The sequence below is a fragment of the Sphaerodactylus townsendi genome, linkage group LG12 (assembly GCF_021028975.2).
Source record: "Sphaerodactylus townsendi isolate TG3544 linkage group LG12, MPM_Stown_v2.3, whole genome shotgun sequence".
NCBI lineage: Eukaryota > Metazoa > Chordata > Lepidosauria > Squamata > Sphaerodactylidae > Sphaerodactylus > Sphaerodactylus townsendi.
The window spans coordinates 30164990-30300960 of record NC_059436.1 but is presented as its reverse complement, the minus strand read 5'-3'; the positions used below and the strand labels follow the sequence as shown (position 1 = coordinate 30300960).

General features: G+C 44.0%; 1 protein-coding gene across 1 annotated transcript; it reads left to right on the top strand.

The window, feature by feature from the left end:
• The first annotated feature begins 72836 nt into the window (after positions 1-72836).
• On the top strand, positions 72837-135370 carry LOC125442190 (substance-P receptor-like). Its single transcript, XM_048513386.1, has 5 exons — positions 72837-73431; positions 101348-101542; positions 130099-130249; positions 132311-132507; positions 134749-135370. The coding sequence occupies exons 1-5, from the start codon at positions 73034-73036 to the stop codon at positions 135038-135040; spliced, it is 1233 nt and encodes a 410-aa protein (XP_048369343.1). The 5' UTR covers positions 72837-73033; the 3' UTR covers positions 135041-135370.
• The last annotated feature ends 601 nt before the right edge of the window (positions 135371-135971 follow it).

Below are 135971 nucleotides of genomic sequence, written 5' to 3'. Positions count from 1 at the left end.
TGCCATTATTGTGCTTCCATCAATAAGATTATCCCTAAAAACTGAGTTTCAGACATAACCTATGCGTCACTGAAGTGAAAGAATAAATAACCATGTTCAATTCTATGCCTAATCGCTACTAAGTAGCTCAGAAACAATGAGGGCTAGAAACTTAAAGGAAAAAGAACACCAAAGATGAGATTCACCTGATTCTTTGCCATCATCATGTTAAAATTAGGTACCAGCCCTGTGGCAGATGTGCCAATACACAGGTTTGGTTGCAATGGCCAGCTGTCTCTAAACATCTCTGGCCTTGAAAAGCCTTTGGGTTTCCATAAGTCAGTTGTGACTTGACAGCACTTTGTACATGCATGTTGTGTTTGGCCCTGACAGTCACTCTTTTTGGCTCACAAAGCAAGAGACTAGTTGAGTCAAGGATACAGGCAAGATGAAACTTGGCTGGGGCGAGGGAGGAGATTGCCTTGAACACCTCCAATTCCAGCATTCATAGAGGCCCCTTCTAATAGGCAGCTCAGGGAACAGATCTGTAGTTTAGTTAACATGTGATGTGACAATCTAGTGTTCCAAAAACCATCAAGGCAGTTGTTATTAAATCAAGAGCTACATGTAAAGTAAATAATCTCCTCCAAGAAGATCTACAAGAAACAAGTTTGCTGTTCAATCTTGTTGGTCAGGTAGGTTGTATTTCTCCAAGAAGGCAAGGCTAATTTGACTTAAATGGTATTTTGATTGAAAAGAAAGAAAACAAGGGAGCCCAGCAGGCTTGCCATTAATCAGATTTAATTACGACACTAAACATTAATGCAAACTGTCACTTGGCAAAATTTCAGACATTTTAATTAAGGTAAGGAGTGGCTTAAGCATTACCCTTTTTGATATTCTGAGCAGCAATTGTAAACTGACAGTTTGCAATTTATACTCTCATACAATTTTTTTACCAGCATCAATGGTTCTCCCTTTTCTATTTTATCCTTATATTAACTCTGTGAGTTAGTCTTTTCCAAAGGACAGTCATATTAGTTGTATCCAAGTAAAACAGAAATCCAGTTGCACCTTTAAGTATAACAAAGTATATTCCAGCATATCTACGTACCCTTTAGAGATGTCACTTGGTTCTTATCAATGTATAACCCCCAGATATGAAAATCTAGCATCTGTGATGCTGAGGGGGCAATTTAATTTGAACATTTTAAATATTTTTTTTAGAAACAACTATATAAAATGCAGGACAATAGACAGCTCCGGTCACTTTTTACAACAAAATAACTCTGCTTGTGGCCCCAGACACCTTATTTCCACACATATCTTAATCTGGTGCTTATTTTTAATATTCCACCTATCTCTGTTCCACCAGCCATCCCCAAACAACATCTTACTCTGTTGCAAGCATTAAACTCTTTGTGAAGAATTTCTCTGTCGTTACTTTTGTCTGTGTTGAAAACCTTTGATATATTCATTCTGGAGATTCTCGTTTCTTTTTGAGTGGAAGATAACATGCTAAATTGCCTAGTTCCAGACCGCCATGATGTTTAAAAATATTATTTTCATCCCTATTTCCACTGTAGAATATAATGTTCCAAAGTTACAGCATTACATTTCTTTTAAAATGGCTTTCAGTTGTCTCACATTTACAGTGATAAACCTCGAATGGCAAAGGCCAATTTCTATTGGTGACAACTCTCAGCCTGGTAGCCTTTATATATACATATATTAGAAATAATCAATATGCTATTTAAATATTGTTGAAGGGTTCACTTTATTAGCTAGTGTATTGTAGTTAGAGTGATTTGAAGCTTTGGTATAAAAATTTGAAGATAATACTCCAGATCCACTGAAATTCAATTTTATGGTATTAAATTGTGAGATGGAGTTACTATCATCTCGCTGACTGATACTGTCTCATGAAGGGATATTGAGCTTTCATAAGGTCTCTAGTGGAATATAAACTGTCAAGTGCTGAGAAAAATATAATTCTACGCAAGTTTCTAGCTGTGCACAGCCAGTTAATACTATTGAAAACATCCTCTTGGAAATGCAAATACCCCCTTTCCTATTGTACTGTGTATTTCAAGAGCTGAAATTAGCAGCTTGCTGAATTTATGTATTTAATTTTTAAACTTATTTCTCCATTGCCTCTTCACAAAACATTCACAACGTGGCAAACGACTAACAAGTTGCAACTAAAACATGTAAAAATGTAACCATCGGTAAAATAAGAAAAATAGCACCATCAACAAAATGACAATAAATTGTACAAAAAAAGCACATTTCTCACAGGAAAAAGAAACAGTCCCGCACATGCTTAATTCTGCCAAATGCCCAGGAAACCAAGGATGTCTTCACCTGACACTAAAAGTAAAAAAAGAGGCACCAGGCAAAGAGATACTGCTGACCTAGTTACTTTAGAAGGTGAGGGGTCTACAAGGAACTAGGGCTTTGCTGAAGATTTCTGTAGTCAGGCAAGGTCCTACGGGAATGGCTAATCTGTATTGGGATGCTTGACATTTGTGGTGCTAAGATGTGTCTTGTGGCTTAGATTTGTTTGCATCTGGGCAGACTGTTGGGTAACATAGCGGCTGGATAGCTGCAGGTGGCATGGTAGCTTCCAACGTTCAATCAAGCTAGTCTTACATCCAAGTTATTTAACCAAGGACTTCCTTTATACCTTGCCTTTCCCCTCAGTGGGAACCCCAAGTAGCTTAAATTGTTCCCTCTCCTCCATTTTATCCTCACAACTGTCTGAGAGAGGTTAAACTAAAAGTGTGTGTCAGAACCAGGGTCACTTAGCAAGCTTCCATGAAAGGGGCTAGTTCTCTTGCTGTAGCAACAGATCTCTCGGAATCAGTCCCCCATACCTAGGCCAGTGGAGGGGTGGGGAAGGGGGATGTTTATTAGCGTTGTATCAAGATGCGTCACTTGCAGTACAAACCTGGAAGTGATGTAATTACTTGGAGTACAAACCTGGAAGTGATGTAATTGCTTGGAGACAACACATTCACCTTAGAGTTCAGTTAAAAGTAAAGTTTCTGTGATGCAAAAAAAATGGTCCTTGCCAATAAATCTTTCCCAGCAGATAGCATCCTACTGGCAGGACAGAATAGAGATTCAAACCTGGGTCTCCCAGATCCTAGTCCAGCATTCTAACACTACATCACACTGACCCTCAATCTTCAAAAACCATGGGAATTGTATGCTAAGTTATGACTTAGCTGACAGAACATGAAGCAGTAAAAATTTTGTACATCCTATATCCTATTATGATGAGCAGCCCATCCTGTGTGGATCAAAGATGGCTATGGTATGTTTTCTGCAAATTTGTGTTAATCCCCAAGTTTGTAGAAAAACATAAAATTTACAATATATACAGAAGGGATCAGAATTCCCAATGAAAGTAACCTGTAACATCTGTACATTTTAAAAAACAGCTGTATAAAAACATAAAACAACCACAAAAGGCATCGGTTTGCCAAGAGGATGGGGGAACTGACTGATTGGACAGTAAGGGAAATTGGAAGAAAACCTAGTGATCATGCTTGAGTGGAAGTGGGGTCCAAAGGGGGATGTTCATTTTCCCTTCCCACACAAGTCCTTATTAAACGCCCCCCCCCCCCTTTCGTGTATTTTCTTGCTTAAAACATAAGACTCCCTGAACTCACACTTTGGGTTTTCAGCCCATTCTTTGCCTTGCGAGACATGTCCTTGCAGAAATTCAACCAGTGCAGCTTTCCCAAACCCACAACATATTCACACCAATCCACTCAATTCTGTGTAAATACATGTATAACAACACTTCCTCATCCCACCCCATAGCAGTACCTTTTTGCCAGAGTGTATTCAGTTCTCTTCAAGCCTGAAGGATTTTAAATTGTTTTTGGACCTGTATACATTCACTGCCTCACCCTAAATCTATACCACCTTGGCTATTTGTTAGCTACTACAAGATCCATTCTCTGCTAGGCATTTAGGCTGTCTGTCACTGCCTACCTATTATTGTGGGGGTGGGGGTCATACCTTTTGTGTCTCTACTCCCCTCCCCAAATCCACCCAACTTATCTGCCCTTATGAGCAAAGAAAGCCTTTTTCTCCAAGAAGAGGGACAGGTAGGATGATACTTCTTACCTGTTGTGGGGTGAAGCTACAATATTTTAAAACCCCAGTTTGCAAAGCAGGACAACTGCCTATTGAGAACGGTTTCTGCCAATATCCAACCCAGCTTCCCTGCTTTGCTTCCAGCAGATACAGGCAAAACCTTTTTATGAAAAATGATCAAAACACAGCCATGGAATTACAAATCCACATTTAGTACACAAGATCATTTTTTTCAATCTGCATCTTATTTCAACTGCAATAAGTTATCAGATAAATTATCTAGAACACAACGTAGCGCACTGAATGTCTTCCAATTTTCTCACGTTATTAGATGCCTGAAATGCTGTCAGCTTGAGTAATCTAATCAATTCATATTTTTATCAACCGTTTATCAGGGAGAAAGTTATGATTTCAAATGCCTTGCAAAACCCAGCTTTGCAGGTACTAATACATTTAGCACCAGTTCTTGACAACATGTGGTTTTCATTTGTTTGCAAGTAACAAAACATTGCAGCTGCCTACCTAGCGTGTAAACTGAACCAGATAACAGAGTAGCTTAGTAAAAGAGTACCATCAATAAGGAGAATCAGAAAACCATCCCCAAATCAACAGCATGGTACAATGACTGGCAGAAAACAGAAATACCATTGAATTGTCCTGTTTAGTGGGAAGACTGGCTATCTGTTCCGACTGGACAACCTTCCTGCCAGCACGTAATTGCCTAGTCACTCTCCCCTGTCGCTGCCCCTCTCACTGCCCAGGAAATCTAATCTAATGCCAAAACAACTCTCAAACCAGCTTCCAGATACTCCCTGTTGTCACAGTCCCAAATGCCAGAAATAATTCTGTTTGGAAACATTGGATTCAAAGTCTCTTAGAAAATGCATGTTTGGAGTTAGATTAGTACTATCAAAATCCCCTGCTGCTGTACACAACTATTAATAGTACAGGGGACAAGTCTTCCTTTGCAGCTGGTGACCTAAACCGTCAGCTTTCCAATATTCTAACAATACTAATTTTCTTCACCATTCACAGTTATTTTCATCCAACGCCCAAGTTTTATGTATGTATATATTCATTTGTGTAATGTTGACCCTCCTTTTTTTAACAAAAAGCTCAGGATGGGTTACAGTTATTGGAAAGTCTCTGGAGACTAATTTGAATTGGAGAACCCTTTATGGTGTCAGGAGGGAGGGGATTTGATGCACTGAACTGGTTCTTTCTTCTGCAATCAACCCTTCCCTTCTCACTTCTTTGCAGTTATTCATGGACTTAACTTAACTGCCACTGCTTCTTTCTGTCTTGTTCTTACTGTTTTGTTATACTGAGGTAACGTTGTTAAAGCCTCTAAGCTTTGGCCAAAATGTTGTTTTCAATAGTTATTAAACACAATAGTTATTAAACACAATAGTTATTAAACACAGCTTACTTGATCTTGAATCCATTGTGCTGCACTGACATTCCTCCACACTGGATTAGTTCGCAAACTCTGTTATTTATTCCTAAGAAGGTGGAATATCCTGAATCTGGTGAGTGCTGGGGTATTATCCCTAAACAAGGATTGGTTTTCCCTCTCTAACAACAGTGTTATTTAAAAATACAATAAAAAACGGCAACAGCCAGCATATGATACCATCATCAGACAAAGACTGGAATTCTTGCAAGCTCTATGCCAGCCCTGTACACTTCCTACCTGCAAAACATATGCTTGAAATCATTCAGCTTTGACAAAACCTCTGACAAATCATCAGGGTGGCAGGCTTCCTGGTAGCATGGGTTAGGCTGCTCCACCAGGTTGGGGGCACCATAGAAAAACTCTGTTTCAAGCTGATACCTCTCATTTATTGGCAAGTTGGGATTTTGCACAGTGAATGATTGGCTGGGCAGAGTAACCTCAGTGGACCATATCAGAGAGAGGGTCTAGTGCAGGGGTAGGGAACCTGCGGCTCTCCAGATGTTCAGGAACTACAATTCCCATCAGCCCCTACCAGCATGGCCAATTGGCCATGCTGACAGAGGCTGATGGGAATTGTAGTTCCTGAACATCTGGAGAGCAGCAGGTTCCCTACCCCTGGTCTAGTGAATGTTGCTTAATTCTGGGCTGGGAGCAATCATGGAACAGTTAGTTCCATGCTTTATACCACTGACCTCTACATTTAAAAAAAGTATGCTGCCACATTGTTTCCCAAACCTGACAATCTTCTGTACGCAGGATTAATGAATGAATTGCAGCATTAAGTACACAGTGGAAAGAAAGAGCCTTCAGAGAAGCAATTACCCTGGTGTTATAAGATGGCTGCCTGGAGTTTTAGAGGCAAGCATTGATTAAAGTTCCAAATGGCAAAATGCAGTGCTGCAAGTGGGGGGCGCAGCTGGTAGTAGCCGGCTTGTGAACACAGTGACTGGGAAAGGTATGTGACTGTAGGTGGGAATGAGAGATCGCAAAAAAAAAGGGCTCATTTGCAATTAGCAGGGGGTGGAAGGTTTGCACAGGGATTAAAAAATGCAGGCAATTAAAGGAGCAATTTTTTTTGAGTCGGCCACTTAGACTGAGCCCGCAGGAACACCACATTCTCATAACTGAAAGTGAATGAACAGGAGTTAACTAAGCAAGGCCCCCGTGCAGCTTTCCTTCTTCATGTCTACCACATTTTCAGCCCACTCATCTTCAAAGAGCTCAAGGCACCGGTGCACTGGGCCCGCACCGGTGGGGGAGGAAAATCACTCCTGACCCCACCCCTTTCCCCATCAGCCCATCTCACCAGGCCCGTCCCTGTCCCACCAGCCTGGCCTGTTTTCAGCCGGCAGAAAAAGGTAAGGGGGGGGGGCAAGGGCAGGGTGGTGGGCAAGGCTGCTGGGGGTGCAGCGGCTGCATCTGGGTGCCATTTTGTCCCGGGCACCATTTTCTCCCCGTAGGCCCCTGGTATGAACTGAGTATGTGTTGGACAATTCACAACACTGAACCTTGGTGTGAATTCTGTAGGAGCGCAGATGTGGGCATATTAGCAGTTGGCTTCCTGAAATCTGCTTCATTTTGAAGCAAAGGAAGGCAAGTGGGATGTACCACTTTACATTTATTTTACACCCCAAGGAACTCACAGTGCCATACATGGTTTTCCCCATTTTAACTTCACAACATCCCTGCAAGGTAGGGTACATTAAAAGAGAGTGGCTGGTCCAAGATCACCCAGTGGGTTGGGCTAGATTACCTCTGCTTCTGTGCCTCACTCTGTTTTGGAGTCAAAGGCCACAGTAGGTCTAGAACTAGTGATCCAAGGGATATCTTGAAGGGATTCAGTCTAGGTAGCTCTGTCCCAAAGAAGCAACCAGTAGATGACAAGCAAGACAACCTTCTTACGCTACAAAGACAGGTCATGTGAAGTGGTGTTTTCTGACCCCTATAAACGTTTTCAGGCCAGATATTCTTCCTGGACCAAGTCCCTGGAAAATAGGCTCTTGCTGTCTTCTGCCTTGCTCCTGTGCCTCATTCTGTTCTCAGCTTCAAAAAAGCGAAGTTTGGGCCTTCACTGGACTGGACCTTCACTGCCTTTACTTTTAGCAGGAGAAGATCTTTTGAGGCTGAGCTCATTTCTTTCACAGGCTCAGGAGACCATTTAAAATTCAGATAATTTCCCCAGTCTATTGATGCATCTTTGTACGCAATCACCGCACTCGCTTCAAAGCTTCCGTTATCTTAAAATCCTGTCATGTCCTTTGACAGATCTTGATTTCTGGCAATTTAGCAGCCATTCTTCAATCAAATGATATTGTAATGGATAGAGATGTCTCTTGAAAGCACACCTGGGCCTTCTGACAGCCACTCAAAAGGCACAAAATGATGGTATCACCTACAGCTTTGAGTCACAGTTCCTTTCTTGAAGGAAATGATGTATCGCTTTTCATTAAACAAAACATAAATGTAAAGAGGGCCACCAATCTGGGCTGCCTTGTTTCTCATGATGCTTTCCTCCCATGGCACCATTGAGGATAAAAGTAACTCAAGGCCAATCTAGACAGAAAAACAGGATGTCTGATCACTCTCTGGATGTTTTGTTTTTGCGAAATACAAATTTAGGGGCTGCCAATTTGACTTTCTCCTTACAGATATTTTTTTCCATTCAAAGACAATACCCTCACTGAAGTTGAAGTCTTTATTTACGGTCAATGACCAAATATTACCCTCACTGGTTTTTCACCCATTAGGGGAAAGATCTGAGGCTCCATATTTACCTCTGAGAAGGAAACGGCAGAAACCGAGGTGTTTCTAGTCCAAAAGATGAATGTGTCAAGTCACAAAGTACAGATCCACCTGGCAGAGAATTAAAACCACCTCTCAGCATATTACTCAAAAATTGAGCTAGTTAGACCACATACATATGCGTTCTCTACACGCTTTATTGGGGTTTTTTTAATGGCTGGGAAATCTTGTAGGAAACTGGCTTTCATTGCCACTCCTCTTCAACAGTGGAAAGGGCAGAACTTCACAAGTGGATGTAATGAAGAAGTGTTGGTTTTCATACCCCACTTTTCTCTACCTTGAAGGGGTCTCCAAGCAGCTTACCATCACCTTCTTTTCCCCTCCCCACAACAGGCACTTTATGAGGCAGGTGGGGGTGAGAGAGTTCTGAGAGAACTGTGACTAGTCCAAGATCACCCAGCAGGCTTCATGTGGAGCAGTGGAGAAACAAACCCAGTTCACCAGATTAGACTCCTCATCTCATGTGCTAGAGTGGAGAATCAAACCTGGTTCTCCAGATCAGAGTCCCCCCCACTCATATAACTACTAAGCCACAGAAGTTTCTGCAAAGTTAGCAACCCAAATGGTGTCCTCAGATACTTAGAAGTAGCCAATGAGAGCTCAGTTCAAGATGTTTTGTTGCCCCATCACCACTGTTGGCAGGCCTTAGCTGGGATCTGGCCACTGGCATTTTGGAAGATGATGCCATTTGCTTTCCATGCCGCTGATCTCTTGAAGTGTACAAGTAGTACCCTGTTCAGTGTGCTACTTCAAGCAGACCCGCAGGTGATTTGGCCAGAGAACCAGCCTTGAATGTTGGTCAGACAACTGGTGTAGAGTGGGAGCTCTCAGTTAGAAAATCCATGCTTCACATCTCATCAAAAGCATTTTAGGTGTCTTTGGGCAAACTGCAGCTCCACCTCATGGGGATTCTCACTTAGCCTTTCATTACTGAGATCTTGCCAGCAAATTTACTTCAATCTCATAAAATGCACTGCATAAACACTCATTATTTTACATGATTTGGGCAGATGTCCTAGCCTTGATCATGGAAGTAGATGTCACAGAAGTATCTGCTAGTCTTAGGGTGATCATGATGTGGAAGGAAGCAAGGGAAAAAACTGAGTACTGGTAAATGTGCATCTGAATATAACTAACAGCAGACATGAAGGAATGTACCTCAGAGCTGAGGCCAGACAAAACCATATGAGCTAGGATGAGCAGCAGAATGCATGTTATACATGAAGAGTCCATGTTGGATGAACCAAGCATCTATAGTCAGGCTGTGGAACTTTATAGCTGGACTCTGCCCACTTCTAGATCTTGTCCAGATATCAGATTGTAATTCAAGGCAACTCCATGAGAGCATCAGACCCTATCCAGTTAGTCTGAAATGTTATGGAATGCTGGCAGTCTGACAACTCTATAATATAATGATGTCATATCCTATGATACACACTTCCTTAATGATATTAGTGGATCAGAAGGGGAACATGATATGGGCTTGGCATTTTTGCCAACAGCTCCTTGTTCACTGTCATTCAAGTTCTAGCCTCATGGGTTTTCCAAAGTAGTTTGAGGTATTTACAGTACAGGTTGCTGTTCAAATTTTAGAGGTCAACAATTCCACTGAGCCCAGTGCCGTAGGGGGGAAACTGGCACCTGGGGCAAAATGGTGCCCCCTGTGTGCCCCCCCCCCCCACACCCCCATGCCTCACTTACCTTTAAAAACTAAAATAGCAGTCCATGGAGGCTGCTCCAGGCTGTGGGGGTGGTCGGAGGGGAGGGGTGGGGTGGGGGGAGTGATTCTCCACCCCCACACCTGCACCCAGGGCATTTGTCCCCTCCCCAGCCTTATGACTGAGCCTGCCTAAAACTTGGACAAGACCTGAATTCTGATGCTGGACTGCAAAGGTATGGGAGCGACTTTCAAGATGACTTTCGAGACCTGAGCAATTTGGGCCTCAGCCCAGTTCTAAGAACTACTTGAAAGGAGACACAAATCTGCCTCCAGTATTTGTTAAAAGAGACAAATAGTACAGTGGGAGAAATGTTAATGCGTCAAATGACTACTAAGTCGTCCAGCTGTTCCCCTTAGCACAACAGCCTGACTCAGCACTGTGCAGTATGTGAGCTGTAAGCCTTTGTAGGTAACTTCAAAGCAATATGACAGCAAGTTGCTTTTCCAAAGGATGGGGGGAACCCTCTTAGTAAAATGAGTTTAATTCCATATGCTGACTTCAAACTCCCAGAGCCATATTTCATGTAGGGATAATGAAAATGCTCTAATAAATCAGATAGTGTTTTTAAAAGTTAATTTGGGGACGTTTTTTCTTCCCGTGAGTTCTGCTTCAATGTAATAAAAGCAACTGTTGGAAGGACCAGTTTTGATGAGAAGGGGAAAAAAATAGAGAAGCTCTCTTTGAGCCAAAAGTTTTTTTTTCAAGAAAACTCCTCAGACTCAGCGGCTGTTCCTTCCTCAGCCATCCCCGCTCTGCCTCTCATAAGCCATTTTTCCATGGTACTCTTTTCCTATTTCCCTTCCACCTCAGAGTAGGACCTCATTCCTGTCACTCTGCCCCAGCAGGCCTTTTGACACGGCTTCTGAATGTGAAAGGCTTCTGGGCAGGTCTCCTTTCCTTCTTTCCCAGGCAAGAATCCTGGTCCTTTGTTCTGTGGTTTTACAGGAACATGTGTAGGGGAGGAGTGCCTAGGGCTGCCAGTTCCAGGTTGAAAACTTCCGGGAGAAGGGGGTGGGGTGCAGCCTGGGGAGGGATTTCAGCATGGTTATAACGCCATAGAGTGCACCCTCCAAAATGACCATTTTCTCCAGAAGAATTCATCTCTGCAGTCTGGAGATCTCTTGTTATTCCAGCCCCCTAAGTAGGTTTGCGAAGACCAGCTCCGGGAGATTTGTGGACTGAGAATGGCAGAGTTTGGGGAAGGGAGGGATCTCAGCTGGACAATGTTTCCATAGATTGTACTCTCTGAAGCTTCCACATCCTCCAAGAGAGCTGATCCCTGTTGCCTGGTTATCAATTGTAATTCCTGGAGAACCCAGGTCTCATCTGGAGCATGGTAATTTGGGGGGGGGGGGGGCAGGATCTGTGCAAAGTTGTCGTCCCCCCTGCCAAAAACAAACAGGAGTCCTGCACCCATGTTTGTTAGCCCATGCAGAAGGGGCCACATCTTCATGGTAAGATTGGGGATAAAGCTATGAATCATGCTTTCATTTGTGCTGGTGAAATGTTGTGAAGGAGGTCTTCTATCACCTTTTTATCCTGCCTTTCCTCCATGAATCTCATTATGGCTTCATGCTTGCTTGTACATTCTGCCATTTTAGTTTGAGAGACTGATTGAGCCAAGGTCACCCAAGAAGGCTCATGGTAGAGTGGAATCGTGAACGTGGATCCCTCCCCACCCCAGACCTAGTCCAACACACAATTACACCATCCCAGCCCTCTGCTATTAGTGCTTGCCTCAAGAGTCCCCTTCTTAAGTAACTCATTCCTCAATGAAAACATTAACACTCTGAGGGAAAATCTCTCCAGTTCATCTGGGAAGCCATTTGGCCTTATGTCTTTCCTTCCCTCTGTCAGTGAGACCTCCAGCTAGGGCAGCTTCAAACACACCAGTGGAATTAGGAAACAAGGAGGCTGAGCCTCTGTGGAAAGTTTCTGGCCTGAAGCATTTCTTGTAACAATGAAAAAAATGGATGTAATTAAGCTCCACAAATCTCTCAGTCTGAGTAAACTAGAACTTTCTTCAGAGAGGCCTTTTCTCTCCCATCATTTTGCAGCCTGAAAAGGAACTGTTTACTCAGTGGTAGCTACAGTTGCCAACCTCCAGATGTGGCCTGGCACATTCTCAATATTACACTATATCCTGCCAATACATCGGGCTGTCTGCTGACTTTTAGCTGATTGACAGGCAGAAGTAGGTCTGCAAGGGGAGAGTGATCTATATACCCAGTACAGTGACGTCACTTTCAGGTTCATGTGGCAGTGCTGGCATCTCGCTGGGAAAAGCTCAAGCACTTCTCTCCCCCCCCCTCCTCAAAAAACCCCTCCAAGGGGTTATGAGGAAACCATAACATTTTGGGGGGAGGGTGCTAGAGCATCCCTGGTGTGATGCTCCTGCCCCAGCCCTGCCTCTATGAAGCTCCTGCTGGTTGCCAGGAGGACCTGGCATAGCCTTTATTAACTGATCAACAGACTACAAAAATCAGTTCTACCCTTGGAGAAAATGGCAGCTTTGGAAGGTAGACTTTATGACATCCCATCCCTGATGAGCTCTCTCCCACCTCACCCGACCCACATACACACCAAACTCCAATTTCCTTCCTCCCCAATTGCCAGGATTTCCCCAATCTAAAGCTGGTAGCTAGTGATGCCAACCTCCAAGTGGCAGGTTGAGATCTCCTGAAATTACAGCTGATCTCCAGACTACATAAACAGCTCTTTGATTTATTATTATTTTATTTAAAATGTTTATTCCATGTCTCCTTGAGAAAACGACTGCTTCGGCAAGTAAATTGCATGGCCATATACCATATCAAAGTCCCTTCCTCTGTAAGCCCTTCCCTCCGCAAACCCCCAATCCCACAGACTCCACCTTTAAATCTCCATGTATTTCCCAACCCGTAGCTGGCAACTTTACTGGCAACCCAAGTATCTGCGTTCCATGCGAAGGTCCTAGATTCAATTCCCAACATTTCCAGGTAAAAGGATCAGGTAATAGATACTGTCCAAGAGACCTTGGGGAGTTGCTACCAGTCAGAGTAGATAATACCAGTCTTAACAGGCTAATGATCAGCCTCAGTATAGAGCAGCTTCATGTGTTCAGTTGATTCATATGCCCATAATTATATCCTGTGGGCAGCTGGTTAGTGCTGTTGGCGCAGATTACTCAGTGGGTGAACTTCTACTCTGTTTAGGGTTTTTTTCCCCCTCTACATAGAAGCACAGGAATAGGTTTGCCAGTAAATTTTGCTCAGATAAAAAACATACTGATAAAAAAAAACATATGTCCCTACTAGGCCTCTGCGCTCAGCAGAGGCCAATCTGCTGGTGGTCCCTGGCCCCTCAATGATGCGACTGGCCTCCACGCGGGCCAGGGCCTTTACAGCCCTGGCCCCTGCCTGGTGGAACACTCTTCCTCCAACTGTCCGGGCCCTGCGGGACCTTGGTGAGTTCCACAGGGCCTGTAAAATGGAGTTGTTCCACCGGGCTTTTGGAGTGTCCAGTCGTTGATGGTGCCCCCCCTCCTTCTCTTCTCCACCTTTGGGTCTCTTGTCATTTATGAGACCCGCTCTCCCCCCCTCTGGGAGGGTTTTAATGAGTGTTAATGCGGACATTGTTTGTTATTGATCGCTGCTTTTAAATTGTTTTAATGTATTTAAGGGTTATTGTATATATGTGTTTATGTTGTTCACCGCCCTGAGCCCTTCGGGGGAAGGGCGGTATACAAGACCCAATAATAAATAAATAAATAAATAAATAAATAAATAAATAAATAAATAAATAAATAAATAAATAAATAAATAAATAAATAAATAAATAAATACTATTATATTGAACAGATTATTTGTGCTACTGGCATAGGCCACAAAAAATTCTTCCTAGACCTCCATAAACCTACAATCCATATGTCTATAGCCACAGCACTCAAGATCTTTCTCCTTTAGTTGTTTCTGCCTTTGATCTGTTCACTTGTGTTGCTGTAGTTTTCCTACTAGCCCTGCTTATGGACAGCTTGCCTGCAGAAACCCAACAGGTAAAGCTTTTCCTTGGACTTATCTATATGCTAAATTATTGTGCATTGAATTGGGTGGCTGATAAATGCACAGAAGCAGGGAAGGCAAAGAGAATAGCACAACCTTAGGTGTAAAGATACTGCACCCAACATGATCCAAGGGACTTGTCTCACTGCGGGGCAAATCTCTGCAGATACTCTGTCCTTTAGTGGGAGATGAGAAGTTCCCATAAGGCACATTTCCTGAATGAAGTAATGTGTAATTTCCCACTTCCTGATGACAGTTAGAACCATTAAATGTTTTTAACTCAGCATTCATTAATTGAAATGTCAACCTTAGCCCTTCCTGGCTTGATGCAAAAACCCCTTTTCTACACCTCTGATCTTTTCCTCTTCAGAAACTCAGAAGAGAAGACATCTTTCCCCTTTCACTGTGTGTTGTTTGCATTACAGACATTTTCACTTTGTAGAACCCCATGTTTCATGCTTTCCACTGCCCTGAACAGTTTCCTAGCAAAACTGGGGCTGGGCAAGAAAACACAAGGATGCTGACCCAGAGGCAGAATCAGCAGAGCTCCAAAGATCTTTCCCCTCAGGCTACTTCTTTGGTCTATGGATCGTCACCCTGAACAGGCAGTTGTCTGAGGAGTTGTGTTGAGTCCCTCTGTCTTGAGCAGCCCAGTCAGTGGCAGGCTAGGGTTACGTTTTCTGTGACAGTTACTCTCTCCCCAATCAGTTTCTGCAGAAGCCTGAGCATTACATCAGGTTTTTTCAAACTTTTTAAAGTTCACTAGTATACTTCAGAAGGTACAGAATATTTGAAAAGGCCTTGTCAGAACAGACATAAGAACCTGCCCTGTGGGATGTGACCAATGGTTAATCTAGTCCAGTTAGGATTTTTGCTCCAGTGTGTATACTAACGTAGTCCAATGTGCATTATTTACACTGAACATTCCCCATGCCATTGTCCACTTACCCAGTGGTGGTGCAGAGTGTGTGTGTGGGGGGAGAGATGATGATGTTGATGATGATTTGGCTATTTAAGTCCACCTTTCTCATTAAGAAGAAGAAGAGTTGGATTTATATCCCCCCTTTCTCTCCTGTTAGGAGACTCAAAGGGCTTACAAACTCCTTTCCCTCCCCCCTCACAACAAACACGCTGTGAAGTAGGTGGGGTTGAGAGAGCTCTGTAGAACTGTGACTAGCCCAAAGTCTCTCAGCTGGCGTGTGTTGGAGTTCACAGGCTAATCTGAATTCCCCAGATAAGCCTCCACAGTTCAAATGGCAGAGTGGGGAATCAAACCTGGTTCCTTCAGATCAGAGTACACCTGCTCTTAACCACTATGCTACTGCTGCTCCATGAAGTATAATTTGAATAGAATCTCTACAGTTTCTGGATTCCTGGATTAAGACTCAATGCAGATCATATACTGAAAGTGTTAGAGAGGGATGAACAATATTTCTTCTGAAGAAATACTTTACCTCAGCACAACATTACCTCAGCAACAACAAAACAGCAAACAGGAAAAGGCAGTTAATATCTTGTAGAGTTGAAGAGGCACCTGAGGAGAGGAACTAGTTCTAGAGGGAACAGTTCTAAGTAAACAGCCTCCTCCCTCCAGAAACTGTAGACGTTCTGTTCAAATTATACTTCATGGGTTTTTCTAATAGAAAGTCAAGTACAGTCAACAGGAAAGGGCATCCAATTAACAATGCCCAACAACAGGGTTTGGACTACAGAAATCTGAAACAGAGCTGAAAGAAAACTTGAACTTTCAAATATGATACAATAAGTGGTGTAGAAACTACCTACCCTGGAGTATACTTTACAGTGTTCAGAAGCAATACAGTGACCTGTCTAGATCACAGCCCCTGCCCCTTGACCAGTGCAACTTTCTTCATTACAGTAAATTTCTAATTACCTGTGCAAAATTCCCCTGGGATAATTCCATTTTGCATAGTTTGCAGACAGGCAGGAGAGCAGGAGCATTCTTAAACTTGTCAGAGAGGCCATAAGGTGGAAGCCACAACAGAGAATTCACAAGTATGGGTGATTATTGGTTTTGAAACAAACAAAGAAAAAGCGTAGCGGTAAAATAAACCAAGCTAGACAGAAGTACACCTACTACGCACTGGCACAACAATAGATTAAGACCGAGCAAATATGATGTGAAAATTTAATATGTGCAATGCAAACTATAGTAAGGACAGTGCTAAACAGAGAGCCATAAAGACATCATAACACAATGAACAAGATGCATACACAAACACCGAGTTCACAAAAGGTAAGAAGCATCTGCTTCAGAAATATATAAGCTGTCCAGAGTCAGACTTAAAATGTCACATATGATCAGGTAAGTCTTGGTATGTTCAAAGTAGAGTCAAAGGCAGATGAATCTGGATTCATCAAAGGCAGGAATTCCTGATAAAACATCCATTTTGCAGTGTAAAGCATCTTTCTCAGCAGTAGATCCTAAAAAAGTTATAAATAAACAATTTTGCCCAGCATGGGGAAAAATGCCTTCAAAGTATGATATGAAAGGCTTGACGATTTCCCACAATAACTACTGGCTACGTTTGTATATAGACCATCTTGTAAGTTGCTGGGCAAACTTGTTTATTCATAACCTTTTTTGATGCATCTTGTATTCTGATGTATTGCCTAGTTAGTTATCGGTTTTGCCTATTTGCAGAATGGTACCTGAAGAAGTTTGCAAACTTGGCCACTATACTGTTCACCCCCAATTCCAAATTATTTAAGAACAACTTTTTAAAAAAATCAGATTCCCATACCAATCCTTCTGGGATCTGCCTGCGTACTTCCTTCCATTGTGAGAACTGCCCATTTATTCCTGCTTTTTGCTTCCTGTTGTTTAACCAGTTCTAAATCCATAAGAGAACCCATCCTCTTACCCTACCAATGCGGAATTTACTGAGGCATCTTTGGCAAGGGACAGAGAGATTTGCTTCCCTCTGCAGCTGGCCTGTCAAGTGCTGTGAAATGTCACTGAATTTTTTAAAAATCAGTTAGAGAAGCCAGATGAAAAAGGCTAAATACACCAAGTGCTTCAAGTTGCTCTTTCCCAATTATAATTACTGGAGTGTTGAAATGGCTTACGGAAGTGCCTCAGGGGCTTTAAATCTGTATCTCAACCACACAGGCATCACTTTCAGCCAAGGCTGCACACTGAAGCAAACCAGCAGCCTTGATATTTCAGACACATGTTATGTAGCTATGGGTGGTTGAAGGCAGACAGGCTGTTTGGGATCAAGAGTGTTTTCATTTCTGTATCATCATTCTTATACCAGGACGAGACACATCCACTCACACCCCTCTTCAATTTTTGGCCACTACTACTGATGTCAATGAATCTATCCTGTGCCTCCCAAAAAACTGCAAGAAACATTGTGCTTTGTAAGTGAAAGAAGGTCTGTTCCAAAGGCTAGAATTTGCCCAACCCTGGACCTATAGATACTGGAAGTAGATGGGTAAGTGGGTGAAATGTACAGTAGAAATCAAATATGATGCTAATAGCCATTGTAGCAAAAGCACAAATGTTGGGTTGACACAATAGTGAACAAATGACAATGATAATACTGTGTAATATAATTAACAATATAGAGGAGCTACGTAATGCTTCATCTACATATATAAAAAGCTAACAGTGTTTTTGTTAGTGGTAGTATAACTCAGTAACTGCTGGGCCTATTCCTCTGAAAATTCCCAGCCACTATAGTCAGCCAGGTGAGAGTGTTTTTAGATGTTCACATACCTGAAATTTCACACCTGGCCCAGGCAAAATGCCTTTTTCCTGGCGCTCCATGGTGAAGGACATGCAGCTGTCTGTGCGTAACTGTCACCCTTAGAATGTTCGTGCAGCTTAGAACGTTCACTCAGATGGCCAGATATGAGCAGTGAAAACAGTACATAGGCAACAACTCGAGTGGAAGTGAAACACATACACACACATACACACGAGGGAGAGGGAAGAAAGGGAGAGGGAAGGGTGGCATGCAAGGGAAGAGAGGGAGGGAGAGAAAAGGGACAGAGGGGGAGGCATGCAAGGGAAGAGAAGTGAGAGAGGGGAGAGAGTGAGGAATGGCATGCAAGGGAGGGGAGGCAGGGGGCCCAGCATCTTGATATGACCCACCCACCCTAGCGGAGGGAAAGGGAAGGGAGGGAGGGGGAGGGGTGGCATGCAAGGGAAGAGAAGTGAGGGAGGGAAGAGCGTGAGGGGCAACATGCAAGGGATGGGAGGGAGGGGCCAGATTCCCTGAATACTGCGGTTACAGTTAAGAAAACCAGACATGCATTACTCAGGAGTAAGCTCAGTACAGCAACCATGAATGGCTGCATCGCCCCCCTCAGAGAGTTTCCTCAGAAGCGACACCCATTGCCACCAACCAAACTTACTCCCAGGTAAAGGATCATGACCAACCAGCCTAGATGTGTGGGAGGGGTGCCTTTCCATCCCCCCCCCCCCCAGAATGCGGGCACACACATCAATGACATCGCACAGTATCAGGCTGCGCGTGTTTGCATGAGCACGTACTGCTGGCCTCTGCAATTGATTTGCTGCTACTGTTCTTTTCCCATTTCACCACAATAAGTTACAGCAATGTGTGGCCAGGCCCTGCTAGTTAGAAATACAAAACCCATAAGCCGACAAAGGTGTAAAATCGCGTACATGTCCATCAGAGGAGAAAAGTCTCCATATGAGTCCCAGGATCATTTTAAGCAGTAGGTATGAGTCTAAATATAAACTCAGTCATACCTGTTGGTCATAATAGACACAAAATGGACATGCCTCATTCAAACAATTAATTGAGAACTCTAAAATTCCTATTGGAAGCCACGTATTCAGATCCGCTACAAAGCTGAATCGTGGGCATTTTGCCATAATCCTACCTATTCCATACAATCTCATCAATTGTATTTTACTCCTTTTTTTTCAGGAGAGCCTGGTCTAGCAGTTCACTACTCAGAATGCTGTTTGAGGCTATTCCCCATGGCTATGGAGCATCTCTGTATGCTCAGATGAAGCTTTACACCTCATGGCAGCACCTGTCAAGAAATGAACACCTAGTTAAACACACTACAGACTTACCTGCAGATGCAGGCTGCTGCATGAGAGGAGCCAGGGAGGAGAAGGCAACAGCCAAGCCAGCTACATGTTGCCCCATGGGTGAAACCATTGTAGGAGGCTCAGAAAATAGCTGCCACATCGGCCACAAGGGGGTAGCACTGGGGGCATAGCGCAAGCATAAAAGGCATGCTCATGTGGCCCTTGGCCTTCTCAATTGCCCCCCCCCTTTCTTGTTTATTTTCCCATCTTCCCACCCTCTTTTTAAATACTTGTTTCACTTTCAACATTTTGTTGGTAATATTGAAATGTTTGTGTTTGTATTCCTTGTCACAGCTTGGCAAATTGGGCAATGGGGAGGGAGCTTTTTGGAGGGCGGGCAGTGCCTATCTTTCCTTTGACAAGGCACTTTCATAAGAGACCTGGGGGGGTCTACTGGCCTACTGCCCCTGGTGGCAAGGAGAGCCATGTAGAGAGCAGTGCCCTCACAGACTCCCACTCGCAAGCAGGGATGCTGGGGGTGAAGTTGTTGGGTCAGCTGACATGCCACCCCTAATCAGATCCATCCCCACACTGCTCCTTCGCTCCTATGATGTTATAATTATTAAACAAGTGGTGGCAAGCATTTTACCAACAAATGGTTCATGTTTGCCGATGAACCTTCCCCACTTGCCCACCTGGAGCAGCAACAAATTATTGTTAAAAAATCGCTAGGTGGATCCTGATGTGGAAACCATTCCATTAATCCATTTTCAATTATCCTTATTGTTGGGAAACTTATCAGCAGGGGAGGGGGTGGGGAAGAATCCATTTACTTCACCTATAAACCAATGGCGACATTCCACATCCAGTGGAAAACAGAGAAGGAGCTAACAGAAAAGGACTCTCCTCACCCACAATAACACTTTCACGGTACTGAGTTTCTGTGAAACGGCAAAATCAAGCTGATAACAGCTTTGTGCCAGAGTCCCTCTATCATCATTAACCCATTAAAAACAGATAGACAGATGGTTTTCCTACTGAAAGCACAAATACATCTTCTCGCAGCCTAAATCTGTGAGGGGAAAAAATGCAAGATAATAAATGAATGTGTGAAAAGTCCTCTATGAGAACTCACCACGACAACAAAAAATTTAAACTCAGAGGTGGAGGGGGGTGGGTGGACCTCCAGTTGTCAGATTTAGTGTAAGCCTGCTTCCCGTCTCTTTGGTGCGGCCCCCATAAGAGGCCTTGGGAGCTGTGGCATGGACAGGCAGGCATGGACAGGCAGGTTGGCTTACACCCCCTGGTGGCAAGGGATGACTAAGAGAGCCATCCAATTCGTATGAATGCCTATTTTACAATTACAGAGAATGGGTCATTCATGTCCCTGCTTGTTGCTAACTATGTTTTGATTCTGAAACAACCTGAAGTCTAAAGTAACCCCTCCTGTGCACAACTGCAGAACTCTCAGCCTGTTTAGATGCAAGAGTCCCATCTGCCGGTGAGAGGCCAAGGTCTGTGCTTGCAGTCACTGCAGGCTCACGTGCTCCCAGGCTGCCCAAAGTCCCAGCCAGCTCTGTTCCGTAAGCCAACTCTCTTCCATTCACATTAAAGCATTAATTACATCACTGCAATCGCTTGGGATACAAATGAATATTATTGCTTTAGCTTGGGACGCAAGCCTCGCCGTTTTCTTTTAACAAATTAATTGTACCGGGGAATTGTTGCATACGGCAGAATAAAATTCCAGTTTAATTATCCTGATCATTGTTGAAAATTAATGAGCTTGTGGGCACATTTGTCTTTCTGTTTCTGTACCACTTGCCAAGTCTTGATAGGAAAAGGCAGTCTGTGTCCTTGTGCCATCTATCGGTCCTCCTGTTGAAAACGTCTGGGGAGTGGGGGTGTTTCTGGCTAGTGTAGATGAAACTCACTGATCTCCAGTGATGGAGATATTGAGTAGCACCTGAGCCAAAGTACTGTGGTGTTATAAATATCTCATTAAGCCCTACCCTTCCATTCCTGGCCTATTGACTCTGAGTGAAGCACAGAAAGGCATCCATACCTATGGCACTATACCACTCAAGGCAACAGAGGTAACAGTGCTCTAAAATGGACATAACTTACTTCAGGAAGTGATTCTGAATACTAACATTCTTAAAGAAGGACAAAATACCTTGCACTGGGAGTTGGTTGATCTTCAGGCCTTCAAGTAATGTTCCAAAACTGTCATATGCCTTCTGGGGATGGAAAACATCCTGCCGCCAGGGGGCCTTGACTGCTGGTTCGTCACACCTCTCTAGGAATTGCCAGAAATTCTAAAGTAAAGCCATAGAGTTTTTGGTGATTCTTAGAACTGACATCATTTCCATGCTCCCCCTGCCACACCCCAACAAAGGGGCGGCCGCGACTCACCGCAGTCGCTATTGCCGACAGGGGAAGGGCAGTGCTCCTGCTCCTTCCCCTCTTCTCTTCCGGGGGGGGGGGAGGCATGACCCAGGGTGCGTTCTGGGCCTGTGTGGCCTGATGTCAGCCATTCAGCTGCCCCTTCCCTTATATAGGTGGGGCTGGGCACGACCAGGCCCTCTTTGCCCTACCATCCACACCCCAACAATGTCCCTACCCCACCAGATCTCCCACTGGTTGCCAGCCCTGGTTACTCAAAAATATCTTTGGAAGGCTGTAGCAATGCAAGCATTGTCCTCCAAAGATACTAGTGAGAGACAGGAAACCTCAAAATTGAGGTTATTGATATGGAGGCCCAAAGGCCTAACTAGCGCTTGGTGTGTCTTTCTGAGCAAAGGGGAGTGGAGCATAATTTCATTTATAGTAACTTGCCTGAAAGAAATCCTGGAGTTTCCAGATAACTCTGCAATGGACAGAGTGCAGAGATCCATCCATGTAGCACTCTGCTTCCTGAGCAATGGTTCTTACACTACTTCACTGAAGACATACAACTTAGAGCAAAGAGGAGATGACAAATCCCTTGGCACCTAGAACAACCATCCCTTTTAGGATAAAACAGTTAATAGAGGAAAGAATCTGAAACCAGATATTCTGTGACCCAAGAGAAGCATCAAAAGATTTGGAACACCTGCTTCAGCAAGAACCCTTCATCTGTAATGGGGAAAAGGTGAAGAAGTTGACTGGAAAAGTTAACAGATGGGAAAAGACCTACCCAAAAGGCCTCCTGAATACCAACAGAAGGGAGACGCCTCCTGAATGAGGCCTACAGCATGCAGTGGACCCCATTCCACCACCATCTCCACATGATACCTCAGGACTCTTTTAATCTCTAAATCTTGACCAAGATGTCAAAAGCCAATTATGCACTTGTGGTCTGCCCCGTAGTGAGCGTGCTTTTCCTTTGGGTCAGATTCTCAGGTGTACACATGTTTCCCCTCCTGAACTCACTGCACTGCAGATCAGATAATCCCTGAAATTTTCGAAACCTCTGAAACCACAGCTATTCCTCTTGCTGTGCAGGGAGAGCAAAGGGAAACCACATGCATTTTGATTTCTTCAGGTTTTCTCACTCCTCCCCTCCTTCCCCCGCCCACACAACAGTTTCTCCTGCTCATCTGGGATCAAAAAGGCTGTTTGGTTTTTTTTAAAAAAAAATTCACACTGAAATTGACATAAAACTTGAATGGTCTAGAAAATTAATGCTAGACAACAGGCAGCGCGCGCACGCACACACACACAAAGGCAGCAGGCAACCTCCCCAGACAGAGGTTTCATGGAGAGAACAAAGAAGCAGCAGGCAGACCAAGGGACGGATTGGCTCAGCTCAGATCAGAAAATTCTGCAATAAGGTAATCTGGTGAGGACAGAAAACTGCAGGGAAATCCCACTGTGAAGCAAACAGCTGAGGGATAAGTGGTGCATGCATAAAGGGCCAAAGTAGGTTAGCTCTGACAATTGGTTTCCCTGCTGAGGCAAATTTGCTTCTTTTCTTCCTAAGGATGGTGGTCAAGTGTGTTAGATTCAAATGAATGTTGGCTTGCTACAGAAGTGATGTATTAAGGAGAATTATTAGGCAAGACTTCCCAGCAGCGATGGTTAATATTAGGTTTGTTTCCAGTTATCACACTTGAGGCTTTCAAGTGAAGCCAGAGTAGAAGTTGATTACATACGAGTTCAGACATGACTTGATTGGCAAGAAAGCTCAGACAGTATGAATTGGACTCCTCAGTCGTAGGAGTTCAAACAAATTGCCTACGCAGTCTAGGCAGAATGTGGTGTTTTGTTTCCTCCTTTTAAGAAAGAGAAAAATAGCTTTTAATTTTCCAAAGCGTAAATCAAAACATACATTTCCTCGCGCAGCTAAATAAATCCAAGGCTATGGAAGAAAGTAATACAATGCAAGTTCTTCATAGATGTGTGTCAAAATAGCCCAATTTTCCAGATAAAGTGTCAATTACGCAGTGGGTGGGAATTCTTTTCAATACTTCCCAAGGACATCCTAGAAAACGGAAGGTTAAATTTAGACTTAGCACATCTTACTAAGACACATCTGTCTCCAAACCAGTTTAGGGCAATTGTTTGCAGTTTCTGCAGCTATCCTATCCCAAGCATCGATGGGCCCTTATTAGGGCCAGATGTAATGAGTTCTCACCAGCTCTATTACAGAGCTGATCTGGTAATATTCCTCTATCGGATAGAGTCTGTCCAAATTGTCCCACACTTATTGAAACACTTGAACATATATTGTTTAGCTGCCGAAAACACAAGCTTCTCAGGGATGCTTTACTATCAGGGATTACATGTAACTGCTCTCCTAAAGCAAGTATTGTAAAACTATTGAATAGTAACGATCCTATGGTGTTAAAGAAAACAGCCCAGTTTTTATTGCAGGTCCTGATTGTAAGAGACGTATAGCCTATTTTCATCTGATTTGTTCATTTTTCCTTGTTATGGTGGTTATGCCTAATAAAGGTTCAGTTGTTGTTTGCAGTTTGCGGTTTAGGGCAATTGTTTTCTTTGTGCAAATAACCCTATCCACTACACCATAGCTCTTACTTGAAGGCGACCTGCTGGATGGAAAGGGGCGAAACAAGGTGGACTACAGTTCTTGCAGCCACTTCCAGGGCAGGCTGTGATGCTTATTCAAAAGGCAGTCTTGAGTTGCTCTTTGCAGTTAGTGCCACCAAAGGCTCCCAGGCAAAGTTTCCCTTCCTGGCTCAGACAGATTCAGCAAAAACAGAGTGTGAACTGAGGAGGTCTGAACCTCCACTTTGATCTTGCTGCTCTTGGCTGATTCCAGGATTTTTTAAATAAAAAATCTAGCCTTTTTGACTTCTGGTATCAGAATATAGCTGGGGGAAAAATTCTTTAATAACACGAGTAAGACAAAGCAGAAGACAAAGCTTTACCTCCCCCCAGCCAACATTCTCCATTTTTGCATAAAGAAGCCTTCACATTCCACATTCCACTTTAAACTTAAATGGGAAGTGGCACTTTTCCTGGTTGTGGCTAATGGCAGCAAATCGCCAGGGCAATAGCCTGGTTGCTTTTACATGAAATGAATGGAAGATGTTAAGAGATCTCTGAAATTTAATTCTTACTGATATTGCACATTTTTTTTTATGTAGCGAGATCTCACAGCTTTCCTTATCACAGATCTCTTGCACTTTGTGTGATTTGCAGATCGTATGTGGGAAGTATTTTTCTCTGCTCTCCTCCTGCCCCCAGTTTCTTCTGCAGTAATATGGTTACCTGCCTTTCAGAGAATACAAGGAAAGTTTTGCTTATCCAAGAGGAGAGAAATTGCAGAAAACCTCCAAATGTGATGTATTTGGCTTCAGTGGCTGTAAAAGTCTGCCTTAGTCTGCTGCTTAATATGTATAATGTCAGAAAATACTATTCTGGTGCACAATCAGAAATATGCTGATGGTCTCATACCAGTGTAAAAAGGTCTTCCAAGGGATGTCATTCAGATGTAGGCTGCAAACAAGGCAATATACTGAACATGCCAATAATTCACAGATGAAATCAGGAACAATCTGGTGATGAATCCCTTTTCTGAGAATCACGGCCTATGTCACCTTTATGAATACATATGCATGAAGCTGCCTTATATTGAGTTAATTGGGCTATCAAAGTCAGTATTGTCTATTTTGATTGGCATTGGCGCTCCAGGGTCTCAGATAGAGGTCTTTCCCAACACCGTCTTTTTAATTGCAGATGCAGGGGTTGAATCTAGGACTTTCTGCAAACAGCAATGATGCTCTACCACTGAACTCAGCATCACCCCCTCTTTAACCTTGCTGTGAGCTGATTTAGGGCCCCTGTGAGTGACCTTGTGGGATGGGTCAACAGTTTGATGGTCTAAAGCAGCTTCAGATGTCTGAGTAATTCCTAGCACATTATGTCGGCTGTTGTTGGTTCTGGGAAAGACAACATCTTTTTAGAACTGTAGACCCATCTGATCAAAAAATGTGGCATTATCATCTCTCTTGCTCTGCAATTCTTCAGTCTTATTTAGCTTACTCTGTCTTATGTAACACTGTGGTTAAAGGAACAACAAAGGGATGGAAGCTCGATCAGGACCCTGACGTGTGATAGAAATGCAGCATCACATCTTTTATCAGGGGGTTCTTTGCAAGATTATTACAGAGATACCAAACAAGCAAGCAAAGTCTCACAGCCTCTGTTTATATCACAGCTTCTCGAAGTAAATTCACTTTCATCAGTGTTTTGGGGGTGAGCACATCTTTCAAGGTGGAATCATTTTCATCTTGAGCTGCTAAAGGAAAGGTTCCTTTTGTGTTGTTGTTCAGATGCATTTTGCAATATTAAGTTTTCATTATGGCTTTTTTCATTATGGCTTTTATCATAGGTATCAATCGCAGCTGCTGTTGCCGCGGTCTGTATTTACTTTCTAAAATAATGACAGAAAAGGCAATTTTGCTGTTCTTCTAGATAGAGTTCTTCTCCTATTTATTTCTCACTTAGATCAGAGCAACATACAGCAGGACAAGGTAATTCGACCAGATCAAGGGAGTAAGAAAACATCTACATGTCATTGAAACCCCTGGTCTTTGGGTCCAGTTTCTGGTTTGGGGGGGCCTTGGGCAGACAGTGCCTCGCCCATACCACTTAGAAGAAGAAGAAGAGTTTGGATTTATATCCCCCCTTTCTCTTCTGCAGGAGACTCAAGGGGGCTTACAATCTCCTTGCCCTTCCCCCCTCACAACAAACACCCTGTGAGGTGAGTGGGGCTGAGAGAGCTCCGAGAAGCTGTGACTAGCCCAAGGTCACTCAGCTGGCATGTGTGGGAGTGTACAGGCTAATCTGAATTCCCCAGAGAAGCCTCCACAGCTCAGGCGGCAGAGCTGGGAATCAAACCCGGTTCCTCCAGATTAGATACATGAGCTCTTAACCTCCTACGCCACTGCTGCTCCTTACCCATTCATGTGCTCCTCCCCCACTGTCCACCCATCCATTTTGCTGTCACCTTTGACTTTTGAGCCCTCCCACTCTCTGTTCTCCCAGGTTGATGCACCACCCTCCCACCTTCTCCCTGGGGGTGCTGGGCAGCCCCTATGGCTGAGAGTGAGCATAGCAGCATGCAAGCGAGCAAGTAGGTGGGGGAAGAGCACACAGGCATTTGCCAGGGCAAGCCCACAAAGGAAAGCAGGGGTGGGCCCTGCCAGGAGGCCTTGGCCTCAGCAGCTGCCACACCTCTATTATTTATTGTTACAGTCTTTAACCAGCAGACAACAATAACAGGTTTAGGTTAAATCTCGGTGAGTAAATTTGCTGACTGCACATGACTGGAGTCTATAAATCCCCATCATACCAGCTCACTGACCACCTAAGACTCACCATTGCATTAGAGATTTCCAGTTGAGGAGACAACAGACACAACGTAATTGAAGTCATTGAACAGTGCCACTGTGCTGAGCTGCATGCCAAGGCAGTAGCCCCACTTTGCATCTGTAACTGAAATGTGGACATTTGTCCAGTCGTTAATCATTAATATAAATAATAATAAGCCTTTATTTGGCATAACAATAATCATAACACAATAAAAAACCTGAGATAAAAGGTATACAAATACAAAGGTTTAAGATAAAAGGTATACAAATACAAAGGTTTAAGATAAAATATAAATTATTGATTGTGCATCACCTCCAGTAAAAACTGTGCAACCAATTCACAAGTTTCATTGTCAGAATTGTCCAGAAGAAAAGGAAGTCTACTTGATTCTTCCATTTCACTAGGTATCCTAGAAAGAATGTTGGAATATTTTGATCTGATATTAGCAGATTTAGGGCAGCAAAGCAGTTGATGTGCCAATGTTTCAATTTGTTGTTCACCACAAGAGCATACCCTTTCGGCCATTTCCAGAGTTGTTAAATCTACCATGCAATAAAAGCGGAGGGGAAAACGATTGAAGCGAGCAAGTGTGAGGGCTCTTCTCTGCATTGGGATTAAGTCAAAAAAATACAAATAGGGAGCCATCCTGTTTTGATATAGGGGTATTGGAAAGATGTAAGGGTGGAACAAGTTTTCATAGCAGCCCTAAATAAATTAATACCATTCGCTTTCCAACAATTTTTTTGTTTTAACAAGTTGTAGGATTCTGAACTAGGATAGCGGGAAAAGCGAAGTCGAGAGATATACCAAGTGATTCAATCTTTCTTACGCATCAGAGAGGAACCATGGGATTAGCCTGAGTATCGCAGACAAAAGTAGGTGAATCCAGCGAAGTGCTCATCACTGCTGGTAGAAATCGCGAGGCTGAAGCTCTCAAAATTCTAAAAGCTCTCAACCAAGCCCTATAAACTAATGAATTTTGGCCCAGTTCTAAAACAGAGGGCCGCATACAGTACACAATTTGGCAGGCCCATAATTTTTCTGCGGAAAAATTTGGATTGGACAGTATTCAAGGTAGATCACAACTGCTTGGAGCCAGATAGGTACTCCATAAAGTAACTTTCAGCGCTTCTATCTTAGAGTTAAAGATTTTTCATGCTGCTGGGACAAGGGAGTGGCCCTTTCCATAAAAGAAGCGTGCAATGGCAGAATAACTGATGGTAGCACCTGCAATAGCAGCTTTTGTGGGGTAAACCAGGGAGAGGTTATAAGAAAATGTAATTCCCCAAGATATTTGTATTGGTTAACCTGCTCCACTGGCACCTTATTAATCGCCCAGCTCTGTTTTTTGTCTTGTTTGGCAAAGCTCAAAATCTTGGTCTGTTGATAATTGATAACTAGTCCGTTATCTGTACAAGTAACTGCCCACATCTATTCAGCAGTCGAATTGCTAAGGCCTACTTTTGAAGCTGCAGATAGAAGGATGGTATCATCAAAGCATATAGAAGTATTGGAATATGCCTTGAGCCTAATTTAGGGGCATGGTTATTAATTTCCAATAAAGGCTGATGGAAAGGTCACCTCAAAAATAAAATTGAAAAGGGTTGGTGCTAACACACAGCCCTTGCCTCTACCACCTTTAAAGCAGTAGAAATAGGAATCAGTCATGAGACCTCTTCACGTGAGCACTTCTTTTAACTCTGCAAGTAGCTCTTGTGTTGGTATAAAGTTGCCCTGATTAGAGAAAAGAAGTTTATTGTCTATTCCTTGTATAGCCAATTTATTCCAAAGAGCGTTCTCTAGAGACTGTGTCAAAAGCTGCCTTCAAATCAATGAAGGCAGCATAAAGTTTGCTTCCTGGACTTTTGGAGTATTTATTAACCAAAATGCGTAAGAAGCATAGCATGGTCTAACGTGGATTTTCCCTCGTGAAGCCTATTTGCTCTGGGCCAATGATGTTCTGATGAATCATTCAGGCCTGTAGTTTGGATAGAAGTGTCTTTAGCATATATTTTCCCAATGACTGATGTCAAACTAATCATGGAAGTTAGCTTTGAGATCCGATGGGTCACCTTTTATAAATAAGGTACAATGACTCGTAGATAGCCAAGGCTTAGGAATGAGGCCTGGAGTCATTGATTTGGGTGAATAGATTGGCCAAAAGGGGTGCCCACCACTCTATATGCGACTTCAGTATCTCTGGGGAAATTATATCTGGGCCAGAGGCTTTACTGAGGTTTCAATTCAGTTATTAGATCCATGATTTCCTGAGGTTGTAACAGGAGGCCATTTGGAATCCATCTTAATGATGGAGATGGATGGATAAATGTTACTGGTCTCTTCCTTTTTGGAACAGCTTCGCCAAAATGATCTATCCAAACCCTCAGGGAGAATGGAAGAAAACGCCCTCATTTTATTGGAGTGCAAGTCCTGTTTGTCAAGGCTCCAAAACTGTGTCTTGGAGTCATTGGAGATTACAGCTTGATCATGTTATCCACCTGATTCTGCGCATACTGAACCTGTTTCTCAGTCATTAAAGAATGCAGAGTAGTTTTATATTGAACTAGCTGATCATACGCGACACAGGATTTCTAAAATCTCTTGAATTGTTGGTAAGATGCACCTAATTAATTTTGTTTAATTCATGGCACTCTTTGTCGGAAACCAGGGGGGCACCTCTAGTGCTGTATGGAGGTTTCTGCTTAACGGACTTTACAAGATAGTCTGTGATATACTTGATTAATGTTTCAAAATTGCCCGAATTGCCACACAATTGCTAAGAACCTGCCTTATAAAAAAAAAAGCACTTAAGAGATTACCTAGATGCTGAGAATTAATTAGCTCATTACGGTAAGGGCCAAATGTGGGATGTCCAGAAAAATGTAGGTAACATGCTCTTTAGATGTATCCATAGGAACGATCCACCCCCCTCTCTCCTGGATGGAGAACAAGGGTTCGTGAGAGAGAGGTGATCTCCTAGTAGAAGGTCTCCTATCTTAAAAGACTGGACTGAAGTTCTTAATTTTGGTGACATAAAACAATAATCTATAACAGCTGCATTTCCCCAAGCTGTACTAACAAATGTGAAATTATTAGAACAGTCATAGCATTTTTAGACCATTGAGCCATAACATGTTTAATGTTTGATAGCGAATTCGATCAGATTCCTAGTAGTGTAATTGGTCTGGGTATCCCTAGAATGACGCTCTGATGGAGAAGTAAGAGTGAATAGACATAATCGATTATCATCATAACCTTCACGTTCCAAATATGAGGTTAGATTATTACCCACTCTCGCATTAAAGAAATCCCCCCAATATAGTAATTTCAGTTGAAAGGATATTTTAGTTCTAGCTCCTCAACAAACGAGGATAAATTTTGCCACGGGTCATCCACTTAACGCTATTATTCAAGCACCAGGGCGGATATAACGTATTAATGAATATCAGTGATGATTTGCCCCGACCAATCAGCTTAATGCTTGAATTAAGTGGGAGGGGGGGTTGATAGAATTTTGCTGGCAGAGAGACAGAAATTAAAATGCAGAGAGAGACCACCAGAAGGACGGCCGGGCCCATTGCATTTCAATTGCTGGGGAGCAGAAGGCCCTGTAGCCCTCAAAATCTATGGGATGATATAATGCCAAGTTTCCTGTAAGAGAATTAGATCTGCTTTTCTCAGATATTTGAGAAAGTTTGGGTTCCCGCATTTATTCCTCCACCTCGAGATATATTCCAAGACAGGAACCCCCGAGAAAGATCAAATTGTTTTGGCGTCAGGGTGGAAGAATCCAGGGATAGAGAATTGCTGGTAGAGAAATCGCTGTATGCAGCCATTGAAGGATGTTCTCTTATGAGAGGCTGCATGCACAGCTGGAGGAAATGCCACCTCAGCAGGACTCCCTTGGAGGAGGGACCAAGATATTCTGGACACTGTCCAATAGGTGAGGGACTTCCAGCCGTTGGTTGCTCTAGAGTTCCCCTTGGGCCTCCCAAGGCTTCTCACAGGCTCCTGTTTCCATGTGTTTCCGCTTGTGTCATAGCTGTCCATTTCAGTCAATGTATAACGATGATAGTATTGTGGGAACTAGCAGTCTAGAGTCAGTAGAGTGGAAGCCTTGAAGCAGCAAAGAGCAGCACTCTGTTTGGCAGATAGAGGACCATTGGCTAATACATTACTAGAATCTTCTTGTTGGTGCATTATCAAATCCTTATCCATATTGGTCAAAGTTAAGGTTGTAATAAAATGACTTTATTTTATTAGGGCATGGTGTTATTGCTACTTCTCCTACCTGAGGTAATTCTGCAACTGGCTCAGGTGCTTCTTACGCCCCAATAGTTGTTTCTAGTTATAACCAAAACTTCCTTGTAAGTCCTTGTTTGTGCTTCTTCTTTAGTAGTTGATATTTGCCTCTGGTGCTTTGGATTGTGATGGATCATGCCAATTGATTTCTATTAGTTCTTGTGCCCACGATTTTGCCTCCTGTTTACGTTGACCATCTCAGGATGTAGGGTTTCCAACTGGTTTTGGATCGACTTCCCATCTAAGTAAGGTATATTTGGAAGTTGGAAGCAGCAGTGGGCTCTATGCACTTGTCCAAAGCTCGCTTAACTCCCATAATTCGAGGAGTTCTGCTTGGATTTTCTTCTTTATGTTGGGTGTTTGCTTTTCCTGTATTGAGTGGGTAGACTCATTGTACATATGTTCTTCTGTTTCTTTTGTAGAGGTGAGGAACTGAGAATCAGAGACAATTGTGCTACCAATTGTCTCCAATCATTAATTAAATCTTGGGTTGGAAGACTGAGCTTTGGCACAGCCATTCTGGAAGCCTCAGTTCCAATAAGATTGTTGACAGTTGTATTTTTTAAACATTCTCACCCACATGTATATCATATTTTTCTTGCAGATAGTCCTTAATTTTAAAAGTCTGTTAGGAGTCATAGCCTTTGCGTGAATGTAAGGAGCAAGTCTTCTGTAGTAAACTCCATTTTGGGAAGCTGTCTCAAATCTTAAAAGATATAAATCTGCTGGTTTATGCAGTGCAATAAGGGAGCAAAAGTGATTGTCTAATCCGGTAGGTAGGTGTCCCCAACGATATGCATTCAGGACTGGACTCTCTCTAATATACAAAGTTATTTGCTCCCTTTGCAAAACTTTCGAGGGATTGGGAAATTCAGTTTAGTGCAGAGATTTGGTTTCTGAGATTTAAAATGAGAACTGAATTGTTCTCCTACTAGCTTAGAAGTTGGATTGCTAAATTGCTCCATTGTTTGACTGAGCCTATTCAGTGACTCTAGTTTAGTTCCAATATTGTTAAAATTGTCCAAAAAGAAGTTCCAAGGTTTTGGAAATAAGCATGACTTGGCAAGAAGCAAAAAATCCCAGTCAATGGGGCTGCTTTTGCTTAATTACGCGTTGTGACCAGCTTTCGGCGAGGGAGACAGGGGGGGAGTGCATGAAGTTCATTTCAAGGCAGCATCTTCGCTTATGTTGTTGGAAGTTCCTCTAATAATAGCAAACCTATTTTTCCAGGTCAACATCTGTTAACAGTTCCTCCAACTGTGGATCTATCTTGAAAAGTAGTTAGCCTATTTTACTTTTGTTTTTTTTTTCTGCCCAGATAAATTGGGGGAGGACCGCCGACGTTTCCTGTTTCCCATATTTCTCAAACAGAACAATATTTACACAAGGAGAAGTAAAAAATCACATAAACAGCAAAAACTCCTCGTACTTAACTACAGCTGGAGTAATTTACTAACTAAAAAACTGCTCAGCGAAGCGTCGAGGATGCAAGCTCATATTTCAACTTGGAGGAACTCATAACATTTATATCAACTTCTATAAGCTTGATGGAATTATTATAAGACGGCAGAAGGTTAAAAATATGATAAAAGTTAATAAATATTTGGTAAAAGTTAATAAATATTTGGTAAAAGTTAATAAATATTTGATAAAAGACTTGCGGAGAAGGTAAAAGTGTGCTTCCCTCACGCCTGCCGGAACCGGAATCTAATGATAAAAATGAACACTGCTCATATTCAAAAGCTACTGTTGCTCACCTAATCATTAATATGTGGTGGTTCATGAGACACCTAGCCTTTCTTGTAGCAATATTTCAGCTGCAGCCCTGTGAAATGTGAATCTCTTTTCAACCTTGTAAAACCAATCCAGTTAGTTTTGTGCTGCATTATTTTCACTCACTTGTCTGTCCGTTGGACCATTCATGGTCCTCTGCTTGATCTATAAGTTACTGACCTCCATAGTTTGTAGCTTGAGAAAGCGGACTCCTTCCTAGCATCTCTGTGTGCACAGTGGCAGCACACTTAACTGGAATTCTTCTGCTAGTTCTGGGGATTCTCTTGCACTGAGGTGAGCTGCTTCTCCCATCCCCAGGGGCTTTTATAGATGCAGTCCTTACCTTGCAGCTGAGTGCTTTACAGTGGGTTTTCCCCATGGTTTTTTGTTTGAATGGGATTCTCCAGCTGTGAAGTGTCCACAGCTGAGCAGATGCACCATTTGGCCTGTTTTCATGAATGGAAAATTCCTTGTCCTTTTTTTTCAGTAGGGTTAAGAGCAGCTAAAGTGGGAAATGGCAGAGTTGCTTTTTAAATGTCAAGAGATAGGTGATCCATACTGATCATGGATCTTTCACATAGTTGTATAGGTCAGCTTTAGTACAGTTCAGCTTCAGTCTCTCTCCGCTCTGCAGAGCTGCCTGCCAACATGCCTATGTGCACAAGTTAAAAGTTTGTCTCTGTCCTTAGCAGCCATGGTTCAAGAGAAAGCACAGAATAACAAGCAAACTGTCTACCAATAGAACCAAATGAACTTCCTTCAAGCCAGTGATTAAACACCACTTTGCATAGACAAATCAGCATAGTCCTTTTCACTGGAAAGAGATGCTTATAACTATGATGACTGGAAAACAGGTGAACATCCACAATTACATTCTCTCCTGATTCCCCTGCCCCCCACTCTGATGTTGTTAAACTCTAAGCCTCACAGCCAGGCATTAAAACAGGCAATAGATCTGAATGTTTTCTAATATTACTGACTGTTTTTAATTTTCCAGTTCTGGTTATTTACAATCACTATGCAAAAGAATGGTTTGTATTGGGTTTGGGTTTTGATTGATTACCATCCAACTGTGCATTCCTAATGCAAACCAGGCACTTTATATGTGCAGGAAAGACAGAAACTGAAGTCTTCATTACCAATGTAAGTATTGACTTAACAACATTTGCTCAGGCCAGTTAAGTCCAAGTGGCTTGTTCATTTGCAATCAAGAAGACCTGATTACGGTTATATTGGATCTTTCAAAAAGGTTCTCATTAATTTTAAATACTGTATCTCAATTGCTTCCTTTAGATATACTAAACATTGTTCTAATCTTGGCTCAGAAACAGATGTTCCAAATTATCCCAAGATCCATGACACTGCGATAATTTCCTCTGACACTCCTGCTAATATATTTGTTGCTGTTTGAGGTGCCTGATGGGCTATCTGCCCCCCTCACCAGGAGGTAGCACAAGTTGTTTGTGAAGCGCTTCCTTTTCCCCCAAGTTGCACCTCATAATTTCACATCTTGGCTCACTTTGAGGGACGTGCAGGCAAGCCAGGAGAAGGAACTTGCATGATCACTGACTTGCAGAATTATTTTAAGGATCAGCGGGTACATTGTCCCTGAGAGTTGCAAGATAAATCCAGATCACTTCATGTGAAACTGCCTGATGCTGGGTCAGATCACTGGTCTACCCAGCCCAGAATTGTCCCTTCAATCCAACAGCAGCTCTTCTGAGTCTCTCAAGCAAAGGAAGGTATTTCTCAGTATTTTCTTTGTGGTGTCCTATAGCTGGAGAGGGCAAAGATAGAATTCAGAACTGTCTGTATGCAAAGCTGTACTGGAGGTTATTTTTGCATTCTATGCTAAAGACAGTTGAATCCTATTCAGTAAATGCATTGCAGAGAATGGTCCTAAACAAAGCGTCTCTTCTTATGGCTGTGGGAAGCTGGCAGAGCAAATCAGATATAAGTAAAATATCAAAAGTGCATAGAAATTCCTAAATTAAGGGAGGGGTATATGAGATTATAAGAGGTGCTCATAATGAGTAAAATGGCTTTGCATGTCCAAGAAGGCTTGTAAAGGAATGGCAATTATAAACATAACTGGAAATGTTACTTATGCTGGCATGTATCTTATTAAGACTGGAGGAAGGTCCTTCAATGTAAGGGTGGAAGGCTCTTTAGGATGAAGGAAAGCGTCAAATTTTGCTAAGTGGCATAATAGAATACATGTTACTAAGATTAAGAAAAATCCTTTTTATTGTAACTAAGATTTGTCCTTGGTTTTTTTCTAGCATATATTATGTCATATCAATTCTGTGTTTTATAATCTGCTTGTGATTATTGTTTTTGCATAAGTGCATATTAACAAAATTGTTTTTGTAAAAAATGTAGAGTTCATCTCCTTGCAATGGACTCTTTTAGAACTCTCTGAGGCATACGGCAGAGAATGTTGCCCCCTCCTCACAACACAGGCAAACATCAGCAGTTGATATTGTGACCCAATCCCCAAACTCATGTGATAGTGAGCCCTCAGATCTCAAGTAAGAAAATCTTCTGCCCTGGTACTGTGGCTTTTAAATTTTTTATTTGCAGATTTTGATGGGGAACTTTCCTTAGAATTGTCACACATTACCATACACTAAACCCAGGGCTAGCAGGTCAAACTTTTAATGTGAATGGTCAGCCCATCACAGGATTCAGTGGTTCAAAGCTAAAGTTCTATCCTTTTTATATGTATCGTAATTTGTAATATCTTGGATAGCACTGGAACAACATTTGCAATCTATGGGAACTTTCCAAGGTCCTGAAGAACCACTTTTTCAATCTATAGGAGCTTTCCAAGGTCCTGAAGAACAAATATTTGAATTGTATGGAAACCTAATCTCAGCTACTAGACAGTGCTGTTTGTATGCTGTCGCTGGTCATTCTCTAATTTGCACTGATTCACCCTTGCCATTAACATATGTGCTGAATTTCTGGCCAGATCAGTACAATTTGGATAGATGGGATTAATTGCATTTTATTATGCTTTATTGGGTAGGAGAAATTTGAAATTTTATTATTGTTGGATGTTTTAATTATGCATTTTAAGTTACCTTGAGTCATGGGAGCAGGTAGCATATACATGTAATAATAAATGAATGGATGAATATGATTTAAGCAAATAAATGTGTGGCATATAATTTACAAGTTAGCCAGCTATAATGCCAGACAAGATTTGAACCTTGTTGCAACATATTTCAGGGGCAGGTAAGATTCTGACTGTGTGACTCCCTCTAGATGTGTTCTCACAATCATGGATCCTGGGACAACACATGGATTAATATCAACCTCAGATTTGCTCAAAAAGTGAATGTGAGTGTCATGGCTCAGTCAAATTTAGCTGTGTTGGGGACCCTGAGAACTCCTCAGATGAGGAATTAGACACTGTCATCACACCTTCTTCTCAGCCATCAGCAGAAGCACCAAAGAAGGATGAGCCAGTCCAGGCATGACCAGACTCAATGTCTCAACCAGGCATAAGCACAGAATCCCCTCAGCCCTCCAGCTCCAGACCAGATACAGGGGACCTGAGACTGACCTCCCCCTCATCTTCTGAGCCCTGTGAACAATGATGGAGAAAGCTGCACAGTAGCTTACATGAGAGAAGATGCAGCATTCATTTGGCTGCTCAGCATTGGCTAGCCCTCAGCTTTGATGGAAAGTGCTTGCAGAAATCGGTCTGATGCCTGAGCCAGGTGCACAGCATCTCTGGCTGTCAAGTGAGCATCTGGCTTAATAGCAGCCAAAAGAAGAGCTGCCCTGTGGTAGCAATGTCTCTTTTACATGCCTGTACCAGTGACTTGCTGTACTTTGGCTCCTGTTTGCTCACCTCCCATCCTGACTTCAGCTTGTGCTCTGGCTTCTGTTCTCGGTCTCCTGACCTGACTTTGGCTTATATGCTTGACACTATGGCTTCAGGATAGAGCCAAGGGCTGTCTCCACCTACAGGGTTCCTTTAGAAGGGCTTGTCGTGGGAGCAGGATGTCAGAAGAAAGCAAGGAGGATTCTTTTACAGCACCTCCTTTTTCTTGTGCTTGCTAGTAACTTCTCACTGGTCACCTTAGCTGAAGTTTGGCCCTTCCTCCCTGGGTCTCCCAGGGTGCAGCTTTTAAATGGCTGCCTGGGGGTGTGACAACTCTGGCCTTATGCACTGCCTCTATCCTAGGGGGCCTGTGGAAGTGGTGGGTTTGAGGCCCAATGGGCAGCTGTCTGCTTGGGATCCTATTTTTCCTGCCCCCCAAGCTTTCTAGGGCTTTTCCTCTGCCCTAGAGGGGCAGTCTTGCTGCAGTCTACTGAAGTCTGTTCCCTGCCTTACCCTTCCAAAGAAGACTTCCTGGCTCCCACTGCAGACGAGGGATGGGCCATTGCTTCTGAAAGGTTCTGCTCCTCCTCTGCCACTCTTATTGCCACCTATTGGGAATTGGGCAGCGTTTTGCACTCCTGAAAAGAAAAGTGAAAGAAAGGGGAGCCTCAGGCTTTATCTCCATAGCACTTTGCTTCTGCTTTAACTGACTATGAATACCATTGATCCATTTTATGTAATGAGGCCTTCGTGAAGAAAACAGAGATGACACACAGGCACCACATGCTGTTTGACTCTGCTTGCTTCATTCAAGAGAAGGGTATTTTGCCCTTGGAGGTCAGTAGCTAACAAGAACTTGACTGTGGACCCGCTATAACAGAACACTTCTAAAAGAGGAATCCAGATAAATGGTGTGACATCTGAGTGCCCTTTCCGAGATCTTTCTGGCTGAATGTGCCTTTTCCCTCTGCTGCAGGGTGTTTGTTGCAACTGAAATATCATAGCAAAGGCTATGGGACTGCAGATGCCACTTTATCTATTCTTGGCAGCAGCACCCAAACCCCTCGAGCTCCAGCTCTGAATATCAAGAAGTTTAGAAAAGATGCATACCATTAGCATGCTAAGTGTTCTTGGTGACACTCATGTTAATTTCATTGTGTTGCCTTCTCTGTTCAGCCAGAATTAACCTTCCAAATTGTCCATTTGCCGTGGCACAGATCTGAAATATCCAAAGTAAGGAGGAGGGTGGAAAGAAGGCAGAATGGGCCGCGTCCTGGAGCAATATTGAAGTGGTTTGAGGGAGCCTGTCTTTGTACTTTGCTTTAGGGTGTGCGTATGCATGTGTGAACTGCAGTCAAGTCGCTGCTGAGTTATGGCAACCCAGTAGAGTTTTCAAGGCAAGAGACTGGTAGAGGTGGTTTGCGATTGCCTTCCTCTGAATAGCAACCCTGATATTCATCAGTAGTCTCCCATTCAGGTACTAGCCAGGACTGACCCTGCTTAGCTTCTGAATGACAAGATCAGACTAGTCTGGGTCATCCACAGCAGGACCTTTTGGGATGCAGATCTCTTTTTTTAATTATGAGAAATGCCCCATTTCTTATTGTTTTGTATGCCAAAATGAATTCTAATTAATGATATTCTGATGCCTGACTGTGTAGTTTAGATAGTCTGTGTTCAGAAGAGGAGAGGCAGTCAGACTCGCAGTGGTGGCGAACCTTTGGCACTCCAGATGTTATAGACTACAATTCCCATTAGCCCCTGCCAGGATGGCCAATTGGCCATGCTGGCAGGGGCTGATGGGAATTGAAGTCCATAACATCTGGAGTGCCAAAGGCTCGCCACCACAGGACTAGAGTGAGTCAGGAGAGAAAGACAGCTGAAAGGAAGCCAAGAGATTTTTCCAGACAGGTCTGATTTCCACCAAACACTGCTAGCTTGGGAAGGATTTCTTGATAACCATCCTCTTCTCAGCATCATTTTGGGACAGTTTTGCTTTCTCCGAGGTTAAGTGATTTCAATTATTTCTGGAGTTTCACAAGTTGGATTTCTGCATGAGAAAGTTTAATTTTGCTTGTCCTGTTTTTCATTTGTCCCTGAGAGAGTGTTGCTATTAGCCAAACAGTGACTGTGACTTTCCCTCTAACCCATTACCACCTTAGTGCTGGTCCTGGTCCTCTGACAACTCTGCACTCTGTCAATCAGTTGTCACTTTCTTATGCGCAGCTGTGATTTGAAGCATGTATACATTAATAATGACTTTGGCTATCATTCTTTGTGTTATTACTATTTCCCAATTGCTTCAGTGTTTATTTTTCACCAAGTACTCATACTCATTATCTGAACTATAAGCAACTGCGACGAGAGAGAGAGAGAGACAGAGAGACAGAGACAGACAGAGAGAGAGAGAGACAGAGAGAGAGAGGCTTCCTCGCACATGGCTTCCCAGGGAGCGGAAGCATTGTGGAGCTGGGAGCTTTATCTCAGCCATGAGCATGGGACTGGTAGCATTTAACTCCATGAACCAAAAGATTTGTGTGAGATAAATAGTTCCTGCTTGAACTATCTGCAGTTCCCTTCTCTAGCTCACAACTCTGATGGCACAAGGAGCAGGGAATTGGTGCATGATTCACAGGGGTCCTACTTAGAGTCTCTGATTCTTGAGATTATTGTTTCGCACCTGATGGCTACACTATGATTTAATGACACACAATCCCTTTTCCTCTCATGCTTGATCTGGAGTGATGCTCAAAGCCTAATATGATCTGGCAAATGATATCAGAAGCTGGATTAGGAGGGGAGAAAGGACCAGCAAGGCATTTCATAGAGGAAAGGATCTCTCTACCATTCCTCTGTCGTATCTGAGAAATTGGGCAGTCTTTCCCCCAGAGGGATATGAATCACAAAAAAACAAATGAATCCATTTTGAAGCCTTTCATGACTTGCGTAACCTGTGCCAGGTTCATTAGGAATCCTTTCAAAAATATATCTGCTGGGAGCTCACTATAATAACATAGCGCATGCGCGCGCGTGCCCACACACACACACATACACACAGCTTTGGTACTGAGCTGAAAATTCCAAGAAAGATATTGATGAAACAATTTGTAGTTACAATTCAAAGATATTTATAGTAATATCTGAATGAGAGTTTCAAGCTTAATCCCCTCTGAACCATGACAGCACCTGGCCTGGTCAATTTTTGCTATTTTAGTCGATTTTTTTCCCGAGCATGCGTGACTTACATTGGGCAATTCAGCTGGGTGCAACTACTCCCTAGTAAATGATGAAGCCGGATTTCTCTTAGAAGGGAGCTGAAGTTGCTAGAGCAACTACCTGTTTGTTGCTTCAAGTGTTAATTTGGCCCCTGGGTCCTCAGAAAAAAATTGGGACTATGACATTATAGAGATGCCAAACCAAAGGTGGTCAAAGATGGGTATTGAACATAAGCTACATCTCATCTTAGCCCCTGCCCTGTGGCTAGGAAAACACACTTTCCCACCACCATTGTGTCTGACCTGTGCAAACCTGCAATGTTGTCCTAACAGGTAAGAGACCTCGGCCACCAAGAAAAAATATCGGATACCTCAGCAGTAAGGAGTATTTGCTAAGCACTTTACAGGTAAAAATTGACTGAATTTGATTCAACTTGGATTAATCAATTAGAGTCATTGAATATTCTAGGGGGCTTCCACTTGTCATGTTCATATGGATGGCTTTGAGCTGGTGCAGCCTGAGGATGTGGACTGAATACTTGGAGGCATGAAACTAAGCACCTGTCATCTGTATCCATGTCTGGCGTTCTCAGTTAAATCTGCCAGACCCAATGAGTGGCACAAATTATTAACATCTCATCGACAGATTGCTCAATGCCTCTGGCTTTAAAAGAAGCTGAAATAGCTTAACCAAATGCACTAGACTGCAATCATTATTGGCCCATGTCTGCGTTGCTTTATTTTAAGGCCACAACTGTTGAAAGGTTTACAACTCCAGGTATTTCTCAGTGAGACTGATTATCTAAACCCTTTTTGGTTTAGGTTTTGAGATAAGTATGGCAGTTTGGTTGCAGGTGATCTCTGTCGGCAGGGCAGGGCAATTATGATGGTTCTCCTGGACCTTCTTGGCAGTTTTTGATGCCACCCTGATATCTTTCTGGACAACCTGGTTGGGATGGGTCTTGAAGGCATGATCTAGAGCTGGCTGACATCTTTCCTGGAGGGTAGAGTGTAGAATGTGTTGCTGGAGAATTTCAGTTCCCCCCTTGGGTAGCAGGGAGCAATAAAACTCCTCTTCAGCCCCCATATTCTATTTAACACTTACATGGACCTGCTGAGAGATCAGACAGAGATCTGAAGTGAAATGTCATCAGCATATACACATCACCACCCTGCACAATCTTTCAATCAAATTCCAGTGAAGTAGTGAACATGCTGAACAAGTGCTGGAGAGACCGATTGACTGCATGAGAGTAAACAAAGGAAAGCTTAATCTGGCACAGTTGGGGATCAGGTGGGTCAAGAATTAAATCGACACAAGGAAGAAGTACGCAGCCTGTCCTGGATGAGGGATTGGGATCCCCAGGAATGATTCAGGCACACAGTTAGGTGGGGACTGGGGAGTACGTTTTTATCTCATGGAGCTCAGAGCAATGCACTCTGGTGTCCTCCGACATGCAGAAGTTGGGATTTTACCTACCTTGTGAGGTAGGTAAAATGAGAAAGAGTAATAGGCCTAAAATTACCTAACAAACTTCTTGTCAGAGGCAGGATTTGAACCAAGATCTCCCGGATCTTAGTTCAGCACTCTAGGCACTACCCACAGAGATTCTTCTTGTCCTTAGACAGACAAGTGGTAGATTGTAATACTTTGTAATGCTTTTTACTAGCTCAAGGAGGTTCATCCGCTGTGGTTGCTTTTTGAGAAACATGACCGGGCCACAGCCACCACTCCCAAGTTGTGGAAGTTCTTCCCTCAAGAGATGCAATTGGTACCCTCATTATTTAATCATAAAGGGCTTTCAGGTACCATTTGAAAACATCTACCGTATGTTTCCCAGAACTCTTAAAGAAATGAAAATACCTCAAAGAAAAGCAATTACACTGAAATGTAATAAGAGTTGCCCTCAGCTGCACCAGAAACAGGTCTCATTTTGGAGAAGTCAGTCGCTCTTAGTATCTCTTTCAAACTTTTGATGAAACTTATATTGCAGAAGAATAAAAATTAAGACCTTTGGAGCACAGGCAGAGAGCGAGATACACTGTTCTGCTTTCCCCCCTCTTGTAGCAGCTCGCTAAGCCTCCCTAAAAGGTATCCTTTGTGCAAAGCACAACAGTGCTGGAGGATCAAGGGGGGGAGGGAGGTAAAAATGTTTTGTTCCATGGATGGAAGTGCTTTCCATTACTGGAAAACATATTCTTGACCAGTTTACAGCCCCATCCATTCTGGGAGCGGCACATCAACTGTGCTAACAGATTTGCCCTCCCCGGGGCACTTATCCTGGTGGAGGGGTGATCCCACCAGTGTGTGGCTGCCACCATCCCACTCCCCCAGTGCTGGTTGCCACATTAGCATCCCAGCACCACCACCAGTGTAGCTCCTGCCTTTGCCGGTGTTATGCCAGTGGGCTGCAGTCCTCACTTAAGCCAGCCTATTGGCTGACGTAAGTTTGGTGTAGCCAATTGGGGCTTCTCAGCAGCAGGAAGACTTTTTGGTTTCCCCACATCTCTGGGAAGTTTCTTGATGGGGCGGGAGGGCAGCCGGGCACAGCCAAGGCACTGCAGCAAGGTGCCCGGTTTGTGAATGGGTGAATGCCTGAGTCTTAATCAGATAAAGGAGAAAATGAATTATTAATAAAAGCTACTACATCTGTTTTATTAATCATATATTTAATGAATATAGCAAGTCCTTTGCTCCCCTAATGATAGTCTGTGCCACTCCCTTGCTCCACCAGATCATTTTTCTAGACCTTTCCTGAACAGTACCCAGAGGACATTGCAATCTATTGACTTTTACAGGGACAACAGATTTTTCACAATTGCGTGGCTTCTGCAGGCTGCCCAAGCAAGTTCAGTGAGTGACTACTTGGATAAGAATGCCACTTGCATTTATCTAAAGATGACAAAGTCAGTAAGGTGGATCCAACCCTCTTTTCTGCTGAGGAAAAGTGGAGGAAGGTCCTCTTTGACTAAGCCACCCAAAAATGTTATGATTGGGAACACAGGACTCACATGGACAAAAGCCATAAGAGATAAGAAGGGAACCTGGGCAAAAAGTTAGTTTGATTTACCCCGTTGGGTTAGAGCTGGCAGTTTAGAAACACACCTGGACAGCTGGTGAGCAGCTTCTCTCAAGTGACAAGTTGCAAAGTTAGAGGCGTATAAAAATCTCTTTCCAAACTTCATACTGTTGTAGCTGGTTTTGGACTCAAACCTACTTCCCTAGCCTGATGGTTCATTTACTTTTGGGACCCACACTCTGCAGATGAAATCACTGAACTTTCCCCTCTTAGATCTTGGAACTTAATCCCTGGATCTGTTCTGCCTCACCTGCACCCGAACTGGACTCTTACCTATCTTTGCAGGATCAGGCTTGTGGGTTTTCTGCCTCTCCTTCATTCCCTCAAAGCACCCCGACTCATCTTAATGCTTGCCTGTCTTTCCCCCCAGTGTTCCTCCCCGCCCCTCTCCCACCACACACACACACACACACGGCAATAGCTAAAAGGCAAGTAAGGTTGTATAAAGGATTTACTGGGTCACTGAATAAACTGTTCCACTGTCACGTTTCGCTGTTCCTGCCATTACATTTTTTTCCTCTGTGTCTTGAGAATAAAGATTTTTCTCATTCGAAGACTTGTCTTCTTTCTCCTTTTTTTCAGCATACTGCCCCCAAATTGGACCCTGGTATGCACTAGACAGATGGATCCTGAATTAGTCTGCCCTGCAAACACATGTCTGACCCAACATACCCGAGGGATGCTCTGATTACTGGCCTTAAACATTGATCCATTTGAGTAACAAGTCTTACACAGAGTTCCTTCGATGGCTTCAAGTGAAGCAGCTCTGCGAAGGATTGCACTGTTGGAGCGTCTAATCTGACTTTCAGTTCCTGCTTTTAGCACCAAGCAGAGATTGTCCTTCCAGCCTCTATATCTGGATGGTAGAACTTCCTTTTATGAGATTTTTACTGGGAAAGACCACACATTTCAACAGTGTAGCAGATGGTCAAAGGAGCAAAGACAGCCTGCGTATACACACGGGGCAGAAATGAGCCAGTGAACTTAGAAGAGAGCGTTCACCATGAAATAAAGAAGCATTTCTCAGAATTGCTTTCTTGGATTGTAGGAAAAAGATAATTCTCATCTAATGTGTACAAAGATTAGCTGATTTCATGATAATTTGCATCAAAGGGACTTTGTCAGAGTGTCTGGCACCTTCGTTCCTATTGTTGTTACCTCCTCTGTTCCAATTAAAGTTGAATTAAATGCCAAGGATTTCTTTCATGCTTATCTGGTTTCCTTCCCTTCCATCTAAGTTCTGGGCTGGGCCTTAAAGGAGCAGTGAAGGGAAGAAATGGTTCCCCCCAGTGTCTCCTTTTCTGGTCAGTTCTTGATGGCTTGCTATGGGCAGGGAAAGCATCACTCCCCACAGGCAATGGAGCAAAGCAACTAAGGAAGTCGATGAAAGCTTTATCAGGTATTGTTAGAACAAATCCCTCAAATGCAATTTGGTGATGAGTCAAAACAAAATTGGAAAGGAACATGTCACTGGAACCAAGAAGTAAGAATGTGCCCTTGGGAGCTGACTCAAGGAAGACAGGTTGATTTCCATTCTTACAAAAAATACTCAGGGAATTTTGTACTGAGCAGCCATTGCCTCCTTCCAGCTTCAATCTTCCCAGGCTGGGAATACTTTTCATGGATTGGAAGCTGCCAAGGTTGCAGGGATTTGTACCAAAAGGAAATGCTGCATTGTAAACAGCCTGCCATATGAATTGTGCTTGTTTTTCTTTGTGTTGAATGATTCACCTCCCAAATTAATCTTCATTCCAAACTTGGCATTTGTTTCATTCATTGTGTAGAATGAGCACAAAGAAAGTTGTTACTGACACAGATCACAGTCCTGGTGACTGAATCAGGTATGCTGGAAAGCAGCACACAGGACCTGACCTAGACTCTCCCTTTTGAAAAGACATAATCCAGCCTGACATCTGAAATAACTCAGGAAGGCTGATTACAGACAGGAGAGCTTACCTCTTCTCTGCCCCACCACAGCATCAGGTGCGTGCCTGAAATGCTCTTGCTTTCCCTGGGGAAAGCCAAGAGAAAGAGCAGTAGGCGCATGGCAACTTCCTTGTACATCACAGGTGGCAATTGTACATTAGTACAAGGAAGTTTGCCACACTGGGGTTCTGTTGCCAGTGCGCTGTGGGGTCCTCCTGCATAATCAGCCAAAGTTGCTTTTAAAAGGGGATAAAATGATAGTCCATTGCAATGTATATTGTGTGCATCACCTTGCCCCTACACAGTGTCATATTGATGGTAACATGTAGCTTGGATTTTAGCTTCACTTAGTACAATCTATTTCTCTGAAATCCTTAACCCCTACCCAACTTCCTGTGGACCCAGTCTTCATGGGCTTCAGCCAGGGAAATTGGGATATCAAGTCGAATAAACTAAATTAACTAAAACTGAAGACAAGGGAAAATCCCAGATATCTAGATATTTACACTAAATTATGTTGGACCCAAGCCAGCCTTCTTTCTAAGAATGACAAGCAAATTTCTTCAGTCCCACACAAATCCCTGTCTCTGATCTCAGAGGCTACAGTCATATACAATATAGTTCCACTTTCATCAAGCACCTAGAAATGGCTCTGAACTTTCATGGCAAATAGATGCTCTGGTCAAAACTGGATCACCCTTTGTCCAAAAGAGATTAAATCTACCAGGACAGTCCAATGTGGAATGGAAGTGAATGGGTGAGTCTAATGGATTCTCTACATTTATTGTCTACATTCACTATGGCCACAATCTGAGCCAAGAGGACCATCCCATGCTGATGATACTGCAAGGACAATCGGCTTTGCTTGCCTCTGCTGACAGCCCAAGTCCACACCACACATTTGGTAAAGCAAGCCATTGGGAATGAACACTCATGCGCCAAGACATTTTAAAGTCTTGCAAGTGCCAGACTCCTTGCAATTTTTGCTGCCAGAGGCAAACACAACTCCCTTTCTAGACTGTACCACCCTTCACCAGTCTTTTTCCAATTGCCGAGGATTGTAGACTTTTCTTGTAAGCAATAATCAACAACAGCACAAAACCCTGATTAACTGGTGCCATTCTGCCTAGTGCTTGCCTTGTACCCAAACAGCCTCAGCATCCTTGCAAAATCCATCCCTATGTCTTTGAGGGAGCTGTTCTCATGCTAATTTTCAGTTGTGGTTTCATTTGCAATTAATTACATAAAAACTAAACTAATGGACAGCAATTAAGTGAGCAAGCTGCCTCGTTTTGGGAAAAATCCAAGAATCACGTGGAGACCATGACAACGTACTTGATAAATGAAGTGCAGTCAGAAGGAACCAGGACAGAGAACTAGGCTGGAATTGCAAATGACTTCAGCCTGTCTCTGGCTTTTCTTCTTCTTCTTCTTTTTTTTGCAAGAAGAGGTAGTGATTATCTGAGAATTGGGTCTAAGTGCCAGCAGACTCAAAGCAGACTCAAAGCAGGTGGAACTAAAAGATGCCTCCATCAACAGCTATTAAATACACCCAAACCATCATCGCTTTGATCATCCTGAAAGACACATTTGACGTAACAGGGGGAAGGTGCAGTCTCATAATGTGACCTGAAAACAGTCTAGTGAATCCAAACTCTATCTGAATCTGTGTCCAAGGGGGATCCTCTATCCCAAGACGGGCATTTAAAACCTCATTCAGCTTCTCCTATTTTTTTTCTTTACAGTTGACCAGCTGTGCCCTCAAAGAGTAAACAAAATTAACACAGTTTTCACATGGCAGCTTGGAGCAAAAAGGAACGAGATTGAAACAAAGCCCTTTTGGGCTGTGTTGGTTTGGGTAGACGAGACAATAAATCAAAGAGGCTTGTTTGGAGAACAAACCTGGAGGCAAACACTATACGAAATATAAGTTGAAAACATACTTTTGCATGGGGGTTATAGAACATGTATACATAGGCTGTTCCTTAGGAACAATGGCACCATGATTTGTTCAGGTGGCTAGGAAGTAGAGCCAGAACCAAACCTGGCAGGTTTTATAAGTAGGCAAGGAATCATCTGAGCCTCTGCTTTTTCTTCAAATCCTGATTGCCTGCCAGATAGTCCAAGCAAAGTGTTTACCTCTCTCCTGTTCATAGCAAGATAGGGACACAGCCTGTCTATTCCTGGGAAAACAAATCTAGGGCCTCTGTCTCTATCTTCCTGCATTACAGCCTGAACAGCTCTGCCTGCCTCCCAGTGAGCGCAAGACATATTTGGCCCCTATCTAACAGGTACAGCCTCAGATAACAAAATGGTATGTGCAAAGCAGGACCAATCATTATATACAAACAGAACCAGAGGTGGAATCCAACCAGTTCTCACCACTTCTCTAGAAGTGGTTACTAATTTTTTCTGAGTGCCGAGAAGGGGTTACTAAAGCAACCTCCCTGCCCAATAGAGACTGGAGGTGCGTGTATGCGGCGGCACCACTGTTTGAATCCCACCACCATCAGAACCTGTTATTAAAATTTTTGGACCCCACCACTAATCAGAACGTTTCCTTTCCCCACCCTGTGAAGCCCAAGCTAGTGCAATGACTGGTAGAAACTGGAAATGCTGTGCATAGAAACCCTGTTGGAAAGCAAACTGTCTGGACGATGCCTGTGCCAGCCAGTTTTGAACAATGCCCCAGCCAGACATTTATTCCCTTACTGAGGGTGAGTCCAGACTCAGTGGCAAATATCTGCTGTGCTGTACCGACGGTCCCAGGTATAAACTGTGGCATTTGCAGTTAGAGGGATCAGTTAGTGAATTATCTCAACTTGAGACCCTTGAGAGGCATCACAGTAGAGAATAATGGCCTCGGTAGACCTAATGAGCTGCCTTATTGTAAGGCAAATGTCAGAGAACATTGCAGTTAAATTAACTACATTGGAGAATGGAGAGGATTAAGATTCAAATCATGCTGATCTACTTGCACAGCAACGAGGAGGATGACTTCGGCAACATCAACAGCCTATGCGGGCAAACTCTTAAAGTTGCGACCAGAAGTTGAATTTTATTAGCAAGTGGAAAACATTCATGCTTCAGGACTTTATTGAGGCTATAGCTGTGTACCAGTCTGCAAAAGCCCAACACCATCCTTGGGAATTCATTATCTTGCAGGTCAGCATTGGACAAGGAGCCCATTATTCTAGAGACTTCGCCACATGTCATGTTCCAGCACTGCCAATTTCATTTGCTGCCGTTTCTCTTCTGACCACTCACATTCCGTGTCCTGACTGAGACCTTTATATTATATTCAGACCAAAGGTTTTGGCCGGCAGCCCAGGCTGGGCTAATTAGTCCTGCACAACTGGAAAGCTACCAGGACAAACGTAGCTCACTAAACAGGATTGTGGGCTATTATATTTTCACATTAAAAACCACCTTATAAGGGAATCAAGCCATCACTCCAGCTAGCCCTCTACTGTCTACTTTGTCAAGCAGCTGTTCTCCGAGTGCCAAATCTACTTGAAAATGCTAAGAATCCAAATATATAAATTTATATATACATTTATATATATAAATATATACTTATATATGTATATAAATATATACATATGTATGTATATATGTGTGTGTATGAAATGTTTATATGTGTGTGTATATAGGAGTGTATATATGTGTGTATATATAGGAGCAGCAGTGGCGTAGTGATTAAGAGCAGGTGTACTCAAATCTGGAGAAACCGGGTTTGATTCCCAGCTTTGCTGCTTGAGCTGTGGAGGCTGATCTGGGGAATTCAGATTAGCCTGTGCACTCCAACACATGCCAGCTGGGTGACCTTGGGCTAGTCACAGCTCAACGGAGCTCTCTCAGCCCCATCCACCTCACAGGGTGTTTGTTGTGAGGGGGGAAGGGAAAGCAGATTGTAAGCCCCTTTGATCTCCTACAGGAGAGAAAGGGGGGATATAAATCTAAACTCTTCTGTGTGTGTGTGTGTGTGTGTGTGTGTGTGTGTGTGTGTGTGTGTGTGTGTGCATATATGCATATAGGTGTGTGTGTATATATGTATGTGGGGTATATACTGATAAACTTAGTGCAGTAAATAGCTAACAATTCCTAGCATTGAATAGGACCCCTTAAGAATTTTTTGTAGCAGAAAGAGACAACCCCTTTCTCGGCTACCATAGAAGCAACTCCTGTAGATGAAGATACCAGAGGAGATCCACATGTCCTAGGAATGACATTGCTCAGTGGTGTTTTCACAGATGGATTATCTCTGTGAAAGTATCACTGAGCAATGCCATTCCTAGGACATGCGGATCTCCTCTGATAACTTCATCTACAGGAGTTGCCTCTATGGTAGCCGAGAAAGAGGCTGTCTCTTTCTGCTACATAAAATTCTTAAATTCTGTTCATGGATGATTATTAAACAACATGGTCTCCTCAGCCCTGCTGGCCATTCCCACATTTTCCTAGCCCTACTGGGAGGCAGGGACTGCGTGAGGTGGGCCACCACAAACTCAACTCCAGCTCAAGACTGAGTATGTTGAAATAAAGTCCTGCTATGCATTAAGACTCTTGCTTATTTTTTTACTACAACTAACTGCAGCTACCCCTCTGAAATTAGCTCCACTGGAGTGGAGCTTCAGAATCAGCTTTTGTGTGGCTGAGAATGAGAAGCAGAGCAAGGTGGCTGCAAAGATGGTCATTGCACAGAGCAATGAGATGGGCTTCATAGTCATCAGGGAGGATCAGCTGACCTACTCTGGCCTATTGGCACATGGAAGCTTTCTTGGCAACTGTGGCTGGTTTCCCTGCAGTCAGAAGCGTAGCTCCAAGAGGGTGGGATGGGGTGGGGTGTGCGACGCACCGGGCGCACACCCCTGTAGGGGCGTGGTGGGGTGTGGGAGGCAGGAGCGGGGGGCATGGCGGGGGCGGAGGACACGCCAATGCACCAGGTGCTTTTTCCCCCTTGCTACACCTCTGCCTGCAGTGCTGTCTCACTGACTAAACCCCTGTATGTTCTATCTATCAGCCACTGAAACCTTAGCTGCTGATAGAGATGGGAAGGGACAATGGCACTGCAGCCATCCCAGTTGCCCTGCACTCAAACATTTCTAGATTTGTGTGGGAGGAAGGGACTCCTTCACCACTCCAGCAGCACATGTGCCAGCCCAGCAAAGCCTTCCTAAGAGGATGATGGATGGAGATGATCAAATTAGACTTGCTACAAGTGCTCTTTTTTTGTGGGTTCCTAGAAGATATCACAGAAAGGCTTGTTGAGGAACATCTATCAATGTATGATCAAATCAATTAACAGTGTTCCCTCCTTGAGGAGCATGCTGTCTTGAAATCACCAGAGAGATCTGCTAAAAAGAAGAGCTCCCATCTGTCTTCGCTGTCTTTATCATAGCCCCAGTTGCTTAGATGGGATTACAGGTAGGTTGTCCTCAAGAAACACCTGAGTGTTCTAAAGGAAAGGAGGTGATTAAGGAGCCCCCACCTAAAAAGAATGTCTAAGAAGGAACTGCTTTGACTTCATCAATTAGCTATGAGTGGCAGCTTAGGTGAGGGGGTCTGAATTGGCTCTTCCATTGCCCAAGCATGGTGCAGTGGTTAAGATTTGAGGACTCTAATCTGGTGAACCAGGTTTGTTTTCCCGCTCCTCCGCATGAAGCCCTCTGGGTGACCCTGAGCTAGTCACAGTTCTCTCCGAACTCTCAGACCCATTTACCTCATAAGTTGCCTGTTGTGGGGATGGAAAGAGAAGGTGATTTGAGGCTTTTTAAGGTAGAGAAAAGTAGAGTATCAAAGCTGACTCTTGTCCAGAGCTATTTTCCTCTTTCGAATGGATATACAATGGTATGGAAAAAAAGGAGAGAAGAAGAGTTTGGATTTATACCCTGCTTTTCTCAACTGTGAGGAGTCTCAAAGTGGCTTACAAGCTCCTTTCCTTCCTCTCCTCACAACAGACACCTTGTGTGGTAGATGGGACTGAGAGTTCAGAGAGAACTGTGACTAACCCAGGGTCACCCAGCAGGATTCATGTGGAAGAGTGGAGAACAAACCCAATTCTCCAGATTATAGAGTCCATCACTCTTAACCACTATGTTTGCCAGTCAAGATTGCCCCAGGCAACACCCAATCCTAAATATTAGCCATGCTCCTGATCAGAATAAAATTATTGCTGATATTTAGGTGCTAATCTAATGGTTATTTTGATGCCTCATCTGGTTTTGATTTTCCAGTTAATAGAAGTTGGGAAGGGCTAGGAGTAGTGAAAGAAAATCTGCAGATATTCTCATAACAAGGGCAAAGGAATTATTTTAGCATGTGGTTTTCTTGTGCTCAGTGATTCAATTTCTACCAATCACTGCACAGTGTTCCTGACTTTGGAAGGGCTTTCTGAATCCCCATAAAAGCACATTCTGCCTGAATTATTCCATTATATGAAGTTGCAAATCTGTTAGGCAGCCAAGGGTGTGTTTACATACTACATACTGAAAGGCAAAGGTGAGAGGACAGAAGAACAGGCTATGTTCCCCCACCCATGGCAGAGAGGTAACGTCAACCAAGCTGTGTAAAACTTGAACATCCATGAAACCAAGAATCTTCATTCTTCAGGTCTTTGGGAGGGGGTTATGGTTCAGAGGTAGAATCTGCTTAGAACACAGAAGGTCCCAGGTTCAACCTCGGGCACCTCCAGGTAAAAAGATTAGGTGATGTGAAAGATCTTTGCATAAGAGCCCATGCCCACCCCCGTGCCACCCCCCATGGCCCACTTACTTAACCAGTGAGAGCCTGCTGCAGGTGGGGTGAGGCCGAGGGGCGCCTGGCAGTATCCCAGTCAGGTTGCTCCTTCAGCCGACAGAGGCAGGGCCAAGGGGAGGGGTGTGTGGGGTGATTCTCCCCCCCCCACATGACCAGCAGGCATGCGCCCAGGGACATATGACCCCACATGTCCCCGTGAGTGCACCTCCCCTGAGTCCTGACAGCAGGAACCAATTGAACATAATCTGTTCCTGGTTTTAACTGGTTCATCTGTCCCTGGTTTTAACTAGTTCCTGCTAACTTAGTTCTTGTAATACCTCCCTGTGGCCAACTGCTGTGACAGCACTAAAGAGCAGCAGATGCCCTCCTCCAGGAAGGAACTATGGTGGTACAGAGTTACACACCTGGGACCTATAGACAGCATCACCAATCCAAGGCCACTGCCTTACATTGTGAATTACTGGAGGCAGAGATAGCCAGCAATTTCATTAGCAAGGGCTTCCAATCCTATTTCCTTAAAGTTTCAATGATAATTCGGAAAGCCTCAGCCAAAAAGAGGAAGCTTTCATGTCAGCTGGGTATCATCTGCCTAATACTTCACTGACTGCTTCAAATTGTTTCCTCTCCTCCTCTTTGATGAGCATGACCTCAATTTCCTCCTTTTGATTCTCCAAGAAATTATTTTTCAAGTGTTGATTTTCATCTTCAGTAGCAAAATTCCACTTGATGTTGGGGCTTTTTTTCAATTCCGAAAGATAAAAATGTATCTTGTTTTGCCCTGGAGTTGGTCCTCAGCCTTTGTATTATAAATTAAAATGTTGTTTTGTCTCTCACTTCTTTCTTCGTCAGTTGTTGTTTAAATTGCTTCATGGTTGGAGTCCTCTCCTCTACAGTCAAAGTGCTAATGTGAACATGTTTCTAAAAATACAAAGTTCCCTACTGTGGAATGCAATTCAGTACGGATCCTGGCAATTCAGATGTCGATTTTAAAATTAATTTCTCTAGTTGCTAAGGCTGAACTAGTTGGAGATGCAGTAAATTTGTTTTGTTGTCAATTTGGCTTCAAGAGAAGGAAGATCCTTAGGCTATGACTATATCTCAGAAGGCGCATTTCTACCCCACTCTCAATAATTTAATGTAATTTAAAATGGGATGTCCTATTTATAAATTCTCCCCTCCCTCCACCTTTGGCCAGTCTTGGGGACAACAACACACTGATCCTGAAGATTTTCAGGAATGGCAACACAGGGATGAGCATATAGGACAAGAATCTCAGTTGAGTTAAGACTGGAGATGGATGGAATACTTGTGGGGAGGGGGGAATAGACGAGTCCAAAAAGAGGGGGGGGAAACAGCATGAAGAAAAGAAAAAGACAGTATTCGTTCAGGATATACTGCAGAGAAGAAAGAAAAATGGAGCTTTCTATAGGCTTTTCCACATGGATTTCCCCCCCATCAGTTCTGGCCCGGGAATGCTTTAGTTTATCCTTGGTTTCTACACACATTTTTTTGCCTTTAGTTTTCATTTGTTTTATTTGTTTTTCTCCTATTTCTTTCTTTGTGGGGAGAAACCACTTCCTCCCCAAAGTATTTCTGGAAGCCGATTTTGAGTCAGCTTTTTCCTGCTGAGTAATATTACGATTGGTTTTCATTGTCCTTTCCACTCCCACCCACCTCCATCCAAGTGGTCAACGATTGGACTGTCAACGTCATTAAACCACTCCCTCTCACCATTTATAGCAACAGCAACGATGGCAGCCTCCTCCTTTGAAAATCCTCATTATTCAAGCCACGTGCAGAAAAAAAATAAACTCCCCAAATGCACAAATGCAAAGGGAGGGCATCAAGTCACATCTGACTTATGTCACCCACTAGTGGGGTTTTCAAGGCAAGAGTCATTCAGAGGTGGTTTGCCATTGCCTGCCTCCATTTCTCCACCCTGGTATTCCTTGGAGGTCTCCCATTCAAATACTAGCCGGGATGGAGGCTGAGAGCTTGTGACTGGCCCAAGATCTCCCAGCAAGTTTCCATGGCAGAGTGGGGATTTGAACCTGTATTTCCCAAATCCTAGCCCAACACCTTAATGACTATACCATGTTTGCTCTCTTCCTTAAAGCAATAACCATGGGGAAAGCAGAAAGAAAAGACTAGGTGAGGGGTGGGGAGCTGGGAGCTGCTTTTTAGCATCTGGACATTCTCAGCTAGACTGCTGTGCTCCTTGGTGCTCTGCACCCCATATTTAAACCTCTCCCTCGCCAAAACCAGGGTAGGGCTATGGGGAAGAAGGTGGGAGCCAGGAAATAGAGGAAACTCACTGGGAATCTGTTTACCAAATTTTGCCCTGGCTGTCTGCTCTCATCTGGGCCATCAAATGTGGAAGACAGAAAGAGACACAGTTTTGTGGACAATCAAATAAGTGCTGCAAAGGTTAATTAAATGTGTACTGCAGTACTAATTACCATGAAACTTAATTGGACTACTGCTTTATTAAGTGCTCTGGGTCATGCCGGAGTGGGTATGCATTGTCAAACTGTAATGAGGAATATGGGACTTCATTAACTGTGCCATCCTAAGTAGAGTTACACCTTTCTAAGTCCATTGATGTCAATGGCTGCTTAGGACACAGTGTAAGAGCCACACAGGAGGGCCATCCTAATTCCCCTCCTAGCAGATAATGGAAGAGTGACCCTTCAGTAGTGCTAATGAGAATGATAGTGAACAGGGCCAAGGTGAGATTTGCTGAGCAAGCTGCTGTTTATGCCTCTCTGCTGTCAACCACACCAATTTAGCGCACTTGTGAAATGGGAAAGAACAACCAGTCCAAAGCTGTTCTGCACTGCGTTATTGCAAACCCTCGTATGAAAATAAAGCAACTTCTCAAATATTGTTTCAAGTAAATTTTACTCTCCTAGTTTCCACACTACCCTTTTGATGAACTGAAATGGGCAATTGTATGATCTACGTCAAATGTTTATTACTATAGTCATTGAAGAACAACATTAACCAGAGCTTGCTCTCAGTATTCGGGACCATTCATGCATGCCTACTGTGGAGAATGCAGACAACATCAGTACTGAGCCATTGCAATGCACAGGTCACCCTCCCATCTTTTTTGCAGAGCTGTTTCCTGGTGTTATTTTGCCTTTGAATGGGACTGCAGTACTAGCCCACCTGCTGCAGACTAGCAAAGGGCTATTGATACACCTGGGCATGCCAAAATCTCAGGGGTGAGGGGCAGGTGCCCTGGACAACTGGCAGTGGCAGGAGGTAGGGGAAACTCAATTTGCATGGAAGAGATGGCTTGTTTTGGAGTGCACATGATCCATTCTCCCAAGTAGTAGTAGTGGTGGTAGTAGTAGTAGTGGTAGTAGTAGTAGTAGTAGTAGTAGTAGTAGTAGTAGTAGTAGTAGTAGTAGTAGGAGGAGGAGGAGGAGGAGGAGGAGGAGGAGGAGGGTCTGAATTTATACCCCACCTTTCTCTCCTGTAAGGAGACTCAAGGTGGCTTATAAGCTCCTTTCCCTTCCTCTCCCCACAACAGACACCTTGTGAGGTAGATGGGGCTGAGAGAGTTCTGAAGAACTGTGACTAGTCCAAGGTCACACAGCAGGAATGTAGGAATGCAGAAAAACATCTGGTTCACCAGATAAGCCACACAGGTGGAGGAATGGGGAGTCAAACCTTGTTCTCCAGATTAGAATCCAGATTAGACTGCTGCTAGGAGGTGAGGGAGGCTAAATTGTCCAGCAGAGATGGCATGTCCTGTAGTATGTGCACTCCCCGTTCTTCCAATTGGGCTGCTGCTAGGAGCTGGGAGTTGCTCAATTGCATGGAAGAGATGGCTCATTTTGCAGTGCACAGACATGCCCCATTTCTCCAATTAGGCTGCTGCTAGGAGATGGGAGGGAAGGGAGAGGGAGACCGCAGGTCTCAGAGGGGAGTCACAGCCCTTGGTAAAGCAGAGGCTATGTCTGTTAGACAGGTGAGACCATGGCAAGCAAAGGGGAGGGAAGACTAAAGGTTCCTGGGGAGTTTTCAAGTATTTCCGGGCTTGGATTTCCCCAAGGTACTATGTATTTTTAAAACTCATGGAAACAAGTCTCTTCCCTTCACTTGATGTCAGCTTCCACCCGATACCAGAAGACGAGGAAGCAGGAAGTTCACAAACACACACACACATCATATGAATACTCCCTGATGAACACTGTACTTGCCTTTTGTGTTGGACTGGTAGTTCTGCAGCCTCTTTTGACAGAAGAAAAGCAAACACTCAATCCACAGCTGAGAACAAGGAGCAGGACTGGCAGTTGAAGCAGACAAGCTGGCTTCCAGAGCTGGCTCTCTAGCAGCAAATCTGCAAGGGGTCAGCCTGTGCCACCCAATTTTGCCTTGGGTTTAAATCCAGGCCTTGGCAGACACAAACAGGAACACAGCCCTGTATTAAGCACATACAATAACCATATACTGAGTTGGATTTCCAGCCAAAGCTGTGGTGCTGAAACCGCCTAGTTGGGAAGGTACAAAGATCCACTTTTCTGCTCCTTCCTGACCCATAACCCAAAACTGTGCAACGTCTTCCCCCTCTGCGAAATTTCTCTTGCTAATTTCTGGCTGCTGTTAAAGATACAGTTGGCAACCTGATGCCCCTTCCGCACACGCAGAATAATGCACTTTCAGTCCACTTTCAATGCACTTTGCAGCTGGATTTTACTGGGCGGAATAGCAAAATCCACTTGCAACCAATTGTGAAAGTGGATTGAAAGTGCATTATTCTGCATGTGTGGAAGGAGCCTTAAGTTGAACTCCCCGCCAGCTTTTATGAGCTTTGTCATGGACTGCACATTGCATTGTGTCTTCCTCCCACAATGGTAGCTCTCAGGATCCCTCTGGCTTTCTGCATCTAACCTTGCTGATTTCTTTTGTGTTGTGTCTTCCTCCCACAGTGGGAGCACTTAGGATCCCTCTAGCTTTCTGCAACTGACCTCGCTGATTTTGTTTAAACAAATATGAGAGAGAGAGAGAGAGAGAGAGAGAGAGAGAGAGAGAGAGAGAGAGAAAGAGAGAGAGAGCAATTTACTTTTTAAGAACAGAACATAGGAAAAGTTCATGAATGAAGACATGATAATGAATTCCAGCTGGTCTCTCTTGTGCTGTGGAATGCTGAAAACTCAATTATGGCATTGGTAGCCAGGTGCTGATGACTTTAAGGAAATCTTCCCTTTTGTAATTACAGAGAGTTTCAGTAACAAGAGGTGACACTATAAAACAAGGTTGTAATTTCAGATAGCACCTGTGAGACTAAAATGCCAGCCATCATCTCAAATCACCAGCCTTTAATTACATTTGTGGAAAGCAGCAAAAGGTCTTAATTAAGACAGCAAACGGTTGGGTCTTGGTGTTTGTTGTGTAGCAATGCTTTTTGGCCGCAGAGTATGACAGAGAAGTTAGAAAGTTAGCCATTTCAAAAGAGTGATTTGGACAGGGACTTACAATCTCCACCTCTGTAGGGTCTCTTTTGACATCCATCAGACCCATTCAAACGACATCCCATTCATTAGACTGCACAGATAAAAAGGACATTACATTGTTCACCAAATGAGACAACAGAAGCTTCTTGAATCCTGTGGCCAGGACACATGAGCAACAGTGTCTCTCTGGGTAAACCAAGGTACAAGTTTGCAAGACCACCACAAGCCCCAATCAACGTTGAGATAGATTGCACTTGAAGTGCTGCCACCTCGTTTGCAGTGCTGCCACCTAGTGGCTAAAATATGCAACGGTTCCAAAGACACCCCACCCCCTTTGCCTGTTGCCTGTAGTTCTTTGAGCCATACTGGATTTTGCACAAGACATAGGCTATCAATAAACTTCAGCACTTCCTTTGGTTTTTGATCTCTTCTATAGTTTGTTTGCAACAGGATCCTAAGTATCCATCCCCCCGCCCCCCCCATGGCTCAGTTTCATCAATGGGACTGAACTCATACTTCCCTGTGTTGAGGTCTGCAGCCTTAACATAACATAACAGAGCTTTGCATCAGACTGCATTCTCTTTGGAGGCTCCACTTCCTGGTTCTTCCTTTGATGCAGTGTTGTCAAAAGAGAAGGCTATCACTGAAAACCTGCAAAGTCTTCACTCAGAGGGGAGTAAAATATAGAATTGGCTGGAAGCCCACAGAAATCATATCCAGCTACACACATTTAGAACCAGCCCCTGATACAAGCCTGATACAGGTGGATACATGGCATCATAGCATTGTATGTGCATTTGACAGCTGATAGAGTGAATTATTCAAATAACTAGGATTTCCCCAATACCATCTAGACAGCAAAACATGTAAAAAGCATCCAGGCATCTTAGATTGCTTCTGTACAGTGACAATTCCTTATACTGCAGTTGTTGCCACTGAAAGTTCAGAAGCATTTAGAGCAGCAGCACTGCAGCCACAGGGAGGATCCTCCAGACTTTTCTTGATCCTCTTGCCTCGGGAGCTGGTGGTGGACTCTCCTTCACTGGTGTTAAGCAAAATATAGATGGCCGTCTGTCAACTATGCTGTATTAGCATATTGAGAAGGTGATCGGCCTACTGGTTTGGCATGAGCCAGAAAACTGGCTACAGCTGACAGCTGAGATGTCTTGGCAGGGGAATAGTGGCCATAAAGGGATAGAACAGAATCACAGGGCCAAAGACCCTCAAAACAACAGCATCTGTACAGAAGAAAGCATCTGATTTATGCCCAAGGTGTCTTAAACACAGAATGAGGACACTGCCAAAAGGGACTTCTGAACTGAAGGTTGCTTCTAGCAAAATAATCCAGCCATACAACACAGAAGAATGTAAGAGTACCTGTCTGGAAACCTTGTTTCTGGACACCAGTATGATAATTGCTGGAGCTTGAGTGACTAACCCTTCTATTCAGCCCATCCGGGTTGAAAATTGACAGAGGGCAAGACCACTTTGCCCAATAGCTTCTTCTTGTACATGATTGGGATGCAACAGGAAAAAAGAAGCAGTGGATTTCACATATTTCTGATCGAGGTGTTTAAGAAAGACATTATTCCATGGTATTATTTAACACTGTGGGAGCTCTGGATTTTGCTTCAGGATCTTATTCTTAACTTAATGCTGAAAAAGAAAGATTAAGAAAACAAATACACCAAAGCTATCAATCTAATGACTCATAGGAACTTTAAGGCTGATTCCGCATGGGTCAAAAACAGCAGTGTGAAAACAGCGTGAAAATGGTGTAAAAGGGTTTAAAACAGTGTAAAAGGGTTTATACTGTTTTCACACTGTTTTCACACGGCTGTTTTTGGCCCGTGCGGAATCAGCCTAACTCTCTCAGAATGCAAAGTATATTGCAACTCATTGCCACTTATCAGGTTTGCTTGGAAGAACGCCCCATTGATTTCAGTATATCTTACTTCCAAGTAAGCATGCTTAGAATGGCAGCCTGGAAGTCCGTGGTCTTTTTCACATGCACAGCTGACCACAGGTTTAGCTGGTGGTCAAACCTTGTGTCTTGGAAATGTTTTCTGGGAAGCACACCTACATTCCTCCACCTCCCATCACTTCCCTTCTTGTCTCTTCAGTTGCATCTATTCCACACACTAGTGCTGAAAATGTATCATTCCTAATGGTGGTGGGATGTCATCCATGATGCAGAAGGATAGCCCCACCCCCTTTTGTGTCACGCAGGCGCTCTAACATGACTGCGCAGTTATATTGCAGCAGCAATTCAACAACTGTCTGAGCCTCCATTTCTACCCACCCAAAATGGATTTTTAAAAAAACCTATTGAAGGAGGCATTGCCATTACAAGAAGGAACAGAAGCATGTACCACCACCCCCCAATGCACACCAAAAAATTTTTTTTTCCCAACCACATTAGAGCTGCAGTAATGCACAATCACCACTGTGGCAGTCCCTTTTCAATTTTACTTGCTCCAAACTACAGACACAGTGTATCTTCGCCTTAATATTATGCCGCTAGTTCGGTATGAAATTCTGGACTGCACAGATAAAAGAGGCCTTGGCACAGCTGTTGAAATCCCCAAGAACAAAAGAAAAAATGCAAGCACTTCAATATTGGGGACCACTCTGATGGGAAGACTATATAGCAGAGAGGTGAGCTGAGGGCTAACAGAAATCCCAAACCATTCCCTTTCATCCAACATCAGGCACATATACTTGAAACTGAAGCCCAGACCAACAAGACTGCTGAAGATAATATCAGAGACATCAGTGTTCCCTCTCTGACTGGTGAGTCCTTGGCAGCAGCTATCTAGTATTCATGGACAGCCACATTTTAATTACAAAAACAAAACAAAAGCATGCAGCAAAACCATTGTTAGACCTGACAGCATGCTGGCATAATGGTCTGGTATTTTTGGCTGAGAAAAGGATAGAAACAGCAATTCGTTCTGGCCTGTTTGTCTCCCATTCCTGTATCTCCCCATGCCTACAGCTGGATCCATGCTTCCCCTGCTTCCCCAGTCCCTAACTCCCAAGTACAGTACATAATGGAGAAGAAAGAGACACGTACAGCAGATATCATGGTCAAGCATACTGATTGTTGCGAAGGTCTAGGAGAATTAACAGTCACAATCCTTCTATCCCTAGTGTATAGGGATAGAAGCTGAATTTGCACCACTAGTTCAGTCACCTTGCCCTGAAGAAGAGGTGTATGGTCTATAGGGACATGGGGTCACCTATGTCCCCGGGTGCACACTTTTTGGGTGCCCCGACATGACCAAATGGTGTGGCCCCCCACCGCATGCCACCAAGCCCCACCACCCACCTCCCTGCAGGCCCACTCAGGAGTTGCAGAGAGGTGGGAGGGCGGGGCTTGGTGGCGGGCAGCCACAGTGCCCAACTGGGCAGCCCGCTGCCACCTAGCACTGCCACCGGCCTCCGTGCAGGGTGGTGAGGGCAAAAGCCAGCCTGCACAGAGACCGGGAGCGGGGCTTAGTACCCCTGAGCCACACCCTTGAGCACAGGGGTGGTGCCAAGAGTAGTTGTGTCTCTGTGCACCATTCCTCACCCCCCCCCCCCATATGCCTCTGCCCTGAAGAGGATATTTGTGACCTGGGATACTAGTCTAGTCTATTCTGAAAGATTATGATACACATAAAGTTTCTTATCTCCCCACTCTCTACTGAAAAGTTTTGCATATTATTTATTTAGATTTGTGCAAGGTGACACTTCTGAAACAAGTAACCAAAGGTTTCCTTTATTGTGCCTGTGAACATTGGTTCAAATTTCCAAACCCTGCCTAGTTGGGATTTTTTGTAATTGATTATATTACAGTGCTGTTGTTTACATCATGCTCTCATTGTTAAAAAGCTGAGAAAGCTACCAAAACTCCATGCCTGAATTAATGAGATACAAACATCTGACCACGTTGCCTGTGGGATGCGTTTTTCCTTATTAAGGAACAAGAGCATCTGGGTTAGGTCCATTGCACATGCAAAGCATATGTGATAAATATTGATCCACTAGAAAATGCTCCTCCATATGCCCTGCTGAAATGAGGAAATCTTTCCGGTAGATTCTGTCCATGCTGAACATTCATACTGTTTGGTAAATAATATAGGTCAAAAGGCACCAGCTAAAACTTAAACAAAGATGACAACAGTCAGTGGAAATATTTTACTTTTCTATAATAATATCTAACATTGTTTGGGTCCATCTGCCTGGCTCTTTTCCCCCTCCTGAACTGGCACTGGCAGCAAAGTGAAGGGGAGAGAGAGGGGGCTAGACTGTAGCTGAGAAACCTGCACATTTCCTCCCGGAGAAAGCTCTGCAATTGCCCCTTGGCCAAAACTGCTTTGCTCTGCTTTGGAGAGCTTTTGTGACATCAGCAGCCATTAAGCCCCATCTCAAATCTCTTTGCAATACCTGCCCACAACTCAGATGTTTCACACTGAGAAACGAGACAGAGATTGCTATACTTAAAAGCCTGGATCAAGAATTACGATGGACGTGTGATTCACATCCAGCCCAGATGCTCTCTGGAAGCACAACCGTTAACTTATATGGTTTGGAGAAGCAGCTCAGCGACATGGGCACTGCTGAACTAGGAATGTGCACATGGAATAACCATTTTCATTTTTTGTCCTTTCTTTCTCAGCTTCACTAAAGGAGTTATTTTAGCAATTTGCAATTCATTCCCATTTGTTTCAGAATTTCTGGCTATATCCCTCCCTCCCCTTCCATTGCAGTGAAATTGCCTGGGTTTGTAGCCCTCCCTTAAGGGATCCTCCTTCCCAGATTTCAAGCAAGTGGGACAAACTGTCCCCATTTTCAAGATAATTAAACATGCTTCATTTTTTTTTTTAATCCTTTGCAGAGCAGACAAAGGCAACCACAAAAACTGGTAGGCTGGCAAAGTGTCAGGAAGAACATATAAAGAATAAACTGAGCTAATATTTATTAATACCAGCTCTTCAGAAAACAGTTTCTACCCAGAACATCAAGTTGAGGTCTGCTTCTATAGCCAACAATTACATACGACCTTATTTAGGTAAAGCTGCCCTCATACATTGAAATGCTGACAAGCAGAGTTGGCTATACATTGCAGGACATATGCACACAGGCCAGATTTGATTCCCACTATTAAACCATGCATAGTGTCAAATGTCCAAGTTGCTACTTCTGTGCTCTCCTAAAACAAGGAGCAAAACAGGTGCAAGTCAAGTACCATGCACATCTCAGAGAGAAACATTGAAAACTCCCAATAAGGTGCCCCTTAGACTGTTAATTGAATAGCTGCAGAGAAATAGAGGTGAAAAGGTAGCCTTTTATGACACTGCCCAGCGTTGGCTAATGACTCATTCGTGTCACCTATTTGCAGTCAGAACTCTGTGGATAAAAGCAAGCAAAAGGACAAATCTATTTCAAATGGAAAGACCATGAAGGATTCCAGGTAATGACTTTCAGCGCAATCTATGGGGGCGGGGTGGCTGAAAGAATGATGGAGGAGGTGCAAGGGGGCACTGACACGAGTGCCCCGTTCACTGGTACAAGGAACAAGCATGCCAGCAGGAGGGGCTCGACACCAACATCAGGACACAGCACAGCTCGGCAGCACCCAAAGGTGGTATTTGTCACTGTGCCAGTGCTCCTTTGTTGTGCTGGTACTGGTGAGGGTGTTCCCAGTGGTGGAGCCATTGTTAGTCAGCTTCCAGAGAGCTTTCAGCCCGGGAACACCCCTTATACAGGTCTTCAACTTATGCCTTCAGAAGAGCTGTCATAGGCCACTGAAAACCCATGGTGAGTTTGATTTTGCATCTTCTCTGCGCCTAACCAATCCTCTAAGGAGGCAGCAAAGCTACACCATCCCCAGTTGCTGTAAAACTCCGCCTGCCCCCCACACAATGGATTGCACTGCTCAGGTAAAGCCAACAGTTACATTAGACCCAAGACCCTGATTTGGAGGCGTCTTTATTATGTTCAGTAGGAAGGTACTCTTTTTCTCTCCAAAACTGAGGTCTGAAAACAAGATTTTTCACCATAATCTAACATAGATGGGCACCTATTGGCTAGTGACTGTGTTGTCACAAAAAACCAATTTCCAGAAGTTTAGTGTCTATCTTCAAAATGTTTTTAACAAAGCAAAGGGTGAATGCATTAATTAACATCATGCATGGTACTTTAAAATAAAAATATGACAGCCTATTTGAAGCATGGAGGAAGGGCAAGACTGATGGCTGACTCAGAATTCATCAGGACAGAGTGTATGTCTGACATGCAAATTTTGAACCTGTGAAAAAGTTGGGTTAATACATCGGATGAGATGACTCCTCTTCATACATCATCCCTGTTTTAGTCCGTATTTGCATAGGAGATCTCAGTTTGGCTCCTTGCTTTCCAGTAAAAAAGAAAGTCACTTTGGAGTAGAGATAGCCATCCCAACGTGAGGCAAAATGTTCTGACTGCCATATGAAGTTCATTTTGATGGCATTGAAATAGGCAAGCTAGGGAAAGACAGACCTGGATAAAATCTCACAGGACATTCTCCCAAACGAATCCTATGGAACCATATGAGAATATTTTGGCTATGTCTCAGCCACTGGCCTTCCAGAGACTGACTCAAAGGGCCATCTTTCAGAAAAAGGAAGAGCCACCATATCCTGACATTCCATGTAGGCCCCAATCCCTGAAGAGGCCAGAAGACACCAATAGTCCCTATGGAGGTCTCTGAGAACCCTGACACAAAAGTGGCAATGTTAGATCCTGCTGAGAGTTGGGGATTGACCCTCAGTTTAGGAAAAAAACACCCACCGGTCACCTTTTTATCCGCAAACTGGAAAAGGTAATAAACGAACATTGAGGTCTGTACTAGAAGACACTTGACACTTGAAACTCCATGGTTCTACTCATAAGAAAGAATCCCAGATTGAAAAATCACAATGGTCCTCTCCAATAATGACGTGGTCAAGAAAATAAGAGGGCTACAACAGTCATCGAGACAAAAGAAAGCAAGGCAAAATGCCAATGGCAAATAGCTGCACTGAAGGATAACTGCTAGAGATAAACATATTTAGCGGTTCTCAGTCAAAGTTGCATGCAAAATGGGCAGGGGCTTTTTCAGTATACAATTAATTGTCTTTTTCCCACAGCACCACTGGCATTTTGCATTGCCTGCTTTTCTCTTCTGTTGACGTACCAACATGAGATGGGATAACAGGGCCCTTAAGATGCTATTTGGACTTCAGAATCGCTCCAAAGTACATCCCTGTTGTGTCAAAATACCGCCACTCTCCCCAAATTTTAAGTATCTCCTTAGCCAACTAGCTGGACAGCTCCTCCACGGCTTCTGCAATCTTTCCTTGAGCCTCTTTCTTGCCATGGCTGGACAGTTCCCACAACATCTTTGGTCGCTGTGCCTGCCACCTGGCTTCAATTAGTATGGGAAAGGGGCAAGTCATTCGTGTTTGTTTATCATGTTAATTCATGGGGTGGGAGTGGGGGAATGCCACTCAGTTTTCTGTCAGACTTCAAAATTTCTCCAGCCATACCTCTCTAAAAAAGATAATGGAAGTCACATTAGATATGTGCATTCCTTCAACAACAAATGAAGTAGCAAAGCAACACCAAAAAAAGCCTTTGCTATTAATGTCATTCTGGTGAGATGGCTTACACCCCAGAAATTGTGGCAAAGTTTCTTATATAACTGAATCTGCGCGAGAAGCTCGAAAGCTGTAAAGGACTTCTGCTAACTGCCTAGAGAAGTATGAGTCACTTCCTAAGCACAGAGCCATTCAGTGCCATAGAAGTGCAGGTGATCCTAACCAGTGGAGAACAAAAGGCAGGCAACATTACACATCACCCATAATCACACATAAAGCTATTGAGCTCAGGAGGACACGGCAAGGGCAGTCCTTTTGGGATAAAAAGAATAAGAAGATCTGCAAAGGGAAGGTCGAAGGGTAGATAATACAATCAGTGGACATAAAGAAGAAGTTTCCATTTTCCCTTTACCGCAAGAGATTCAGCAGTCTTCATTTTACTGCTAGCTACTCTTGCCCCAGAGATTAGCACACACAAAGAGGAGGCAATCCATCGTGCTCCAAACGGGCATTCATAACCACCAGTTGCTGAAAGGGCATGGGGGGAAACCATACTGCAGGGATCCAGGGAATGGACTATTTCTGAATGTTTGTGTCATGACACACACACACACACACACACACCAATCAGCTCAGTGACTCAGACTCAGAGAAGAGGCAGAGAAGACAAAGCCACCAGCCAAGGAAGACGCATCAGGACCAGGGAGAACCTAACATGGGAAGGCATCTGCTGACAGTGGTCCAGCAACACCAGAGGACATCCTCTTTGACCCTGCAAGGAAAGCCTCACCACTGGCCTCTGAAATAGCTACCAAGGCTCCCCTGGGCAGGATATGAACCCAAGCCTATACCCGCCCCCCAGCAAATGCTCCCACCCTGCAGGAATGGTGATGGCAGAAGGCCTTGGCTGAGGCAGCCAAGAGGAGATGGAGTGCTCAGCTGGCTATATGCCACTCTGTCACAGCCAGAGAAAGATTACACTTTTCTTTGCAGGATCCCGGTCAAAGTACAGTGCAGCAGCAGGACCCCAACATCTGCCTGCAGGGCAGCTGAGCCTGATTCCTTCCCAACCTATTTAATAAGAGGCTTGAGAAAACTGCCTTGCTGGATCCACTGGTCCACTAGGTGCAAGCCTGTGTGTTAGGATCAGCCCCTTCCTTCCAGCAGAACCTAACAATGTTTCCAAGCTTCCCTATCATGACTTCAGGGCGCTGCTTCAGAGGAGACCTGATTGGACTAGCTTGCAGAGCACAGCACAGCTTCTAACTCCAAGAATTAAACAACCAACTTTCCTTTGTGTTCATTAGGGGACATAAGCCAGGGCGGTGTAGTGGTTAAGAGCAGGTGGATTCTAATCTGGAGAACCGGGTTTGGTTCCCCACCTGAGGGCAGAGGTTTATCTGGTGAACCAGATGTGTTTCTGCACTCCTACATGCCTGCTGGGTGACCTTAGGCTAGGCACAGTTCTTTGGAACTCTCTCAGCCCCACCTACCTCACCAGGTATCTGTTGTGGGGAGAGGGAGGGAAAGGAGCTTATAAGCCACCTTGAGTTTCCTTACAGGAGAGAAAGGTGGGATATAAATCCAAGATCCTCCTCCTCCTTCTTCAAACTGAGATCAGAGGGCTGCATGTTAACACATTTTCTGTTGTTTCTTGCTTTGTTTGCTGTGTTGGCAAATGAGTTGCATGCCTTTTGTATTCGTATTAAACAATCTCTGTTCCTTTTGAATGCACTCATTTCTATGCTTGACATTAAACCCCTGCTCAGCCATTCTTACTCAGAGAGAAGATGAAAGGAGGCAGGAGTAAATGCACATTCCCCTACAGAATGCTGGACCCCCCTCTTCTCCCCTGTCGGACCCCTACCCCACCCACCACACACCCCTGTCCAGTCATGGAGGAGAATGCAAAGGACCGAGCTACTCAATGAAGCAGTAAAAGGCAGAGGTGCCAAGGTGCTAGCCCTTAGGGTGTTATTGCCCTATTGACTAGTTTTGCCGGTGGTGGTACCAAAAGAGGGGGGGGGAGGTGAAACTGGCAATGGGGGAAGAGAAGTCTAGCTGACCAGAGTCCGCAGGGAGGGTGCATTATTTTCTCCCCTCCACATGGTCGCAGGCAAGGGCTGGCAAATACCATTTCCTCACAGTCATTATTGCAAGGGGAATGAATTGAAAAAGTATAGATGTTCAGCAATATTTCAAATTCCCCATTTTTCTAGTACCTTGTTTAGCATTCACAGCAGTCGGAGTGAAGCGCAGTGAATAAGAAGGTGGTACAGCTGACAAAGAATGTTTTCCAATGAGCAGAGAAAACCAGATGTTCCCAACAAAGAAGAATTCATTTGTATGGGTCCTTTGTTGCATTACTGCAATTCACAGACAGGGTTAAGTAGCTTTGGGAAAGTTGTCATTTTCAATATATACAAAAAAGTAACCCCTCAAAAGTATCTCTTTGCCTGCATGAGTACTGTTTTCTTAGACTGTGTTACTGGCAGTGTTCTGTTGGCATCGCTACTGTACTTCAGATTTTTTTTTTCTACGCAAGAAAGGAGGAGTAATTGGCTATTGTGTATTTGCAAAAGAGCTGCCGTTAGCTAGCATGCGAAGAATTCTCCCCTTTTCCCCTCCAGCGTCAGCTGAAACGGCTGTGCTAATTCAGTCCTCTCGTATTACGTCTGCTGGTGTCACTGTGCTGTGTTACGGGGATTGTTTACGGTGTGCACAAATTGTCAGGGTTTGCATTAATAGTAACACATGTATTAATAGCCAGTTAGGCTATCTGTGGGTGTTGTTTACCTCACTGCAGTGTGCATGCACTCCAGGCAATTTCCACCAAGCACAAGCTTCCTGTGTAAATAATGAGCAAGAGGCAAGGCGCGATACCCAAGATGCCAGTGGAGGGGGCGCAGTCAGGAGAGAGTGCAGAGTCTGATTGGCACCCTTCGCAGCAACCCACACCCAAGCCCAAGTGCATAGTTTAGCAGCTGTAGCAGAAGTCATAAGAGGTAGCCAGTTCAGAACCACCCTTCTAAAGGTCTGCTTTCTTTTAGAAGGTACAATAGGCAGGCAGCTGCTTTTGGACTAGTGGCAGCTGAACTTCATTTGAACTTTTTGGAAAGCAATGCTGTATAAGTGAAGGCAAACAGGGAAAAAAACCTGAAATACCTTATCAGTATTTTCCAGAGTGGGGGTGTAAATTCACCCCCCCCCCAAAAAAAGCAGCAGTTAAAAGGGATCCAAAAAGTGACTCCTGAATCGCTGAAAAAAATCAGGCATGATTTGTGCCACTTTGCGCACACCACCAATGCCTTCTTCACGTAGAACTTCAAAGCAGCAGGAATTTTTCAGGTTCTAATTTAATAGACCTGTCAATTTAAACAACACACACCCACAACACTGATACTGGGAATTGGTTTATTTTGTGGGGGGGGGGGGGGTAAGGATTCAACACTTTTTGGGACTGTTAAACCCAAACCTGAAAAATAGTGATTAAAAAAACTGTCTACCTCTAATGCCATGTAATGCATCCTGATCATGTAAAATTGCATCTTGTTAGAATGACCCACTTTCTTCTTTCTTGTTTGTGCCCAAACTACAGTTTCTTTGTGTGAGGGGGAGGTTGGGGACATCACTGAAAGGAGAGAGAAACCCACAGTTCTCCCTGTAGATCAGCTTCATTGCAATGTGGCACTGAGATGTGGCAGCAACGGGCAAGGGAATTTCAGATGCCACATAGCAGCTGCCCCAGTCTGAGTCCATTCCTGGCAAAAATAGCAGCGGGAAGTAACACATGGTATTTACATCCCCAGCAAGCAGCTTTAGGACCATCTACTTGGCTGTAGGTCCCCCTCCCAGTCCCAGCATGGCAGCAATGGCAGGCATTTCTCCTTAGGAGGCCGTAATCAGCAGAAGCATCTCTGTTGCTGTTGAGCATCTGGGAAATTTGGATGTCAATCCTGAGGGGCATCTTTGGAGCCCACAAACTACCCTAGAAGAGAGTGGCCAAAAAGTTGGAAGAACTGCTGCAATGTGGGTGAGGGAAGGCAGGGAGGAAAAAGAAATCCCAAAGAAAGCTAAATACATGCTGATCTTCATTTTCCCTGCAAAGGGAGAGGGAAAGTCACGCTTTCAGAAGGTTTGAAAACCATAGGGATTCTCTAATCTGAAGGTGGGGTGACTGCCAAAGAGCGGGAAATGTGTGTGTAACCAAGAATCAAACCCAAAGGGAACATACGCTCAATGCAAAGAAGACCACAAGTGCATAAATCGCTAGGATTTTCCCAGCAGGCCAAATGGCACCCCCTAGACCTCTTCAGATTTAGAATATCAGATTTAGAACACAGACTGAAGCCCCTCTCCACGAGTGCCATAGTCACAATCTGAATTGGACACCACCACAAGCACAGGAATGAAAGAAAACCCACAACTCATGTCTGATTGGTACACACAGCACAGGGTGGAGAACCCCAGTCCCAATCTGTGTACTGTGTAATATCTAAATGTGCCTGGCTCATATCCTCATATCCAGAGGTGTGACTTGGGGTTCCAAGGAACTTTCTTCACAATTTGCAAAGTTCCATCTCAGGGCCTGGATTCAGACTCCAGCACAGTCAGACTGTCCATCAGAAGGTCATCACTGATGTGATGAGCGTGCGTGGGAGCGGTGCCTCTTATTTAATTGGATTTCATAGTCTGTGTGGATTTTTAATCATTCCTATTCTGAATAGAAACATAATTATTTCTGAGAATTGGGAGAGGTTGATAGACTTCCAATACAGCAGTGATTCCAGAATGTCACTGTCCTATTTGGATTTCCTGGGCAGATGGCAGAAGGAGAGGCTTGGGACAGGAGGCGAGCGGGTGACTTTTTATGTGATTGACCCTAGTCTGTGATAGAAGAACTGAAACTACCCAGTTCCTTAGCAGAGAAAACACAGCAGAGTTACATAAAAAGGAGTTTTCATAAAGTTCTAAATATAAAAACTCAGGCTACAAAATATATATTTACAAAAGAAGAGGAAGACAAAATCGTCCTGTGCTAAAAAGCACTGACAAGCAAGCAAGCTTACAAGTTCAGCAAATAAGGAAAGATACAGCAGCACAGCTCAGCGTACAATCATGCAGCATAAGGACAAGGAGCAAAAGGGAGAGGCGGAGAGGTAAGGAGCAAGGAAGCTACACCATAATACACAGCATTAAAGGTCAACCTCAATCAACCAGTTAACTGCCCAGCTGCCCTGCATTAGCACACTGTAACCAAATGGTGCCACTAGCTTGCTGCTGCAATAAGTTAAACATAAGCGATGCCAAATATTCTGACAATCTGTCCATCTACTATTCCATCTCTTGGGTCACTGACTGCAGCTCACACACATTAAGATGGCAACAGCACCCCCCCTCCCCCTGCAGTCTTCAGGGCATTCAAGTCAAACAGTGGTGGGTAATGTCTCCCACTCTGGACATGCATGTCCAGGCAAGTAAAGCATTTATTTTTATCCTTCACAGTCTTGAACTCTTCATGCCAGCATGTGCAACCAGAAAGAAAAGTTTGTTTTTGTACTTTGCAGCTCCAAACAGAACAGAATAACAAATAGTTAGTGCTAATTACAGAATCAAAGTCTTCCCTTATGTCTATAACTGGAATAAGCAGGACGATAGGAAAGATAAACACAATCCTTCCTAAGGAGAGAGTTGTGTGTCTAAGTCTTCCCATTGGTAAATATCCTTGTCAGTTATAACTTTTTCTCTTCCTCAATCTTTATTGAATTCTGGATTCAAGCATCTAAATGGGGATTCAAGCATCTAAATGTGAAACAAAGCCAACTCCCGTTTTTTTCCACATATGACCAATTGCTATTAATGTTTTGCAAGCTGGAAAACTTATAAACATTATAAAAACATTATAAAACTTATAAATGACGTGAAGGACAAGATATCTTTGGGGGATTTGTTATTTTGTCAGATGAAGGGAACTTTGACTCTTTTCAAGTCAAATACCTTTAATGGCATATAAATAAACAAAAACATAACATCACAGCATTCCAATTAACACACGTTAACTTTGGCTCTTGAAAGCCTTTCCCCAAAACTCTGGTCTCTAAGGTGTCCTTAGGCTTGAATCTAACTGTTTTACTGCAGACCAACACAGCTAGCTTCTGAGACTTTGATCTAAAATGTCTTTCCCCCAGAGTTCACAGCCTGAATTCTACAGCAGAAGTAGGCAAACTTTTTTGGACCAAGTGCTCAACAAAATGCAGCTTCTGCCTGTGAAAATGTTGGTGTGCTAGCAAACATAGTGAATAGGGGAAGACAGCAATTGGATGTGGCTACACATGCTCGAGACAAGCTGTGTACCAGAAGCACTGCCAGCATTTCAGGGATCTGCCTTGTGTAGGTTTGGAAGGCAAAGACAGGCATAAGACACGCTTGCTGCCTTCTCTTGCAGTGCCAAGTTGACTTCAGCAGTGTTGTCAATGCCTTGGCTGCTTAGGTGGAGATCTGACCCTCGGTGCCAAGCAAACTGGTCTCGTGTGCTACCTACCCATTCTGCAGAGCCCTACTTCCTTGGTTCCTTCTCCAACAGGTTCTGCCTGTTAACAGTCCCTAAAGAACCTGGGCCTTACATACTTGAGGGACTGCCTCCACCCAGCTCCAAGCACAGCATGGGGAGAGCGGGAACGGTATGCTTTACTGCTCAGGAATCAAGGCCATTATATGTAATATAATCTATGTCATTTCAGAAATAAAAATAGAAATGTCACTGGACTGTATGTATGGGATATGATTATTGAAGGGTGTGTGCTTCACTTTGCAAGTTTGTCCTGAGCCCAGTGAGATGATACCACAGCTGATTATGCACAAAGTGTCTGGGGCATGATGAGGGCAAATATCCATCAGGGCAAGATTTCTTGTATGGGGAGGCTCCACTACAACCCCACCGTGCACTGAAGAAATCAGAGGTAAACGTTCCATATGAATTGGGTCTACATCTGCCTTTCCTGCTCCACACTATCCTTGTCAACCTGATTTCCCTGTGAGAAAGTCAACCAGCCAGCAAAGGCAGAGGAAGGGGCGAGCAACAGGGGCACTTTCCCCTGGAAGGAATAGTTGGAGCATCTTGGTAAGACTCCAGGATATGTGTGTGTGAGATCCTAGATTCACCGGGGATCCCATGGATGCCTTAATGGAGTGGAAAAACAGGGCACAGGGTGCACTGGAATCCACACATGTGCAAGTGAACCTCCCGCTGATCACATAATAATGCAAAACTGAATGATGGGGCTTCCTGCTGCAAGATGCCAGATGTCAAAAGAGACTAGGCTCATTCACAATCGGTGGCCATGAGACTTTAATGGAACCTCCCGGTCCCAAGGCAGTGGGCTTCTGAATGCCAGGAGTTGGGAACAAGGGACGGGGAAGGTCCTCAAGGTGCTTGCAAGCTTCCCAGAGTCTCTTGGTCAGACGCTGTTGAAGACAGGCGGCCGATACCCGCCCCCCTGGCTTGAGCTGGCCCCTCGTGAAGCTATTCTGGAGGTAGGCGCAGGATTCCGCGACACTCTGCGTCCTGCCTTTCCACGCCATTAAGACATCCACAGGATCTCCAGCGCGTCTAGGATCACACACAAGCCTCGGTCCGTCCTGCTGCTGCAGTTTGGAGGCTGCCCGAGCAGGGGACAGAGCAGCGTCGAGAGAGACCCCGCGCCGCCCTCACGCCACCCCGCCCCCCGGTCAGAAGGGGAAGCCGCAGCCGGCTCGAGGGGTCTCCCCGCCGTCCTTGCCCGCAGCAGCTGTCCAGCTGTGTCCACATCTGGGCAGGGGGAGGGCTGGTCCGCTTGGCGCCGCCTCTGCCCCCCTTCCCCGACGCGCCGTCTCCCACGCGTGCCTATAAAAAGCCCCTTCGCTCGCTGCAGCAGCCCAGCCCAGCCCTGCCCGGCGCGGGGACCGCTGCAGGAACCCGGCGAGGCACCGGCCGCGGCCACTTGCCGGGCGAGCAACAGGCGATCGGTCAGCGCAGGACCGGCTGCAGATGGGGGCGCCCGACGCCGCCTCCGCCGCTCTCCTCCCGGGCCGGTAGCGCCGGCGCGGCGGCGGCAAAGTTTGCTCCATGGACGAGGCGGCGCTGCTGCTGGCCGAGGGGTGGCCGCCGGCCCCCAACGGCTCGTTCAACGCCTCGGAGGCCAACCAGTTCGAGCAGCCGGCGTGGCAGGTGGCGCTCTGGTCGGTGGCGTACGCGCTGATCGTGGTGGTCTCCGTGGTGGGCAACGTGGTGGTGATGTGGATCATCCTGGCGCACAAGAGGATGCGCACCGTCACCAACTATTTCCTGGTGAACCTGGCCCTGGCCGAAGCCTCCATGTCCGCCTTCAACACCCTGGTCAACTTCACCTACGCCGTCCACAACGTCTGGTATTACGGGCTCTTCTACTGCCGCTTCCAAAACTTCTTCCCGGTGGCCGCCGTCTTCGCCAGCATCTACTCCATGATGGCCATCGCCATGGACAGGTGAGGGGCTGGGGCGGCGGAAGGGGGCAGCCGGGGGGCTTCTGTGGGTTACCCGGAGGGCCCCCTCCATCGAACTGGCAAGGGGCGCGGATCCGAACCTGTGGATCTCACGCAGGGCAAGGACCTCTCCCCATGCACTGCGGCGCAGGGACAGAGGGGCAGCTGGTAAAGGAGGAACCTCCGGATTTGAGGTGGGTGTTGTTGCCCGATGCCTTGACTTCAGTGTGGCATATTTGCAAGAGAACAAGGAAAGCACTCCACAGCAGGTGCAAAGTGGATAGTCTTCCCCACTGATGAAGAACTGCATAGCCTTCCACATGATGCCACAGAACTTCTGTGGAAGGGTTGGAGGTAGCAGAACTGGGATTAGCAACCTTTTATGCATTTAAGAGCCAAAATTGGTCCCATCGACAACAAAGCAGTCTAGGACAATCTATTTGCATAACTGAAAATGCACAAGTTAAACATTATTGAGAAATCAGTGCCTGTTTCCCCAAGGCACAATTATACCAGGTTACAATCAATATCTTACAATTCTGGTCTATTTTATATGGCTGCCTGTTTCTGTGAAGGAACTGAGTGAAGACCGGGAGGAAATACTCCAGTTTGTTTCGCAGGAGCCCGGGTCTTTTTTATTTACACTGTGAGCATATCAGCGCATGCGTGAACATCCCCAGTGTCCCATGTTCTGGTTGGCTGCTGTTTTGGGGTGGCAGCTTGAATGAACGTCTCTACCCTGCCTTTTAAATTGCTGACCCACAAAAAAGGCTAGGCTTTTGATTGGTTGACCCACAGAGAGAGGAGGGGAAATGAAGCCCCTCCTTTTTCCAATTCTGGACAGGGCCCGGTGCAGGCCTCAACATGGCAAGTGGCAGCAAAAAAACCCCCCAATGGGGCACAGCATCACATCGCATTCCCACTCATGTTCTTATATTTTTGTGGAAAATGAGAGACTCTCTCCACCCACCCCGATATGCCCACTAACATTCAGCCCAAAGTGCACATTTCCCTAGCTATATGCTCCGAGCAATTAGTACATGTCCAGAAAAGAAAATGGGGACATTTTGGGACTCCACTCCTGATTCACCCAGGCCAAAGGGTACCTGGTTGATACCATGAGCAGAAAACGTGCTTGGGGGAACATTTTGGGAAGGGCGGGCTGCAACGGTCAGCGACTCAGCAGAGTTGAAAACTGACATGATGTCAGGTGCGGAGATCAGGGGGGTGGCAGGGCGGGGAGATCAGGCGGCTGGTCAGGAAAAATAAACTGTTTCTGCTCTCCTGGTGTTTGCACAGTAGCGGGTTCACCGTGAGGTTTTTGAAAAGAATCAACGAATTGGCAAACCCGCTTTAGGACCAGGGACCATGCAAACTTCTTGGCCAGACTGGGAGATTTCCCTTGCTCAACCCAGAAACAACCAGTGACATGTTAATAAATAATCCATAAAGTTTCTGCAGCTGGGGATTTCAAGTCCTTTGTTAGGAAATCCTTGATTAGGAAGTGGCACACAGTAAATCTCACAAGCAGTAATACACACCGGAGTAGCTTGTGTGATGGTTTTAGGGCAGGAGCATAAATCTTTGCATTGATTTCACTTGGATTACTGTCAGCAGTTCGCCTCTTATTGTAAAGCATCTCTAAACCCTTTAAACCACACAACATTTTGTCTGCCCTTACCTTTATTCTAACATTTCACCTGCAGTTCCCCCCACTGTACTTTACATTAAAGATTTAATTAAAAGAGCCATTTTTGGGTCTGTTCTGAGCTGCATTTGGCTCTGCAGCTGTAGAATGCTGATTCTTAGGTAGAACTTGGCTCTTCTTTACCTAAGAATCAAGCATGGATGTTTAGGTTTTATACACACAAACACATACTTAATAATCAGACTAAATCACCTCCTTTCTCCTGTTATTAGAACTTTATGTTGCCCCGAGAAGGTGTGGTAAGTGCGGCTACGTTTTGGCATTCAAGGCATAAATTAATTAATGGAACGGCTGCTGCAAGATATAATGAAAAGGATTATCTCAGCGGCTATCAGTCATGTTAGATGTGGATCCTCCATGTCCAGAAGCAATATATCTCTGAGTAGCAGAGACAACAAGCTGTGAGAGGCCATTTTGTGCCCTGCTGGTGTTCATCCTGGAGATACTTGGTCAGCAGGTGCTGAAAATCAGAGCCTGAACTTAGAGCAACCTTTAGTCTGATCCAGCAGGGGAGCTCTCCAAGGTAAATGACCAGCCTGTGGAATGAAATTGACATTCCTCTCCTTTTTCCCAGTTGATACTGACCAGACCTTAAGATCCACCCTTCCTGCATGTCCTGTTCTTATCTGCCATCCTCAAAAGAGATGTTAAGAGCAATCTAGCCTCTTGAATCCTGGAAATATGATCCAGTTACTGATGTCCCCAAATTTGGTGTCCCCAAATTCAAATCTTATTTCTTCCACAAACTGACCTCAAGCAAGTCTCTCTCAGCCCCTTCCATCTGCAATACAGGGTAATAATGTGGCCTTCCAATGCAGGGTTCTTGAGATAAAGCACATGCAACAGGCATCGAGTGTAGGGAGAAGAGGCAGAGGGGCTGGCTCTCCCTGCCATACATGGCTCTCCGCACTCTGGCTCCGCCTCTAGTCCACCATATCACACCGCACCGGCCACCCCTCTTTGGCCTTGCAACCAGTTTGGATTGCAGCCCACGACCTCCCCGCTTCCGGGGCAGCTATGCTTCCATGGGATAAGTCCCACACCGTGCTTTATCCTCATATCAGAACCCTATTAAACTAGCTTAGGTTGAGAGACAGCAAGTTGTCCAAAGCAACCTCAGTCTCCACATTCAGCGCTCTGTTCACTACACTACAATTGTTCTCAATTTTTTTAAAAAAATACATGTGGGAGTTAAAAAAGAAGGTATGTAAAAGTGAGTTATTCTAAAATTAATGAAACTTGAGGGTCATTCACATGACTTTCTCTGAATATGGGGGGGGGGGCCTGGGGCCAGATTCTCTGAATATCTGGCCCCCAATTCTCTGAATATCTGGTCCCACCCCGCAGTAAGCCCACATGCTGATCCTGTTCATTTCAAAGAGGTTTGTTAAGAAGAATGTCCTGGTGGGTCATGGTCAAAAGGAGTGATTGTTAGTGGGGAAAACCTGCTGGCTTAATAAAGAAGCTCTTCTTTAATAGTCCCCGAAGGGAAAATGTTTAACCATCCACCATTCACAAGCATCTTTTTCTAATCAACAGGAATGAACAGCTCGTTGCTTTTATCAATGACTTTATGGCTGGGGAATCATGCTTTTAAAAATTCTGATTGTCATTTAAAGAGGCATGCTTTTTGTTGGGGCATGTAGAGGCACGGCGAAGCACAACATCAAGTCCCTCGTTACTGAATCTTGGTTTAGATCAAATGATTGGCCTGCTCAAATGGTCCAGACTAACCTGATCTCGGAAGCGGAGCAGAATTGGCCCTGGTCACTGTGTGGATGGGACACTACCAAGAAATACCAAGGTCACTACACAGAGGCTGGAAATGGCAAATCCTCTCTGAATGTCTCTTTCCTTGAAAACCCTCTGGGGTAGGAGTTAAGTCAGCTGCAATTTGACAGCACTTTATACCACGGCATCCTTACAATCAGAAATGAATTAGAAAAAAAAGAGAAAATTTCCCATGATAAAAACTGAAAAATTACTTGGGATAGTATTGTCAAAGTCTTGCAGTGGCACAGGTGCACTCTAAGAGCAGGTGCACTCTAATCTGGGGAACCAGGCTTGATTCCCTGCTCTGCCACTTGAGTTGTGGAGGTTTATCTGAGGTACTAGATTAGCCTATGCACTCCAACATATACCAACTGGGTGACCTTAGGCTAGTCACAGCTCTTCAGAGCTCTCTCAGCCGCACCTACTTCACAGGGTGTTTGTTGTTGGGGGGGGGGGAGGGAAAGGAGATTGTAAGCCCCTTTGAGGAGAGAAAGGGGGGATATACATCCAAACTCCTACTCCTACTCCTCTTCTCCTCCTCCTTCTTCCACAGTCAGAATCAACCAGCAGCTGTGGGTTTTCCAGGATGTGTGGCTGTGGTCTAAAACTTTCAGACCTCAGCCACACAGCCCAGAAAGCCCACAACAACCAGTATCTAGAATAGACTGGTTTCTAGATTGCAGCTCATTCTGATGCTCTCAGAATGAAGTGTTTTCTTTGGTAGAATGAGTGGCAAATTTGGATTCTGTCTATCACAAAATAACTACTATGGGTGTGATACAGATTAGAGCTGCAGGTACTGAAGAGGTGAAGTTAGCTTTTCCCTCCTCACAATTTACTTAGTTAAAAATGCTGCCTTTAGCTGTAGTAGGTTTCTAAAAAGAGAATAGGCACAACAGCATCAATTAATCCCCAACTTCACCTAGATTGCTGAAATAAGTTTTTCTGCACTGGCTTGGGAAAAGGGTGAAAATGCTTAGTTCCTGTATTTTGTGTTAGCACCTAAGTGTGTGTGTGTGTGTGTGTGGACATACACACATAGATATCATTCTGAGCCACCAGCTAAGTGGATTTGCTGGGTTATGTAAATGCCACAGAGCTGGAGGAACTTGGCAAAGATGCTGAGTATGGTATTGGCAGCAGAAATCTGCAAGCAAGGTTCTATGGTTGCCAAGATATACCTCAATGTGTGTGTTGTGAGGGGAGTTGGGAGCCTGGCAAAATCTGACAGAGTGTGATACTCTGCAGTCAGGGACTGGAGGCAGGGACATGATGCTCCCCCTGACAAGAAGAAGCAGAGCAGCTAAAATCAAAGGATAAAAAGGAAAATATGAGGAATCCTGCAAGCAGACTGACTTTGCGTAATTATACAAGTCACAAAATCCGCGGGGGGGGGGGGGGGATTCAAGAATTTGGGCTGCCTTGGTGCCAGTGTTGCTTTCTTTAGGGTATGACAGCCCTGATCAAAGTATTAACATTTCTGTTTGTTTATGGGCATTAAATTTTTTTTGGGGGGGGGATTCTTCCAGGGTAAATTGAAAGCCGAGGACTAAGAGATCAGTTGAATCAGCCTTGACTAAGTCTCCATTAAGGGCTGGGATGCTGTTAGCCATCTTATGCATCTGGGTAGGGGGAGCAGAAGTAGACAATAACAATGACATCAACAAAAAAAATGAGTTTAAAAATGGAAGCCGTTCAACACTAGCTCTTTGCCTATTCACCCACTTCCTTTACCTATTAGCAAAATGTACAAAACTGGTTTGAGATCAACAAATGGCTTGTATCAAACATTAAAAGCAGTAAACCCAGCTGAACTCCATTTTTCTAGTAGCTTCTCCATTTCTTTTGAATGGTTTTTCTTGCTGGAAAAGCCACCCGCAAGGTAATTATCCTGGTTGGTATGTGTGAAGTTTTTTTTCTGGGGTGAAAGCTGCTTGGGATAGCTTCCTCCAGTATGAAGATGGCAGGGGAGGAAAGAGTTACATTTTCTTCCCCTCTCTTTCTCCACCTTGTTCTCTATCATAAAGCAATCCTGGCTGGTAAATTTGCAAAAGGAAAAAAAATCCCTTTGAATAAACAGGGAAGAAATCATTAGGGGCGAGCTTCAGCACATTTCCTGCTAGGTTGCCACACTGTTCTCTGTCACTTTCACACTTTTAGTTATATGTTTAAAACAGTACAGCATAAACTACTAAAGCGGAATGCGTGAGAGAGACGGAAGTCTTTGATCTGTTTCTGAACACCACAGTTAAAGAAGGGAGCGGGGTGTTAGCTGGGCATGGATTGAAGGAGAGAGAGAGAGAGAGAGAGAGAGAGAGAGAGAGAGAGAGAGAGAGAGAGAGAGCCTTAGAAGGCAAAATCACAGCCGGGCAGCCTTCGAGAAATCTTCCTGCAAAAGCCCCATTGAAATGAAGGACACTGCAGGAACGCTTTTTGATCAGCAATTCCCAATGCATATGTTGTGCTCCCAGAAAAGCATGCAGGTTTGGTAATAATTTTCAGATATGGAGACACATGTTGAATAGAGAGGCACAGGGAATCACTAACTTGCCCAGTCTACTGCAAGAAAAAATGTGTTTTTTTTAGATTGTCGGAAAGCCATCAAAAAAGGATCTAATATATTCTCTTACCATGTGAAACATTCCAGAGCAGGATCTGTCCAGAGCAGGCAGCACAACTTCTGGCTCCTTGGCCATGTTGGCAGGGGCTCATGGGAATTGTAGTCCATGAACATCTGGAGTGCCATAGGTTGGCCATCTCTGGTCTAGGGCCTCCTTCCTCATCTGCATGACCTCAGTTGCCTAGCAGATGGATCTGGGCCTCAGGGGAGGGGATCAATGGGGTTAAAAGGTAGTGATTGAATTTCTTTTTGCATTTCCGTGTGTAATGTTTTAATTGGCAATTTGACTTCTTAAAATGCTTTGAATCCCCCCACCCCCACCAAAAAAAAAGTGTATTAAAGGTTGCAAATATGACATATCTACATCTGAATAGCAGATGTTGCTATGACAGCTGATATAGTGGTCAGAAAGTCAGTCTTAGTTCCAGTAGGAAAATATGGAATGGATTTGCCAGTATGGTGTTGTGGTTAAGAGCAGATGCATTCTAATCTGGAGAACCGGGTTTGATTCCCCACTCCTACACCTGAGTGGCAGAGGCTTATCTGGTGAACCAGATGTGCTTCCACATGCCTACATACCTGCTGGGTGACCTTGGGCTAGTCACAGTTCTTTGGAACTCTCTCTTCCCCACCTACCTCACAAGGTGTCTGTTGTGGGAAGAGGAAGCGAAAGGAGCCTGTAAGCCACCTTGAGTCTCCTTACAGGAGAGAAAGGTAGGATATAAATCCAAATTCTTCTTCTTCTTAAACTAAGGACACAATTTTTATACAGGGATAGGAAAACAATCCAGTTAAAAATAGGTAAAATCCTGTTTCCCCCCTCCTCCTCCACATTACTCTGTCTGCACCCTGCCAAGTGCCCAGTGAGGGCCAGATTAGGCCTGAGCTCTGGATGGCACCACTTGTGTTACATGCCAGTGAAAGCTTTGAATTTGTGTTTTGCAAACAGCGGGGCCCCCATTCTGGGCAACAGACCTCTTTTGAAACCACAGGGAGTTTCATAATCTATTCTCTGATAAGCCATGAGAGAGGTCTGAACTTCAAAGGATAAATATCAAAAATGCCACCGAGTGTGACTAAAATAGTTCTTTGGATCTCACCTGTAATATTTATATAGAATGTGTTGTCGAAGGCTTTATATTTATATAGAATGCTGGAGTGGACAAAGAATTTCCCCTCCATTATTATCTGCCGAAGCACCTTGTAAGGTTTCTGTCACATTGCAGAAGGGAAGGGGTGAGGCTGAGACCAAGGGAAAGAGGGACTTGCCCAGGCCAATGAATGGGCTCATGACAGAGGGAAATATTTGCACTGGGAGCTTCATCACTATTATGCAACACATTTTGTAAATCAGACTCAGTTGGAAAGAGATCCCTTTCATAGCTGTCCATTCTGAACTACAAATACCAATGGGAAACACTGCAGCAATGCTTATTGAACTGTTAATCACAGAGGTGGGCTCAGTGATTTGGAGGGGCTGGGAAAATATCCAGGGTGGGGCCTCCCACTACCCCCTTTCACAAGGAGGACCCCTTACTTTGGGGGAAGTAGTTGGAGCCACCGCTGGAAGTCAGAAGCCTAAGACAGAGGAGGCATGAGCAACTGTTGCTGATCCAACTCCTTGAGCCTTGGATGGGGCAGGCAAATATGATTGTTTCTACAAGTGGATGGCTTAAACTCTGGACAGATTTGAGTAGTGGTAATGGGAACCTGGTCTTCTTCCTGTCCCCATCACAAAATGGGGCTGTGACCAGTTGCCCCCCAGCATGGGGCCCAGTGCAGCTGCTTCTGTTGACAATTGCCTAAGACATTTCCCAATCAATCACATTTTTATCCCACCCTTGCCTCCAAGGAGACAAGGGTGGTATATGTAGCTTTTACCTCCTGCATTTCATCCATACAACTGTATATAGGTTCGACTGAGAAACTGTCCAGGATCACTCAATGGCCCCTTCCACATATGCAGAATAACGAACTTTCAATCCACTGTCACAATTGTTTGCAAGTGGATTTTGCTATTCTGCACAGTAAAATCCAGCTGCAAAGTGGCTTGAAAGTGCATTATTCTGCATGTGTGGAAGGGGCCAATGTGTGTCATGGTAGAGTGCGGATCTGAAACTGGTTCTTTCCCAATACACTAACTGCAGATAGGCTCATTGATGGTGGGAGAAGGTTTATGGCCCCAGTTGGGGATTTACATTCTTACATGTACACAATGCTTGGCATTTGGTGTGCAGCACAACATTTCAGAGTCTACAGCACTGAGATATTCCAGCAAGCCTGGATAGCAGACACTGCAAATCTGAAATTAGCTCATGCATCAAAGGAACAAGCAAGCCCCTGGATGCCACATGCCATGGAAGATTATCGCCTCTCATGATACCTCGAAGGGGAACATATGTTAGCTGCATCAGGGCTGAGCATACCCTGCCTGAACATCCAAGACTGCTGCATTTAACACTCATCCTTGTGACGGAAAATGACAAAATACAGAGCACAACATTGCTGATGATCCTCTAGTGCAAATGATACATCTCTGTCAATAAGACTGACATTTGGATCCGAAAGGCTTTTTGGACTATTAGCCACTTGATAGTTCTCTGGAGGAATATTTCATTGCAGGGAGCTGGGCAATTTAATTTAATTTATTTATTTGCAGGGAAAGCTTACCTTGACTAAATGGCATCTGATTGTTCACAAGTAATAGGGATGATTAAGTGAATCCATCCCTTCAAGAAGGAACACGGTTTAGTCAAGAAAAGTTTGGGACGACCACATCGTCCCAAGAAGACCTCGGCTGGTATTCTAAAATGCACAGAAAAGGGGCAACTGCACTGCCTTCAGCATCTTTGGTTTCTGCATCCAAGTGAGGACGAGAAGACAACCCCCAGAGATAATATCCACACAAACAAGCCCATGTTTTCCCCAAAACACCCTAGTGCTATGGGAGAGTATTATAACTTGTTCTCTGAGACCCAAGAAGTTGCATGTGCAGACTTTACAAGGTTAGGGTCTGTGTAAAAAGGAAGTATGCAAGCCTTATGGCCTGTTTATGCAGAAATCTTCAAGCTGAGCAGGATAGGGGACAGATGGTGCTTGCCCTTGGCATCAATTAACCCCAGAGCAATTCATGGGCACTTGGAGCCCAAGGATTCCCTTTTGCTATCTGGCTGCAGCCCTTTGATTTTAGTCTCCTTTGCTGGCTATGCGTTCTCCCTCTCTTTCCATATAGGGATGATCAGAGCTCTTCCATTCTGCTCAATCATTAGTCTGCATCTCTATTATGAACTGGATTCCTCTCTGTCTGTCTTTTGGTTACGTAGAGCATCAAAATGCAAATCATGGATTTTGTGCATGAAAAATATACATTGCTTAAAGGGAAAAAACATCTGCTTTCTCTCATTTTTTTTAAAAAATTGCTGCCTTTCCAGGGATATGTACCAATGCTTTAGGATGCTATAATAAAATATAAATAAGAACAAAAAACCTCTCTAGAAGAAAAGAAGAGAGAAGAGTTTGGATTTATATCCCCCCTTTCTCTCCTGTAGGAGACTCAAAGGGATTTACAATCTCCTTGCCCTTCCCCCCTGACAACAAACACCCTGTGAGGTGGGTGGGGCTGAGAGAACTCCGAAAAGCTGTGACTAGCCCAAGGTCACCCAGCTGGCATGTGTTGGAGTGTACAGGCTAATCTGAATTCCCCAGATAAGCCTCCACAACTCAAGCGGCAGAGCTAGGAATCAAACCCAGTTCCTCCAGATCAGAGTGCACCTGCTCTTAGCCACTACGCCACTGCTGCTAAATTTTCTTTCTTTTTCTTTCTTTCATAACAAACATATTTATTTGGGGTTCAAAAATTGCTCCCAAGCAACATGACCATCATAAAAACAAATGAAATCCCTTCAGAATTGAATCCCCTGAAATGCCATTTTTCTACTTTTCTTTCATTTCCCCCCTATTTTTGAATGTTTTCCCCCCCAGGATTAAACAAGCAACCCACTGTAGACTCAGACAAACTTCTTTTAGCCATTAGTGCCCAAGGAGAAAAGTCTTTAGCTATTAAATGTTTTAAAAGATAGCAATAGAATCTATACAAGCTGCAGCAGGTCCAAAAGATGGCAATAGAGATTATGATGGACAGGTAGAAGAACTGGGTGTGCTAGAGTTCCAAACAGATATGAGAGTAATCCCCCATTACACCCAGTGAGTTTTACTTCTGAATAAATTTATGGTCAGACTGAACATCACTGCAATGCTCATACCATTGGATTTGGACAAGCTGTTTAGCAGAAACTGGTCGTATATTTGATTTCAGTTTTCTAAGAAGAACAACTGTCTATTGTTATGTACCAGAGAGCACAAAAGCAAAGGCAAATGGGGTGCCTTTTACAATGTCTCTGTCTTTCTTTCTGGTTGAAATCAAGAGGGAAGGGGAAGCAGAAAAGGCTGCTGTAGTATTACGAGAAGCTACTTTCAGGATTTAAAAAAACCCCTCAGGTAAAACTAAAACTAAAAATTGGCTCCATTCCAGTGCTGCAAAAAAAAGCTCAGTGCGACAAATTCCTCTTGGTTTGAAAGGCAGTAAAATATTACAAACCAACCTTTCTAGTCCCTCCATTATTGGGGGAGGGGCGGATATCATCTAAAAACTGATCATGCCAGTAGAAAACTGGCTGGCTAATTATTTAACTATCATTGCCCCTGGCAGGACTGCCAACTTTCAAATGGATCCCTCTAGTTATCCCTTTAGTTTAGTGGGCACCAATAATCAGGTGACATTATTTTCATGCCATGAAAAGCTCCAGCTGCCCTTTTCTGCACATTAAACCACTATTAGTAGGACAGAAGATTTTTTTTCTCCTGCCCAACTGGCAACCTTTGCTCAGGTGCTTGATAAACTCTTTTTAAAGCCCCACTTAGCAGAATTAAAGGCATTAAGCAGTGGTCTGAGAGGTCACAGGAAGCTACAGAAGCAGACAACTGAGTTGTCAAGTTTGGTACCATTTCCTCTGTCTGGCAGTAGCTCTCTGGAGTCTGGAGGTATCAGAATTTCTCATTACCAACTGCCCACTGCTTTTAGCAGAGGTGTCAGGGACTGAAACTGTGACTTCTACATACAAAGTCTGCCACTGAGCCATGGGCAGTTCAGAATCTGCTCAGTTCAGAATCTGTCCTTTCCCTAAACTCACTTAAGCTACTCTCTCTCAGCCTGAGTCCTCCACCTGCAATATGTACATATTCCTGGCTTGCCTTACAAGGCTGTTGTAAAGACTGCAAGAAGAAGAAGAGTTTGGAGACTCAAAGGGGCTTATAATCTCCTTTCCTTCCCCCACCCCACAACAAACACCCTGTGAGGTGGGTGGGGCTAAGAGAGCTCCAAAGAACTGTGACTAGCCCAAGGCCACCCAACTGGCATATGTTGGAGTACACAAGCTAATCTGGTTCACCAGAAAAGCCTCCACAGCTCAAGGGGCAGAGCAGAGAATCAAGCCCAGTTCTCCACATTAGAGTGCACCTGCTCTTAACCACTACACCATGCTGACTCTCAAAAACCATATTATGTATTTTAAACACTGAAAGCATAATGTAACAGCTAAATGCTCTTTTTTAAAAAAAGGTGGCAGATGATCTTTTTCTTTAGCTCTCAAGTTACCTAATGTCAACATATTATCCACGGAAGCATTCCAAAGGAACTGAAATGCCCCAGCAGATAAAAAAGAGCTGGGAAGGAGTTAAAGAGCCTGACTTCCTGTATTCCCCCACTCAAAAAGTGCAGCCCTGGTCACTCTCTTTGGAAAAGGAAATAAAAACATTAAATGACTGTGGCACTAAATGTATCTTCTATAGTTCCATCCACTGTTAAACAAAGTATGAGCTGATAAACATGATATACTTGAACTTCCAGAAAGCTTTTGACATTGTCTTTCAACAAAAACTCCTGAGCAAACCCAGAAGTGGTGGGATAAAAATGTGAGTGATGCCTTCTAGTTTCTAACTCCAGTGAGGTAGAAGAAAGCCAGGACTTTTTCTTTGCCTCAGAGAAAGGTTGTGTTGAAAAGCCCCGCAGGCCTAGGGATACATGAGTGATGGTAGTCAAAAGCCCTTTTTAGGTGCAAAGATTTTAAAGTACCATCGATATCTGTGGTTGGAGCTGTACATAAGGACCTCAACATTGCAAGTTAGAAGCAAGTGGACATCAGAAAGTATATTGCTGGACACTGTGGTGCCCCTGGTCACACCGTGGGAGGGATCACTTACCTTGTAAGTGTCCTTATGAGAGCAGCTTTAAATACAGAAACAAAATTAAAGCCTGCACACTTTTTACCCCTCTTCCCAGGAGGGGAAATAAAGGGTGGGAGGGGTAGTGGTAATTATGCTGTGGGGAGCATGGGAGGGGAGAGGTACAGAAAAAAGGATGCGTGCGCTCCCTATCCATGCGTTAGATTTTCCAGTATGCGCTTCCAATTGTGTATTTTAGCAGAGTGTCTCAATCATGTCATAACAAGGTGTTTGGTCTGCTGCAAACACATGTACTGTCTCATCTGACTGCACACGAGAACACCTCTGAATCTTAAGTGGATGGTGATGATTTCATTTCCCAAACGGTGTGTTCTTTGTCAGTGGCAAGACAGTGTGGTGCTTTAATGTACCCTAAGATATTTCTGACATTTATTTTATTGTATTGTGTTACATTTCTATACCGCCCCTCCCCTTTTGGGCTCAGTGTGTGTGTGGGGGCGGAGGGATGCCTGCTTCCCTTTGGTTTTCCACGCTCCTTGTGCCTAGGAGCTGCTTCCCTCCCCAATGAAGACTGGGAGGCTGTGGTACCACGTGGCACTAAATAGGGTTGCTAGCTGTGGCTTGGGAAATACCTGGAGATTTGGGGGGGGGGGGACATGAAGAGGGCAAGTTTTAGAGAGGGAAGGGGAGGGGCTTCAATGGGGTATGTCGCCATTGAGCTCCAAAGTGGTCATTTTGTCCAGGTGAACTGGACTCTGTCACCTGGAGGTCAGTTGTAACAGCAGGAGATCTTCAGCCGCCACCTGGAGGTTGACAACCCGAGCAGTGAACCTCAAAGTTATTAAAATCCATGCTACTCCTGTCAGTGGTGGGATCCAAAAATTTTAGTAACAGGTTCCCATGGTGGTGGGATTCAAACTGTGGCGTAGTGCCAATGGGGCTGGGGGGGCACGACGGGGGCATGGCCGGGCATTCCAGGGGCGGGGCATTCCTGGGTGGGGCTGTGGTAAGGACACAGCCGCTGCACCAGTCCTTGGGTGGGAAATGAATGCATGCAGGCGCAGGCTGCCACGCACGGTGCACCTCCTGCAAGACTGCTTCAAGTTCTGCGTGCTACTGCTGAGAGGAGGGGCGTAACTAAGGCAAAAATCACATGGCAAAATCACCAATTAGTAACCCCCTCTCGGCACACACAAATAATTAGAAACCTACTCTTGGGAACCTGTGAGAACCTGCTGGATCCCACCTCTGCTCCTGATCAGTCCCTAGAATCAATCCTTGAAACACCCCATCCCCAAAGTTCATAGTCAAACTGTTTAGATTAAGTTCCAAGATCATGAGCTTGAGAAGACCGGCCAATAACAGTGGCAAGAACCAGCGGTGAACGTCAGCATGCTTCTGCTGGTGGAAATTATGTTCTCACTGATAGACCCACACCTGGTCCTCCTAGGCAGCAAACTGGATAAGTTACAACTTTTCATTACATTTTGAAATCTCAGTTGGTTTCAGTTGTGTTTCTGGGTCAAGTTGTGCTTATTCATACCCTCAGAAGATGGTGTGGAGCACCTGTGCCTCTGAGAACATGTTTTCCGAAACTGAATTTGTGTAGGATGGTTTTCCGTGGTCTAATCAAAGTTTGGAACCTCATAAAAAATTGATTCTTTTTGGATGACAAGCTAAGCTTCCTCTATAAATGTGTGTGGAGGGAGATTCTGCTTTTATTTGGGCAACAATTTTATAGCACAGCTAGATTGAAAGATGAAGATGGACAGATCATAAAAAGGCACTGTGTGTATAATAAATCAAGATTGTAAAAATATAAATGGAAAATCAGAATTGAAAGGGTATGTGCTAGCTACCTCCAAAAATGGCAAAGGGAAACAGAACAGAAAAATGCAAACCTTCCTACACCGATGAATAATTCCAAGCATGATCCAAAAGCATTTCCCAAAATGGCTGCAGCCACAAGTCCTTCTGCCAAATAGGCAGGGTGCCCTATTGGCTGGACCTTTTAAGAGCTCAGAGAACAGTTCCCAATGTCTCCATCCTAATAAGCAGTTAAAAACCAACAGCTGAGAAGTTCAGAAGTAGTTTATTTAAAATAAACTTCTGTGTGGGGTAAAATGCTTCTTCGTATCCAATAAGGGAACTGCCTTGATGAGGTGAGGGGCATGAATAAAGTGGTTGACATCTTGTACATAGAAAAGTTACTTTGGGAGGTAAGCACCAAAAACCACAGAGGTTGCAGGTAACTGGTCCAAAGCAAAAGCCAAACTGGAAAAAAAAATCCAAAAGGGCTCAATACAATAGCCTGAAACAACTCCCCCTTTTAAACTTCTGGACTGATGAAGAGTTCTGGAAAGCTTAAAAGTGTGGACAGTGCTTTATGTTATTTTTGTTGGTCGTAATAAAAGCTCACAGCTTTTGTACTTTTAAGGAAAGTGCAGGGAATGTTGCCGTGTAGATGCTCCTCTGCCAGGACAAATACCTCTGTCTTGAATGAAAGATTAGTGATCAATGGGCTGAGGTGTGAGCCAGGAAAAATGCCTGGTTCTGATCTGAACTGTTCTGTGAACAAATTAGAAGGGCTTGGGAAGGTTATTCTCTCTCAGCCCCTTTGTGTTTTAAAGAAAAGGGAGTAGTGCTGACGTATCTTATGCTAATTACAGATGACATCGTTGCACATTCTAAGGCACAATGCAGATTTTGAATATGCTGTCCACAGACAGAATAAAGAGTTAAGCTTCAAACTACAACCATCTAGAAGAGACAGAATTAGATACCCTTAGGTGGGACCACATTTTTTAAAAAAAGGCAATGTGACTATTTTTTAAAATGTTATTGTACTTTCTATGAGAAAACAGGATGTCCTCTGCATTCAGAGAGGAAGGAGCTGCCTTTGCACCTCTGCCGTCTTCTCTGTAGGAAACCGGGAGCACTCAATGTGCCAACTAGCGCCTGGTTCTCTTTGATCTGGCACTGACAGCTTGTGAAGGTGATTGGACCAGCTGCCCAGCATCTCCCACTGGGCTAAGTCACTTATTTCAGAATTGATCTTTTCTGATAACAGGCAGTAAACAGGAAAGGGTATGAGATCTTGTCTCGCATGGCTTTCCCAAGGCTCAGAGGAAAAGGATGAGAGTCATCCTGACCAATTTCAGTGGGCAGGAAAAAGGTTCAAAGAAGACACAATGCACTTACAATTGCAATTTGTCAAGCCAAGGTATGACAAGAGGGAGGGCTGTTGGTGCACTTAAGGGCCTTCCCACTGACTCGTGCCCTGGGAAGATTTTTCCTTCCAAAATTCTAATCATCAATTATGCTTTGACTGAGCTGCCCTTGTGTTTGCCAATAGGCCATGCAGCAGAGTGAATGTGGTGATTTAGAATTTGTGTATACACTTAGAGTTTTCCCATTTCTAGTTGTTCACTCAGGGCACTTCACAGACAGGAAGATTAGCACGTTTGTAAGGACCCCAAAATAATCTTTTCCTTTTTGTCAAAAAAATAATAAACTGGCACCAGAGGTTTGCAAAGTTTAAACAAAGACTCAAAATATTTATTTACAAGAAATAAATCAGGAAGATTTTCTTGCAAAGGATAAAATTGAAATTATATACAAGAAGCTGGTTTACAAGTTGTATCACTATCTTTTTACAGTTGATACAAGATTCATACAGGCTTTTAGTGCCTTTAAGTTGTTACAGTCCCTTAAATTCTCCATAAACTAAGGACCCACCAGGATAGGTATTCAGTTTTCTGTTTGGCTCGCTAGTTAATGTGCTAAGAAAACCTTAATTTCTATCCTCAGGTAAGTATAACCTACACAGTTCCTCAAATATTAACTCTAAGACAGTCTCTCCTCTAGAGTGTCTATCTCACATTGTGCTTGTCAGAGAAGGGCTTGCAGTTTTCCTCCAGGAAACCCAACCCTTTCTCTATTCATCAACTAAACCACCTTCAACAACTTCACTGCCCCATATATGGGTGGGTTCTCCTCAGAGAAAATCAACCAAGCCACCCATGTGATTAATCAGTGTTACTGTGTTATGGTTAACTCCAAGACTTTGGCACAGATTCCCTAACTTAAATTTGTCCTTCCTGACACTTAATCAGAGTAGCTCTGCTCACTTAGAACTGAGCTTCAGCCTCCTGAGAACGGAGCTACAACAGAAAAACCTGCACTTTGGTGTTCTCCACTCAGAACTCTCAGTGCTCTGGCTAAGAAAGTGTGGCTTTCTTAGCTAGAAAGATCTTAGCCAGAAAGATCTCTAGCGACTCTTGTGGAGTTCTATGTTAACCCTTTGGGCTGTCAACATTCTACTGCCTGAATGTGCCTAAGTGTCTGTATACGTTACACAAGGCTTCTCCCATACACACTCTATGTTTAAGATGGTGGACTTAGCTTTAGCATGTTTAGAGTTGCCAACCTCCAGATGGTGGCTGGAGATCTCCTGGAATTAGACCTGAACTCCAGCTAACAGAGATCAGTTCACCTGGAGAAAATGGCCAAGTTGGAAGGTTGACTCAGTGGCGTTATAGCTCATAGAAGTCCTCCCCTCCTCAAACCTTGCCCATCTCAGGCTCCACCTCCCAAATCTCTAGGTATTTCTCAACCTGGAGCTGGCAACCCTAAGTGTGATTCATGAGAAGAAGCTGGAGCTGGCCCAGTCAGGCTGTAGGAAGAGCCATAATCAAGTGATGTAGGGTGGTGAGAACCACAAGGGATTCCTTATGAGGAGAGGCTGCAGCGTTTGGGACTCTTTAGTTTGGAGAGGAGAGGTCTGAGGGGGGATAGGATTGAAGTCTACAAAATTATGCATGGTGTAGAAAATGTTGACAAAGAGAAATTTTTCTCTCTTTCTCACAATACTAGAACCAGGGGGCATTCATTGAAAATGCTGGGGGGAAGAATTAGGACTAATAAAAGGAAACACTTCTTCACATAACGTGTGATTGGTGTTTGGAATATGCTGCCACAGGAGGTGGTGATGGCCACTAACCTGGATAGCTTTAAAAAGGGCTTGGACAGATTTATGGAGGAGAAGTCGATCTATGGCTGCCAATCTTGATCCTCCTTGATCTCAGATTGCAAATGCCTTAGCAGACCAGGTGCTCGGGAGCAGCAGCAGCAGAAGGCCATTGCTTTCACATCCTGCACATGAGCTCCCAAAGGCACCTGGTGGGCCACTGCGAGTAGCAGAGTGCTGGACTGGATGGACTCTGGTCTGATCCAGCAGGCTAGTTCTTATGTTCTTAAGTCTTCCAAAGTTTTCCTCAGCATTGAAAACTGCCATGGGAGGAGATGGTTATCTTGTTATTAATAAAATGTATGCACTGATTGAAATATCACATAGAATAAATTAAGCATCTTACAGAAATAAAAAAGAAAGAAGCGTCTGCACTCAGATGCTTTGAACTGTACTGACATAAAGGATTAGCAAAGAAAGGCAGGTAAGCAGAGACTGAAGCTGTAGTTCACAAATCTCTGCAAAAGCAAATGCCACACCAGCAAACGTTATTCATGTGTGGTGGCTCTGCCCAAGAGCAGTTTTGTTAAACACTGAATAACAGACAGAAGTAGATGATGTTCCTGAAGCAATGTTATTAAATTACGTAGCCGAGATTCCTAGGGAGCTACAAATCATTATATTGAATTTGATTACAGCAGCATTGTTTGGTGTTTATACAATACTGGTGGTCAAAAGAGATTCTGAAATCTAAATGTGGATAGATAAAACAAATGAAATCCACTTGACGATTAAACTTACATTGTATTGTCGAAGGTTTTCACGGCCGGATTCAACTGGTTGTGGTGGGTTTTCTGGGCAAACCACGGCCACAAAGCCCGGAAAACCCACCACAACCAGTTAAACTTACATTATTGTTTCAGAAAGGCCAAAACCATGATGGATTGAAGTCCTTTTGGTTAAGGGTTATCAGTTGTATTCAGGCAAAATCTTTAGAAATACTGCGAGTTTGTGTTTGTTATAAATACTGGTATTTGTTGGAAATTGGTGGGGTTTTTTTTAAAAAAAGCAGCAAGTAGATGGAAATTTCCTTTTTCCACCTTTTTCAAATATTTATTACTAGATGCCTAGCCAGTTTTTCAAAGCAGCTAGCTCATAGATGCATAGTGAACAAACAAAATGTTACAATCAAAGATAAAGTGTGTTGTAAAGAAGGAGAAAGGGAAAACCGGGCAGAACACAGGAGAAAAAGAATCCATGTCAGAGGGATAGAACATTAACAAATCTGGCAGCTGGGGTGGGGGGGGGAGTGGTCTCTGAGGCAACATGCCAAAAGCTGGCCAAACTGAGATATAAACACAGACAAAGCTTTTGGGGAAGGCCTGACAGGGATGTGGGAAATACTTCATGGTTCAGCTGTGAGCTGCAGCTTCTCTGCCTAAATGAGCTGGAAAATAGCCTTTGCAGAGAACATTTTGGCCTGCAGCTATTGCCGAACCCATATAGACCAGTAATTAAATGTTGCCCAGCTGGTGTGGAATAGGTCACTAGTGCTTTAGATATGTGATCTCGAGTGCACTTACTCATGTGCCAATGCCATGGAAATTGAGGGGACTTCTGAGTAAGTCAATTTAGGACCAGGCTCTGTGGGTTTTAATTGGTTCCCTGCTGCTCGCTGTTGTTTTCCAGTTTGCCTGCCTATAAATTTGATATGTGCAACCAGGTTGTAAAAAAAAATCCCTCCTGGTTGGTTAAAAAGTCTGTTTGTCTCATTGCACTTGAAATGGTTTCTTTTACCGTCGTTCACATATATCAAAAATAATAATAATGCCCACGGTTCATAACTTTTGCAATAGTGGAACTGGAAAGAGTGCTTTACTGTCTTCGTTGGTGCTCTCTTGGTCTCCAATAACTTCTTAAGAAGCTCTGTGAATTTCCCTCATGAAGAATTTATTCTTTGGAATATAACAAACAGACTGCTTTGGTTAGTGCATCTAATAGCAGGGGGGGGGGCTTAGAAAGGAGGGTTATGTTTCTGTCCAACCATCAAACTTTCCTCACTATGCATTGTCAAAGGCTTTCACAGCCGAATTCAACTGGTTGTGGTGGGTTTTCCCGGCTGAGTGGCCATGGTCTGATGGATCTTGTTCCTCAAGGAACAAGAACCACCAGACCACAGCCACACAGCCCAGAAAACCCACCACAACCAGTTTTCTTACTACACTTTAAGCAGGGATTTGTTGCAAAATGAGCACCTGCCCTTATGAGCCCTAAGATGAGCCACTAAGATGACCCCATTTCTTCATTCCCACTTACCTAGGTTGCAGAGTTCCCTATAAATAAAGGAAAGAGGGCAAAGAGAGTGACTAATGCTCAATCTAACCTTTGGCAAAAATGGGAAGGTCCATTGGACGTGCTCTTGTACAGAAACAGACTACTGATGTTGATCTAGGTTTTGCTATCTCTGTCATGTAAACCCTGGAAGTTAGAGGGAAAACACTGATCAGTTTTAGACCTGATGAAAGACTCTGGAGGTTGGCAGCTATTTTATCTCTAGGGGGAAAGAACAAGTCTAGCTGGCCATAGTCACTGGTTTTATCCCGTCACATGACTGGATGTGGCTGCTAGGGCTGCTGCTGGCTACCAGTGCTACCTGGAGGTGAAGGGTCTGTTCCCTCTTCCTTCAAATGTGCTAGGATAGAAAGGAACTTCCTGCCTGAATAGTCTCTTTGCTACAGCATCCCAGCAGTGGTTTTAGGAGGCATTGGGGGACGGGGGCAATGCTGGCATCAGGGTTGCCAACTCTGGGTTGGGAAATTCTTGGCGATTTGGGCAGGGAGCTGCATTTTTGTGTGATGCTAAAACCCAAGCTACTGGGTTGGTACAATAAAAAACAGTAGCAATCTCTTTTGCACAACTGTTAAAGATCTCAAAACCCTAATGTGGAACAGCTTGCCTATCTCTGCATCATTCTTTCTCCACATGGATCCATGTTGTCATTTATGAAACATTTCACGATTCGGTGGGAAGAATGTTGCCTCGTGAAAACATAAGCTGTGAGTACCACTTGATATTTCTTGCATCCATCAGAGCCAGGGGAAGGGGGCTGTCCCCTCTTTGCTATCCAGTCATGCTGCAGACTTCCAGATGCAACAACCTAATTGTTCTATTACCTCTGATTGTTTTGTTTCACTTTGTGCTCAGAGCTGCCTTGATATACCTTCACACTTGAGGCATAACTCATTGTTATGGAAATGTCAGGGAAAGCCACAATAGAATGTTAAAATAGTAGTGTCATTGAAGTGTGACTTCTATTTTCTTCAGAGGAAACTGTTGTGTTTACTAACGGTTTGTGATGGCTTTGGGCTGAGGTCCAGTGAACTGCTGATAAGTACAGCTTCAGCTTGCTCAGTGACCATGGCTGACTTTGCCACTTAGCAATCCAAGGGTTGGAAGGCAGGGAAAATAGCAGGGACACTGCAGTTGATGGTGTCAGTTCCTGTTCTAGCTTATTTGAATCCAAGGTGGGTTCCAGAAACAGCACCTTTGCCATTCAACTTGGAGCAAGCAGGTGGTGATGGCAAGGGTGTGGGAGTAAATGCCAGGTGGATGCCATAGCCATTATCACCTGCTGCATTGCCACCCTCTGGCAGTTTGATGCCCCGAGCAGCCATTTAGTTCACAGTGAACCAGCCCTGCTGCTCATTAGAATCTCGTGCTCATTTCCTGTGTCGCATTGTCTCCCATTGTTGCACCCACTGGCACTGTGGTGTCTGCTTATGGGTTTTCTGGCACCTGTGGACCTTTGGCCTTACTGCATGGTTCCCCCCCCCCCTTGGTTCCGGCCCCTTCCTGCTTTGGATTATCCCCTGATTTCCACATGCATTTTTGTGCCTTTAGTTTTCATTTTGTTTTTGTTTCCCACCCATTCTTTTTCCAGATCTTTTGAGACCTCTCTTCTGAGTCTGCACTTTTTTTGCCCCTTCCTCAGCGTTGGTAGCACTTGGCTTTACTAGTTCTGGAATTTTTCGTATAAATCTCCGAATAGTTATGTCATTTTTTTTCTTGTATCTCTATGAGTTAAGAGAATAGTTGTGAGCCTTTTCATTCTAGAGGAAACAAAGACACTGGACAAAAACCACCTGTGAAGGTATCAACTCACGTTGGATGATTTACTGTTTTGTATACACTGCAAATTGTAAAATATGGGTTTTGCAAGGGAGTTTACAAGGCATTTTGTCATGGCCTCTGGCTAATGCTGAGCCAAAAAGTTACCATTCATAATTAACAGTAAGGGAGCTGCTGAGTTCCTTGGCAAGCAGAGCAGAGCCAGTCAGGTGTAACAGTGGACTTTAACATCCTCATAACTAGTGACAGCTTGTACAGCTGCAAGTGGTCCACACAAGAATGTGAATGGCATCTTTCAGGTTAGTCGTGGAGGCCTGGCTCAGACACCTGAAGATGAACAGCAAATCTGGAGTTTTACAGCAGGAAGTCGGATGGGGATGTCACGCAGTCAGATACTGTGCAGTTGTCATAGCGAACCTTATCACATCTCCAAGGAGCTCAGGAGAGCAGGTGTGATCCTGTTCTCCTTAGGGATGTACAAACTTTATGCCAAACACACTCAGCAGTAAACATGCCTCTTTTTTTTCTACAGTGTCAATCATCCGTGAACTGAATATTGGATCACCTTGTCTCACCGCCATCAAAGTTGAGCTGTGTGCTGAACAGCTTTGCAGGTGCACTGCAGCTGCATTGCTAACATTATTTTTTCCTAGAATTTGTGGCTTTCATTGATACCTGGACAGTAGGAGATATCTGCCTCCTCCATAGTCATGTTGTTAAAGTGCACTGATTACTCTGGGGGGTTTTGTGCTTGCACAAATTGCTCCCAAACCAAAAAGATTATCCAACCATTAACATTAACATTGACAACATCAACTTCAGACAAATATCAAATGGGAAGAATGTTTTACAAATACAGTGTTTGTTTATGAATCACTGACTGACTGGCTGGCTTGTTTAGAAGAGAAGAAGAGGAGGAGTTTGGATTTATACCCCACCTTTCTCTCCTGTAAGGAGAGTCAAGGTGGCTTACAAGCTCCTTTCCCTTCTTCTCCCCATAACAGACACCTTGTGAGGTAGGTGGGGCTGAGAGAGTTCTGAGGGAACTGTGACTAGCCCAAGGTCATCCAGCAGGAATGTAGGAGTGTGGAAATGTATCTGGTTCACTAGATAAGCCTCTGCCACTCAGGTGGTGGAGTGGGGAATCAAACCCAGTTCTCCAGATTAGAATCCACCTGCTCTTAACCGCTATACCACGCTGGCTCTTGTTGGAAAAACTGGCTGTGGAGTGGCGTATAGGGATGATAGTTCTGTGATTCCCACTCAACTGGTCAAGGATACTGAAGTGTAAAATGCTGCCAATTCCCGTCTATACTGTTTGAATATTCAAAAACAACCCACCAAACAGGTTTGAGATTATTATAATTAAACTACCAGATGAAAATCTGGCTTCCTGCTCATGACAGGCAAACAGAACAAACTGGCAGGTGCTATTGTTTCCTTACCCTTCCTTTGTTTACTCCTCTCAACAATCCTGTCAGGTAGGCCATGCTGAGGTAGACTGACAGGTGACGCTATAATCACTACACCACTCTGACATTATCTTAGTGTTGATGGCTTTAGCTGCCTGTGGTCCTCTTTCCAGGGATTTTGCAGGTGAAGAGAGCAGGAATCCAGTACCTGGTTCTCAGGATTTTCATCTCAGGGCCTGTCTTTCATCACAGTTTCAGTCCCAATGGAGCAAATGGCCTCTGGGAAGTAACCCTACAGAGCAAATCTGTGGGAAGAAGGGGTAATGAGGGGGGGGGGGCAGAAAATTGGACTCTAGACTGATGCTGTGAGATTCATTAGATTTTCAAATCTTATCCTCTGGGTAGTTTCAAAACTCTCGCATTTGAGGTTCTGAGGGGAAAGGGATAATTAACAAGATGGATTTAGCTGTGTGCGGCTGATAAGGAGTAGAAGCCCTCACATTGTTGCTGGCAGGGGTGTGTTTGGGTATGTGATGTGTTGCTCCATTCCCTCGTTTTATTTTGCTGCTGCTGCTGCAAACTACTCTCACCAGGTGAATCACACACCTTGACTTCACAAGGGCTTCATTAACTCCTGCCAGTCCAACACACAAATCCATGATGTGCTGCCTTGGATGCTGGGTATCTTATGTGAGGCAAGCATCCTATCTGACAGGCTCACTTTCCTGACAATTTGTTTTACGTTCACTTTCCACTACCACCAAAATGCTCATGGCACTGCTGCAGGGAGCAAGTGTTTAAGACCACCTGATTGGGGTGATGTGGCTGATTAAGATCAGGAGCTGCTAATTTGATGTGTCTGCTATTTCAACAGTCCTGCTTTTGTGAATTGAATTCCTTCAACCTCCTGTACCATAATCAAGGCAGGGAAGAAGAGGAGAGGAATATCCTGCCACCCTAAGGCCACAGAATTTCCAAGAAAGGAAATCAACGAGCTGTGCTGAGATACTAAAGGACTGTGACTTATTTGGAATTCACTGGAATTCTTACATACAATTCCTGCCATAAAATAGGATTATGGCCACTAGATAGTTTTTGTAAAGGACTGGATGAATTTGTAGCCTAGATAATTAAATAGGGCCCTCATATGGACAGGCAGTCTACCTCCCATTACCCAGATACTGGGAACAAACTACAGAGAAGGGCCATTGGTTTCATGCCCTCTTTGTGTGCTAATGACAGTTCACTAGCTGGAACGGAATGCTGAACTCTTTGCCTGATCAAGTGGGGGCTTTTCTCCTGTTCTAGGTCTACCTCCACATCAGAATAGGGAGTGGGTGGTGTAGAATGAGATGATAAAATCTTACGGTGGTAGAATGGACTGCACAGGCATGGATTATATTCTGGATGTTCTCTAATATTAAAAAAAAGCACCTCCCTGAAATCAGAAAGCGAGATTTTTTTCCTGGTGAGCTTCTTTTCTACCTGCAAGGAATTGTGTGGGTTTTTTTAAACATTCTCATCTACCATCTGAAGCGGTCTTTTCATCATGTAAGGATTCTTCCCCCTCCTTCTCTGTGCATGCATGCACAGCACAGTCAAATTCCCTGTAGTGCCAAGAATTCCTTAGATCTGAGCCATCCCCGAGAGACAGTAATCCAGCCTCATGTCTAAAACATCCCCATTTCTCCAGGGCACGTTACTTTAGTTGCAGAAACTCTCCCGCTAGAATGCAGATCCACTTTGCCACCTCCAGCCCAATTCTGCCCTGATGTAATCTGAACCCATCATTTATCCCTCTGTTTCTTTTGCAGCAACCATGATTAAACTTTTGCTCTCCTCTCCTCTTTTGTGTCCTTAATTTAACCAGCACAGGCAAAATCCCAACATAAAACCGCAAATAGTTTTCAGGAGTGCCATAACCAGATTTTACAGAGTGCCTAAGCTTGACATCTTTTTCCCGTTGCCATTTAGGACGCAGCAAAGATTTTCCCTTAACTCTTCGGAAGAATGATAGCCTAACTCTGCTCTGAGGCAGCTTACGACTCGAGCCTTCCCTTTTCCAACTCTGCCTGTTCATCCTAGTTATCGAACATCACATCTTGTGGTACTTTGACCTTCAGGGCTCATAGGAGGGGGCTACATTTCCTCAGCCAGAATCTTCTGCAGCCACCCCTGTGTGAGATAATGAGGGTCTCTCTCTGAGGGGTTGGGATTGTGGGCCAGTATATGCTTCAGTTTAATGCATATTTAAATGCTGGATTAGGGAAGGTGAAGAATTAAAACCATCGAGTGAAATCTTTCTCCAGATAATTATATCTTTGGAGGCCAGGTTTTTAAAATGGGTTTAGAAGCCCGCTGTTTCTACTGTGCTTCCTACAACTGGCATACTGATTCATTATTTATAATATAATATACACATATAAGCTGAGAAAAGACAAGAGAAACGATGTGTTCCATGCCTTTCCATAAGCCTGCTGCTGAAATTTAAGTTTAACCCACATGAACGTTGTGGTCATTTCCCGGTTCCACCTTGACCATCACAGCTTTTTCCCCCTTTCTTTCTGCCCTGCTGGGGTCACATCATCTCAGTTGTTATCCAAAATTAAGCTGCTAAATCACTTTGCTATTCACTCAGACTTTGCATCCCCACACACAGGCACACACTGTAGGTCCTATGCTGACTTCCAGTCCGCTTCTACATCCAAGACACTCCTGGTTCTTATGGTTAGACATCTCCATAGGTAGGAATTCCAGATAGCAGCCCAGCATTCCAAGGAACTGAGCAAAAAATGGAAATGACATCAGCCATGTGCTAATATCAACGTGAAGTGAAGTCAGCATGTCAACTGATGCTTTAGAAACTCTATGGTATTACCATGGGGTTTCTAGAACGACTGCTGACGTCATGACCTACGTTTTGCCCTGATATGATGTTGGCATATAGCGAGACTTCTTTTTCTCTCCAACTTCTTCTTCCCTAAGTTTTCAATGCTTCGCCCAGCCTTGCTGACTTCCTAGGTCACAGCCTGACCATATGAAAATATGCTTCAGCCAGCAATATGCAGTGAGCACTGCCTCCTCACATACCTTCTTACCTTAGTTGTGTGTGTGTGTTCAGTTCTTGGTCTCTTAGGCTTTGTTGGGATAAACAGATTCTTTTCTACTTTACATTGCAGGTTTAATGCTAGGAGCTCATAGCCTTACCTTTTGTTCGACCCTTAGGGTTTTTCCATGAAGCAGGCAAATCCTGAGTCCTCCACTCCTTTTTTTTTTTACAGATATATCAACCTGGAGTCATCAGCTTCTTGATCAGGACTAGTCTCTCTTTGGACAGCTCCCCTCACTCCATCTTTGTGGCTCAGAGACACAAAGATAATGTATCTATACTCCAAAATTATGGAACTCCCTTGTTCTCTTCTTTCCAGTGCTTGAAGCAGAACAGTTCATGGGGATTTAATCAACTTCTTAGGGAATGGCTCATCTAATAAAAAGGCCTAGCACACCCTTATGACATCATTTTACCGAAAGTCCTAAATTTACAGTAGTTTCTGCTCCCTGAACCCAACAATCATTGAAAATGAGAGAGAGACAGAAACACACACACACACAGAGACAGGCAGGCAGGCAGGCAGGCAGGCACTTCTGGGTACTTATGACAGTTCTTGCAATGAAGAAGCTGAAATTTAAATAGTTTAGCTAAAAGGAAAAAACATTGAAAAATGTAAGTGTGGGACTGTGTTATGACTGGAGGTACTTTTCCACAAGGATAGTCTTGACCCTCATGTCTTTAGAACTTGGAGGTCATTTTGAGAAGAATTCTGGGATGTGTCACCCCCTCTCCACAGATGTAATCTGAATCAGATACCATGTCCTCAGGAATGGAGTACCCGCAACTCACTTCTGAGCATTACACAGAACACAGAGCATTATTTGGGAACCCCAGACCCATAATGTGTGTACAGGCCATTTTCTAGGACCATTTTAATTTTGGGAAGGGGCATGATTAGCTCCCACTACTCATAGGCTTTGGTATTGTTTAAAGTATACTGCTGTACTCCAGGTGCTTTACATGTTCTGCATATTTAAGCCCCTTACCTATGGCTTCCTTTTCATAGAACTTGAGATCTTAGGCCCTTTCCCCACTTACCTTTGACCACCCTTTGCTGTGTGCTGCTCTCAGCGCGTGGCATCTCTGGCGCGTGCAGTCCCACATTTAATTCGGCCAGCTCTGCGCCAAAGATCATCAAAAGTAGCCATTTTGAGGAGCTTGCCAAAGGATGCACGTGACGCATGAGGGGGGGGGCGCGAGAGCAGCAGCGTCGGGGCGGCTGCGCTATCGCCGCTCCTGTAGTGGGGAGTGCCTCGGGATCCCGCGCTACTTGAGGAGAGTAGCGCGAGGCTTAAGGTAAGTGGGGAAAGAGCCACAGCCTTGCTTTTTATTTTGCATTGGTTTTCTGCAATTGCTTTATAACTTTGGCTCATTCCGCACACACAGAATAATGCACTTTCAAGCTGCTTTCAGGGCTCTTTGAAGCTGAGCGGAATGGCAAAAACAGTTGTGAAAGCAGCTTGAAAGTGCATTATTTTGCCTGTGCGGAATGAGCCTTTGTTTTTGTTCGCTTGATTTGAGTTTTCTATTGAAAAGGCAGGGCACGCTCTTTTTTTGCTATCAAGTCACCTCTAACTTCTGGTGATCATTAGTGGGTATTCAATGCAAGAGATGTTCAGAGGTGGTTTGCTATTGCCTGTCTCTATATCACAACCCTGAGATTCCTTGGTGGTCTCCCATCCAAATACTTGCCAGAGACCATCAGGCTTAGCGTCTGAGATGTGATAAGACCAGAGTAGCCTGGCCATCCAGGTCAAGATACACATGTAATACATACATAAATAGGTTGCCATCTTATTCCGTGTTCCCATTTGTCTCCCCTTATAAATGGGGAAGATGAATCAAGTCACATCATTTGGTCTTACAGAGCTGAGAACAGCAATTCTGATTTTCTTATGTTTTGCTGCTATATTTTTAAAACTTACTCTTTCTTTCTGTCTCTCTCTGTTTGCTCCAGATACATGGCCATTATCCACCCAATGCAGCCACGGTTATCAGCCAAAGCTACTAAATTTGTCATCTGTGTCATTTGGCTACTGGCTTTGTTGTTATCGTTCCCGCAAGGTTTTTATGCAAAAACAGCAGAATTTTCTGACCGGGTGGTATGCCTAGTGGATTGGCCAGAAAATCAGACCCGGGTCTATGAAATAACGTGAGTATTTTTTTTTCCTTCCAGTAATGATAACATTGTGGCAGATAGATATGTATTGGTTTCCAACCCCAGAGTTTAAATCACTTTAACCAAGCCCTAGTACTCCTCAGAATATTGATACCTTTTACAATAATTTAGTTTTTACAATAAGGCTTCAAATTGATTCTCAAACTCCTCCTTGAGTTTTCCACCCCATAATTTAGAGCTGCACATTCAGTTTCTTGCACTTTAGGTCAAATGTACCTTTGCTGCAGCTTTGTTGAGTGGAAGGCTACCTTTTATTACACCCCCAGTGTTGTTTCAAATCATGATATTAGTGCCCTTCTTTTCTTTTTCATTGACCCTGCTGTCACCAGGTATTGCTGTGTTGATGACGGTCCCTTTCTTGTCCTTGATCACTGTGATATCCGCTGTGTTATGACCCTATACTTTGTCCATTTGGATTCAGAAGTGCCACAAATCTTGACCTTCTCATTTTCCGTGACTGCTAGACATATTTGCAATTCTATCATTACGTATTCCCATTAATCTTCACATTTTGTGTGAGGGAGGCAAGGGATATTTATCCTGTTTAAGATTCTTTCTCCATTAACCTGTTCTGACTTGAGGCTATATTCTCCTTCTCTAGTGTATGTCTCTAGTGATTCTATAATGCCTACTATGATCGGTGCAATTATTTTACTGGCTTTGTGTTTGATTTGTGAATTTATCTTCAGGTCTCAGTAATAAAAGGACAGTAATATAGAGAACATGGACATGCCCTGGGCTTTGTGTGCTGTCAGGGCTGCCATGGGGTATTGCTCCATGCCATATTACAGAAGTTGTGCCCCGAAAAGAATCTCCCTTCAGTGTGGGGCAGAGCATCAGTGTATCATCACCTCAGGTCTCTCATTTATTTATTTATTTATTTATTTATTTATTTATTTATTTATTTATTTATTTATTTATTTATTTATTTATTTATTTATTTAAAAATTGGTTTTGGTGGCTTTTTTGGATTTTTAACATCCAGTCTTATGAAGAGTTCTAGAGAACTCATAAACTTGCACACTATTTTGTGCTGTCTGGACAGGACCTAAAAAGGTGTTATGTAGCTTTGGGTTTTTTTATTTTACTTTGGATCATTGTAGCTATCTGCAACCTTTTAAACGACGATGCCATCTTGAATATAGACTTCATTATTAAATTTTCAGGAGTCTTGGGTAGAAACCAGAGCTGTCTTTGGTCTTCCAAAAAAAAGACTGCACTGTTAAGATTTGTAGGTTGACCTGTAATGTGGTTTCACGGATCTTCTAATGTCCTTGCTGAGATGTGTCTTAAAATGTCTTATTACCTCCTGCGCTGCTTTTTTTTTTTGCCTCAATATCTTGAGGATTTCATATTTTTGCCTATGCGTGCGTATTTCATCTGGCAAGGCTTTCTTGGACAGGAAATCAACTATTGTATGTGAAAGGGATAACACTGCAGTCAGAGTATAATGTGCCAGAGGTGTTTTAGAATCGACAATAATAGCTTTTGAAAAATGGCTTTTAGAGATCTCAGTCAACCCAAACAGATTTTTGAACACTAATGTTCTGGTCATTTTTTCGCCCACAGGAAAATACTATTCTTTCTTTCTCACTTTGCTCATGTTGCAGCTCAATATTTGATCAAGGTTTGGATGCAAGTGCATTTGGCACCAGGAACATATTCACTGGTACTGTGTTGCGTAATGACACATCTTAATTAATGTCACCGTATTTTAAAGCCAGGTATTTAAGAATGGTCAGCTCAATCTTAAGCCCCAGATGCAGGCTTGTCGCTGATATTGGTGCAGCATTGGCACAGCCAGTCAGTGTCCTATGCTCCTCAGTAGACAAAAGGAATGTTCCCGATTCCAAAAGGAACATTCCTGATTTCAAGAAGCTGAGAACACAGCCAGTGACTGACGCCCTCAGAAATGCTGCTGACACCAACTACTCCCAGAGTGACATACCAACAATGCCTTTAGAGCAGCTATGTATGGGATCAGGCAACCAATGCATAGTAATGCATTGATGTCACCCTACTTTTCACACCCATGTCTATTGCATGTGGAGACTAGCTCTACTGCACATAAATGCCAGAAACATTTCTTTCTCTACCAAAGCTGTTGTCACCAGCTGTCCCGAGATGGCTGGAAATTCTGTGGCCTTAGCCAGGTAGCAATAGAATGTGGAGAGAAAGGTGAATGCACTTGTGGAAGGGTCCGGAAAAAGAGCACTCAAAATGATTCCTGAGCTGGCATTAACTGATGCCATTTTAAACAGTATGCGAAGGATTAGCATCTCCTCCCCCTCCACCACCACCCTGAAGATGAGTGATTTCTTTTTTAAAAAAATGGCAATAAAATATTGCTAGATCACTGGAGCATTGAAGTAATAGTCTTAGCAGCTTCTCTGAATTCCCGGATTTCAGTTTTTTTTAAAGTAAGCCTCTGGCTGATCACGCACAATGTGTTTGCTGTGTCCACTGCAACAAGATTTCTTGACAGATGTATTTCTTCAAGCCCTGTTTTCACTTTGCATTCTCTCCATGGCAAGTCTGACCACTTGTTTCACAATTTAAATTTTGCTTCACTGCCCGAGCGGGCAGATTTGCCAGTGAGCACAGCTTTGCCCTGGACCAAGGGTCTGCAACCTGGGGCTCTCCAGGTTTTCATGGACTACAATTCCCATCAGCCCCTGCCAGCATGGAGAGGTGGCTGCTGTCAGCAAACTGGGACAGGGAAAATGCTGGGTAGTCAAGCCAATTGGCCATGCTGGTAGGGGCTGATGGGAATTGTAGTCCATGAACATCTGGAGAGCCACAGGTTGCAGACCCCTGCCCTGGACATCTCCCTTCTGCCCACAGCCAGCCTTCCCACTTCCTCCTACTGCCACCCATGCTTCCCCCTTGCCCCCCTTCCATGTTACCAGCTCCTTCAAGTGAAAGATAAGAAGCTCACACACCCAGGTTTAGTCAAAACACACAGACTATTACCTGACAACTGATCATTCAGAGAGACTGCTAAAGTCATTGGTTTAATGCTCCAGCTGATCTAGCGATATTTTATTTTTTAAAAAAAATTGACCAGAAAGCAATGCAACCATGGAACTGACCGGACTGCAGGGAAGACAGTGGGGAAATCCCTGTGCCCTCTGAAAAAGCCCCCAGTGTCATGGAGAGGCGGCTGCTGTCAGCAAACTGGGCCAGGGAAAACACTGGGTGGTCAAGCCATGTGGAAGCCTCATGGCTGCTGCCTTGCAACAGCAGCACAGCAACATCAAGGAAACCATACAAGCCATTCCCCATGGGGACCACACCCCAAAAACACCACTGTTGTTTACACAATGCATGTCATGCTTTCTGCCCAGTCACAGCCATTAAGATGTCTAACATGAAAAAAGCAAAACATTGCAAAACACATCATTAAATAAATCAAAACCAAAAGTGACATGCATAACATGCATATATAAACATGCTGCGTGACTTCCTGGACTGTTTATTCAAGTTGTGCTGGATCTTTTGAATGGGGGACGCATTCTGTTCACTGTTTGCCTGGCCTTACCTTCCTGTATATATATATTTGTCAAACATATATATATATATAAAACACAAAACCAGCAGTTAAAACAGAGGGCAGGAAGGTAAGGCCAGGCAAACAGTGAACAGAATGTGTCCCCCATTCAAAAGATCCAGCACAACTTGAACAAACAGTCCAGGAATTCACACAACAGTACTTTTGGGGTGGCAAGGAAGCAGTACAAAATGGAGAGGGAAGCCAGGATCCTCGAGAGGCCGTACTGCTCTGATCATGGGGTACAGCTTTTGGATGGCAAAGCATCAGGATGGAAAGGAACGTCTGTCCCCCCCCTCCGTCCATAAGCTTTCACCACTGTGTACTTCTCTTCAGCGACAAAAGTTGTATATTTGCGTTCTTCCTTTTTAAAGCACCATGTTTCCATGCAGCTCAAAGAAATTGGCTTCTCTCCAGAGCAGCCAATTTATTAACATTATGATCGATCTTTCCATGTTTGACAAATTCATTTCTCATACTCAACAATTATAGGCATTAGTTTAAGTTATTTAGCCTTTCCAGAGATTGTATTTTCGACGGTAGGTTTACAATTGGATTTAGGACATCACTATAGATGTCCATTGGCTGCATGCTTCTAAAGTTCTATTTTCTGAACTCCACCTCTTTTATTTGCAAAAGATAAAACTGATGTGAGCCAAGTGATAGGGACAGGTGAAGGCTGGGGAAAGTTTAAGTGAAATGTATTGCTCTGAATCAGTGACCCCTTATGCAAAGAAGGGCTTCGAGTACATGCTGATCTCCCTTATCTGTACAGATTCTCCATTCCCTTGGAAAGAAGGAGAAGGGGTATATATGTATGTAAACCATAGATGTCAAGTGAGGCAGCCTAGAAGTCACCCAGAAGTGATACCCCCTACCCTCTCTGAGGCAAAGATGGGAACCATAAGAAGATGCTACCACAACATCTGGGTGGAGCTAATCACAAAATGGCTGACGCTGCATACTAGGGTCAATTACAAATTTTTTTGATGTTGCAAGCATCCACCTATTTTAAATGTAGTTACTTCTGTATAGGTACACCCTGCTTAATACGTACCGACACACCTTGGTTCTTCGGAAGAACTTCTTGCTTTAGGAAGGTAGAGAAAATCCAGGACTGATTCTTGGCAATGGGCTCTTCTGTTCCTCTTTGACTCCATGCCCTATTTGACTTCTTGGTGTTGTTAAATCCACCAGGTCTAAACCCAAATCAAACTTTCGAACATATCCCTGCTATATTTTGCCTGCTTGTTTTTAAGGTAGAGCTTAAGCAGGGATGGGATGACATTTTTGTCAACTAATTCCATTGCTCCATTTACTGGCTCTCCATGTTCTTCCAGAAAAGCAGATATGCTATTTCTGCAGAAGGAATTGCCAAAATACTGATATGTGTTGCACGTGCATGATCCACAAGGGTGCCTTATGTAAAAAAAGATAAATTTTCCCTCTCAGTTGTGTTTGACCCTAGGGTACCACTGGGAGCAGTGATTTTATAGGCAAGCCTCTTTTGTGGGGTAGTTTGCCATTGCTTTTCCCGGCTATTCTTTACCCCCTAGCTATGAGCTAGGTACTTATTTACCGACCAAGAAATGGATGGCTGGCTGAGTTGGCCATGAGCCAGCTGCCAGGATATCTGACCCACAGGGGGCTCAAACTCCTGACGGTGTGAGTGGCAGTGCAAGCACTTTACCACTTCGCCATCTGGCTCCCTGCCTTATGTACTCCAGTCAAAACTTAGCAGCAGTTCAGCTATGAATCATTGCTGTCCATCACAAATGGGGGTGTCTCAGTTGAGCAACACATTTCCTCTTTTAGAAATTATAAATTAGATAGAGACATTATAATAAATTAGAGTAAAACATTACATTACAGAAGTCACCACTTGTCAGCTTATTTTACAGTATTTGTAATTCTGCTTCCTGTTCAGAATTTATATAACTCCACACCTCAAATTATTCATTCAAGCAATGGTACTATGTAAATTAATATAACCACAATAATTTTAGAGTATGGCATCATACACGATGAGAAAAGCCATTATTCTAAGATGAAAATTGTTTTACATTACGCACAGTCGTCTCTTCAATGTCAGCTAACAGGTTTGTCAAGTGTTTCTCTCAGCCCTTGAATGATAAGTACTGTGGAGAACCTCATTGATCATATCTTACAATGCAAACCATGTAATTCCAAGTATCATTATTTCAAGATAAATCTTCAGAAGAAATGGATTTTTCTCTTTTTTTAAAGAAAAAGAATACTTAATTCTCTGGTGTAAAAAAATATTTTTTTCCTGAATGACGAGAGGCCATGATCATCATTTGTCAAATTCTACTATACATTAAAGAGAATGTGACACTTAAGATTTACAGCTAAGCATAGTTACACTGTACTCGGTCCATTGACTTTGGTGGACTTAGAAAGATGTAAATTTAGTTAGGATGGCACTGCAATATAATTTTAATGGAGTTTGCATTACGTGAGTGTTCTATATTTAATATTTTATATGATATTTTCTGTTAAGTGTTAGCAAATTGCTTTGCAATGAGGCAACAACGATGATGCCATTTTTCTAAGTGTAACTCAATTGATTTTCAGCCACTGGGAATGTTATGCTAGAACACAGTGGTAGTTAATGTACCTTTCTTGGCATTCAGTATCAGTCCCCAAAACATTTAAGAAGACCAGAACATTTCAAAACTGGTGCAGAAATGGAAGCAGATATGTTATTTCTGCAGAAGGAATAATCAAAATACTGATGTGTGTTGCACATGCATGTTCCACAAGGGTGCCTTATGTACTCCAGTCAAAACAATGGAAGCCCATGAATTTTTACATAGATCTCCAGGCTTGAAATCTCACAGAGCTTCTGCACCTGATGTAATTGCGTGGAAAAGACAGTTTGTCAGCTCATTGCACCCCAAGTCAAATTAGAAACAAATCTGAAAAGTCCATTCACCGGAAACTTTATTAGCAACTTGACGGAAGCCAAAAGAATGTTAAAATTCTGTATCTTGATCTGGAGTTGTACATCTTGACAACCAGTAAGCTTTTCTGACGCCTGTTTGCTTTGTTGTTGGTGCATGAGAAGTTATACATGGATACAGGATTTGTGAGTCTTTAATCTCATCTATTAACCTTATCCTGTTTACAACGTATCGTGGGACTTGATGTCCACCAGAAGTTTTTTTTCTTTCTTTCTTTAAAGAATCCTATAATGGCATAATGCCATCCCATAATGCAAATGTTCCTTGTGGAGGTGGCTTATACAGTCCAAAGGAAGAACGCACACATGTTGAAAGCCAAGAACATCATGGTAGCTTTTTCGCTTGTTTTTCCCTCCTCAGGAAACTGGCAAATTATGTAAAAGAGAGAGGTCAGCAGAATACAGTGGGTTAGTTTTTCCTTTGAAAACCCTCTGGACATGGGATAAAATGATGGTGAACTATGATTAAGATATGAGCATTGTGAACCTATGCATTGAATTTGGAGGAAGGGAGCAACCAGTTCCTATAAAAGAGCAATGCTCAAAGTTCTACTCCCCAAATCGCCCCACCCATCCATCCCCCTCCACATCCCTTGAACAACCAATCACATGACTTTGCTACACATCTGGGAATCTAAACTGAATTTTTTATCTACTAAAAGTGCACCAGGATATCAGCAGACGGAATCTGACAGGGGTTCCCTGCACTTTACATCATGCACTTTACATTTTGCACTGCAGGAAGCATACAGTGGATAAACCAGTTAAGTACCAGAGGTCTTGAACTGGCAACATTCACCTTTACTCTAGCAGGAAGCTTGCAAAGGCCATATAGGATTCAATGTTGCCAGTTCAAGACCTCATATCTGAGAGACTGCATTACCCCATATGCCCCTACTCGGCCTCTGCGATCAGCAGAGGCCAATTTGCTGGTGGTTCCTGGCCCCTCGATGATGCGGCTGGCCTCCACACGGGCCAGGACCTTTACAGCCCTGGCCCCATCCTGGTGGAACACTCTTCCTCCAGCTGTCCGGGCCCTGCGGGACCTTGGTGAGTTCCACAGGGCCTGTAAGACCGAGTTGTTCCACCGGGCCTTTGGAGTGTCCAGTCGCTGAATGGCGCCCCCTTCCCCTTCCCCTCTCCTTCCTCCCCTGCTTCTTTGCACATACCATCTGATGCACTTTACCATCTTATTATCCTCCTAGAGAGGAACCTGGCCCCTCCCTTTTCTTTTTACTGGGGTGATCTTAACTGAATTGGATTAGGGCACCTTGTTGTGATATTAACCGCTGTTTTAAGTAGTTTTAATGGATTTTAGTATTATATTGTTGTTATCGATTTAATTAATTGTATATGCGAATGTTGTACACCGCCCAGAGCCCCCAGGGGATAGGGTGGTTTATAAATCGAAACAATAAAATAAATAAATAAATAAATAAACTCTGTGAGGAAGATTTGGCTGAGATTGGCTGGCTCAGGCCGCTTTATGAGTTTCATGGCTGAGTAAAGATTCGAATCCAGTCCTCAGTCCTACTTCACTATACTAGCACTGCTTCTTGGAAGGGAGAACTTAAAAGAACTATGGCTTACCTGGAATCTGAAGTGGTATGGTCCATTCTACCAAATTATCACCACCTGGTTTTTTTTTTTAAAAAAATGCCTATTAGTAAATTAGTGTTCAATGAATTTAGGATTGCATTGTAAGAGTCCCCACACCCCAATAAGATAACAGAGCTAGGAAGCTAATCTGAGTCAAGGGGACCTTATGATGGGCAGCACCAGGTAGATAACGTTTGGGGCATGACCACTTTGGGGCATGACCACTTTGCTGCCACTGCATCTTTTTTAATCCAGATTTTTCCCCTCTTTTATACTTTAAATGGAAGCTATCAAATCACAACTTTTAAAAGCCCATTTCCTTTTTAAAAACCTTGGCTGGGGTGAACATGTGAGGTAGCATAACCTCTGGTCCCACCTTGGCCATGGTCCTGGGCATTGAACTAAAAATAATAGCAATGTAACTACTTCAAAAAAATATTAATAGGTTGGGAGGAGCGTCGCTTAGAAACAATACCTTGGTTTGACCCAGCTGTGGAATGCTGGTGTATAACGGAGCTCTGGTTTTTATTATAGATGTAATTGTTCGATTATTTCAAAATAATGTGATTTTTTTTTCAGATATTGTGTGTCAGAATGCAATTGTTTGCAGAATTTGGCAGAGTATGGGAATACAGTGTTTACGATAGGTTCGGACTGCAGTGTTAGCATCCTTGCTTTCTAATTCTTGTCCTGAGTCGGGAGTTTGCCTTTGGGTATTAACTGAGAATGAAACCCCCCAAAAAGCCATTTTCATCAAAGCTATTGTAATGAAACGTTGCATTATTAAATCCAGTAATTCAGTTCATCGATCCATTGTTAAACCCATTATAGTTCATGGAGGTCAGAAGAAGAGAAGAGATGATAACACCAGCAATATGCAACTTGGCCACCACTCAGGATCCATATGGGCAGACGCTGAGCAAGGCTGCTCCCACCACTGTGGAGGGGATCCCAGCAGGCCCAGTCAAGCAGGCCAAAATGCCATTGTCATTTCCATCCCCCAGTGTTCTCCCACCAGCCAACCCATAAAGGTGGACGCAGGGCTCACCCACAGGGAGGCTGTATGCCTGAAAGAGGCAAATGGTAAGCCTGGCCTCAAAACGCACACCGCCATGGAGGGAGGAGTAGGGGGAAGGTACTAACAAATTAAAAACGAATTAATAATGAAAAGCAAGTGATACAAACAAAAAAGGGGAAACTTTTTGTGTGCACACCTTTATTCTTCAGCAAATCCCGCAAAGTTCTTCTGTCTTAAGAGCCTGTGTGAGATATGAATCTCAGCAAAACAGACTGCGTTCCTGCCAGATGTTCAGACAACCTTCTTTTTTGAGCAATCAGAATGTTCACAAACATGCCACACCGCCCTACCAGCTTAGCCATTGGCTATCAGAGAAACATCACCATCCCTAGGGGTGCTGTTGAAATGATAACAATAAGCTGCTCCTCTGAAAATTGAAGAATGTTACCTGTGATGCTATGAGGAATGGCCTTTCCTGGCATTAATCAGCAAGGTGCCGCAAGGCGAGGAGTTCACACCTGCATGAGGTAGTATAGGTTCTGCTCTATGGGGATTGATCTATGCTTACAATGTAATGTATTGTCAAAGGCTTTCATGGCCAGATTCAACTGGTTCTGGTGGGTTTTCCGGGCTGTGTGGCCAAGGTCTGGTGGACCAAACGTTTCACCTCAATCTGTGGCTGGCATCTTCAGAGGTGTATCACAGAGGGAAAAACAGACTTCCCTCTGTGATACACCTCTGAAGATGCCCACCACAGATGCAGGCGAAACATTAGGAACAAGATCCACCAGACCACGGCCACACAGCCTGGAAAACACTTACAATGTAACCTGATTTCTGACATGTTAATGGACCTCCATTCTGTTTGATCTGTTTCTATATGCTTGTAAATGTAGATAATTTGTCTGACCCTGCTGGGGTGCTAGGAGGGGGAAGGAGCAAACCCAGCAGGAGGCTATCTGACTATCTCTGCTTCGACCTTGGAAGGGCCACTTTCAAAAAACATTCCTGTTCACACTCTACTTTCCCACATTCTATGGGAAAACAGGAGGGGGACCAGTGGGGAGTAAAACCTGGGGGATAAATATGAATGTCGAAGCCAGATCATCCGAACTGGCTTCTTGCAGTTTAGAGTATTTGTTGCCAACTCAATAAAGACTACTGATCTTGCATCTAGAGTCCGCTTATTGATTTTGAGCCAAGATCTAACAGATGATAGAAAACAGGTCTTGAGCACCTCAGCTCAGCTCCCAAGTTCAGCAGCAGGGTAGCTTCTTCTCAAGCAGGAGTCAAGGCTGGGGTTTTTTGAGTTTAAAGCTTCACACATTTTTTTTCCTTGTGAAATGATCACAAGATTTCTTTCTTCTTCTTGAGCATGAACTTGCTTCCTTTGGGGAGGAAGGAGGGAGCCAAAGGAAGCATCAGTTTCCAGTCAACAACATGTCACTGCCACCAAAACCAGCAAGCTGTACTCTTTCACTGACTGGCTGCGGTTTGTTGCATAGCAGACCATAATTTCGGCAATGGGCTTTCCAGAATCCAGCCAGTTATTCTCTTAAGATTTCTGCCTGGAGGCAGAGAGCAAATCTAATCCTGTTTATCAGCCGAGGGGTCTTAATCACCACAACAGTGAGCAGATAACCCTTTGCATTCATAAATATGCAGCTCAAAGAAGCTGGGATGACCCAAATGGCTTCTGGGTTCCTCAGAGAATTAACCTCTGATCAAAGAGGAAGAAGGAAGGAGAGGGAGAATTCCTCTTTCAGATTACCTTCTTCTTTGCCATCCTTGAAGGGGTAGAAATGGTAGGACAGTTCAATCATAATAACCTGCAATGTCTCTGAAAGAACCATCAGACATCAAAAGACACAGGCAGAGTTTTTTGTTTTCACCTCACCTTCAGGTGCAATGAGATGCCAGCCTCCAGGTCAGAGGTGGGACCCAGAAGTGGGACCCAGCAGGTTCTCACAGGTTCCCGAGAGTAGGTTACTAATTATTTTTGTGTGCCGAGAGGGGGTTACTAATTGGTGATTTTGCCACGTGATTTTTGCCTTAGTCACACCCCTCCTCTCAGCAGTAGCGCGCAGAACTTGAAGCAGTCTAGCAGGAGGTGCACCGGCGTGCGTGGCAGCCTGCACCTGCATGCATTCGTTTCCCGCCCAAGGACCGGCGCAATGGCTGCGTCCTTGCCACAGCCCCGCCCAGGAATGCCCCACCCCTGGAATGCCTGACCACGCCCTCGTCATGCCCCGCCCCGCCCCATTGGCGCTACGCTACAGTTTGAATCCCACCACCATGGGAACCTGTTACTAAAATTTTTGGATCCCACCACTGCTCCAGGTGGGACCTGGAATTACAGCTAAACTCCAGGCTACAGAGATCAGCTCCCCTGGAGAAGATGGGTAATCTGCAGGGTTATTCCTGTGGCATTTTATCCCACTGGGGTCCCTGTTTTCCAGAGGCTTCATCCCCAAATCTCCAGCAGTTTTTCCCAATGTGGATCTGGCAGCCCTACCCAGCCATCTGCTATGGAGTTGTCAAGTATTGCACAATCCTGTGATAAGCCACCAACCTGACATTTGTTCTTTGTGAAATTAGTGTATTTTGCTGGCTGACTAAAGAACCATGGAGCTCAGTTTTTAATTCAGGCTTATTGGGATTCCATATGACATGAAGGACAATTTGAGGTACAACTTCCTCCCCAGTCCTAGAGGATGTTGCAATGAACGTCTCCCTACATAACAATTGGGTCTCAAATATTTTTCCACCCATGCCAAAATTATTGAAAGATTTATCAACACACCCTCTTTTTTGGTTCCTTTCCAGTTTGTTCCACAGACTGAGGCTCATTCCGCACATGTAGAATAATGCACTTTCAAACTGCTTTCAGTGCTCTTTGAAGCTGTGCGGAATAGCAAAATCCACTTTCAAACAGTTGTGAAAGTGGTTTAAAAACGCATTATTTTGTGTGTGCGGAAGGGGCCATACTTATTAGAATGCATCTGTTCTGATAATCTTGTGGGAGCTGAAGGTAATGAGCCGGTGTAATTTTGATACTACAACCTAACATCGCTTTGTTAGAAGACCTTATCAGAAAAAAGTTATTTGGCATTGGAGGTAGTTTGGCTGCTGAAGGAAGACAGGAGGAGAATCACAGGATTCAAGTTAGCAGAAAGAATCACAGGATCTAACCAGTGGTGGGATTCAGCAGGTTCGCACCAGTTTGACAGAACCGTTTGTTAAAATGGCGTTTGTAAACAACCGGTTGTTAAATTATTTGAATCCCACCACTGGATCTAGCCTTATATGTTGTAGCACTATATTCGTTGATTTTCAATAATTTGGAAATTCACAAAATAGTAATTTAAATTTTCCCTTAAAATTGTTTATAAAAGCTGGATACAGTCAGAAAACACAAATGGAGCCACTAGTTGCTTCAAAGCTGTTCCTTCTCTCATTGGCCAGAACAAATGGAAGATGGCACAGGAATTAGGTAAACTGTTTTGTGTTGGTAGGAGAGAGTCATAGAATCCAGGGCAGAGGAAGAAAGAATCCAACTCAGGTAATCTCTGTAAAAAAGGAGTATTTCTCACCCCTTCTTCAGTTCTATCTGTAAGGGTAAAAGCAGCAGAAAAGCAAAGATATCTTTATATTTTTTTCAAATTGGAAAATGATTTTTGATTATATACTTGCAAGTCAAAAAAGCCAAACTGAGTTCTATCACCTAATCATTGGTGGGAATGTAATGAGTCCCCATGCTTCCCCCCAACACACACACACACATACACACACACTCTCTTCAGGAAAACGTGGACGCTTATTTGTTTTTATGTGGACATTTTTTCCTTACTCTTGGCTTTTTAAGTCAGAACAAGCAATTTGTTACATGGAATCCCAAGATAAGCATTTGCTATGTAAAAGATGCCAAGACTCAAGCATACTGGAAACTTTGATACCTTATCCTAGACGTTGGAAAATCCATTTCCCTTATGAATAATTCACATATTGCAAGTCTGATATTTGTTTCTGGAAGCTGTGGAGATAGCACAAAATTTGACTTACTAAGGAAAGAAAAACCTAATTTTAAAAGTGGCTTGTTTTTAATTGTTCTATTTTCCACAGCCCAGTTTGAAACTTGGTGTGTGTGTGTGGGGGGGGGGGGGATATCCTGTTTCTCCAAAAATAAGACATCCCCTGAGAATAAGACGTAGTAGAGGTTTTGCTGAAGTGCTAAATATAAAACATCCCCTGAAAGTAAGACGTAGCCAAGTTTTTCTTTGGGAGCAAGCCCATCGAACAGAACACCAGAGCATGCAGCTGTGGAGCGGAAAAATAAGACATCCCCTGAAAATAAGACATAGCACATCTTTGGGAGCAAAAATTAATATAAGACACAGTCTTATTTTCAGAGAAACACGGTACGCAATCATTCTTCGCCTGATCGACGTATCTTCTCTGCGACCGTCTGGTGCGTCGCCTAGGCCAGGGGACACGCAGGGGGGGGCATGTCCCCAGGCCTTGGCAACGCGCTGGACAGTCACAGGGAAGGGAAGTCAATCGGGAAAGGGGGGAGGGATGGTGCCTTCCAGCTGCTGCCGTTCACACAGCAGCGGCTGGAAGCCGCCGTTTTCCAAAAACCTCGCTCGGGGAGCGAGGTGGGAAAATGGCGGCTTTGCGCCGCTGGGGAGGAGCGAGGTTGGCGCGGCTGCGAAGCAGCTGGGTCCCCCGTGCGAACAGCTCCCTAGGGACAGCGTTTTTGCCATCCCTAGGGCACTGTATACGGCCCATGCGGAAAGGGCCTAAGCTTTGTTTATTCTGTATTGGCGGGAACATGAAATGCCACTGTGTAAAATCTACTATCCGAGGTCTGAGACTCTCAGACCTCGCATTGCTTGTATCTGACTATTACTGCCAGCACAAAAAAGAACTGAGATTGGTTACTTTGGCCTGGACTTTGCTAGTTCGTTACAGAGCCCAAATCTTATTTCAGCAGTCAAAGACTTTCCATTTTGATGAAAACAAAACACTACTCGGTTAACAGGTGTGTGCATGTTTTAATATTTAACTGTGAAGAAGTCAGAATTTGGAGGAAAAAAACAACCAGTCTCCTACACAGGAATGTCTCCTTGCATTTTGATTGAACAGATGCAGAGCACAGGGTTGCCAACTGGCCCAGAAAGGCTAAAGGAGATGTTATTTCACAGAAGATAAGCCTCAATTGTCCATTTCTACAGATCAAGCCTCTGTTAACCGGGATAGAACATTTCCCTCTAGACCAGTTGGCACTCCTAGCAAGAGATTGTAGGCCACAATGCCTTGCTATCTCCCAGAAGATGCTTCCAATTTCACAGTGCCCATCCTGTTTAGATAGCACTTAACACAGAGCGGAAGGGGACTCCACAGCAAGGGGTTGTTTTTGTTTCCTGTGACCTTGTTTCAAATTCCCCTCAGCCTTTTTCATTTCTGTCATGCTGCATCCCATCAGCTAAAGACAATTCTGGAGGCCACCGGCTTTTCAACAAGCAAGACCTTCACATCTAGTTTGTATATTTTATTGGGGTTAATCTCCTTGCTATAAATGGAGCATGTGGCTGTTCCACGTCTTACAAAATCTCTACCCCAAGCAATAGGAGGGGATATTCAAGCTCACCACCCAACCCCCCCCCCCACTAAGAATTTGCTGCAGATATGATTTTGAAACAAAAGCCCAGAGAATGGTACTGTAATATGAAAATGCATTTGGATCAAATGCATTTGGATCAAATTCCAGCACATGAAAACTGCAACACAGGAAGGATATATTGCTTGTTTAATGACATCCCTGCCTTCATCTATTTTAAAGCTTTTTGTACAAGAGAGAAATTTAGTTGCAGACATTTCACAGTCTCATCTAGTTTACCCCTAATTGTGAGGATTTTCCAGGGCAGCCCTTGTCAGGACAGCCATAGCAGCCTTCACCAGACTTTCTCCTAGAAAGGCTTTGACAGTGTGGTACTTATTATTCTCACTGACAATTAGAAGCGGGTTTACTACACAAAACAAACCCTGCAAAACTACAGCAGCAAGTCCAGTGAACAGGTCAGGGTCATGGAGCCGAGCCAGTTTCTTCCTCATTAAGATTTCACCCTGTCAAGAGGCTGCCATGTTCTAATTCCTTTGAAATAAGGAAGTCATTCACTTCGTATGTGAAAAGTGAAACGTGTCTATGTATCACTTCTGATGAGCTGCCTTTCAGCATTTCCTTGCCTATTCTGTTCTTTAGCATCCTGCTTTTAAACTTTACTTCCTTGTTTTTTCACACTGGAGTCTAATCAAGCCCAATTATTTTTAGCTGATTAGATGGTTTCAGAATGTAAAGCAAACACCACCACAGATTACAGCATGCTCAGTGAAGCTGGTTTTTCTCCATTTTCAACTGTAAAATGAAAAATAAACATCCAGGTTGATCCATCGTTTGCCATTTTGTAAATACTAAACTATGTGGTTAAATGATGCTCGGCTGTATTTCTGTCTCCACCTTTGAAAACTTTTTTTTTTTAAAAAAGCATGAAACACAGAATTTAACTTACATTTGGCAGATCTACGAGAGTGTAATCCTACTGAATTTTGTTCCTGACAGTTCCTTATTTAGGACCATTTCAATTAGGATAAATGGATTAATGACCAGAGCTGTGCCAAGGAGTTTGTATGAAAATGGATTAAAATAAAACTGTATTTTGGGTAATGAATAGGAAAATCACACGACAGCCTGATTGCCTGAAACTTTGATCTCATTTCTGCATTCTTCTCCATAACCTTGTTTATGATGCATTTTCAGTAATCTCTAAATAGAGTGATTAAGGTTTGCTTATGAGAAGCTTATTGGTCACACATATGCATATAGTTCAGTGGCTTCTGTTTTTGAGAGACCGTTTCAGTCTTCTAGTATTTGTAATCCCTAGTAAATCACTATTCCCATTCTAAGGAAATCACTATTCCCATTCTAAGGAAATCACTATTCCCATTCTAGGGAAATCACTATTCACTTCTATGGCTCATTCCGCACACGCAGAATAATGCACTTTCAAGCTGCTTTCAGGGCTCTTTGAAGCTGTGCGGAATGGCAAAAACAGTTGTGAAAGCAGCTTGAAAGTGCATTATTTTGCGTGTGCGGAATGAGCCTAAGTTAAAATGCCATCTGTGCGACTTGACTGTGAATCTTTCTGGTTCCTATGTTGCAGTTGTTCTGCAGTTGTTCTGCTGTAACTATTTTAAAGTGCTTTCTGTGTTGTGTTCTCGGAGAATAGTTTTGTGGAATTTTGGGATGTTCCTGTTGGTTTTTTTAAAAGAAAACTTCAGGTTAGGTTTTAATAACTATATAGATGAGGGTTTTGAGGTGTTAAAAAAACACAAGGTTGGTTTGGCTTGGATTCTCGGATTTGACATTGGTTCTGTTGGTTTTTGTTGGTTCTTTTTATACATGGAGAATTTGGGCCAGCAGTTGCTCTTGTGCAGGGGTGGCCAACCTATGGTGCTCCAGATGTTCATGTACTACAATTCCCATCAGTCCCTGCCAGCATGGCAGCAGCAGAGGCTGATGGGAATTGTTGTTCATGAACATCTGGAACACCATAGGTTGGCCACCCCTACTCTAGCTATTGCATTTTTTGAATATTTTTGCCCATAGGAAACAGTGGAGGCAAAGAGAGCAGCTGAGCACACCATGTTTAACAGCCTTTAGAAATGTAACCCTTGGTCCAGTTAGCTTTAAATGTAGGGGAAGGGACTTTTAGTGGACAGGCAGCATTAGGTCCTCTACAAGTTCAGCATTATTTGGCTGAAAAGCAGCTCTTTGGCCCCTCTGAAAAAGTGATCCACAAGAAATAATGGAATTCAAATATTTCTAGAATCCTGGAAGGGGGGAACCCCAAATCTGAATCCCAAAATGGTAGTTGTGGACCCCAAACAGAAGAATAATTTATGCTCCATATTTCTCTATCACAAGGAGTGGAGGCAGCTGCTGCCAAAGCAACATTTTAAAAAATCTGTTCAGCCAATCAGATCTCCAATATTCAATTAGAAGCCATTCTGGGCAAAACCCCTATCTACCCTCACTCATTTCCTAAAAACATCTAGCAAGCACCATGGTCCCCACAAGCACCACGCTGGGGAGCTCTGTTCTGTAGGTTGCAAATATTTTTGTTGGTGGAGGGGATCTGGGCTTTGTTATCGCTTGCTGAAATCTCTTTAAAGCAGACACAAAGGTAAGGTGACACTTTTGATTGGGCTGTTTTTTTTTCTCCTGTGCAAATGTTCAGAATATGAGTAGCTTCCTTCCAGTGCGTGCTTGAAGGCCTTTGGCTCTCGTAATCCAAAGGAGAATGTGCTCTAAGCTGCAAGAGCAGCTGTGTAATGTAGTTGTAGCTCAATTGCAACTCAATACCTATCTTGGCCCCACTGACTGGAAAAGAAGGGTTGGTTTCTCTCCCAGGGAGATTGATTATGCACAAGGTGTCTGCCACACTGCAGAGACAAATGTCTGTCAGGGCAAGATTTCTTGTACAGACATATTTCCCTGAGTCCCCTTTTTGCTTTCTAGTTTCTCCGTGTCAAGAGACACCACTATAAGCACAAGTTTAATTTTTTTTCTCCGGCCAAGTGGGAGAGATTTGTCAGTGAGCATGGCTTTGCCCCAGACATGTTCCCTTCACCCACCTCCAGTCTATCTAGCGCCACCTCTCCTCCTCCCTTGCAATACCATCTACTCCTTGCTCCATTCCCTGTGACTGACTCCTTCCTGCTTCCTCCATGTTCTGCTTTTCCCCAACTGCCCCTCCCCCCCTGTGGCCCTTGGGTGGACAGCCATATCTTGTGATCTCTGCCACAAGAGAATGCATCTTTTGGTAGCCAGCAAGTGGAAAGCAAAAAACCGCCCTCAACCACAAAGGCTTCACCGAAATGCACCAGCCTTCGAATTATATCAATATATTGATATCTCAATATAAAAATAACAAAGAATCTTTGGTCACCTTGGATTTGTTTGAGCCCCAGGGCCTTTTTCCACCACCCACCCAATGAACCCATGGCATGCACTCAGCCCCCACTTTTCCAGGGATGGTGGCAAGGAGGGGGACTCGGTGAAGAGGAGAAGGCAAGGCTGTATGGCGCTCACAGTCAGGGGTAATTAGAAGTTTATTATTAGGAAGGAAAGGGTGGCAACTTTTAATGGTTCCATCTCTGTTCTTTAAACCAAGTGCAGAAGCAAGTTCCAATTGCATTCAATGCCAGGAAAAGTCACCTACTTTGATTACCATCTATTGACATGGAGTCTGGTCGGCGCAACTTCCAGGCCAGAGTTGCAAGGTTCTCCTGGCCACCAGCTGGGGGTGGGGGGAGGAGGAGGAGGAGGAGGAGGAGAAGGAGGAGAAGATGATGATGATGATGATGAAGAAGAAGAAGAAGAAGACGAAGACGAAGACGAAGACGAAGACGAAGACGAAGACGAAGACGAAGACGAAGACGACGAGTAGTTTGGACTTATATCCCACTGAGGAGGTGTGGTAGAGGAGGAAGTTGCCAGATCCAAGCTGGGAAACTCTTGGAGTTTTGGGGGTGGAGACTGGAAAGAACAGGGACCTTAATGGGGTCCAATGCCAAGAAGTCCACCCTCCAAAGCATCCATTTTCCTGAGCAGAACTGATCACTGTCTTCCAGAGATGGAGTGTAATTCTGGGGGATCACTAGGTTTTACCTGGAGGTTAACATCCCTATTCCAGGCCCCGTACAATAGGGTGTTTTTGCATGTCTAAAGCTGAATATGGCCAAGGCCCAGGCCCAACAGACTTCCGGGAATATCTCCAGCTGTGGTTCTCACTGCTTTGTCCAGTGAACCTTGGAAACCATCAAAAAGCCCCCAAAGCTGCAAACAACAGTATGTGTGGTCTGCCAGTCTTCTATTGGTATCTGTCAATCACTTTTGTCAATCACCTATCTTACAAAGAGTTCAGAGCAGGGTGCATGGTTCTCCCTTCCACACTGAACCTCACAACAACACTGCAAGGGCCCTCCAGAGAGCTTCTAAGACCAAAATAACATCTGTTTGGCATGAAATACTTTTTGGCATATTTATCCCTGTGAAGAATGGATTATGAGCCAAATGTGACACAGTCATTGATCTATTCTTGATGAGACGCAGTCAAACTCATGTTAGAATCTGCCTCAATTTTCCAGGAGCTTCAGATCCCAGAGGATAGTAAAGCAGACCTAGCCAGAAAAAAGTACTGTCACTACTTCATGAATCCCACCCGACAGATGAATCCATTCTAGCCAAATGGATACTAAACCATCCTCTTGCCTACACCAGAGGTTTTCAAGAAGGCTTAATGCTTAGAAATCATTTAGATTAAATCTTAGATGAAAGAATCGAGAAGCATTTAAGTGGGTTCTCTTTTCATATTGGAAAAAAAAACCCGAATAGAAAAATATTGCCTTTCTTCTAGTGCGAAGAGCTCCTCATTGTCAGACACCATTACTGACATTTATTTTTCACATTTAATTGCCCATCAGTTCTGGCCAAATCACTTCTCAAGGTAATAATTTCGTACAAGCAGACATCACTAAAGACAGCTGAGCAGCGAATTCCTGCAGTGTCAAACATATCACGTAACATATATTTTTTTATTAAAAAAATGCTTGTCATCCCATCGCCCATGTACAGTTTTGTGCTCTTTTGGGAAGCCACAAACAATGTAAGGAGTCTCATAGAGAAGCTACTGCAATTAACCAGAGTTTCGAACTAGGATCCGGGAGACCTTCTGCCCTACAAGCTGGCAGGATGGCCTTGGGCCACTCCCACACTCTTAGTCTAACTTACCTCACAGAGTTGTTGTGAGAATAAAATGGAGGCGAAGATCAGGATGTAAGCCACCTTGGCTGCCCATTGGAGAGAAAGGCAGCATATAAATGAAGTAAGTAAATAAATAATGCATTCTTCCAGCCTACCCAGCTCCCTTCAGTATTCTGCTGCTCTTTCAGAGTTAGGCAGATTAAAATCAGTTTTCCTGCCCCTGCTTCGTTAACCAGCAATTTTTTTAAAAAATAGTTTTCCTTAAGTGTTTGTTGTTGTATTCATATGCATGCAGAACACTGAACAGGGAACATATGATGCCAGCTCAGAAATCAAAAGTTTCTACCCTGGTGCAGCCGGTTCTTTTTGTTCGCCATTGCAAGGCTAATCCTGCATATTTTCTCCATGTCTGACGGGCAGGTGAGGGGAAGGCAGCAAGAACAATGTATTGTCGAAGGCTTTCACAACCAGATTCAACTGGTTCTGGTGGGTTTTCCAGGCTGCGTGGCTGTGGTCTAGTAGATCTTGTTCCTAATGTTTCGCCTGCGTCTGTGACTGGCATCTTCAGAGGTATATCACAGAGAGAAGACACAGTGTGTAACAGACGTCTCTCCGGGATACACCTCTGAAGATGCCAGCCACAGATGCAGGCGAAACATTAGGAACAAATCCTACCATACCACGGCCACGCAGCCCGGAAAACCCACCACAACCAGCAGCAAGAACAGTTTGCTTGTTTCCTCTGACCCATCCTCTGACACATCTCCTCTTGCCTCCTCATCTTGCTGATGTAGCAGAATGGGACTACGGCACCTGCCATGCCATTGTACAGCACAGCGAACAGTGTGATCCCTCCCATGTGCCTGTTCCCTTTGGGAAAGCCTTTTGCCAAGAGCACCACTGTTTGCTGTGCTGATATCCTCATTCAAAGCACTGTCACTTTAAAGAAGTGGACCTGCAAAGTGAAGCCTACCATGATCCCCCTTCCCTCTGCAATTACTGTCATGAAAAGAGAGGAATTGCACTGCCAATTGGAAGGCTACCTTTTTTAAAGTGACAGTCTGTCAGAAGATGTGACACATAGGTACGATGCTTGCAAGGCAGAATGTTTGTGCACGGTCAAGCAAATCACTATCATTGGTGAAAAAACGTGGTTTTCTCATAAGGGGTAGCCTGACTTTCACTGAGAGCTTTGCTCTTTTGAACTAGTAAATGTCACACCAAAAATCAGGCAAAGCAGCAGCACAATTGAAAAAAGCAAGCTGTTTGTACCTCTGAAGGCCAGAGCGCTTGGAGCACAGCCTTCTCCCCAGTGACCTTGGTGCCCAGAAGGGCGTGCATGAGAGAAGGCAGCACTCCTAGGGGTGTTCATTTCTGTACATGCAGCTGCACATATCAAATGTGGCCCCCTGCCCAAAAGAACGTGTGTGCCAAAAGCTAAAAGTAGCTGTCGGTGGAACTAAAGAACTGCAAGTAAAAAACAAAACCAATGTTTTGGGTCTGCATGGGCTGTGAAAGTTTCTCTCTCTTCCCATCAATATTTGGCTCCCAACATTTCCGCTGGCTGATTAAGCGTGCTTACAAAGCATCGCAACTTACCAGGAACATCTTCTTGGCAAGCAAGCGACCATTAAATGAACAGGGAGAAGCAGGCAACAGCATGAACATATAAAGTCCAAGGCATCTCTCGCTCTGTATTTTGCCCCGGAACCTTCTATATGCAAAGCACGCGCTCTGCCACTGAACCCAGACCCACTGCAAAGGTGATCTTCTACCATCTCATTTATTTCAGCCCGGTTTGTCTAGGGGAAGCATCTGTTCAATTATATCCAAAGCGGATAACCCACATTGCTGCTGAAAACACTAACTGTGCCTTCCTTCCCATTCAATGTCTTTTTTCCATTATGTAAAATGTAGAGGACACCCTCTGCCCTTGAAAATGATTAGCAGCGTTATAGAGGATGGCCAATTATGGCCCACATTCATCCTTCCATCAAGAGAACTCTGGGCCAGCTTGACAGCTATCTGTATAAAGAGCACAGAAACTCTTAAGATAGCTGTTCCTGAGGGTCAAAATGATGATGAGGCAGTAGGAGATCTTTCAATGCATCTCCCATGTGACCAGCTCTCACTGCTCCCCACCCACCAAGCGAAAACAGCCCCAGGGTATAAAAGATATGCATACATTTTCCCTTCAAAGCAAATAGCAGCTTCTGGGTGTAGGGAGAAAAATGTCTGAAATCAGGGGAACAAATTGGGGTGGGGGGGGGGGATGCCTTGAATTAATCCTATTGCAACAGCTGATAGGGCTGCCAGTCTCCCATTGAGGTCTGGAGACCTCCCAGAATTACAGCTGACCTCCAGACGACACATATCAGTTCCCCTGCAGAAAATGGCTGATGTAGAGGGTGGGCTGTATGGTATTATATCCCACTATGGTCCCCAAGCCCCACCCTTCTCAGGCTCTACCCCCAGATCTCTAGGTATTTCCCACCAGGAGCTGGGAACTTTAGCAGCTGCTATCAAGTTTCTGTGTTGAAAAAGGCAGGAGATCTAGTTTGATCTCTGTTGTGAATGAAGCATGCACTCTTTTTGCTTCTCCAAAGAAGGGCCCAGATCAGGGGTAGGGAACCTGCGGCTCTCCAGATGTTCAGGAACTACAATTCCCATCAGCCCCTACCAGCATGGCCAATTGGCCATGCTGGTAGGGGCTGATGGGAATTGTAGTTCCTGAACATCTGGAGAGCCGCAGGTTCCCTACCCCTGGCCCAGATGATCAAGATCTCCGGTTAGTGGCCCTCAATGACTCCATTCCAGCTTCTCTCCATCACCCCAGAAAAGAGTTCTTCTGAGATGCTCTAAACCACTCTTTATTTAAAGCCTGGCCACCCACCTCTACTTATTCTGAGTGCAGGGCCAGTTCTGAATAGGGTTGTCATCACCTGCTTAGGAAACACCTGGAAATTTGGGGGCAGATCCCAGGAAGACCACCCCCCAAAGCAGCTATTTTCTCCAAGGGAACTGATATCTGTCAGTTGCAGTCCAGCAATAATTCTGGGAGATCTCCAGTCTCCACCTTGAGGTTGGCAAGCCCAGTTCTGAGGAGTAGCTATCTTACTAATTAAAACTCTAGGGGGGTGTCCCCCACTTTTCTCTTTTGTTAGCATACCATATACTATGTCAGGGTTTTATATGGGAGCACAATCACTACAGTTCAATGGCCATTAATGGGGAAAAAAATAAACGTTTGCTTCTAATTAAAAACGAGTGATTTCTTGAAATACTCATACAAGGCATGAAATAAATGGGGACTAAATATTTGCTTCTTGTACTAAATCTAACTTATCCCTACTGAAGGAAGGAAAAAGATTAGTACCGGTAGATAAATATGCTTCCATTTCCATTTCCCTCAAAATAGGTAGCCTCCAAAGACCAAAGAGGTTTCCTATCTCACATGGACTCCTATCCTTCCCTGCGACGAATAATTTCATTTCTCCTAACAAAAGGATTCCACTTCTTTTGTTTTCTTTGTCCCCAGATTTCCTCTTGGAAAAATATCCCAAGGGTCTTGTTTTCTGTCTCTCCTTTGCTTCTCAGAAACCCTTATTGTTTCTTAGGACTGACAGCTATTAACTTCTCAAGGGTATTATTTCCCTGACAGCACATCCCTAGCCAGAATATCTATTTCATTTTTATTGAGCTTTTTTCCCCTTCAAGGACCTCAAGGTGAAAAACTGTTTTGAAGAGGTTTCCCATCCAAATATTGACTAGACTCAGGCTCGTTACACCTGAAGCACTTCCCATGATGTTCCTCGTCCCAGTGGCTTCGCAGTGGGGCCTCCTCACATTTCCATATTTACCCACAAGGAGGTGCCCCACTGCTTACTTGCACAGGTTGCCTGCCCCCCCCTTTCTGGGTTACTCCCCCGTCCAATGCAAGATTGAAGATTGCTGGCTTTTTTTTAGCCCTTTTAGTAATATTGATATTCCTTATATTAAAGGGATCAAAAATGCTTCAGTCTTGCACTAGACAGGGCAGCAACCCAGAAGGACCAAAACCATAGCTCAAGATGGAAACATTGGGGTTTTCCCACTATCACTAACCATAGGACTTCCAAGATCTTTGGCACCACAAGTGGGATCATGTCAGTACAAAAATCTCTGCCCCAGAGGAAATTTACCTTCGTTGCGGGGCAGAGCACCAGGAAATAATCAGCCTCAGACTTGCTAGTTTGTGTTACATCAGTTGCTTTCAGAACATATTCTCAGTGGGGCCATCTGTGTTCTTGACTGCTTTGTTTGAAACAGTTTTAGCCTAACCTCTGGGCAATGATGGAGTGCAAATTAAGCATTTAAACCACCCAATTTGTGAATCTACCTCCATTTCCTGACAGACATTTTATCATACCACCACTCAGGACAAAAAAATGTGAGTGCAAACAAGCCCGGTTAGGAATAGGCCAACTTGGTAAAGAAATATTTGTTATCTTCCTATAAAGTAGAAAATGTAAATCTCACGTATTCGCTCAGACAGGGGTCCCCAACTTTGTGCACATTGGGGCCATGGTACCTGCCAGCACCTTTTGTAGTGCCTGCCAAGTGTTTTTAGGAAATGGGAGGGGCCAGGTAGGACTTTTGCACTGCAAGGCTTCTGAGTGATGGTTGCAGATTCAATTGACTATGCAGATTTTTTAAAATGTTGCTTTGGCAACAGTTGCGACCAAAAGGATCTACCCTGTATTACTGAGGTTAACCTGTGCCAATAATTTCTGTGGCTTGCTCCACCTCTTGGAGCAGCCTTTTTGTTACTGTGGCCACCATCCCATGTCAGAATTCCTAATATGCCCACAAGCTCAAAAAGATCAGGGACCCCAATTTAGGAAGATACATATTTCTTTATACACCAGCTGCAAGCTATTTGCCAGCCCAGGACCGTGTTATAGCAGACATCTTCGAAGATTATTATTTTGTGACATTTTTAGTGTTTATTCCACTCGGATGTTTTGCTTAATTACTGTAACCTGCTTCTAGAAATTCCTTTTCAAAGAAGAGCAAAAGAAAGCACTGGTTAAACATTTTTTTTAAAAAAACTCACCCGTACGAAATAAAATAAACTCAGGAGGGCCTGTTTTGCTTGCCAGCCAGCAACTCGAGATATTTCCCTGGGTGCTCTCCCTGTATCTGAAAACTGCTCATTGCCATTCCAGGCGAGTTGCAGTGCCTCAAGTCAGACACCGACTGTCAAAGCACAAGAAGCTTTTCAAGTTCCGACGCCAGGCAAGAGCTCTCCGCTCAACGTGTCATTGGCTAAATTCTTCTCTTTTAATTATGAGAGAACCAGAATGATTCCAATTACACCGAATCTAAAATTCTGTTGATGTTATGGACCCACTGTTTCTTTTCTTACTCCAGGTATCTTTGGGCACCAGATGTAGGTCTGGCTTTTGCTCTGCTCAAAAAATGCTGCCATTTAGGTAGGATTTAAGCAGTGGTGGGATTCACCAGGTTCGCACCACTCTGGCAGAAGCGTTTGTTAAAATGGTGCGTGTAAACAACTGGTTGTTAAACAACCTCTGTGGTACACCTCTGAAGATGCCAGCCACAGATGCAGGCGAAACGTTAGGAACAAGATCCACCAGACCACGGCCACACAGCCCAGAAAACCCACCACAACCAATTGTTAAATTATTTGAATCCCACCACCGGAACCGGTTGTTAAATTATTTGAATCCCACTACTGGATTTAGGGCAGTGCCAACTGGTTTGGGTGGAACTGGGCACAGGACCTCCTAGTTTTGAGCAAGACTGGGAAGAGAATCCAGCAGTTAGCCCCAAGGCAAGGGCTGGATGCAGTTTTATATTCAAACAAAAAATAAGTCGAGGGAGAGGGTGAGACAATGAATTTCGAAAAGATGATAAGTGTGTTCCACTCTGCCAAAAGTCTAGACTTGATGGTTGATTCCCGATAGTTTTCTATAACTCCCTTTGCAATCATCCCATGCCCGTACCTCATGCGTGACCTGTTAGGGAGGAGGGGTTGATAGACCCAATTCCTTCTCTCTCACACATTCATACAAATCTGGCCATCTCAGATGAAATCAAATAACGATGTGTGTGTTTTTAACTTTCTCCTCATGGAATTGCTTCTCCACAGAAATAAGGAAATGATCTCATGAGGGAAATTTTAAAAAAAATATTGTTATGCTCCAAGATCTCGGTGGCAAGCTAAGATAAGCAAAAATACACACCCTGGAGCCTTCCCTGCATTTCCAGAATGGTCTAGAATCTGTTAAAAACAGGGGAACCTGAGTTTGACCGAAATATTTATTTTCCCCCAGGGAACCCAGCTATTCTTGTTAGACTTTTTGGCAACCACCTTAAAAGCACAACTGCTTGCAAGGCCCTGTTTTTGTAGGACTAATTCACATCTATTTTCTAAGCAAACCTGTATAGCTGGCAGATTGATTTGCTTCAGTACTAAGAATCTCATTCAAGACCTTAAAATTACAGCATTTGAACATTGGATTTTTGTGTCAGAAGCCTATTGTGCAATTGTGATCTCCCTCACAGGGAGCAAACATTTCCATCGGGACAAAGTTTTGCTTGCAGAGACCTTTTCCCTCCTCCCAAATTTCCTGCACCACAAATCCCATAAGCCCTGCATTTTGCAAAAGCAGGCAAAGTGTAATGGGTTTTTTCCCCTGCCTGTGAAGGGAAAGCATAGCAGCAAACATCTGTCAAGCTTTCATTGGGTCTTCCACTCCTCCCTGCCTTCCTCCATCCATGCAGGAACTGTCCCGCCCATTCCTTGGCAGGCATTTCTGGGTGTCAGTGGGGCCCTTTTTGATTCTGGACAGTTTAATACTAGCATTCCATCACAGGAGCAATGGAGCATTAAGAAGAAGCAGACCCAGCTACGCTTTCCATCAGCTCCATTCAGAAAAGTCGCTCCATTTCGAGGGAGGGCAAGCTGGTCATTGTCCCCCTTTCCATCTTCACATTTGTGATCTGGAGCTCATGGGCAGCTTCTGGGCACTTAAGCAGAGGAGGCTGGGGGAGCTGGTTCAGGAGCTCCTCTCTGAGCAGCACAGAGTCCAAGTAAAGGAACAGGAAGGAGGGAAGAAGAAGAAACAATGCCACTAAGTACCATTTGTCTCCTTCCTCAGGTTCTGGTGTGTGATGTATGTCAAGGAATACATTGTCATCTGCCTTATGGTTTCAAGTGCAATTTCCAATCTGACCCAGCTTTTACCCTTATTTACCTGTATATACTTAGAGAGACTCTTCCTCTTCGAACATCTTCAGACCTGAACCGTGGCACTAGATATAGGTTCCCTGGCGAGCCCTGATGGCTGTTTGTCTATGTCTGGTGACATATTGCAGTCTTAACAAAACCTTTGTGCCAAGTCTTGATCAAGTTTGCCCTGAGAACATTATTTTATTTAAATAGCACTCAAAAGTGAATTGATGGCTGTTAAGAACTGGTTGCCTCTAGTTGTGTGGCTAGGTGAACTTTCATGATCCTGAACTCCTCCAGAGTGGGCGTATGTCAGTGATAAAGCACAAGATGATATGTACAAGACCCCAGGTGCACTCTCCAGATAAAATGATCTTAGGTAGGAGAACTGGGGAAGATTTCCGAGTTCCTTTCTGAGTTCCATCTGCTGCCACATAAATGTAGATCAAAATATTGGAAAGGGGTGTGTGACTTTGTGAAATAGCTTCCCTGGGAAGAGAAAAGCTTGATCGGGGAGGTGGATCTTTTACAAAAATGCTCTTAAAACCTAGAATTAAGATTTTGTAGCAGTTTGGGCTGTTTGAAGATTTGTATTGAGAAAGAGGCTTTGCCTGTGCATCTTGATGCTGTTGATTCTGGGGGAGATTGTGTAGGAAACTGAATGTGCTAAACTGAGGCAAAGAACATATCAAAATCACTCCTGGCATTTGTTTGCAATATTTATAAACTACCTTTCAACTAGACAACTGTTCCCAAGACAGTTTGCATCAACTGAAAAATGCTATACAAAAATAGAAAAACAGCAAATGTCCAAATTTGTACCTACATCAGGCAATATGTATTTCCACTGATCTACAAGTGAAAGTATTTTCCCATGGCTGTGAATGGAGACCACAGATGGTCATTCCACAACTCTGACCCCCCCCCCCCCCCCGAAAAGGCACTGCTCCTGGGAGCTGAGAACCAGACCTCCCTAAAGGGAAGACCTCAGAGCAGGGCCTCACTGGCAGATCTTATGAGACAACTGAGACCTATAGTACTTTAAATATCTACACCAGTATTTTGAATATGCCCTTTAAAGCCCAGGTAGTTTGACCAAAATGGAACTTCTTGCAAGACCTTGACTTCTGTGAAAATTAAGAATACGGAGTGTTTAGCCACAACTAAAGTGTTACATTTGTTGTTCACAGTAGATGGATGAGTTGCATCTGATGCTGCCTTTATCCTTGTGATCAAGGCAAACTTGGCTAAAAATGCTCCAGCTAAGACATTTGTCTGTACTATAGCAAGAGTTTGACACTCTTCCATTCCTTCCAGGTACCACCTCTCTGTGACCGCGCTAAGTTATGTCTTACCGCTCATAGTGATAGGCTACGCCTACACTATGGTTGGCATTACACTATGGGCTAGTGAGATACCAGGGGACTCTTCGGACCGCTACCATGAACAGGAGTCTGCCAAGCGTAAGGTATGTGACTGCAACTAACCGAGTAGGAACCAACAGGAAAAAGCCATTCTGTTCTGTGTCATATATTCTATAGAAGAGGTTTCCAGACAGTTACTAAGAGGTTATTGGGAGTCAGAAACAATCCTGCTTAACAGCTGACTGTTTCTGTAAGCTAGGGAATGGTGGACTTTGCCTCTCTAAATTAAAAGTTAGCTTACACAGCCAACCTCCGCTGGGAATCTCTGGCCGTTTCCGCACGGGCAAAATATGACGTCGTCGCAACGGAAAAAGAAGCATCAGAGCGAGAGCGTTCGCACGCGCAGCGGCGGAGGTGCGCAGTCGCGCCGTCGCGAAAACGCTAAACCGGCGCGAAGACGGTGTATTCAGAAAACGCTTAAAACCACTCTTTTTCCCCATGTGACGCATCGACGCCGCACTCGTGCGAACAGCCGCCACGGAGCTGTCGTCAAAAATGGCGTCGGGCCTGCACGGCTTCGCAAGTGCGCAGGCGCAACATCGCGAGACGCCGCTTCCGCAGCGCTTCCGTGCGAACCGTCACATTTCTGCGGGGCTGCGGACGCCCGCAGCTCCGCCTGTCTGTGTGAACGCTTTTTTTGGGATGCGTCGCAATTTGCGACGTCATCGCGTCGCTGCTTTTGGCCGTGCGGAAACGGCCTCTCTTATTCTGTTATAACTACTAGTTGTTCTGCACTCCTGTGTTCAACACCCTGTGTTCACTCCATCTGGCTCCCACTGACAGGGGTGTTGAATGACTGCTTAATCTGGTGATACGCTGAAAGCCTTGCTGCTGCATTGTTGCCCAACTTGGCGGGGGGATATGTAGGTCCAGATGTCTTTGCCCATTGCCTTGGATGTGAGCAGCTTGGGACTGCAAGAACATGGCCTAAACGCAATTGATGCTGTATCTATTCCCATTAAACCATTCATGTGCACAAACACGAAACTGACCAACAGTGGAAACCTATGCAGAGTTACTCCAATCTAAGCTCATTGAAATGAGTGGGCTTAGACTGGAGTAATTCTCCTTAATTCTGCAAGTTCTGTCAAGGTCAGTATTTTATTCTGACTTGCCACAGCTCTCTGGGGTCTCAGAGAACTGAGGACTTTCACATTGCTCACTATCTGATTATTTTCACTGGAGATGCTGGGGCTGACTTTAGGGGGTTTTGGCATGCAAAGCAAATGCTCTACAATTGAACTGCAGCCCCTCAAAACTTCACAAAACCTTGGCAATAGATCCCTTAACTCCCAGTTCATTTGGTTTTAATAGAATAAACACAGCTGAGTTGGTACCCTATAACCTTAAAGACCTTAAAGAGTATAGATAGATTGTGAATGTTTTAAAATATTACTTTAAAAGGAACCTGAGATCAAATGGCATGCTCACAAAAACAAGAGCACGAAAACCTGTCTAAAAGGAATAACTCTAAGGAAATGTCAGGTTGCTAGTTTGCCTGGGGACAATGGGACAGCAGGGGCAGTGCCCAGTGCCCACACCTTACATGGTCCCAAAAGTCCATTTTTTTCAAGCTGTTTCAAAAATGCGATCAGAACCAGTCAAGTTATATAGACCAAACTTCACATTGGGCCATATTTATCTAAATCCCATTTGCTGCAGCAGGGGGGTGCAGGAAATGGAAAATGTATTGGGGGCATTCCATTTACAAAAGCAAAGAGTCAGGGGTTTCTCAGCACATATATCGAGTTGCCAACCTCCAGGTGGTGGCTGGAGATGTGGGATAATAACTGATCTCCAGGAAACAGAGATCAGTTCCCTTGGAGAAAATGGCTGCTTTGGAAGGTGGACTCTGTGGCCTTATACCCCACTGAAGCTCCTCCTCTCTCCAAGCCCCACCCCCAACACAGGCTCCACCCCCCTTATCTCCAGGTATTTTCCAACCCAGAGCTGGCAACCCTAGCACAGTAAGATTTTCCTGTTAAGCTCTCTGTCAGGCTCCTGCTGGCTACTGTGAGCCTAGCAAGGCTGTAGTGGCTTCGTTTTTCCTATTTCTAGATACCAGCTGGATGTCTTTACCATGTAAGCCTGTCCTTCTTCAACAGGTGGTGAAGATGATGATCATCGTGGTGTGCACCTTTGCCTTCTGCTGGCTTCCCTTTCATATCTACTTCCTCCTGCAATATATCAATATCGGCTGGTATGAGCAAAAGTATATTCAGCAGATCTACTTAGGAATCTTATGGCTGGCCATGAGCTCCACCATGTACAACCCAATTATTTACTGTTGTCTCAACGAAAGGTAAAGGACAGTGTTTGCTTGCAATATAGTTAAAACTGAAAAAAGATTGTTTTGTTGTTGTGGCCTGATTAGTTCAAATATTTTAGTGCCCGGGGAGGGGGTGGAGACCAAATGTATTTAGTCACTTCTAGAATTTTGAGAAAGGGTAGTGAACAGCATTACAAAATGGCCGCTGCAGGAAACAGAACCAATCACAAAATAGCTGTTGGAGGATGAGAGTTGGCTATAGTTGGCAACTCCAAGTTGGAAAATTCCTGGAAACGTTGGGGTGTAGCCTGGGAAGGATGGGGTTTCGGAAGGGGAGGAGCCATGATGAAATACAGTCCACCCTCCAAAGCTGCCATATTCTCCAGTCAAAATGCCAGGAGGAGATCTCCAAGCCCCAACTGGAGGTTGACAAGCCTAGACTTGGGACATTCTAAGCCAAATTTGTGATGGAGGCAGCTGTTTCTGAATGGATGCTGCCTGCAAACCTCAACTGATACCTCTTGGGATCTTCTGAAGCATCTCCTGCTACAACAGAAAAGAAGTGACTACTTCAAGAAACACTGTGGGAAAGCAGGAAGTGGGCACCAGAAAACACACTAGTGAGCCCATGAGTACCATTTCAGGGATCACCACTTCAATACACTACAACAGCTTCAAAATATATGGTGGTGTCATAATTAGGGTTGCCAACTTTGGCTTAGAAAATTCTTAGAGAAATGGGAGCCATGGCTGAGAAGGACAGTGAGGGAAGGGAGCTCAGTGGGAATGTGATGTCATAGTCTGACCTCCAAAGTTGCCATTTCCTCCAGGGCAACTGATCTCTATGGTCTGGAGGTCGATTGTCATTCTGGGAGAATTGCATATATATATACTCATACATATGAATTGTGAAAGCCAAATCAGATTGGCTTTTGGCTACAAATAAAAAAAATTAAAATTTGAACTCTGAAATTTGAAGCTACAGATTTTAAATGTGGGAGTGATAACAGGGTATCTGTTGAACCTTATTAATCTTGTTTTCCGGCACAGTGAGGTTTGTGGTTGAGGCTGCGGGCCTTGGTTCATCAGGCTGCTTAGACCCCATTAAAATCAGTGGGTGGCCAACAGCATGTGCTGCCTTGGTCTGTCTATAGTAATGCTTATTTATTGTTTGGAATGGAAGTAAGCATATGAAAGGAGAAACAGATAACAGGCTAGCACAAGGCTTGCACAAAGGATTCCTACTGCTTGTCTTCTGGGGAAGCGAGAATTCCTCAGAAACTGGGCAGGCCAACTCCTGAGAATCTCCGCTTTCGTTGGAAGTGCACGACTCACGCTTCTATCCCACGGCAATGAAGATATGCTAAATTAAAAGCGTGTTTATGTTGTCAGTATTGTCTGTTGAAATCCTAGACATTTGAATAAGATCTTTGGTGACAGGATAAGATGTTTGTCATCAAGGGCACAGCTCTGGAACTTCTAGCCCTTCCCCCAGAATCAATCTGCAAATTAAGAGAAATTATGCAAGTATGCTTAATGGATATATAGGCAATTCAGCTTTGTGTATTGATTGCTTAGGCTCAGTTTTGGGTTTTGTTTTTGGTAGACAGCATACATATGAGAATATCCTTGTGTGTATAAGGAAGGAAAACGAGATCTAAGATGCATAAGAACATAAGAACAAGCCAGCTGGATCAGACCAAAGTCCATCTAGTCCAGCTCTCTGCTACTCGCAGTGGCCCACCAGGTGCCTTTGGGAGCTCACATGCAGGATGTGAAAGCAATGGCCTTCTGCTGCTGCTGTTGCACCAGATCACCTGGTCTGTTAAGGCATTTGCAATCTCAGATCAAAGAGGATCAAGATTGGTAGCCATAAATCGACTTCTCCTCCATAAATCTGTCCAAGCCCCTTTTAAAGCTATCCAGGTTAGTGGCCATCACCATCTCCTGTGGCAGCACATTCCAAACACCAATCACACATTGCATGAAGAAGTGTTTCCTTTTATTAGTCCTAATTCTTCCCCCCAGCATTTTCAATGAATGCCCCCTGGTTCTAGTATTGTGAGAAAGAGAGAAAAATTTCTCTCTGTCAACATTTTCTACCCCATGCATAATTTTATAGCAGAATACAGATGTGAAGCCTGCAGAATACAGATGTGAAGCCTGGACCTGTGAGACGGTGCTATTTGTCAAATGCTAGTTAAATATGTGTCCTCAATGTTCCTTTCAGCACATGCATTACTGCAACACAGCTGTTCTGGTCTGTCTTCTCAGGTTCCGGATTGGGTTCAAGCATGCTTTCCGGTGGTGTCCTTTCATCAATGCTAGCAAGTATGAAGGGCTGGAAATGAAATCAGCCCGGTACCTCCAGACCCAGAGCAGCATGTACAAAGTCAGCCGGATGGAAACCACAGTCTCTTCTGTCATTGGCAACCCAGAGGAAGACCTTGAGGACAGCAGCAAAATGAAGCGTCTCTCGGTGGATCTGACATCCAATGGCTCTTCCCGCAGTGACTCTAAGACAGTGTCGGAGAGTTTGAGCTTCTATTCCAACACACTTTCCTAAGCTACCTGTTCCTCCGAGCAAAGGCCACCGAAAATGTCTCAGTCACATGTGTGACTTGATTTCCATCTCTCTAATGAAAACACTGTTACTTGTAAAGAAAAAAGAAATGGTCCCATCTTTTCCAACACTGATCATGACTGGAGCTTGCCTTCCTTTGTGATATCTGCTGTGATGTCCTGTCTGGTGACTCAAATAATGATCTTTATTAACTAGTGGGTTCTTGTTTGTGGATCCTGTGTTGTGGTGCATTTGTACAGTGCCCTCATTCCTCATTCTGAAGTTCTCCTGGCTAATCACCAAATATAATCACTGTGACTTTCTTTTATTCAATCCCTGCTGCTCGTCTTCTCTCTGCTTCTGCGGGTTTTGGTATCATCCCCCTCTTCTAGTTTCCTACACATAGCAGCTAATGAGGAAGATACAGACAGGACTGATAACCTTTTACACTAAAAATTGGGGGCAGAAATTTACATTGCATATATTATTTTGGAAGAATTTGAGTTTCCAAAACCTATCTTTGGCTGCAAATTGAAGTGTATCCAAAATCTGAAATTTAGAATTCAAAATCCAAATTAGGCATTTTTATATACAAGTATGAGGATTTGAATGCCCAGGGGCATTTCCCCCCAAGATTGGCTCCCTCCCTTCAGGTATATCTGGTATATTTCCAAGATTATTTTAATCCCATGTACTTTCTCTTTCATGCACCAGCTGTACTAACACTCAGTTAAAGAAACACCTCAACTCATTGTATCGGTTTGTGTCTGTGTGTCCACCAAATGAAGGGAATTCCCTCTGAGAATTTCAAAGTGTGCCCTGGGAACCAGCCATGTTCAGGGTGCTTGTGCTTGGGGAAATGCATGATATCTGTATAAAGAAAGGGAGGGATACCACATCAGTGGGAAGCCTGGAAACTATTGCATGCAGAAAG

Coding starts and splice junctions, on each gene's coding strand:
- LOC125442190 (XM_048513386.1), top strand. CDS start 73,034: ATGGACGAGGCGGCGCTGCTGCTGGCCGAGGGGTGGCCGCCGGCCCCC. Junction 73,432..101,347: donor ATGGCCATCGCCATGGACAG/GTGAGGGGCTGG, acceptor TGTTTGCTCCAG/ATACATGGCCATTATCCACC. Junction 130,250..132,310: donor AGGAGTCTGCCAAGCGTAAG/GTATGTGACTGC, acceptor CTTCTTCAACAG/GTGGTGAAGATGATGATCAT.